Source organism: Chiloscyllium plagiosum, unplaced genomic scaffold (assembly GCF_037043375.1).
Source record: "Chiloscyllium plagiosum isolate Xiang-an unplaced genomic scaffold, Cpla_swu_hap1 HiC_scaffold_35, whole genome shotgun sequence".
Classification (NCBI taxonomy): Eukaryota; Metazoa; Chordata; class Chondrichthyes; order Orectolobiformes; family Hemiscylliidae; genus Chiloscyllium; species Chiloscyllium plagiosum.
The window spans coordinates 12869998-13013433 of record NW_028270173.1 but is presented as its reverse complement, the minus strand read 5'-3'; the positions used below and the strand labels follow the sequence as shown (position 1 = coordinate 13013433).

The 143436-nt window shown below is 48.7% G+C and overlaps 3 protein-coding genes across 4 annotated transcripts; all 3 read left to right on the top strand.

Moving 5' to 3' along the window:
* The first annotated feature begins 666 nt into the window (after positions 1 to 666).
* On the top strand, positions 667 to 17736 carry LOC122541461 (histone H3-like centromeric protein A). 2 transcript variants are annotated; one of them, XM_043678242.2, is made up of 5 exons: positions 667 to 742; positions 1897 to 2082; positions 8362 to 8480; positions 10438 to 10515; positions 14381 to 17736. In XM_043678242.2, exons 2-5 carry the CDS (start codon positions 1902 to 1904, stop codon positions 14513 to 14515), a joined length of 513 nt encoding a protein of 170 aa, XP_043534177.1. In that variant the 5' UTR covers positions 667 to 742; positions 1897 to 1901; the 3' UTR covers positions 14516 to 17736. The 2 variants fall into 2 exon arrangements, with proteins under 2 accessions (XP_043534177.1, XP_087835396.1); XM_087979270.1 differs by lacking the exon at positions 667 to 742 and adding an exon at positions 1165 to 1431.
* Positions 17737 to 50057: 32321 nt separating this feature from the next.
* LOC148140067 (LIM/homeobox protein Lhx9-like) lies at positions 50058 to 70149 on the top strand. Its single transcript, XM_087979271.1, has 5 exons — positions 50058 to 50293; positions 51164 to 51366; positions 53560 to 53924; positions 59201 to 59394; positions 66517 to 70149. Exons 1-5 carry the CDS (start codon positions 50156 to 50158, stop codon positions 66796 to 66798), a joined length of 1182 nt encoding a protein of 393 aa, XP_087835397.1. The 5' UTR covers positions 50058 to 50155; the 3' UTR covers positions 66799 to 70149.
* Positions 70150 to 77962: 7813 nt separating this feature from the next.
* Positions 77963 to 100919, top strand: cyp21a2 (cytochrome P450, family 21, subfamily A, polypeptide 2). The gene is made up of 10 exons (XM_043678380.2): positions 77963 to 78188; positions 80223 to 80312; positions 86653 to 86807; positions 87811 to 87906; positions 90678 to 90788; positions 92553 to 92639; positions 96320 to 96523; positions 98565 to 98734; positions 100422 to 100525; positions 100660 to 100919. The coding sequence occupies exons 1-10, from the start codon at positions 77963 to 77965 to the stop codon at positions 100917 to 100919; spliced, it is 1503 nt and encodes a 500-aa protein (XP_043534315.2).
* The last annotated feature ends 42517 nt before the right edge of the window (positions 100920 to 143436 follow it).

Here is a 143436-nt window from a genome sequence, read left to right as displayed (position 1 = left end):
TTTCAGAGAATGAAACAAACATTGAACTTTTTCCCTACTCACAATTAACCTCTTGGCATTTAACTGGGCGGTCAACAAGGTTCATTTACCGAATGGACCCCCTAGTTTTGCTTTGGCAGAAGGACCATACACGGTAGTCTTTCCCCAATGTTGCACTTTAGTGTGTCCCCCAACATGTGCTCCTGGACCTTGGAATGTGCCAATTCGCAACACTCAAGTTTAAGGCAAACTAAAGCGTGTCTTTCACCGACTTAACAGTTAGTGTTTGTCTCGATGAGGCCCAGAGAACAGACTGTAAAGCGCAGAGTAACATCTTATAACTATGTTTCCTGTACCTACCCATTGTTCACTCCATCCACCGACCTCCCTCACTGATGACTCTCCATTAGTCTCCTTCATGACAGCAATTCAAATACCGACCTGTCAATCTCAAAGTATCCCGTTTGGCTATTGGTGAACTTAGCTGTCGATCAGCCTGGGGCCCAACCCTGGTCCAATGGAGTGTGTGATCGCGTGGACCGTCTTCCCAATCAGCAACGGGTCCGCCACCAAGGAAGCGGGACCTACCCGAACACCGGCGCCGATTGGCGGAGGGCGGTTTGAGGGCGCGCTGCAGGCATTGGCACCGCCTCTTCGCCGTGGCCCCAGGCCCCGCCTTCCAACCGTCGGCCCTTCGGTTGCCCCGGCGACGACGCGAGCCGCATTTTTTGAATTTGGCCCCAACTTGGGCAGAGTTCGGCAGGTGAGTGAGGCGCAGGCGCGATCAGGGGCAGCAGGTGAGGGAGTGGGGCGCAGGCGCGATCAGGGGCAGCAGGTGAGGGAGGCAATGGGGCGCAGGTGAGCCCAGGTTCGGTGGGGGGGAGGAAGAGAGGGTACCCCCCCAGGCGTGTAGGTCCCAGAGCCTTGGCGGTGCCAGGGAGCTGTCAGACTCGGGCCTAGTTCCTGGAATGAACCGAGGATGAAATATATGCATTAACAAAAAGAAATCCACCGTGAAAAAGTTTGCAAGGCAGCAAGCATCACGTTTTACAATCCAATTTCTGTAGCAATCCCATAGCTGTACCTAAAGCCAGCAAGTTTAGTTCCTGGTCTTAAACCCAGAATTAAAACCTGTGGGGCGACCGCAGATCAGATTTGCCTGCAAAGCATATCTCAATGCAATCTTAGCTTCGATCTCCCAGCCCGTCAGCTCTGGAAAATCTCCCTAAACAGCTGAGTCTTGCTCTTTCTTTGCTTTAAACAGTCTCCTTTGGCCAAACGCAGAAAATGAAATTTCTGGAGAAACTGGGCAGAATCTGTGGAGAGAAAACAGAATTAATGCTTCACGTTGACTGACTGCTCTTCTGAACTTCTTTAACCAAAGCGTTGCTCATCACTCCATGTGGCCCAATGTCACTTGTTAATTGCAAACCACTCCTGAGAAATTACCTGGTATGCTTCAAGGCACTATGTCAATGCATGTTGTCGATTGTCACTTAAGTTTGTAAAGGGATTGTTTAATACATACTGGAGGACCCAATTCAGGTGCTATCAGGAATGTTGTGGAGTGGGGTGATGTGAAGTGATGCTAGCAGGGAATAGTAGTATGATTCATTTTGAGATGGTATGATACTAGCTGCCCTCTCTCTGATGGACATAAAAGATCCCATTGCACTATTTTGAAGAAAAACAAATGTTTTCCTGGTAGTACGGGTTGACATGACTGAAAAACAGGGACTTACTGTTGTTTGTTCCTTCCTAAATGGGCAGCTGGATTATGGAAGGTGCTACATAAATGGAAGCCATTTCCTCCAAATAAGTCAGTGACAGTAAGACCCTGAGACTAAGGCCCTATGTTGAATGCAGTTTGTCTTTTTCTAGGCATCAGCTTAATTTCTTTAACTTTTTAAATTGCAGCAACAATGACCGGGAGGCCGCATGGAGCTGCCAGACGGAGGGGACAAATGCCAAGGAGGAGATCACCATTGAGAGAGCCCCCTGCACGGTCACCTGCGAGAGCATCTCCTGTACGATCGCCACGTGGGAGGAGGACACTAATGAGTCCCCGAAGGAGATCCCCGATTATCCCGGGACGTAGACCGAGTAAGGCCGAATTAGGATTTGATGTTCTTGCTGCACCACTGCACACTCTTTTAGCCTCTCACTCCTAATATTTTGAGGCGACTGACCTGGCGACTTCCAAAGTAGTAGTGAAAGCAAACCATCCCAATATAAGATGGTGCACTATACCGATCTAACTGACTTGGCGATGGGAAGGTGAACTGAAGTAAGTCATAGAGTAATAGAGATGTACAGCACGGAAACAGACCCTTCAGTCCGACTCATTGACAATAAATGGGGAAGAAAATAAAGATTAAAAAATAGACAGTAAAGGTGTTGCTTGGTGACAACTGGCACATGTACTTTAATCAAATACGGCAGATGAGCAGAAGAGGTGAGGTGAGGTGGGGGCGGGTGGCATGGTTTAGAAATTTGATGATGATGTGAAATGGTTGTTGTGGTTGACTGGCTGGACAAATACTGAAGTATGCAGGAAAGTAACAGTGGACTAGTCAGATTGCTGGCCTCAATTATATTTGTTATTTTTTGGCAAAGTGTGAAGTGATGTATTTTGGGAAGGGCACACCAAGAACAGATAATAGTCAAAATGGGGTCCAAATTCTGAGAAGTGTCTTCTGCTTTTGATGCATGCCAATTGATGCCTGAAGGTTAAATGACTAGATAGATGATGGGTGAAGAATTGAGAGTTCACATGTGGTGGTATTGTCCCTATGCTTGGAGCAGGAGAGCTAGATTCGTATCCCCTTATCCAGAGGTGTGTATTAGCAATGTTGAACAGATTGATGAAGGGGCAAAAAAATGATCCATTTGTGGTATTTCCACTTGTTGCAACATAAAAGCACTAGCCAGACAGCAGCTAGAATATTGCATGCAGAGAGGCTGTAACCACAATTCACAGAGATGTTATTTTAATTCTTTCGTTCTGTGGGATGTGGGTATTGCTGGCTGGGCTAGCAATTATTCACCAGCCCTAGTTGTTCTTCAGAGTGTGGAGGGGTGATGAGCTGCCTTCTTGAACTGCTGCATTGTGCAGAAAGTGGATGCACCCACCATGCTGTTCAGAAGAGACTTCAGGAACACATTTACAGGAATGCTGCCAGCACTGGGAATACGTCCAGGGAAGTTCTTTGGATGGAGCTGACAAATAAGAAAGGCATGATCACTTTAATGAGCTTGAATGACAGATACCCCCATCCCCGCGCTGCCCCCTTCCCTCCCCCACACCACCACCAGTGTAAAATTGAGAAACAAATTTGTAAGGAGATCTCAGCTATCTGTAAGAATATTACAGTGGTTATGGTCGGGGATTTTAACTTTCCAAACATAGACTGGGACTGCCATAGTGTTAAGGGCTTAGCTGGAGAGAAACTTGTTAAGTGTGTAGAAGAAAATTTTCTGATTCAGTATGTGGATGTACCTACTAGAGAAGGTGCAAAACGTGACCTACTTTTGGGAAATAAGGCAGGGCAAGTGACTGAGGTGTCAGTGGGGGAGCACTTTGGTGCCAATGACCATAATTGTATTAGTTTTTAAATAGTGATGGAAAGGATAGACTGAATCTAAAAGTTAAAGTTCTAAATTGGAGGAAGGCTAATTTTGACAGTATTAGGCAAGAACTGTTAAAAGTTGAGTGGGTGCAGATGTTTGCAGGTAAAGGGACAGCTGGAAAATGCCCAGAGACGGTATGTTCTTATTAGGGAATGCTGGATGACTGGAGAAATTGATCAAGAAGAAGAAGGAAGCCTATGTCAGGTATACACAGCAGAGATCGAGTGAATGCTTAGAAGTGTATAAAGAGTATAAAAGTGTATGCTTAAGAGGGAAATCGGGAGGGCAAAAAGAGGGCATGAGATAGCTTTGGCAAATAGGGTTGAGGAGAATCCAAGCGGATTTTATAAATATGTTAAGGACAGAAAGGTAACTCTGGAGAGAATAGGGCCCCTCAATGATCAGCAAGATGTGTGGAACTGCAGGAGATGGGGAGATACTAAATGAGCATTTTGCATTAGTGTTTACTGTGGAGAAGAACATGGAAGATATAGAATGTGGGGAAATAGATGGTGACATCTTGCAAAATGTCCATATTACAGTGCTGGATGTCTTAAAACAAAAAAATGTGGATAAATCCCAGGACTTGATCAGGTATACCCTTGAACTCTGTGGGAAGCTAGCGAAGTGATTGTTGGGCCACTTGATTCAGATATTGGTATCATCGATAGGCACAGGTGAGGTGCCAGAAGACTGGAGGTTGGCTAATGTGGTGCCACTATTAAAGAAAGGTGGTAAGGAAAAGCCAGGGATCTATAGAACAGTGAGCCTGACGTCGGTGGTGGGCAATTTGTTGGAGTAATTCTGAGGAACAGGATTTACATGTATTTGGCAAAGCAGGGACTGGTAAAGGATAGTCAACATGGCTTTGTGCATGGGAAATTGTGTCTCATGAAGTTGATTGAGTTTTTTGAAGAAGTAACAAAGAGGATTGATGAGGGCAGAGTGGTAGACATGATTTATATGGACTTCAGTAAGGCATTCAACAAGGTTCCTCGTGGTAAACTAGTTAGCAAGGTTAGATCACATGGAATACAGGGAGAAGTAGCCATTTGAATATGGAACTGGCTTGAAGGTAAAAGGGAGAGGGTGGGTGTGGGGGTTTGCCTTTCAGACTGGAGGCCTGTGACCAGTGATGTGCCACAAGGATCAGTGCTGGGTCCACTGCTTTTTATCATTTATATAAATGATTTGGATATAAACATAGGAGGTATAGATGGTAAGTTTGCAGATGACACCAAAATTGGAGGTGTACTGGACAGCCAAGAAAGCTACCTCAGAGTACAATGGGATCTTGAGCATTTTATCTCTCCACCCTTCAGGCACTTTACCTGTATTCCTGATGAAGGGCTTTTGCCCGAAATGTCAATTTTCCTGCTCCTTGGGTGCAGTCTGAACTGCTGTGCTTTTCCAGCACCACTCTAATCCAGAATCTTGATCAGATGGGCTAAGGAGGGGCAGATGGAGTTTAATTTAGATTAATGTGAAGTGCTGCATTTTGGAAAAACAAATCAGGACAGGACTTGCACATTTAATGCAAGGTCCTGGGGAGTGTTGCTGAACAAAGAGACCTTGAAGCGCAGATTCGTAGTTCCTTGAATGTGGAGTCTCAAGTAGTGAAGAAGGCACTTGGTATGCTTTCCTTTATTCGTCAGTGTATTGAGTATAGGAGTTGGGAGGTCATGTTGCGGCTGAACAGGACATTATATGGCCACATTTTGAATAATATGTGCAATTCTGATCTCCCTCCTATAGGAAAGAAGTTGTGAAAACTGAACGGGTTCAGAAAAGAGTTACAAGGATGTTGCCAGGATTGGGGTTTCGAGCTATAGGGAGAGGCTGAATAGGCTGGGGCTGTTTTCCCTGGAAGTGGTGGAGGCTGATGGGTGACTTCATCGAGGTTTATAAAATCATGAGGGTCATGGGGACAAAGTGTTTTCCCTGGGATGGGGGAATCCAGAACTGGAGGGCATAGGTTTAGGGTGAGATGGGAATGATTTAAAAGGGACTTAAGGGGCAATGTTTTCATGCAGACAATGGTGCATGTATGGAATGTGCTGTCAGAGGATGTGTGGAGGCTGGTGCAGTTACAACATTTAAAAGTCATCTGGATGGGTATATAAATAGGAAGGCTTTAGAGAGAAATAGGCCAAGTGCTGGCAAATGGGACTAGATCAGTTTAGGATATCTGGTCGGCATGGATGAGTGGACTGAAGGGTCTGTTTCTGTGCTGTGCACCTCTCTGACTGAAAAATGTCAGCAATTATGAAAGGTCAGGTGAGCTGACATTATTTTCTTTGGAACAGAGGAGGCTGAGGAGATGCTGATGTGTCATCTATAAAATTCTGAGAATCAGCACAGAGTTGGTAAGAAGGATCCTTTATCTGAGAGGCTGGTTGGTTGATGGGGGGAGGTAGGAGGAATTCTTAAATTTTAAGTATCGTAGAATCCCTACAGTGTGGAAGCAGGTCATTCAGCCTATTGAGTCGAGAACAACTCTCCAAAGAGCATCCTACCCAGATCCACAGCCCCTACCCTATCCCTGTAACCTTGCATTTTCTGTGGCTAATCCACCTAGCCTGCACATCCATGGACACCATGAGCAATTTACCATGGCCTGCACGTTTTTGGAATGTGGGAGGAAGCTAATGCAGACGCAGGAAGAATGTGCAAACTCAACATTCCACACTCCAGAAAGTCGCCCGAGGGAGGAATTGAACCCCAGCCCCTGGCACTATGAGGCAATAGTGCTAACCACTGAGCCACCTTGCCATTGGTGGAAAACATTACATGGATCTTTGAGTGTTCTTTTCAGTCAGAGAGTGATGGGCTCCTTCTAAACAGTTCTGCCTGAAAGGCTGATGGAGGTAGAAACCTTCATCATGCTTTGAAAATACTCTCATATGCACTTGGTGCAACCAATAAGGCTGCAGACCAAGATCTGGAAGGTGGGATAAACTAGACAGTTTTTATTTTTATTTGGGGATGCAATGTTTTATACGTATTTCTATGTTTGTACCAGCAGTGAATAATGGATGTGGTAAACTCTGGTAAGTAAGGTTTTGTACTGTCACAGTTTGCAGAATTTTACATATTCAAATTCATGGACACATTACCGTGTTGGTTTTTCTCTGTAGTGGGAATCTGTTCAGCAAACCCGAATTTACAAGCATGCCCCAAGCCACAACCCATCCAATCTCATTGACCTCGGTGGTGTGACTATTTAGAAAGATTCTGCACGCAAGCTGCCAAAACATTACCACAAGAAAATGCCACAATTTTGTGGGAGCAAATGTATGGTGGAGGCAATGGTAAGATCAGGAATAGGTGGAGGAATAGACCGCACACTTCTCGAGCTCTTTCTGCTGTTCAAATGGACTGTGGCTGATCTTTATCTCAACTCTTACCCGTCCACTCCTCCCAAGATCCCCGAGTGACCAAACATCTGTCCATTGCAACCTCAGTTTTACACAGTGTTGGAGCATCCCACTACACTTTGGGAGTAGAGAATTCCAAAGATTCCCAACCCTTTCAAGAAAGAAACATCTGCTCAAATGGTCATTGCCCTATCCTGGGGCTGTCTCACTGTGTTCTAGGTTTCGTGATCAATAGAAACAATGTTTCAGAGTCAACCCTATCAAGCCCCTTCACTTTCATATTTGTTGTTCAGTGGGATCCTACGGCCCTGTCTGGAGAACAGCAGAGCAGTTCACCGCATTTCCTGATGAAGGGCTTTTGCCCAAAACATTGATTCTCCTGCTCCTCGGATGCTGCCTGGCCTGCTGTGCTTTTCCAGCAACCCCCACTCGACTCTAATCTCCAGCATCTGCAGTCCTCACTTTCGCCTAGTTCTCCGCACTTTCCCGGCCTATATTTGCCCATGATAAGGGAAGACGATTGTGGGCCCATCTGCCAATTGCTGCATTTGGGAGCTTGCTGTGTGCAGGCTGACTGCTGCACTTTCCTCTGGCAGTGCATACCCTTCAAAAAGCACTTCAGTGGCCATCCAGTGATTTAGAGGTGGCCTGCGTTTGTGACCATTGGCCGTAATCTTTTCTTACGTATGTAATCGTTCTTGGGTTGCAGGTTGTCACCGGAAAATCTATCATTTGTTACTTAATGTAAATTGTCCTTGAGGGTAGTGAGCTTTGAAGGGCGCCCGAAACGTCAATTCTCCTGTTCCTTTGATGCTGCCTGACCTGCTGCGCTTTTCCAGCAACACATTTTTAAGCTCTGATCTCCCAGCATCTGCAGTCCTCACTTTCTCCCAGCTTTGAAATGTAGGCTAGTATGCATGCACTCACTGTGCTGTCAGGGAAGGTGTCCCAAAGTTTTGATTTAGCTAAATGCACATCATTCCACCTTTTCTTTACTTCTGCTTTTTTCTAACACATATGTTGCTTCCCCACTGCCCTTTGTACATTTGGCATATTGACCTAATCATCAGTGTAAAAAGCCCTGATTTTCATTCATTGGATAAAGCCATACGAAGCTGTCATTTTCATTAGCGTGTCTTTGAACAGCTAACATCACAAGGCTGCTTGTAGATGCTGGCCAACCACCTGGGAATCTTACCAACAGAAGGGGACGTTCTCAGCTAAGTACCTCCAATGCTGGGTTTCAGTTCTCACTTGACAAACTAACACTCGGGTGTGTACTGAGCAGAGGTTGACATGTTCCTGTGACGACGGGTAATTGAGAGTTTGGCTTGCTAGTTGGAGTGTGTCCAGTGAAGAATGTGTCTGTTTGCAGGAGATCAGCCGCCTGTCACTCGGAGGAGGTTCCGCCCAGGCACCAGGGCCTTGATGGAGATCCGCAAATATCAGAAATCCACTGACTTGCTTATCCGCAAGCTACCGTTTAGCAAACTGGTGAGTCACAACCGCAGTTCCCAAATTTGGGGGTTCAGCGTTGATCTTTTGCTTCACTGGCAGTTATAAGCATTAAATAGAGCATCTTACCGGGTCAGTAAACTACACAGCTCGATGTTTGATTCCATTTTCTGCAGAGAAAGGGAACAGTCCGTGGATGAAATGATAAAACCTCTAAAGAGGTAGGGTGCCGAGACTCTTAGGAGAAAATGAGGACTGCAGATGCTGGAGATCAGAGCTGAAAATGCGTTGCTGGAAAAGCACAGCAGGTCACGCAGCATCCAAGGAGCAGGAGAATTGATGTTTCGGGCATGAGCCCTTCTTCAGGAATCGACATTTCGGGCATGAGCCCCTCCTCATTCCTGAAGAAGGGCTCATGCCCGATACGTCGATTCTTCTGCTCCTTGGATGCTGCCTGACCTGCTGCGCTTTTCCAGCAACACATTTTCAGCTGCCTAGACTCTTAGGAAGTTTCAGGCGCGTGAGTCTTCCAAAGGCCGCAGGTCTGACAGCAATGATAGTTACTCAATCCCAGGTTTTGTAACATCCTGCAGAATACTGCAGAGGCTGGAAATCTGAAACAAACAGCAGAGAAGTTAGTGGGTCTGGCAACTTCCAGGGAGAGAGGAACAGAGTTAATATTTCGAGTCCAGTATGACTCGTCTGCAGCTGGTGAGTAGATTAAACTGGAGATGTGGTGTTGAGCTAGTTAGAGTGCTGCGTCTAGTTCTGGGGCGTCCTATCTCCACAAAGGGAGTCGAGATCTCGGAGAGGGTAAGAGGAGATTATAGAGATAACGCCAGCAAGAATGAGGAGCTTTAGATATGAGAAAAATCTGGGATCCTTCACCGTCACAGAAGGTGAGTGGGTAGAGAGGGTAAAATTGCCAGGATTTTGATAAAATAACTGGGGAGAATCTGTTTCCAGCACTGGCACATGAGTTGAGAATTGATCAGCTGAAATGAATAAAGAATGCAATTTGATGGAGTTTGTGGACACTGACAGAAACAGGTGAATCCAAGGCATCTTTTTAAAGTCAGCACAGAAGGGGTGGTCTGAAAGGCCTCCCCTGTCATGCTTTAGCCTAATAGTTCTGCGAACCCAGCGAGCTGGATACAGTGAGAGAAGTACCGCCACAGCTGAATAACTGATGGCTGAGTGGGAGTAGTTTTCATCAAAATCATTTGGCTGGTTGTTGAATGTTTGCTTTTGCTTTCATTGAAGTTGCAGTATTTTATCACAGGGTGATAGGGGCACAGAGAGAGCCCGCTTGGCCCGTTAGGACTCTTTGGTAGAGCCACACATAAGAACATAAAAGCAATAGGAGAAGGATTAAAAATCACACAACACCAGGTTATAGTCCAACAGGTTTATTTGCAAGCACTAGCTTTCGGAGCGCTGCTCTTTCATCAAGTGGTTGTGGAGTATATGAGTAGTATATGGAGCGGGAGCAAGTTATCAGGCACGTTGAGTCTGCCCTGCCATTCGGTAAGATCTTGACTGATCTTTTCGTGGACTCAACTCCACTTACCTTTCTGCTCACTGTAACCTTTACTGTCCAAAAATCCATTTTTGCCTCAAAAACATTCAACGAGGCAAACCTCAACTGCATCACTCAGGAGGGAATTCCACAGATTCACAAACCCTTCAGTGAAGAAGTTCCTCCTCAACTCAGTCCTAAACCTGCTTCCCCTGGTTTTGAGACTGTGCTCCTTTGTTCTAGTTTCGCCTGCCAGTGGAAACTTAATATTCAATTAATACTGCTCCTCCCCCCCCTACTTTCCTGTGACTGTTCTTTTCTCTTTGAGCACTTGTTGCCTCCCTTCGGGTGTTTTCGACAACAAAGATAATCCCTGGTAGCACCTTGAGAAAGAGTCCTGGGGAAGTGAGAGGGGTAAGTGGGGTGGTGTGGGCACTCAGTGCTTAACACTAATGGTCTTTCTGAACTCCTTTCCAGGTTCGTGAAGTGGCTTGTCGTTTTGCCAGGGGCATTGAGTTCAGATGGCAAGCCAATGCTTTGCTGGCATTGCAGGAGGTAATGGCTGCCGATATTCTTGAACCATATTTGTTGTGCTTTAGAAGTTAACTGTCTGATGAAGGGTACTGACAATTATTTTATTCCCCCTCTGTATTTTATTTTCTTTTGCAATTGCCAAAAAGCCTGGGGTAGTTTGGGAATAATTTGAAATATTCACTCGGTTGTGCAGAACACTGCTGTAAAAAGAGACCTGTTGCCAAAGCTTTTCCTCTTCCACTCATCAGGACAATTGCAAAAATGTGAAATTTTAAGCAACCACAAAAATTTGTACCCCAAAACAAATTACAGGTGTACGGCATCTAACAAATCAACTCTGGCTCAAATGTAACAAAATTAGAAATTGCTGGCAAAACACAGCATTTGTGGAGAGAAAGTAGAGTTAATGTTTTGGGTTCAGCTATCCTGCTTCAGAATCTGTCTCAGGTTTTGCTGTAAGGGAAAGTAGGAACCTGTAGGCTCCCCAAGCTTACAAGTGCTCACTAAAAGTGACATACATTTCTATGCAGTGCCCCCACTCTCTACAAACAGGGCTATGTTCAAACCGTGTTACTGCATTTGAATAATTTGGAAGTAAAGAGAGCCTAAAGTTTTCTGTAGCTTTCTCCATGACAACACTTTAGCCAATTAGAGTCAACTTACCAGTCAATTAATGTGAATTAACTAATTTTCTCCCTTGGCATAAATTGTTGTGATTATTTGAAATTTGGCACTGTTGTGTTTATGGAAAAGCATATCCAGTCAGGCAGCATCTGAGCAGCAGGAGAATCGACATTTCGAGCACAAGCTCTTCATCAGGAAACTTATGCTTGAAATCGGATCAGGTGTGCTTTTCCAGCACCACAGTCTTCAACTCTGATCTCCAGCATCTGCAGTCCTCACTTTCTCCCACTCTTGTGTTTATCCTGAGCAATGACAGATGAACAGCTTTGGCACATGTCATTGATAGAACAATTGGAAATGTCTTGGGAGGCTTAGGTGTGAGAGAAAGTCAAAAGATCAGAATCACAGTACGAGGAGCAAAGCTTGTCAATTGTTTAACTCCAAATGAGAATGAGGTGGATGAAGTGATTTGGGGATGGTGCAGGAAAGGCTTTAGATTCAAATCCCACCATGCCAGAAGGTGAAATTTGAACTCCATAAAAGTCTGGAGTAAAATGCTGGCTTTAAAAAAGCACATGAAATGATTCTTGTGAAAACCCAGCTGATTCACTAATATCCTCTGGGGAAGGAAATCCACTAGGTCTGACCTATTTGTGACTCCAGCGCCACAGCATTGTGGTTGACTCTCAACTCTGGGCATTTAGGAATAGGCAATAAATGTCAACGATTCCCAGGTAATGCCCACTTCCATACTGTTGTGATTTTCCTAATTGATGCCAGGGATCATGCCAGCAACATTGGGCCTAGAGTTCAAATCAGCAATGTGGGGGATTGCAGAAAGAGTGAGTACAATAATCATAGAATCCCGACCTGTTGGGGCAGGTCACTTGGCCCATGAGTCCACACTGACCTTCTGAAGAGCATTCCACCAAGACCCAGACTATCCCTATAAGTCTGAATTTCCCAAGGCGTATCCATCTAGCATGCACATCCTGGACAATTTAGCATGGCTAATTCACCTAAACTACACATCTCTGTGTGTGAAAAGAAGTCTTTTGGACTGTGGGAGGATACCCATGCGGAATCACAAACTCCAAACAGTCAGCCAGGGCTGGAATTGAACCCAGATCCTTGGCTCTGTGAGTCACTGTACCACACCTGGGTATCACAGAAGCTTACAATATTGGAGGAGGCCATGCGATCCCTTATACTTATGCCAACCCTTCGGAAGATCAGTCACGTTAGTGCCAGACCCTTACCTTTACGTCTGGTCACTCTGTTAGTTCCTTATTGAGACCCACAAAAATAATATTAAAATAATAACCAGCTCCGCAGCTGTCAGAGTTGCAATATTAACAATGTCCAGTAAGTGGCAGTATTTTACTGCTGTGAGTGATCTTCCAGCTTACCCGTCTCTCTGTCTGTGTGTGTGTCTCTCTCTCATGCACACACGATCCTGAGGTCAGACAAAAAGCCTGAGTGAGAGTGGAATAATTCACCCAAAGAGACCAGCCTCCCCCAGTCCCAAACGGATCATTAAATTGACCAACGTAATTAACTGAAGTAAATGAATCGAAGCAACAAGTAGGTGAAACGTTACTAGCATCCAGTCAACCTCTGGGATCCACAAAGACAGTATTTTATGAAGAAGCTTTAGTTTTTAATGAAGGCTAATTTCCCCTCATTTAAACAGAAAGGTGTTTCCAACAACAAAAGTTGCCAACCCTGCAGGCTCCCTCTGGCATCTCCAGGAATTGAAGCTTAATCTCCTGCACACTGCTGTGTTGTGAGCCAGAGTAAAATCTAAAAACAAAATGTACTTGTTGGTGATCAGGGTGGGGTATCGATTGTTTGTTTGAGCAGAGTGTTATTTAAAATCGTAGAATCTCTGCAGCGTGGAAAGAGGCCGTTCGGCCCATCGAGTTTGCACCAACCCGCCAAAAGGTATGTCCCACCCAGACTCACGCCCGCTCCTACCCTATCCCTGTAACCCTGCATTTTCCATGGCCAGTTCTCCTAACCTGCACATCTTTGGATAGTGGGAGGAAACCCACATAGATACAGGGAGAGCATGCAAACTCCACACAGACAGTCACCCAAAACTGGAGTTGAACCTGGGTCCCTGGTGCTGTGAGGCAGCAGTGCTAACAACTGTGTCACTCAGTAGCACTATTACTGGAGGGGGAAGAATCAAATAATGTTAAAATCTCCAAGAATAGATCCAATCAGCTTCGGCAACCCCAAACCCACACCATTGTAATTCTGAGATTCAGGATCAGCATGAAACATGTTCTAAAGCTATCTCTATAATGAGCATGTGAATGACTATAAATAGGGGCTGGGGGTGTTCTACGGGGTATCCTGGGTCAATTATTCCTCTACCAACACGCTTAAATTTTTTTTTAAAGTTGACACATTCTCATACGGACAAAGAACAAAGAAAATTACAGCACAGGAACAGGCCCTTTGGCCCTCCAAGCCCGTGCTGATCCAGATCCTCTATCTAAACCTGTCTCTTATTTTCTAAGGATCTGTATCCCTCTGCTCCCTGCCCGTTCATGTATCTGTCCAGACACATCTTATCGTGCCCGCCTCTACCACCTCTGCTGGCAATGCGTTCCAGGCACCCACCACCCTCTGCGTAAAGAACATTCCACGCATATCTCCCTTAAACTTTTTCCCTCTCACCTTGAACTCATGACCCCAAGTAATTGAGTCCCTTGCTCTGGGAAAATTGCTTCTCGCTATCCACCCTGTCGATATCCCTCATGATTTTGATGACCTCTCTCAGGTCCCTCCCTCAACCTCCATCCTTCTAATGAAAATAATCCTAATCTACTCAAGACCTCTTCACAGCTAGCGTCCTCCATACCAGGCAACATCCTGGTGAATCTCCCTCTGCACCCTCTCCAAAGCACCCGCATCCTTTTGATAATGTGGCAACCAGAACTGTACGCAGTATTCCAAATGTGGCCAAACCAAAGTCCTGTACAACTGTAACATGACCTGCCAACTCTTGTAATCAATATAGACATGTTGCTGTTTGTGGGATGTCGATGTACACACATTGGCTGCCAGTTTTCCGATGTTGTAACAGTGACTTTACGAAATAATTTGTTGTCAGGAAAGCACTTTGGGATGCCCAGAAGTCATGACCAGGCACCTCAAAGAGACAAAATCTTCCCTTCCTGTTTCCTTTTCTCTCCTCTTTTCTAAGACTGGATCGTGATGCCTTGATTTTATGTTCCTCTTCTTTCCTCAGGCAGCTGAGGCCTTCCTGGTGCTGCTTCTGGAAGATGCCTACCTCTGTACCCTGCATGCCAAGAGAGTCACTCTGTTCCCAAAGGACCTTCAGCTCGCCCGCAGGATACGGGGCATCCAGGAGGGTCTGGGCTAAAGGAACGAGTGAAAATTCTCCTCTGTGTTAACCCATTCCTATCCCCTCTCCTATCCATTGGTGTTATGTAATCACCTGAAGAAAATGACTAAGTTAAAACCGTATGCAGGAGACCGAGGGCTACGAGAGCTATGGTCTGGCACTGATGTCTGCTTCATGTTCCTGCCACACATCTCTCGGCAAAAGAGCCCGTTGTATTATTGTAGCATAGCCGTTTTAGTTCTGCTTTTAAGTCTATACCCTGGTTGTTCTGTGAATTGTGAATTTTAATTTTTTTGTGCTTTTACACTTTTCAATGTGTAAGATGGCTCTTTCATAGGAGAGCAGCTGATTTGTCATTTAGCATCTCCGATCTACGATCCAAATGCTGACTCTGCTCTGATTTCCCAGTACCCACACATACACCTTCTCAGCAATGCTTTTTTTTTTAATCTAGCAATTTTATCTGTCACCGTCTCATGTAACATGTAACTCACCAGATGGTTGTGGAGTTGGTGGTTACTGGGCCAGAGCGGGTGATTGACATCAGAGATTAGGGTCAAGCTGAAATGAGGACTGACAGCTGATCAGGATGAGTACGGCCAGTATTGCAGTGTCTGTGCTGTTCAACATCAGGGCTGCACTCCTGCATTTTTAACATGCTTGGTACCAGCTGCTTTTAACTGCCTGGCCTACGTGCATAAAGCAGATTTTTAATGTTTTAAAAAGTGTTCATCAGAAAGCTGTTGCTTTCGGTGAATTCCTTGCAGGTTTTGGTGCTTTGGATTAGTCTGTGCCTTCCTGTGGGAGATGACATCAGGGAGATTGCAGACAGAAACCCCACCTGAGCAACTCATGTCAACCAGTGGCTCCCCAGCAGTCTCTCTCTCTCCCTTCACAAAGTTTTATGCTTTAAAGGATCTGAATGTCTCTTCACTCTGCTGAGCATTCATGATTGGATGAGGTGGGAGTGAGGGGACTGGGAGTCACTGATCTCCAGGGTGCTCTCATTCCCTCCCCCACCCTCACTGATGGTCTGGAAAGTTTCTGTGAGGTTGAAGTTTCGTTGTTTGAGTAGTTTAAAGAAAATGCATATGGTGGGCAGGGGGAAGGACCTCTGACCTGGTCCGAACTGAAACAAGCAACCCACTTGGAGAGGGAAGAGGCAATGGCCTGTACTTGCCTCACCATGAGCCCAGTTACATAGCGCTAGGCTGGAGGACAGGACTGAAAACAGTCTCCGAAGGATCTGCCAGTCCTGGCTCTTAGCTGGCACCTGTGTGATACCCCCGAGACTTGTCTCTTGTCTGGTAGCTGTGGGACTGCACCCATTGTAGAATAAAGAGTATAGAATAAACTGAACCCAAACCGCAAGGGTATCAATGAAAGATTACATATCTTGCAGCTGTCATGTTTGAAAGATTATAGCTGATTGTTAGGGTGGGAGGACTCCTCTCTAGTCAAATAGGTTTCCCTGAACTAAAAATGAAGAGTCCCCAAGCTAAGTATTTTAAAATTTTGGCTTAATCTGCTTTTCCTTTTATATTTTCTAATCAGTGTTTTTAATCATTTATTCACCCCTTTTAAAGCAAGTATGAAATTTGATAATTATTTTAGTCCTGTTTCCAGCCATTGCCTTGACCAAGCAACCTCATTACAACTTCTCTGCTTGGCTGAAAAACTGTCTTAACGTTTGTTGTCCATGGTTGGGAAGTTGGCCTGGATCACGCCTGGCTATATCGTTCTAATTGGCACAGTGGATTTCTTGAAGGGAAAGAGCCAATGAGATTGGTCAGCCAGTCAGGTAGAATCACCAAAGATTATGAGTATGGGAAGTGTGGAAGAGAGGAAATATTTAAATTGTGTTTCCTTGCTTGTCCTATTAGGTACCACTGATGTGACCTCCCTGTTCAGATTCTGTGGCTCAGAGCAAGCACTGATAATTAGTTTTTCAGTTTTGTTTTTAAATAATTGTGGTTTTAAAGAAAATCATTACTGAATATCACTGCGGTGCTGTCGGTGCCTTGTCAAGTGGAAGATTACAAGCACCAGCTGCAGGCATTGCCTGTCTAACCATTTAGGTATGTGTCCATTTATCGATTGTACATGCAACCTTATAATTATGTGAAGTTTCAGATGACTCTAATGGGATTTTGATGCCTAAAGCCTTTTTGTGACCTGGGATGGTGAGGGGGGTGAGACAGCTTCTCTTTGCTTAAGGACCAATCTTTTGGAAATGCTGCCATTGACCCGACAGTACACTTGGTCAAGCTCACACTTGGCTAGTATTCACTCCCATCAGACTTCCAGTGACCTGAGCGTTTAATCAATAATTGTCGAACTCCCAATACGGTGCTTTTGTTTTAAGTTGTTACATAAGACCGTCCTTTGTTGATTTTAGTTTTTGCATTGAGATTCTGTCAATCGCATCATGATGCTAACCCTTTCTAGTTTCCCCAAAGGAGTAAAATGTGGCCTTTCTTCAACCCAATGTGCTCTGAACCCCCCCCCCCCCCATCCCCACCACCCCCACCACCTTCTCAGATCGAACCATTCCCTGGGTGAGTTCCTGATGCTGGAGGAGGCTATTCCTCCCATCATACCTGTGTCAGATGTTTGAGAAAGCTCTCCTGTTAGTCCCATTCCCTATTCCCATCACTCCCAGTCTGTACATACTTTTTGCTTAAACTGAAAATGTCTCTTATTCAGGTTTATTTCCTCCTTGGACATCTGGTTCCTGCTTCCTGATATACCTCTACGTTATCTCTGTAGACAATGACAATGCAAACAGCTCGCATACAAGTGACTTTTGTCATGCGAGGACTCAATGGGCATTGAGAGACAGAATTCCTCTGTTATGTTCGCTCTTGCTCTCTCTCTCAGCTAAGAACCACTTGTCGATGTGATGGAAAAAGGTGTAATTGGACAGGACAAGACCAGACAGGGTTATATAAATAGAGCAATTAGAAGCTTAGAAAGCTAGCCACATGCAACCACTGGGTGAATTTGAGCAAAAGGGAGCTTACCTCAACCCACGACAACTGGAAATTGTGAATATTACTCATGTATTGGAGAGGATTCAGTATACAATCCTGCTTTGAAACACGTCCCAAGGACTTCAGTTTGTAAATAGAGTTTAAGGAAAAATTGTTTTCACAAGCAAATTTGGTGTGGGCGGGAAGAGGGGGGTTGTTTTTGTATTTTCTAACTGGGATGAACAATGCAATAAAATGATTTGATCATTGGCTAAGCTTGAAATCCTGGATAATTCTGTAACAAACTTTGTTGAGCCAGACATGAATGGAAGTGATCATTTGGCTTGAATCTTATTAAATGGTGCATGGTATCGAGTTTGGTTTCAGATACAATTTTAGAAAGTTTATTCCAAGAAGATAATATTGTATCCTCGCTCCCACAGCAGGACTTGTTCAACATACAGTTTGAAGAGTTGTGTTAGGAATACATCATGTCTCCCCTTGAACCTGTTCTGTCACTTAGTCTTTCAGCTCAAGATCACTTTCCCTCAGTCTCTGATAGTGCCCCCACAGCTCTCAGGAGTAGAGAATACCAAATCTTTACAATTTCGTGTGAAGCAATTTCCCCTCAATCCCGTCCTAATTGATCCCAAAATTCTGGATTCAGCAGTTGGATCAAAACGTCACCAAAAATGTTCTGTTTCAATTAACTCACCTCCCACAAACTCCTGAAAATGGCTACCCTACTGGCCTGTTTATTGTGTGTGTTGGACAATGGTGTATATGTTTTCAGCGGTGCTGGTCATGGGAGTGGCTGCAAAACCAGGAATCTGCCCAGCTCCTCTTCCCTGGGTCTTTACAATAGTCACCTGAGACAGCGACCAACACTGGATGAATGTACTGGTAAAAGTTGCAGACTGCCGAAGAGCTCAAGGGGTTAGGGAAAGGTCAATGATTTTCCTTGGATTCTCGTAAATCAGCCCCCTTTTATGGATCTCACTCTCCCAATTGTGGAGGGCAGTTTATGGGTTAACCTTGGAATGCAGTATCCCATCAGAGATGGTATTCTCCAAATGAGACATTGAACCAAGTTTTCTAATGACTGTCAGAGTGAGCTATCGTGCAAGCACCCTTTACAGTTGTTTGCGTAAGCCTAATCCCTAAGCAAAGCTAGTGATTCATTGTGACATCCCAGCCCCCCTTCCCCCCCCCCCCGGAATATCTGTCCTCTCAAGTGGACTTAACAGATCCCATCGGGATTATTTCTGAAGTTGATAGGGAAGAAGGGGAGCGCTCACCTCCTCCATATGTTAGCCAATACTTCTCCCTTAACCAAAACAACATTTTCTGATTTAAATCCTATTGCTGTCTGTAGGAGCTTGCTGTTCACTAGTCGACTGCTACATTTGTAGTTGAAGAGTGCGGTGCTGGAAAAGCACAGCCAATCAGGCAGCATCCCAGGAGTTGGAGAATTGACGTTTTGGGCAGGAATTCCTGATGAAGGGCTTGCATTCGAAATGTCGATTCTCCTGCTCCTCGGATGTTGCCTGACCGGCTGTGCTTTTCCAGCACCACACACTTTGACTCTGATCTCTAGCATCTGCAGTCCTCACTTTCTCCTTGCCACATTTATTGGTTAAGTAGAGACCACATCTTGTGCCCTGGGACGTCCTGAGGCCATACTGGGTGCAAAATAATGCAAAGCTGTTCATTCTGTTTTGCACAAGCGCTCGCGCCTGTTGGAGTTCTGGCTTTTGCAGAGTTTCAGTCAGGAGAGCAGGGTGAAGAACAGGAGGAACAAACCATTGTGGTTTTTTTTAAATGTATGACTGTACAGGCATAACTAATCCAGCTTGGGTTCTAAGAAACACCACAAGGATTGAGTTAAGTGAACTTTCATTCATGTTGTCCTGGGACAGGAGGTACACAGATGTGATGACAGGATGAGGGATTTTCTCCCTAAAGGATACCAATGAACTAGATGTATTTTTAATCCCGTTTCTCCATGGTCAGCAAAACAGTCTGCTTTTTAAATCCAGATTTAGTTATAGGGATGCACAGCACAGAAACAGACCCTTCGATCCAGCTCGTCCATGCTGACCAGTTATCCTATTAGTGTAGTCCCATTTGCCAGCACTTAGCCCATATCCTTCTAAAACCTCCCTATACATATACCCACCCAGATGCCTTTTAAATATTGTCATTGTACCAGCCTCCACCACTTCCTCTGGCAGCTCATTCCATACACACACCATCCTCTGCGTGAAAAAGTTGTCCCTTAGGTCCCTTTTAAATCTTTCCCCTCTCACCTTAAACCTATGCCCTCTAGTTCTGGACTCCCTACCATGGGGAAAAGACCTCAGCTATTCGGCCTATTCATACCCCTCATGATTTTATAAATCTCTGTAAAGTCACCCCTCAGCCTCTGACGCTCTAGGGAAAATAGCTCCAGCCTATTCTGCCTCTAGCTTAAATCTTCCAAGCCTAGCAACATCTTTGTAAATCTTTTCTGCACCCTTCCAAGTTTCACAACATCTTTACTATAGCAAGGAGACCAGAATTGAAAGCAGTATTCCAAAAGTGGCCGAACCAATGTCCTGTACAGCTGCAACATGACCTCCCAACTCCTATACTCAATGCATTGACCAATGAAGAAAGTATACCAAACACCTGCTTCACCATCCTTTCTAACTGCGACTCCACTTTCAAGGAACCTTGAACCTGCACTCTCAAGTCTGTTTGTTTGGCAACAATGCCCAGGATCTTACCATTAAGTGTATAAGTCCTGGCCTGATTTGAGCTACCAAAATGTGGCACCTCAATTAGTTATGTTTGAATTCCCTCAGGGTACCACAATGATGATTGAACTCATGTTACTGGATCTCTTGTCTCAGATTCCTAGTCCAGTAACAATACCAATGTCACACCATTCCATAAGTTCAGTTTCTTTGAATCCCACTAGTGTGTTAGCCTCCCTATTCTATCCTGAGACTTAATTCAGGTGGGTGTTGCTAACTAGGTGCCAATTTGAAAGGCAATTGTTTCTTTCCATGGTAACCAGACATTACAAGTAAGTCGGAAGAGCCCTGGGGAGTTTGTTGAAAACTTCTCTCTCTATGCAGGCCCTGAATGACGTCATGGCCTCTAATCTGCTGGAGTGTAATAATTTGAGTGTCTTTTGTACACTTTTTAAAGCTGTCTGCACAAAGTTCATCCCTGAAGCAGGCATGGTGAATAAAAAGCATTAGCTCTCCCACGAATAGTACGCAGCCAGTTTAAACATTTAACACTGAACCTGGATTAAGGAACTAAAATATTGGAAGGCATTTTTTGAGGCCTGAGCAAATGGCAGACAGAAAGGTCAGGAGTTCGGTGTGTCTTGTCTTAACTCATCCTCTACAGTGACCAGGGGCTGTTCGGGGTGAGGCAGGAGAAGAACAATATTACAGGGAGCTTTTCCTGAACAGAGCTATCATTGTTCAACAAACAAAAGCAGGCATGACAATGCTGGTGAACACAAAGCCAATTCACTCCCTCATAGCTGCAGTGGGGGCAAACTTTCCAAAACCTTTGTTTGCATTTATTCTTGGCAGGTACACATGACTGGCATTTATTGTGTGTTCGCCTATTTCATAGGGAGATTGGTGTAGGACTCAAGTCATATACTGGCTACAGAATCAAGGGTTTTTGCCCTTAAAAGGGATACGCGTAACCCTGTTTGACTTCACTTTCAGCTTCACAGCCACGAGATTCCTGATGAAGGGCTTATGCCCAAAACATCGACTCTCCTGCTCCTTTGATGCTGCCTGACCGGCTGTGCTTTTTCAGCACCACACTCTTGACTCTGATCTCCAGCATCTGCAGTCCTCACTTTCTCCTCACAGCCACTTTTACCAAAGGTTGTGTTTCATTTGATTAAATATTTCAAAATCTCAATGCCAGGTTTGAATTACCACTACCAGTGATATCACCATTGAAACTGCCTTGGAGGTGAGCGTCACTGTGAAATGTACGTCTGTACACAGTGTAACCTCACCATTTCTGTTGTCTGTCTAATGGAAGACAGTCCCCTTGATACTCATCCGCACCCACTCAGAATCACATGCACCTCTGCATCAAGTACTCAAACAATGTGACCGTAGTCCCTCGACTGTTTGTGGAGAAATCCAAAAGCAAAACTGCCCTTGTCTCTTAATGGACTTGAACCTGGGCCTCTCACTCCAAGGTAGGGACACTATCGCTGTGCCACAAAGCAACTGCCTGGGTCTCTTTTGTATTTTTTTTCTTCTGGGTCTGCTTTTTTTTTCTTTTTCCTGAATCACATGTGGGTTTTTTTGTGTGAGACAGAAAAATGTCGATACCATTATGAATAGACTTCATTCTTAAATACATACACTTTTTTTCTCCACCGCCAGGAAAAGGCCTCATTTGGCCAATTGAATACTTACAAGCAAAGTCCCTGTTAAGGGCAATAATGCTCACTCAAAAAGTGAGGGGGTGGCGGGAGTGAGGAGCTAGGAACAGAGAGAGAGAGAGAGAGAGAGAGACAAAATTGCCCTTCCATTAATTTCCTTATTTAGTCCAGGCCATTCTGACCCTTCAGAACATGCCTTGCCATTCAATTAGACTTCTCTCTTTATCGACCTGTCTTGTACCTTAAACTCCTTGAAACTTTAAAATCTGTCAATCTCAGTTGTGAAAGTTTAAACTGATAATGATGCCACACCCAGTGTGCTGTAATAGTTTAGTGGTGGAGCGTGCTCTAGACTTTACTCTGAAGGAAGTGCTTCCTGATCTCAATCCATCACCTGCTCCATCTCTACCCTGCACTCAGACAGCCTCGTTCTAATATGAAGCTGATGCCTCCTGGTTCTGGGCTCCACCTCCAGCAGAGGAAGTAGTCTCTGTCCACCAACTCTCCTAATCATTTTAAATGCATTGATTAGATCATTCCTTAATCATATACTGTATACTCAAAAGGATACAAGCCCAGTCTGTGTAATTTGTTGTTATACATTAGACCTTTTATCTGGGTGTCATACTGATAAATCTACACTATAACCACTCCAATACCACTATATCCTTGCTATCAGTGGAAGATTTTGTGCTTTACAGAGTAGGTTACACGGCAATAACACACACAGGGCAGGCAGGGGGAAGTGGCCCCTGCTCCTGGTGGCCATTTGGTCCCCCCCGTAGCTTGCTCAAGTTGCCTGAAGGACAAGGTTGGATGTTCCGCTTCCACGTTTGGATACTTTGCTGTTGGTTCCAACAGGAGCAGCAGGTTGGGGGTGATGTGATGAGGGAATGTTAGCAGCTGCACACTGTAGTTTGTCACCTTCAGAGAGGGGGTTGGAGGAGACAGACAGCCACTCAGACATGAGCTGCAGATACAGGTCACTTTCAGGGCCAACAGTGAAGAGCAGGAGCACCTACTGATATATTGTTGTTAAATGATGTGAGTTATACCTCCACTGTGGATGTTAAGGATTTAAATACACAGCTCGCAAAAGGAACAATTGATTTGCATGGAATAAGAAGAACAGAAAAAGACCATTTGGCCCATCAGGGCATACTGGTGTTAATGCACCACTGAAGCCCCTTACCATCTTTCCTCAGCTAAGTCTATAACCATCAATTCCCTTCTCCCTCATATAGCTGTCAAGCCTCCCCTTACAGAAATCTGTCCGATTCACCTCCCTGTGGTAGAGTCAAAACGTGTGGTGCTGGAAAAGCATAACCAGTTAGGCAGCATCTGAGGAGCAGGAGAGTTGGCGTGTCCAGCAGTTCGTCACTCTCACTACTCTCTGAGGAAAGCGTTTTCTTTCTCTCCTTTCGTCAGACCTTGAGAAACAGATTATTATGCCTCTCTTCAGGTTTCCCGATGATAAGCTTACGTTGACAGTCTCCAGTTTAACTCTTCACCATCTGAGGAAACTCTTGGGCTGTATCCATTCTATCAAAATGTTTTGTAATTTTAAAGACCTCCGTTGGATTGCCATCAGCCGACTCTTTCGAAAACTGAAGCTGGCGATGGCCCTCCTGATTGCTCATGATGTTCGAGGATGTTGAGGAAGGAATGGTGCAGGAAATGTCCACAAGACTCAAAGATGATGATGATCTCATGATTTTCCGACACCTGTCCCCTTGTTGCTAAGGTCAGTATGTGGGGCAGAGCTATTATAAGAATGTCAAATATGGGAATGGGGTAGGCCATTTGGCCCCATGAACGCAATTCTCCATTCAGTATGATCATGACTGATCTTTGGCTTCAGAATGTCAAGCCCATAATTGAGCCAGGCAATGCCAGGATAGAGATAGGGGCCATAGCTCAGATGAGATATTAAACTGAGCCTGAGCAGGAATTACCCCTTGTATCCAGGTATGATACTTATCTCTCAACCAAAAGTGCTGAGCAAAGCAGACTTTCTAGTCAACAGGTTTGTGGGATCATGCTATGCAGATTATCTGTGGTGATTCTATATTTTGCAAGTCTGCCTATGCTTCATGAAGAGTTAATTAACTGTGAAGCCCCTGGGGATATCCCGAGGTTGTGAAAGATGCAACAATGGGGGGAAAAATGGATGAAGAGAAAGGCTTTTCTGTCCAATATGTCAATGCTCAGCAACAGAGCTATCCAGTCTAATCCCATATTCCAGCTCTTGGTCAGTCACCTCGAAGTGAGGATACTATAGATAGATATGTTAACTGTGAGGAGAGTTTCTACCTCTGTCAGTCTTTAAGGCACTGGATGAAAGGAATACTCCTCAGCTCCCCTCCTAGTTGTCACTTTTCTATGTATAACCTGTGAGAATTAACAGAAAAGGTTCTTCCCATCCAGTGTACGTAGACATAACCTTGATAATTTTGTATGCTTCAATTAAATGCCCCCTCAGCCTCCTTTGCTCCAAGTAAAGATTAGATTAGATTACAGTGTGGAAACAGGCCCTTCGGCCCAACAAGTCCACACCGACCCGCCGAAGCGAAATCCACCCATACTCCTACATTTACCCCTTACCTAACACTACGGGCAATTTAATATGGCCAATTCACCTGACCCTGCACATCTTTGGATGGTGGGAGGAAACCGGAGCACCCGGAGGAAACCCACGCAGACACGGGGAGAACGTGCAAACTCCACACAGTCAGTCGCCTGAGGCGGGAATTGAACCCGGGTCTCTGGTGCTGTGAGGCAGCAGTGCTAACCACTGTGCCACCGTGCCGCCCAAAACATTGTGCTTGCCCAGTTTTTCCTGATTGCTGCAAATCCCCAATCTTTGCAATGTCCCTCTGATCTCTTCCAAGTATAATTGCATTTTTCCTGTGGTGATAGTCAGAACAAAATGTCATTCTATCAAGGCTATATGTGAGAGGTGTTGTAGGAGCCACAACAAGGTGAATGTGAATTGAATGGGCTGTTAAATTAAACTGAGGCTGGTGATGTAAAGGTTGTACATCTTTGTGTCTTAATTGAATTCAAACACTCGCAGCCCTGGAATGTGGATCATTTTTATTATCCCTTCGCCTTTTTACATTTTAAACTTCAGTTCTAATGGGGAGAAGATGTCAGTTAATTGTATGCAGTTGTTAATTGTAAATTGCTTGTGTTCACCTGGTAACACAGTCTCCGTGGAATCAGAGGATGGATTGCCCAGGACAACCAAGCATAAAATGGCAATTCCCTTGGGAGCAATTAAAGTTTGTCACGTTAACACGGTGCATCTGTATGTGTGTGTGGCGTCTGTTTTCTGCCTCTCCCACAACGGGCCATTTCAAACTTGTGCTTCAAACAGAATAACATCGACCTTCTAAATGGAGTATTTTGAGAAGACGTGGATGGGATTTGTTAGATTGTGAAGGATTTAGAAAGGGACGAGAGTTGACCTGTGTTAGATGTGGTTAGCGCTCCTGCTCCTGAGGTGGGAGATTCGTGTGTTCAAGTTCCCACCCCAGGACTTGAGCAGAGTGATTAAGGCTGGCAGACGTACTGACTTTCAAATGAAGGCCCTTTCCACCTTCTCAGGTGGATGTGAAAGGTCCCTTGGTCACTGTTTCAAACAAGCAAAGGGGGAGGAACTCCCCTGGTGTCCTGAATAATATTTAACACTCCATGCATCATCACCAAGAAACAGGGTTACAGGTCATGACCTGTGGGAGTTTGCTATCTGTAAGTTGGCTGCAATTTTTCCAACTGTGGTTACACTTCACAAGTGCAATTGTTATAAAGAGTGCAGTACAAATGGAACATTTTCTTCTTTTCATTCAAGAAAATACTTGTAATCAGTTACTGCCACAAACATCACTTCTGATAGCTGACGCTTTGACAATCAGAGGGCCCAGTTTTAAGGTGATTGACAAACGAACCAGAGGCGAAATGAGGCAAAGTAACTTCATGAAACAAGTGATGGACTGTTCAATCATTCTACTGTGTATGCAACCCATCTCGATAGCATGGAAAGGTCATGGAAGCAGTGGAGGAAGTGAAAATACCATTTTTGTTATTCTTTCTTGGGATGTAGCCAAATCAGTATTTATTGCCCATCTCAAATTACCCAGAATCAACCACATTGCTGTAGGTCTGGAGTCACATGGAGACCAGAGCAGTTCAGGACATCAGTTTCCACCTCAAAAGGGCTTTAGTGAACCCATATTTTTATGTTACCAACTACCAGCAACAGTTTCATATTCATCATTAGATTCTTAATTCCAGATGTTTCTTCACCGTGGCAAGATTCGAACCCAGGCCCCCAGAACATTAACTGCGTCTCCAGATTAATAATTGAGCCATAATACCATGGGGTTGGGATTTTATGAGAAATGTATTGACTGAGGAAATGCTGAGAACTTGCAACCGTAAAGAGTGGTTAAAGTGTATGAGTTGGGTACAGTTGAAAGGAGAGACGAGTAAAGGCAATTGAAATGTCAATAGAAAGGCTGAGCTGTGGTGAATACAATGGTACTTCAACCCCAGGACAGATGAGGTGGGCTGCATGGCCTGTTTCTGTGCTGAGACAAAAGTGAGGACTGCAGATGCTGGAAACCAGAGTTTAGATCAGAGTGGTGCTGGAAAAGCGCAGCAGGTCAGGCAGCATCCGATGAGCAGGAAAATCGATGTTTCGGACAAAGCCCTTTACCAGGAATAGGATGTTTCTGTGTTGTGTGTTACATGTAATAGGTGGTAGTTAGGAATGTCTTTTTATTCAATGCCGTACAGCGTCATTCTGTGAAAATGAGTCTTAGGTAACTTCTCCAGATGTGAAACAGTCGGCTATCTCTGATCTCTGAAACATAGAGACATACATTGAGGCAGAAGGCCAATCAGCCCATCCTGCCTGTATGATTCATTTGAATTGACTGTCCAATCGGCTTTGCTCCCCCTCCTGCACATTGGGCGGCACGATGGCACAGTGGTTAGCACTGCGGTTAGCACTGCTACCTCACAGCGCCAGAGACCCGGGTTCAATTCTTGCCTCAGGCAGCTCTCTGTGGAGTTTGCACATTCTCCCTATGTCTGCGTGGGTTTTCTCCGGGTGCTCCCACAGTCCAAAAAATGTGCAGGTTAGGTGAATTGGCCAGGCTAAATTGCCTGTAGTGTTAGGTGTAGGGGAATGGGTCTGGGTGGGTCGTTGTGGACTTGTTGGGTCGAAGGGCCAGTTTCCACCCTGTAAGTAATCTAATCTAATTTCCCCTCCCCAAACACCCATTGTCCCTCCATATAGACTCTACCAACTGCTCCTTTATTCCTGAATCAGTTTCCAGCAGTTGGAACAGGCAGTACATTCCACACCATAACAACCTGCTGTGTAATCCAACAAAGTCTTCACCCCTCTTCTGGGTCTTTTAACAATCGCCTTAACTCTGGGTATCTGGTTCCTCCCTCTCTCCTTGTCAAAAACCTTCATAATTTAAAACATGTATCTCCCTTTCTTTGTTCTGAGAACCACCACAATTTCTTCAATCTCACTGCTATCATTTTCCTTGCGCACTTGAAAACAAGCTTTGTTAAATCTACATTTCTTTACTCTTATTTAAAATGATCCTTTCTGCTCCCTCTTCGTGTACCATTTTTCATCTGTAAAACACCTGGAATCCTTCTGTCAGCTGAGGCCTTGGGTTTTAACGTAAAATTTATGGCACTTATGAATAGTCATGCCCTTTGGAAGGCCCTGAAGAAAGCCTTGCATTTATCTTGTGCCTTTCACAACCTCAGTCCACAATCCATAATCGACAAGTTTGAAGTGCAGTGACAGCTGTAATGTTGTGGGAAGCACAGCAACTAATGTATGGCAATCAGCTCTCACAACTAGTAATAAAATAATGGCCATATATGTCCGTCGGATTAAAATACCGACCTACGCAAATGAATCTGCACTTCATTCATATTGTGGCCATGGGATTTGTCATGTCCACTTGAAAGGACCTCGATTGAACGTTTCAATAAAACCATAAGATCTCCAACGTTGCTCTCTTGGTCAAGCGTTTTTTTAACCGTTTCGCTTACACCGTTGGAAGAGAATTTTTAAATTGCATTCCAAGTGTGTTTGAGACCCACCCTGTCCCACGGATACAGCACTTGTTTGTAAGAGCTTGCTCACATGACTTGCTAAACTTCTGGCCCCTCACAGTCTGCTGCCTGTTGTCTGTTTACTCCCTTTACAGCATTCCCCCAACCCCCCACTCTGGGTGACACGCAATGTCAGAGGGTCGCTTGTTTGTGGCAATTGTGCGATATAATCGCATTAACTTTCTCTGGGTCCCAACGGTCGCCAATTAAGTGGGGAAGTCAGCGGGAATTGTGAGACAGAATGAGCTGAATTTCACTGCAGGCAACGTTCAGTGAGTCCTAAAAAAGCAGGGACTCAAGTGTTATGATGGGGAGGTTTGACAGTTTCCTTGTTTCTTAACAGGCTTTAATCCTGCAAATGCAATAAAATAACCCGTTCAATGTGATCCATGGCTAAAATAGGTAAGTCTGAAATACAGTAAACAACAAATGCTGGAGATCACAACAGGTCAGGCAGCATCCGTGGAGAGAGAGCAAGCTAACGTTTTGAGTCGAGGCGACTTTTCAATAGAATTTAAATCTTAAACAAACCAATAACCTGCTTCAATATTCATTTATACTCTGTACCAGCCATCCCCACTTGGTCATCTCACCCCATCTCAATATTCCTCTGATATTTTCTTCCCAATTCTGATTCTTAAGCTTACACTGTTTCAATTTTCTCCTGAATTCCCTGTTTTGTTCATCGTGATTGTGTCATGTCTAAGTCATTGGTTGTGGTGTCTTTGCATCACCTCTTCTAGGTCCATTATCTCTTTCCCTAATCTTAAAACGTCCCCCCCACCCCCAATCAAGTTAGACCACATTTTCCCTTCTTGAGAGAAAAGGGCACTTACCTGTTCAATCAGGAAAAAAAACAGGATGAGGCTATTCAGCCCATCAAATCTGCTCCATCCTATGTGGTTGATATGATTTGTGGCCTTAATGCCACTCCCTACCTATCCTCCCTTGTTAATCAAAAATCTAACTCAGCCTTCAATGTCCAATGTGAAGAGTATGGTGCTGGAAAAGCACAGCAGGTCAGGCCAGCATCCAAGGAGCAGGAGAATCGACATTTCGAGCAAAAGCCCTTCATCAGGATTCCTTTGTCCTTCCCTTAATTTTAAACTGTGCACCCTCCCACTACACTGCCCCTTAAGGAGAAGCATCCTCTCAGCAGCCAAATATGCTTCAGCATAAGGTCACATCTCATTGTTCTAATTTCCAATGAGTTTCAACCCAATCTGCTCAATTCTTAAAGGCATAGAGTCATAGAGATGTACAGTACAGCATGGAAAAGGACACTAGGACTTTACCATTAAGTGTGTAAGTCCTGCTAAGCTTTGCTTTCCCAAAACTCTTCCTGAGAAGATAACCTCTTCATCCCAGAAATTAGCCAACTAAATCTTCTCTTGAGTGGGTGACCTTGTAGAGGTTTATACAATCATGAGGGGCATGGGTCAGGTGAATAGCCTCAGGGTAGGGAATTGAAAACTAGAGGACATAGGTTTAAGGTGAGAGGGGAAAGATTTAAAAGTGATCTAAGGGGCAAATTGCTCACGCAGAAGGTGGTGCGTGTAGGGAAAGAGCTGCCAGAGGAAGTGGTAGAGGCTGGTACAATTACAGCATTTAAAAGGCATCTGGATGGGTTTATGAATAGGAAAAGTTTAGAGGGATATGGGTCAATGTTGGTAAATGGGACTAGATTAATTAATTTTGGATGTCTGATCAGCATGAACGAATTTCTGTTTCCGCATTGTACATCTCTGTGACACTATGTTTCCAATGTAAGTGTATACCTATCAGTTAAGGAAACCAAATCTGCAACACTGCTCTCAGCATGATCTTACCTATACATTGGATGTTGTAGCGAGGATTTCACACTTTGTACTCCTTTCCCTTTGCAATAAAGGCCATTGTTCCATTCACCTTCCTAATGCCCTGCTGTCCCTATGCTGATTCATGTTTACCAACACTAAGGTTAATCTGTACCGCACAGTGAGTGCAGCTCTCTGCCTGTGAGGGAGGTTGGAAGCAGAGATCATCAATGTTAGGCACTGGAGGGCAGGTCACTTGCAGGGCTATGAGGATAGAGTGAGGGCAATGGGACTGACTGGATACTGGACTCACAGAGCCAGCACAGACTGGATGGGCTGGAAAGACTCTGTGTCTCCAATTCCATTGTGGGTTAACATGCAAGATATGTGAGGCGAAAGTGAGGACTGCGGATGCTGGAAATCAGAGTTTAGGTTAGAGTGATGCTGGAAAAGCACAACAGGTCAGGCAACATCCGAGGAGCAGGAAAATTAATGTTTCGGGCAAAAGCCCTTCATCAGGATTTCCTCAGGAATTGGTGTACAATGTAGTGTACAAAATCCTATGCAAGGACTACACAAAACACTACATAGGACAAACAGGAAGACAGCTAACGATCCATATCCATGAACACCAACTAGCCACGAAACAACATGACCAGCTATCCTTAGTAGCCACACACGCAGATGACAAGCAACATAAGTTTGACTGGGACAACACTACTATTATAGGACAAGCCAAATAGAGAACAGCTAGGGAATTCATAGAGGCATGGCACTCATCAACAGATTCTATCAACAAACACATCAACCTGGACCCAATATACCGGCCACTGCAGCGGACAGCTGGAACTGACAACCGAAAGCGGCAGAGACAAACCACTATAAATGCTGGAGGAAACAACACAGAAGCACTTCACAGGAGGCTCCCAAGCACTGAGGATGTCACCTAGAAAGGGACGAAACGTCTGCAACACAAATTCCCAGCTTGGCGAACAGAACCACAACAACAAGCACCCGAGCTACAAATCTTCTCACAAACTTTTAAGACTTCTCTATTGCTGTTTTTACGCTCTGTGACAGTGATTGACCCCCAGAGTGGAAGCCAGAAGTGAGATAATCCAACTGCTGGGGACAACATTCCTGGAATGGCCGGATTGTCCACCTCCACATCCTCCTGAAGGATGTGTCCCCTCTTACTTGGAGCCCTTTGGAAAATAGCTAGGAGATTCTCAGATAGTGATCTGGAGAGGGAAGAATATCGAGGCCATATCCGCAGGAAATTGCCGAATGGTTACACCTTCCAGAAGGAAGCCACTCAGCCCATCGTGTCTGCTCCAGTTCACTCTGCGTGCAACTTTGTACAAATTCTTTCAAGAGAAGTAGGCGTCAGTATTTGCTGCCCATCCCTAATTGTCTGGAGGGCAGTTAACAGGCAACTACATTGATGTGAGTCTGGAGTCATATTTAAACCAGACCAGGTGCTAGACTTCCTTCCCTGAAGGATTTCCTGCACTAGATGTCCTTTTTTGGATAATCAATAGTGGTTACATGGTCTCCGCCAGAGTAACTTTTCATTCCCGATTCTTATTGAATTTAAATCTGGGATACATTCTCCTATAAAGCGATGGTTGCATTCTTGTGCAAACCCATGTTGTAGAAAAACTGCACTTTAGAAACAGCACTTAAAGTGTTTGCGCTGTAATCGCATTACAGCCAAGACACAATCTAAACATTTGCATTTTAAAAACAATGTCCCCAACTTGTCAATTGCAGATTAGCATTATTGAAACGTGCGTTATAGCAGAACGACCTGTACTCTGTTCAATTATGGTCTGCCTGCTACCTGAAGGATGTTGTGAAACTTGAAAGGGTTCAGAAAAGATTTTCATTGATGCTGCCAGGGTTGGAGGGTTTGAGCTACAGGGAGAGGCTGAATAGGCTGGTGTTGTTTTCCTTGGAGCGTTAGAGGCTGGGGCGTGACTTTATAGAGATTTATAAAATCATGAGGAGCATGGATAGGGTAAATGGGCGAGGTCTTTTCCCAGGGTTGGGGGAGTCAAAAAACTCAAGGGCATAGGTTTAGGGTGAGAGGGAAAAGATTTAAAAGGAACCTGAGAGGCAACTTTTTCATGCAGAGGGTGATGCGTGTATGGAATGAGCTGCCAGAGGAAGTGGTGGAGGCTGGTACGATTGCACCATTTAAAAGGCATCTGGATGGGGATATGAACAGGAAGCATTTAGAGGGATATGGGCCAAGTGCTGGCAAATGGGACTAGATTGATGTAGGATATCTGGTTGGCATGGACGAGTTGGACCGAAGGATCTGTTTCTGTGCTGCATACCTCTACGATTCGATAACTGTGTCTGTCAGAGTAAAGTATGATGCCAAGTTTTCAGGATGGTAGCCTGGCTCTTGCTCTGTATTACTGTGAGTCATTCCCCTGCAGAATCACAGTTTTGCTTTTCATTTCATATTATGATCCAATTCTCTTTTGAAAAGAGTACTGATGCTTCCTCCACCACACACAATCACAGGTTTGTAGGACACCATTCAGCCCCTCATGACTCTACTGGTTCTAGCTCCTGGTGCTAATTTCCTGCCCTTTCCCCGTATCCCTGCCAACCATTTCTATCTAACTAATCATTCATCGGCCTCATGAATTCACCCAATGCCCTTCATTTGAACACACCTTCACCACATTTCCAGGCAATGTATTCCATAGCTTAAATACTCGCTATGCAAAAAAAAATGTTTTTCTCACATTGTCATTGTTTCATTTGATCATCACTTTAAATCCAAGCCCTCCCATTCTTTAATCTTTTACAAGTGGGAAAAACTTCTCCCTAACGACACTGTCCAGCCCACTCGTGATTTTGAAGACCTCAATCAGACCTGCCCTCAGCCTCTTTCTCTCCAAGGAGAACAGTCCCAACGTCTTCAATCTATCCCTCATGACTGATGTTTCTCAGACTTGAAATCATGCCTTTTCATTGCTTCCTCATTCCCTCCAGTCCATTCATATCTTTCCTATAATGTGGCACACACAACTCTACACAATACCCCAGCTGTGGTTAGCCCACTCCAGATTATAACCAATCGGTTGTAACCATTTATCCTCATGTCACCTTAATTCTTTCGCTGGTCATCTTAACTCATCCTTTGGTTCTGGAGTCTTGCATTAATGGAATCAGTTCCTTCTTATCTGCTCTGTCCAGAACCGTTACTATTTTGAAAACATCAATCTCCTCTCAGCTTCCTCTTCCTTAACTTCATCAGACCTTGACCAATCATCTTGGTTTTCTAACCGATAGTAGAATTGTTTGATAAGAATCCAACTCAGTCACTGAAACTACCATTAAGTCCCGGGTGCAACAAGGTTTTGGGGGAGAGAGTTCACTGTTTGTCCCTGAACAGACTCGATTTGAAATATTAACTCTGTTTCTCTCACGACATATCTTGCCAGTCCCACTCCCGCGTTTTCTGTTTTTATTTAGACTTTGCAGCAACAGGGGGAGTTTTGCTTTTAAACAAGGGCTCATGGAATTCAGGCTAATGTATCAGTGTGGACTGAAAATTGGTTAACAGAATGAAGCAGTCCGGGGCATAAATAGAGCATTTTCACCTTTGCAATCAAGATTCACTTAGAGCCACACAGATCAGGGCTGGGGCCTTAACTATTTACAATTGTTATTATTGGATGAAGAGATAGTGAGTAATTATCTAAGTTAACTGATGAGACAACACTAAGTTGAAAGGTAAACTGTGGGGAAGAGCAGAGAGGCTGTGAATGCAGACAGACAAGTTATAAACATGGGCACAAGATGGTAGATGGATATAATATAGGGAAATGTGAAATTATTCTCTCTGGTTATAAGAAAAGAATAATAAAATACATTTTGAAAGATCTGAAAACTGCAAGTATTGATATTTCAAGTCCAGTATTGTTGTGTCGCCATAATCTTAGCAGACCATTGGGGCTGCTCCCTCATTAGACTGAAGCAACTGGTGGTGATTTAACCCAAAGGCCACTGGATCTCAGGCGAGGGAAGAGGTTGAGAAGGAAAATCCTTCATGGTAACCTCAAACCGGTGATGAGAATTCATACCGCTCTGCAAACCAACTATCCAGCCAACTGCGCTAAACCGATTCCCCCTCAAATGCTGTCTGATCCACCTTCAGAGGGACAATCAGACTGGACTCAAAACATTCACTCTAATTCTCCCTCCACAGATCCTGCTAAACCACAGAACTTCTTAACATTTTCTCTTGTTCTCATTCCAGATTCCCACCTTCCTTAGCACGTTGCTTTTATTGTAAATGCTCATGATTGTGAAGCCGAGTTTTGCTCATACAAGGAACACAGAAAGTTAACAAATAGGTGTAGCAAGGGATTAGGTTGGCTAATGGCACATTGGTCTCTGTTTCAAAGGGGTTAGAGTACAGGAGTAAACCTTACTACAAGTGTACAGGACTTTGGTGAGATCACAGCCATAATACAGTATGCAGTTTTGGTCTCCATACTTAAGGAGGAGAGCTCCAACTAAGTTTCATGAGATTGTCCCTGGGATGAGAGGCTTCTTCTGTAATGAGCAGCTGAAGCAACTGGACTGACATGCTGAGGAGGTCACAAAATTAATGGGCAATTTCATTGAAACAAGAAGGATTCAGAACCGTCAGATAGCCAGTACTGAGAGATAGTGAGGACTGCAGAAGTCAGATTCGATAAAGGGTGGAACTGGAAAAAGCACAGCAGGTCAGGCAGCATCTGAGGAGCAAGGCATGCGACATTTTGGGCATAACCCTTCATCAGGACTGAGAGTGTGCTGCACTGTCAGAGAATTAGTACTGAGGGAGTGCTGTACTGTCACAGGGTCACTACTGAAGGAGTGCTGTACTGTCGGACGGTCAGTACTGACGGAGTGCCGCACTGTCAGAGGATCAGTACTGAGGAGGTGCCTCATTGTCAGAGGGTCAGTATTAAGGGAGTGCTGCACTGTCAGAGAATTAGTACTGAGGGAGTGCTGCACTGTCAGAGGGTTGGTACTGAGGACATGCCGTACTGTCAGAGGGTCAGCACTGAGGGAATGCCGCACTGACAAAGGGTCAGTGCTGAGGGAGTGCCGCATTGTCAGAGGTTCAGTGCTGAGGGTGTGCCACACCACTTGAGGTCCTGATTTTCTAATAAAAGATTTAATTGAAGGTATTCCTTCCCTCTTTGGATGCATTTTATTCCCCCCAGCACCGAGAAGTTTTGATATATCCTCACTGTTGTTTGTGGGAGCTTGATTTGTATAAATTTGTTGATGGGGTTTCTCCTTGCTGCATGTCTCCTCCTCAGAAAGAGCTTCATTGCTGTCAGGTACATCCTGTTTTCCTGAGTCTATGAAAGATGGTGTAGAAATACAAGCTTTTCTTCACTCTGCACTCCCTACTTACTGTACTGTCTCCCTCTCGTGCTTTCTCCCTTATGTTTATTTCTCTCTATCTCTCATTCTCCATAACTCCCAATCACTCACTATCCTTTTTTCTTTTCCCCATATCTCTTTCTTCTCTTCTATTTGTCTGCTTTGCTCTCTCATCTCTCTTATCTCTCTGTCTTTATTTCCCTCTGTCTCTGTCAATTTACCTCTATTGCTGTCTCTGTCTCTCTTGCTCCTTGTTACTCTCTTGTCTCTTATTTCTCTCTCTCTCTCTCTCTCTCTCTGTTTCTGTCTCTCTACCTCAATAACTCTAAGTTTGTGTATTCCTCTCTTTCTGATCTCTCTATCTCTTTTCACATTTGTTTGCTCATTCACTCCACTTGCTCCTGGAGGTAGCTGTCCTTTGTAAAGTGTTGTGAGCTGTAATTACTGAGCTGAAAGCACTGGTTTGAAGGAAACACAAAACAAGGGGCTTTCTGGGACTAATTAAAACTCTGCGTTCACCTCTGCCTCTCCCTTTGAGAATTTGTATCACCATCTGTTGAAGGTCAGAGCCTGAGATTTACACCAGTTCCTGGTCCAACAGCAAACTCAGCCATTTCCCATCCACATTTTTACCGTCAGTGTCTGGGCTTTTGGGCAATGTTTATGGAAGAAATGCCTCCTCACCTCGGCCTAAAGTGTGGAGATTAGATTCCCTACAGTGTGGGAACAGACCCTTCGGCCCAACTTGTCCACACTGGCCCTCCGAAGACTAACCCACCCAGAGTCATTTTCCCAACATTTACACCCGACTAATGCACCATGCACTATGGGCAATTTAGCATGGCTAATTCACCTGGCCTGCACATCCTTTGGATTGTGGAAGGAAACCCGCACAGACACAGGGAGAACTTGCGAACTCCACACAGACAGTCACCAAACCTGGGTTCCTGACACCGTGAGGCAGCAGTGCTAACCACTGAGCCACTGTGCCATCCTGTGGGTGACTCCTGTTCTGAGATGATCCCCTCTGATCCTAGACTCTCCTGCAAGGGAAACAGCCACTCCTTATCTGCCATGTCAAGCTCCTAAGAAGCTTATATCTTTCATTAAGTTCTCGTCTCATGCTTTGAAATCCCAATGAGTACAGACCCAGTCTATTTAACTTCTTCTCTCAGGACAGTCCCTGAAGACCAGTTATCAGTCCAGTGACCGTTCTCTGCCTTACTTATATATCTATCTTTAACTGGTTAGCTCAGTTGACTGGACAGCTAGCTGGTAATGCAGAGTGATGCCAACAGTGTAGACTCAGTTCCCATATCAGTGAAGAGTTTCCTTTCTCAGCCAGTCCCGCCTCCCACCCTCCCTGAGGTGTGATGACCCTCAGGTTAAACCACCATCACCATCTCCCTGTAATGAGGGAGTGAGAGTATGGTGATTTTATATGTAAATTTCCTTAGATAAGGGGCTCAAAACTGTTCTGATATTCAGCTATTCCAGTTATGCGCTGACTAGTGCCTTGAGTATGTTTAGCAAATCCTCCCTACTTTTATATTCCATTCCCTTTGAAAGAACAGCTATGATTCTATTTACCTTCCCTATTATCCCCTGAATATGGATGCTCGCTCTTTGTGATTAATGGATGAGGATTCCCAAATCCCTCTGCACTGTACCTGACTGCAGTCCGGATCAGCCATGAGTTCAGTGATTGGGCAAGACTTGGACGGCTGAACACCTTGATACTGTCCTATCCCCTGGTCCAGGAACTCCCCACATACATTCGGGATCCACAATTCTGACTACCCCGGCCGACTCATTGTCTCAGCCTGCTCCTGCCCCACCGAACTCATCTTCACCTCCCTCGATACTGTCCTATCCCCCAGTCTAGGAACTCCTCACATAAATTCGGGATACCACCAACGCCCTCTACCTCCTCCAAGACTTCCGTTTCCCCGGCCCCCAACCCCTCATCTTCACCATGGACATCCAATCCCTCGACACCTCCATCTGCCATGACCAGGGCCTCCAAGCCCTCCGTTTCTTCCTCTCCCGACGTCCCCACCAGTATCCTTCCACTGACATTCTCATTCGTTTGGCTGAACTGGTCCTCACCCTCAATAATTTATCCTTTAAATCCTCCCACTTCCTCCAGACCAAAAGGGATAGCCATGGGCACCCGTATGGGCCCCAGCTATGCCTGTCTTTTTGTTGGCTATGTAGAACAGTCCATCTTCCATAGTTACACCAGCACCACTCCCCACCTCTTCCTCCGCTACATTGATGACTGTATCAGCGCCACCTCGTGCTCCCATGAGGAGGTTGAACAGTTCATCAACTTCACCAACACATTCCACCCCGACCTTAAGTTCACCTGGATTATCTCTGACATGTCTCTCCCCTTCCTGGACCTCTCAATTACCATCAACAGTGACTAACCCAACACTGACATCTTCTACAAACCCACCAACTCACACAGCTCCCTGGATTACACCTGCTCCTACCCTGCCTCCTATAAAAACATTACCCTTTATTCTCAACTCCTCCACCGCATCTGCTCCCAGGAGGACCAGTTCCACCACAGAACACGTCAGATGACCTCCTTCTTTAAACACTGCAATTTCCCCTCCCACGAGGTTAATGATACCCTCGAGTGCATCTCATCCACTTCCCGCACCTCTGCCCTTTAATCCCATCCTCCATCCACAAAAAGGACAGAACCCCCCCTCCCGGTCCTCACCTTCCACCCCACCAACCTCCAGATACATCATATCATCCTCCACCATGGATATATTACCCTCCTCACCCCTTTCCACTTTCCGTAAAGACCATTCCCTCCGCTCTTGTCAGGTCCACGCCCACACGACCCCCATCCCGGCACTTTACCCTGCTACCTTAGGAATTGCAAAACCTGAACCCACACCTCCCCCCTCACCTCCATCCAAGGCCCCAAAGGAGCCTTCCATATCCATCAAAGTTTTACCTGCGCTTTCACACCTGTCATCTACTGTATCCGTTGTTCCCAATATGGTCTCCTCTACATTGGGGAAGCAGGACACCTACTTAAAGAGTGCTTCAGAGAACATCTCCAGGACAGCCACACCCACCAACCCCACCGCCCCGTGGCTGAACACTTCAACCGACCCCCCAACTCCCACTCTGCTGAGGACATGCAGGTCCTGACCTCCTCCGCCGCCGTTCCCTCACCACCTGACACCTAGAAGGAAGGACACACTATCTTCCACCTCGGGACCACCCAACCTCATGGCATCAAGGCGGATTTCACCAGTTTCATCATTTCCCATCTCCCCACTTATCCCAGATCCAACCTACCAACTCGGCACCGCCTTCATTATCTGTCCCATCCGTCCATCCTCCTTCCCATCTATCTGCTCCATCCTCCTCTGTAACCTATCACCACTACTTCACCTCCATCCACCTATTGCACTCTCAGCCACTTTCCCCCCCCAGTCCTACCCCCCCCCCCCCCCCTCCCATTTATCTCTCTCCACCCCCTCAGCTCACAAGCCTCATTCCTGATGAAGGGCTTTGCTCGACTCTCCTGCTGTGACCTGTCTGACCTGCTGTGCTTTTCCAGAAACCACAGTCTGGACTCTAATCTCCTGCATCTGCAGTCCTCACTTTCACCTTGGAGGACCGAATAACCTACTCCTGCCCCAAGCTTTACTTTGCTATGTAAAGGTCCTGAGCCATCCTCTTCTCAGCCTGTCTCATGGTCAAGTGGCCAATGGCACCAAAATGTACAAGGCAAGAGGAGACTGTCCAGCAGCCTCCCAGTCACTGCCGGAGATTCCAAGACAATGGCCCCAGTCTGCACTAGACAATGAACCCAAGGGAGAATTGCAGGATGATCCTGTAAAATACGGAATGAATGGTCACCCTGGTCAAACTGGGAATGCTGCTGGTGTCAACCTGTGGTAGACTGTCCTTCAGATTTAGGGGTAAGTGAGTGTTCACTAATTGATCTATCTTTGATGTGGAGAAGCCGGTGTTGGACTGAGATGGACAAAGTTAAAAATCCTGATGACGAGCTCATGCCCCAAACGTTGATTCTCCTGCACCTCGGATGCTGCCTGACCCGCTGTGCTTTTCCAACACCACACTCTCGACTCAAAAATTAAAAATCACACAACAACAGGTTTATTTGGAAGTACTAGCTTTCAGGTTGCTACTTCTTCATCAGGTGGTTGTGGAGTATGAGATCTTAATACCTTATCTTCCACAACCACCTGATGAAGGAGCAGCGCTCCAAAAGCTAGTGCTTCCCAGTAAACGTGTTTGACTATAACCTGGTGTTGTGTGATTTTTATCTTTGTCCACCTTTGGTAGTGTCAAATCCCAATGTCGGTTTTGTTTCCTTGATCTGCTACTGTGTAGAACCGAACTGTGTTGGTGACTATGTGTATGCATGAAGATATTGTCTATGAATAAAGTTTGAAATAAAAAGGACACACTAAAGCCTGAGGCAGCTGCTGCCAAGGCCCAGTGGAGAAAGACCACTGTCTGAGGTCTTCCTGCTGAAGGGAAATGGGGGTCTGCTCAGTTATTGGACTCTCCTCGTGCCTCAAATGTAGACAAATATATTCTGGTTCAAATCAGAGATGCTTTTGATTTGTTTGGATAGTCCAACTCCAATGTTTGTTTGTTTCCTTGACATGCTACTGTACAGAACCAAACTGCATTTGTAACTACATACATATAAAGGTATTTTCTATGAATAAAGTATATTTTGGAATTAAAAAAAAAGAAAACGTCGGTTTCTGGTTTCTGTGCTGGATAGAGTCAAACTCCAATGTTTGTTTGCGAACTGAACTGCGTAAGTGACTATGTATGTATATAAAGATATTTTTATGAATGAAGTATATTTTTGAAATAAAGCAACAGTCGACCGTGGGTTCAGAAGGTTACGCTGCGAGAAATCCCATTTACCGCCGAGGCAGAGACCAGGAATTCTCCCAGAAACTCCCTGTGTCCTACCCAAACAGAACCCTGGGAAATAAGTAGGAGAAGTGAACATTGTTCAGTGAAAGGTGTCGCGGGGTGAGGGAGGTACAATTCTTTAGCTGATGGGGTCTTTAAAGCAGCAATCAAAGGGGAGAGGTTCTCTGCATGTGTCAAATAAGTTATAGGATGACTCAAAAAGAGTCTGTTTGACCCATCAAGACTGTACTGAGCCTTTGAATAGAAGATGGATTAGTGCATTGGTTATTTTATTGGATTGCAACTAAAAGACCTGGACTTGCATTTCTCCTGAGCCTGTCCACCAGCTAAAAGGTACAAGTCAGGAGTGGTACAGAATACTCCCACTGCAGCAACACCCAAGAAGCTTGGTACTAGCGAGGTCAAACATCCCGCTCATTGGCACTACATCCACAAGCATCCATTCCCTCCACCACCGACCCTCAGTAGTAGCAGTGTATACCATCTCCAAAGCATCCCCCTACACGATGCACAGCAGAAATACACCAAGACTACTTAGACAGTGTCTTCTAAACCCATGATCTCTACCATCAAGAAAAGCAAGGACAGCAGATGCACAGGAACACCACCCCCCTGCAAATTGCCTTCCCAGCCTCTATTGCCTAACAACTGAAATCTGTGTCCTCAGGATAGTGATCTTTCTGTCTGGAAACAGCTTCTGCTGAGTTACTCTATCAGACCTTAACACAACAGGTAACAGGTATATGAGCTCCTGTACATGTACAATACAGACTGGGGAATCAGTCAGTAACTCAGTCTGTGTGTAAGTGTGTGTGTCTGTACATCAGCTGTATCTCTTGTCCATGTATAGACTGGGATATAGATAATAATCCCACGTACTGCTTTTGCAAACCTTCAGCACGGTATGTGAAAGATTTAAACATTCCACTTGTAAGCGCTAGGGGAGCAGAATGAGGGAGCTGTGTCCATGCAATTCCTCAAGGCGGTCTTCTGATCATTAATTTGTGCAAACAATGATTCCACTTTAGAAACTGGATTGCCAAGAGGGAATTTAACCACAGGCCAACAGCACCTTTGATGGACTCTCGATGGCTGAGTGTATAACCCTCAGCTTGTATCAAAGGACAGATAATTATAAACAAACCATCTGCTCACTTTCGGGAGCTGACTAACTTGTCACTAAGTTGTAGGCTTTCTTCATACACATACATGCTGAACTTTGATGGTTTGTAATACCTGTGGACCTCCCATTGCCATAGAAACAAGACCTGCCAACACGTCTGGAGAGAATTCTCATAGGCCTGCATATGTGGTGCCTCTCTGTGCCAATTTATTTGCACATCTCTCTAGACTAGCTTGCAGCCCACCTTGAACCAGCAGAGAGACTGAATATGGCCTTGTGGTCAACTCCAGCCTCAGGGGTAATGCAAGGCCAACTAAAGGTCCAAAATGGCCACTAAGGTGGCTGAGAATCTGCCTGAACAACCCCCCGAGCATCAGCCTACGGCATTCCAGTAACGACAGAGTTAAGGTGAAGGAATACTTCAGGTCTCATTTGATCCAGTTCACTGGTCTTCCCACCCACCCCCAACCCCACCCCCACCTCCCACCATCACTCCCCCTCAACACGCAACCACCAATCCTTCATCTCCCAAGACTCCCAATTACCAGGTAATAGATCAGCTGTCCTTTGGGAATGTCAAGGGAATAACCCAACAGCCAATGGGTTGTCAGCACCTCCTCGATGTAAACAGGTGAGCAGAGGGGAGCGGGGTTCCTGAGCGCACGGGGTGAGGAGGGGTCCTAACCTGGCAGAGAGGGTGAGAGAGACACACTCTTTCAGCAAACAACCCTTCCTGACTCACCTCGACAACACCAGCAGCAGCAGCAGGTAACGTCACTTCATTTCTTCCCCTCGGCATTTCCCTTTTGTTTAAAATGACTCTCGGTACTGTTTCTTCCTTCCTTGGGGGCACATCGAATTCAAAACCGAGCGTGTGTGGGGATATAACTGGGCACTGCACATCTTCTGACAGGCTAAACTCTCGGAAACTGGAAACCTGTTGACTTAATGATTTTGTGTGTTTGTGTGTGTTTGTGTGTGTGTCTGTAGGGGAGACAGAGGGAGAGCTGTTAGTCGTTTATCACTGTGTTGTTGTGACAGGTTCTTATTATCAGGAGTTCCCCCTTTGCAGTTGCAAAGCTTCACCCAGCTGAGCTGTGATGTTATATCGATAGCAGAGGGACTGAGTTGAGTTGCACGCTCAAGGCCCCTCTGATCCGATGGGATTAGTTGGCGATGATGAAGTTTGTGTTTCTGGGGCTTATCGTTGTTCGTTCCTCATCAAGTGCAGGTGTAAAAGGGCTGCATCCAGGGGATTGGCAGCATCGCTTAAAGGGACACTTTTCTATCAATGCCAGGACCCACCCAGCGACTGTAGGTGCAGTAGTCACGATGGTACAGTGCACTGTGTCCCCTTGGATGTCTGGTGGTGGAAAAGCTTTGCCTGATATGTCTTCCCCCATTCCACTCCGATCCAATCCTCCTCCCACAAAGGATGGGCCCCTTTAAGACCTGCGGCTGCCTCCTATTTCTCCGTGAGGAGACTCCTATTCTCACCAGCTCTGCCCACTGGGTCATCCTATTGAAAGGGAAATTAACTCGTGAGCGATGTGCAGACTCGTGAGATGAGATTGGCACACACTTCCTGGCAGCTCACTGGTGGAAAGAGAGATTTCATGTTTCAACAGCACATTCAAACAGCTCACAAGCTGCAAAAGGCCCTTACCTCCCACCACTCCCCCCAAAATGAGCATTCATCGACCTTGTATTAGAGGAAAATCAGCAGCCCATGTATGCACAGCACGCACCCACGAACAGCAAAACCAGCAGCAGAAACAGAAATTGCTGCAAAAGCTCAGCAGGTCTGGCAGTACCTGTGGGGAGTAATCAGAATTAATGTTTCAGATCGAGTGACCCTTCCTCAGGACTGAACCAGTTTTTCCAGTAATTCCTGTTTTTGTTTCTAATTTCCAGCATCTGCAGTTATTTTGCTTTTTATTTAGCAATAGCAGCCAGTGCGTTTGTCTGGTTCCAGGGAGGTGATGGATTTTGTCCAGGGTCTGGGGGATAACTCCTCTGCTGCACTTCAGAATAGTGACCATTGAATCTTTGACTACCTAACTGGGCAAGTCTTAGCAGCTTGGTCATCCTGCCTGAAAAACAGCAGCTCATCAAAACTACACTCACCCTCAGTACTGACCCTCCGACAGGGCACTAACCCTCAGCACTGACTCTCTGACAGGGCACTAACCCTCAGTACTGACCCTCTGACAGGGCACTAACCCTCAGTACTGACCCTCTGAGGGACACTCACCCTCAGCACTGACCCTCCGAGGGAACACTCACCCTCAGTACTGACCCTCCGACAGGGCACTAACCCTCAGTACTGACCCTCTGACAGGGCACTAACCCTCAGTACTGACCCTCCGAGGGACACTCACCCTCAGCACTGACCCTCCGAGGGAACACTCACCCTCAGTACTGACCCTCCGACAGGGCACTAACCCTCAGTACTGACCCTCTGACAGGGCACTAACCCTCAGTACTGACCCTCCGAGGGACACTCACCCTCAGCACTGACCCTCCGAGGGAACACTAACCTCAGCACTGACCCTCCGACAGGGCACTGACCCACAGTACTGACCCTCCGACAGGGCACTGACCCTCAGTACTGACCTTCCGACAGGGCACTAACCCTCAGCACTGACCCTCCGAGGGAACACTCACCCTCAGCACTGACCCTCCGACAGGGCACTAACCCTCAGTACAGACCCTCCGAGGGACGCTAACCCTCAGCACTGACCCTCCGAGGTAACACTCACCCTCAGTACTGACCCTCCGAGGGGACACTCACCCTCAGCACTGACCCTCTGAGGGGACACTCACTCTCACAACAGACCCTCCGACAGGACACTCACCCTCAGCACTGACCTTCCGAGGGGACACACCCTCAGCACTGACCCTCTGAGGGGACACTCACTCTCACCACAGACCCTCCGACAGGACAGTCACCCTCAGCACTGACCCTCTGAGGGGACACTCACCCTCAGTACTGACCCTCCGAGGGGACACTAACCCTCAGCACTGACCCTCTGAGGGGACAATTACTCTCAGTACTGACCCTCTGTGGGGACACACCCTCAGTACTGACCCTCTGATAGGGCACTAACCCTCAGCACTGACCCTCTGAGGGGACAATTACTCACAGTACTGACCCTCTGAGGGGACACTCACCCTCAGTACTGACCCTCTGATAGGGCACTAACCCTCAGCACTGACCCACTGAGGGGACACTCACTCTCAGTACTGACCCTCTGAGGGGACACTCATCCTCACCACTGACACTCCGAGGGGACACTCTCCCTCAGCACTGACCCTCTGAGGGGACACTCACCCTCAGCACTGACCCTCTGAGGAACACTCACCCTCAGCACTGACCCTCCGAGGGACACTAACCCTCAGCACTGACACTCCGACAGGGCACTCACCCTCAGTACTGACCCTCCGACAGGTCACTAACCCTCAGCACTGACCCTCCGACAGAATACTCACCCTCAGCATTGACCCTCTGAGGTAACACTAACCCTCAACACTGACCCACCGAGGGACACTAACCCTCAGCACTGGCCTTCCGAGGGACACTAACCCTCTGCACTGGCCCTCCGAGGGACACTAACCCTCAGTACTGACCCTCCAACAGGACACTCACCCTCAGCACTGACCCTCCGACAGGGCACTAAGCCTCAGCACTGACCCTCCAACAGGGCATTCACCTTCAACACTGACCCTCCAAGGGACACTCACCCTCAGCACTGACCCTCTGAGGGGACACTCACCCTTAGCACTAACCCTCTGAGGGATCACTCATCCTCAGTACTGACCCTCCGAGGGGACACTAACCCTCAGCACTGACCCTCCGACAGGGCACTATCCCTCAGTACTGACCCTCCGAGTGGACACTCATCCTCAGTACTGACCGTCTGAGGGACACTCACCCTCAGTACTGACCCTCCGAGGGGACACTCACCCTCAGCACTGACCCTCCGACAGGGCACTACCCTCAGCACTGACCCTCCGAGGGGACACTCACCCTCAGTACTGACCTTTGAGGGGACACTCACCCTTAGCACTAACCCTCTGAGGGGTCACTCACCCTCAGTACTGACCCTCCGAGGGGACACTAACCCTCAGCACTGACCCTCCGACAGGACACTAACCGTCAGTACTGACCCTCCGACAGGACACTAACCCTCAGTACTGACCCTCTGAGGGGACACTCACCCTCAGCACTGACCCTCCGACAGGGCACTACCCTCAGCACTGACCCTCCGAGGGGACACTCACCCTCAGTACTGACCCTCCGAGGGGACACTCACCCTCAGTACTGACTCTCCGAGGGACACACATCCTCAGCACTGACCCTCCGAGGGGACACTCACTCTTAGCACTAACCCTCTGAGGGGACACTCACCCTTAGTACTGACCCTCCGACAGGGCACTACCGTCAGCACTGACCCTCCAAGGGGACACTCACCCTCAGCACTGATCCTCCGAGGGTCACTCACCCTCAGCACTGATCCTCCGAGGGGACACTAACCATCAGTACTGACCTTCCGAGGGACACTAACCCTCAGCACTGACCGTCCGACAGGACACTAACCCTCAGCACTGACCCCCCCGAGGGACACTCGCCCTCAGTACTGACCCTCTGATAGGGCACTACCCTCAGCACTGATCCTCCGAGGGTCACTCACCCTCAGCACTGATCCTCCGAGGGGACACTAACCATCAGTACTGACCCTCCGAGGGACACTAACCCTCAGCACTGACCCTCCGACAGGACACTAACCCTCAGCACTGACCCGCCGAAGGACACTCGCCCTCTGTACTGACCCTCTGATAGGGCACTAACCCTCAGCACTGACCCTCTGACAGGACACTAACCCTCAGCACTGACCCTCCGAGGGACACTCGCCCTCAGTACAGACCCTCCGAGGGGACAATAACCCTCAGTACTTACCCTCTGAAGGACACTCACCCTCAGCACTGGCCCTCCGAGGAGACACTAACCCTCAGTACTGACCCTCCGAGGAGACACTAACCCTCAGTACTTACCCTCTGAGGGACACTCACCCTCAGTACTGACCCTCCGATAGGGCACTAACCCTCAGCACTGACCCTCCAACAGGGCACCCACCCTCAGCACTGATCCTCCGACAGGGCACTCACCCTCAGCACTGACCCTCTGAGGGGACACTCACCCTCAGTACTGACCCTCCGAGGGGACACTAACCCTCAGCACTGACCCTCTGAGGGGACAATTACTCTCAGTACTGACCCTCTGTGGGGACACACCCTCAGTACTGACCCTCTGATAGGGCACTAACCCTCAGCACTGACCCTCTGAGGGGACAATTACTCACAGTACTGACCCTCTGAGGGGACACTCACCCTCAGTACTGACCCTCTGATAGGGCACTAACCCTCAGCACTGACCCTCTGAGGGGACACTCACTCTCAGTACTGACCCTCTGAGGGGACACTCATCCTCACCACTGACACTCCGAGGGGACACTCTCCCTCAGCACTGACCCTCTGAGGGGACACTCACCCTCAGCACTGACCCTCCGAGGAACACTCACCCTCAGCACTGACCCTCTGACAGGGCACTAACCCTCAGCACTGACCCTCCAACTGGGCACTAACCCTCAGCATTGACCCTCCAACAGGGCACTAACCCTCAGTACTGACCCTCCGAGGGGACACTCACCCTCAGCACTGACCCTCTGACAGGGCACTAACCCTCAGCACTGACCATCCAACTGGGCACTTGTCCTCTGCACTGACCCTCCAACAGGACACTCACCCTCAGAACTGACCCTCTGACAGTGTGGTACTCCCTCAGTACTGATCCTCTGACAGTGTGGCACTCCCTCAGTACTGATCCTCTGACAGTGTGGCACTCCCTCAGTACTCACCCTCTGACAGTGTGGCACTCCCTCAGTACTGACCCTCTGACAGTGCAGTACTCCCTCAGTACTGACCCTCTGACAGTGCTGCACTTCCTCAGTACTCACCCTCTGACAGTGCGGCACTCCCTCAGTACTGACCCTCTGACAGTGCAGCACTCCCTCAGTACTGACCCTTTGACAGTGCAGCACTCCCTCAGTACTGACCCTTTGACAGTGCAGCACTCCCTCAGTGCTGACCCGTCCGACAATGCAGCACTCACTCAGTACTGACCCTTCAACAGTGCAGCACTCCCTCAGTACTGCCCCTCTGATAGTGAAGCACTCCCTCAGCACAAACCCTCTGACAATATGGCACTTCCTCAGTACTGACCCTCCAACTGTGAGGCACTCCCTCAGTACTGACCCTCTGACAGTGCAGCACTCCCTAAAGTCCTGACCCTCTGTCAGTGCGGCACACCCTCAGTACATCATGGGCACATGTGATGGGAGCCTCTGAGAATCATTTTGCTTCCTGCGGCGGGGATAGAATATTTGAGACGCTCCCTGACTGCACTGGTGTTTTGACCTGGGGTTTGTTTTATGAGGCGGGGAATATATTTGATGTCAGATGCTTTATCCCTATGGGCTGGTCACGTGGCTCTGGTTTCAAGTCTTGCTCCAGAGATTTGAACCAAGAAACTGGTCCTTTGTTTTTTTATATGATGGATCACCAGACCATTTCACAGTCCTGTTAAGAATCAGACACATTGCTGTGGGTCTGGAGTAACACATATGCTATTCCCTGGAAAGATGGCAGATTCCTTCTCTGGAGGTCATTTGTGACAATGGACAGCGAGGTTTTAATTCCCAATGTTTTTGTTGAGTTTACAATTTACCATCTGCAGGGACCCACACCCACTCCCCATCTCCCCTCTCCCCAGGCATCTCCCTCAGACTCAGGATGATTGCTGCCTCCCACTGGTACACCAGGGCAATACTGAGGGAATGCTATTCCCCTGGTGATACCATTTCTCACTCAAGATGACGGGCAAAGGCCCGAGTCCAGGTTGGATGAATGATCCCATGGAATTATGTGGAAGATAATTAGACACTGTCTCCCTGTGGGACTGGGTGGGACAGTGGGTCAGACACTGACTTCCTCTGTGACTGACTGGGATAGTGGATCAGACACTGTCGCCCTGTGGGACTGAGTGGGAGCGTAGGTCGGACACTGTCTGCCTGTGAGACTAGGTGGGACAGTGGGTCAGACACTGTCTGCCTGTGGGTCTGGGTGGGACAGTGGGTCAGACACTGTCTCCCTGTAGGACTGGGTGGGGATAGTGGGTCAGACACTGTCTCCCTGTGGGACTGGGTGGGACTGCGTAGGACTGTGTGGAACAGTGGGTCAGACACTGTCTCCCTGTGGGACTGGGTGGGACTGCGTGGGACAGTGGGTCAGACACTGTCTCCCTGTGGGACTGGGTGGGATTGCATGGGACAGTGGGTCAAACACTGTCTCCCTGTGAGACTGGGTGGGGACAGTGGGTCAGACACTGTCTCCCAGTGGGAATGGGGGGAGACAGTGTGTCAGACACTGTCTCCTCTGGGAGTGGGTGGGGACGGTGGGTCAGACACTGTCTCCCTGTGGGACATGGGTGGGGCAGTGGGTCAGACAATGTCTCACTGTGGGACTGGGTGGTGACAGTGGGTCAGACATTGTCTCCCTGTGGGACTGGGTGGGACTGCGTGGGACAGTGGGTCAGACACTGTCTCCCTGTGGGACTGGGTGGGACTTTGGGTCAGACATTGTCTCCCAGTGGGAATGGGGGGAGACAGTGTGTCAGACACTGTCTCCTCTGGGAGTGGGTGGGGACAGTGGGTCAGACACTGTCTCCCTCAGGGACAGTGGGTCAGACACTGTCTCCCTATGGGACATGGGTGGGGCAGTGGGTCAGACAATGTCTCACTGTGGGACTGAGTGGGGACAGTGGGTCAGACATTGTCTCGCTGTGGGACTGGGTGGGGAGAGTGTATCAGACATTGTCTCCTCTGGGACTGGATGGGACAGTGGGTCAGACACTGTGTCCCTGTGGGACTGGGTGGGACTGTGGGTCAGACACTGTCGCCCCTGGGACATGAGTGGGACAGTGGGTCAGACACTGTCTCGCTGTGGGACTGGGTGGGGACAGTGGGTCAGACACTGTCTCTATGTGAGACTGGATGGGACAGAGGGTCAGACAGTGTCTCCCTGTGAGACTGGCTGAGACAGTCCCTGTGGGACTGAATGGGGCAGTGGGTCAGACACTGTCTTCCTGTGAGACTGGGTATGGCAGTGGGTCAGACACTGTCTCCCTGTGGGACAGGGTGGGGATAGTGTGTCAGACTCTGTCAAATGCTCTCTCTCTCCTGCAGTAGAATCCACATTTCTTCACATCGCACCCTTTCACACATGCTCAATAAAGCTTTTGCTCCCTTATTGTCTCCATCACTGTCTGTTGTGAAACTGCTGTGTGCAAAATGGCTGCCGTTCTTCCTCCCTCAAGACGTGGACTCAAAGGAAATGTTTCATTGACCATGATATTTATTTAGAAACAATGTGAGATTATGTGGAGTCAGCACTGAAGCATGAGTTGCTCTGTGCTCCCTTCCTGCCCGTTACTGCCTACTTTCACAGGCCAGGCTGTCCTGGGAGCGAGTGGACGAATTTGGGGGTGGAGGGGGGGGGATGGAGTTGAGGGTGTACATCGAGTTGATAAGGGATGGAAAATAGAGTATAAACACTACAATGTTCTAGACTAACAGTTGCCTGTATTTTTGTCCTTCGAAGGGAGAGGACCCACTGCCCAGGCTGAGTGGCCTACCAGGTCTCAGCCTTGGGCTACCCCCAGGGTTTAAGGTCGTGCTGCCCTCCCTCCCCTCCCACTGAAACCAGGGGCTATCCCTTCAAGAAATGGATGGAGACTGCAACTTCCAGTATTCCAGCCTGCTGCTGCAGGGCTTCCCAGAGGAAGAAATCCAGGAAGCTGGGCCAGAGGACAGGGAGGCTTCCCATCAAAATGGCCTCAGTCTGGACATGACCTTAATGGAGGTGAGTTCATTGGTGCCTGGCATGACTTGTTCCTCATTGGGGATCGGGCTGTGAGCTGGAGCCTGACTAGAGACAATGGAGACAGAGAGTCAGCCACAGCTCAAACACTCGAGGACACCGTTTGAACTATTATGTTTGTTCCTGCAGGCTGAACCGGCTTTCCAGTTATTCCCATGCCCCTCTGTGTTGCCAACCCGACTTGGTAGGTTTTCCCTCTCCAAGAGTTTATCCATCATTCTACACCATGCACTCTTACCCTCACTCTATACCCTCACCCTGACTCTGCACCCTCATCCTCACTCCACACCATTGTACTCACCCCTCACTCACTCCCTCTTTCCTTGTATATTTAACCTCATTATTTGCCCTCAGCCTCCAGTCTCACCCTCCATCTTCGCTCCTCCTCACTCCCTCTCATAGAATCAGAGAATCCCTACAGTGTGAAAACAGGCCATTTGGCCCGACAAGTCCATACCGACCCTTTGAAGAGTAATCCATCCAGACCCATTCCCCTACCCTTTTACTCTACATTTCCCTCTGACTAATGCACCTAACCTACACATTACTGAGCACTATGGGCAATTTAATATGGCCAATTCACCTGACCTGCACACCTTTGGATTGTGGGAGGAAACCCATGCAGACACAGGGAGAATGTGCAAACATCACACAGACAGTGGCCCGAGGGTGGAGTCAAACCCGGGTCTCTGACTCTGTGAGGCAGCAGTGCTAACCACTAAGCCACCGTGCCACCCAGCGGGCTATGCCAATGTAGTGACAGTTTAATCAAGGGAACAAAATATTTTCATGAGGTGAGTTTACTTTTCTCTCTCTCTCCCCTACTCCGCTCCATGCTCCATTTGCTCTCAGGGTCTGCGCCATGACCTCAGTGCTAAGGCAGCAGTGTGTGCTGCGTGTGGAGAGAGCATCTACGACCGTTACGTGTTATTCGCAGTGGACAGGCCGTGGCACGCTCGCTGCCTCAAATGCTGTGTGTGTGATCTTGCCTTGGGCTCCGAGCTGACCTGTTTCTCAAAAGATGGTGACATTTACTGCAAGGATGATTACTACAGGTAAGGTCCAGCGTGCTCTCTGTCTCTCCTGCTTTCTCCCCCCTCCGCCTCTCTCCCCCCTTTCTCCCTCTCTCTTTCCCTCTCCCTCTTTCACCCTCACTCTCTCTCTCTCTCTCTCCCTCTCCCTCTCTCCCTCTTTCTCCCTCTCTCTCTCCCTTTCTTCCTCTTTCCCTTTCCCCTCTCTCCCTCTTTCTGCCTCTCTCTCTCTCTGTGTCTCAGAGGGTGGTGCAGGCTACTAGATTTTCAGTTATTGTTTTGTCACTCTATTTCCCTCATACATGCAACAGGGAACCCTCACCCTAATTTAGAAATATTGGTAGGGTAAAGGAAAAGTGTGTTCCTAGTCTGTTTTCGGGAAAACCTTTTTCCAACAACATCAGTTCATTCCAACTTGAAAGGAGGGACAATGCTAGACCTAGTTTGTGGGAATGAGGTGGGATAACTAAATGAAATGTCATTCAGGCATCATTTAGAGGATAGTTTTTATAGATTCATGGAGCCATAGAGTCCTACAGCCTGGAGACAGGCCCTTTTTCCCAAACTGGTCCATGCCAGTCCACGCTAAGCCCATTTCCCTGCACTTGACCCATATCTTTCTAACCCTTTCCTCTCCATGTATTTGTTCAAATGCCTTTTAAAAGTTGTTAATGTACCTACCTCAACCACTTCCCCTGGCGGCTCATTCCATAAGCGTACCACCTACTGTGTGAAAAGGTTGCCTCTCAGGTTGCCTTTTATTCTTTCCCTTCTAATCTTAAATTGATGCCCTCTAATCCTCGATTCCCCATCCCTGGCAAAAACACTCTATCCATGTCTCTCATGATCTCTGGAATGTTCCCCCCTCAGTCTCCTACGCTCTTAAGAAAAAAAGTTCTCGCTTGTCCAACCTCTCCCTCTAACTAAAACCCTTGAGTTCAGACAACATCCTTGTGAACATTTTCTACACTCTTTCCAATTTAATAACATCCTTCCTACAGCAAGGTGACCAAAACTGAAGCCAGTACTCCAAGTGCAGCCTCATCAATGTCCTGTACAACTGCAACATAACTTCCCAACTTCGATAGTCACTGCCCTGACTGATGAAGGCCAGTGTGCCAAAAGCCTCCTTCACACCTGTTAATGAAATATGGTCCGAGGAAAGATTTTAGATTGGGAAAGGTGGATTTTTAAGAAAACAAGGCAGGATCTGGCCAACCTAGACTGGGAACAGCTACTTCTGGACAAATGAGGGCGGCACAGTGGCTTAGTGGTTAGCACTGCTGCCTCACAGCACCAGGGTCCCAGGTTAAATTCCAGCCTCAGGTGACTGTCTGTGTGGAGTTTGCACATTCTCCCCGTGTCTGCGTGGGTTTCCTCCAGGTGCTCCGGTTTCCCCCCACAGTCCAAAGATGTACAGGTTAGGTGAATTGGCCATGCTAAATTGCCCATAGTTATAGGTGCATTAGTCAGAGGGAAATGGGTCTGGGTGGGTTACTCTTCGGAGGGTCGGTGTGGACTGGTTTCCACACTGTAGGGAATCTAATCTAAAACTGCTGGGATGGGGGTGGGGGAAGTTGATGCAGCACTCAAGGGGAGGGGGAGGGAGTTGTTGGTGCAGCCCTCAGGGGAGGGGCTTGTTGGTGCAGCCCTCAGGGGTGGAGGAGGGGGTGGGGGGTGTTGGTGAGACAGCTCAATCAACTGCAAAAAAAAACCAACCTGAGCTTATCCAGCCTCTCTTCATCGTGACCATGCTCCATCCCTGCTACTCGCTTTTCTTGTTACCTCTTCCACAGTGCATCACCTCAAACCTAAATTCCATCTGCCACTGGTCTGTCCAGCTGACCAATCAGTTTATTTCGTCCTGTACCCTCAGACTTCCTTCCTCATTGTCATCACCTGTTTGGATGTCTGTAATGGTGAGCCAGTCTGTGGGGTGTTTTGTGTGGAGACTTAAATATTGATCGGGACTCTGGCGGGGTTGGAGATTTGGGGGCCAGTTATTTTCCTGTTCCTTTTTCGTTAATGGCCGTGGAATTTGAGATCTCTGAAGAGGTGTATTGCTGCATCTGAGAGTCAGCACCTCCGACAGTGCAGTACTTCCTGTGCACTGCCCCCTGGGTGTGCCAGTCCAGATGCCCATTTCTAGGGGGGAGGTGGGAATCGATCTGATTACTTGCAGAGCCATGAGCCGCTGTCGCGTTTCCTTTTGCCCAGGAGGTTTTGCGTTAAGCAGTGCTCCCGCTGCCACCTGGGAATCCCAGCCTCGGAGATGGTGATGCGAGCCAAGGAGGAGGTCTACCACGTCAGCTGCTTCACATGTGCCATCTGCGGTGAGGCGCTGGTGACTGGCGATCTCTTCGGCACCCGCCAGGGCCTGGTCTACTGCCAGGCCCACTTTGAGCTGCTGTGCCGGCAGGAGGATGAGGCCAGGCTGATGGATGGCCTCTCTGAGCTGGCTTTCAGGGTGGACGAAGGGGTCTCGGTGGGTCAAAGGGACAATGACTGGCACACACGGAGGGGCAGTGCCCGCAAGAGGAGAGGTTCCAGGCACCACACCGAGGGAGACGACTTCAGTCAAGGTAGGTGTTTCTGCCGCTCTGACTGACTGGCTAATGACTGAATAGGAAAAGACTCGCAGAGGGTGTTGTATTCCCATTGATGAATCCATCAGGAAAAAGTGAACCACCTGAGCACCAATGGCTAACAAACCAAATTCCTCCACTCCACTGTTCTGAAAGCATGTTCAAGGTCTTATACACCAGTCAATTTAATTTGATTTGATTTATCATTGTCACATGTTCCTAAGTACAGTGAAAAATTTTGGATTGTGTGCAGCACAGGGCAGATCATAACATGCAATGATAATAGGGTGATTGAACAGAGCAAGGAATACAATATTATGGCTGTGAACAAGGTGCATAAAAAGCAAGATCAACATTAGATTTGAAATTTGAGAGTCTCTCTAATAACAGCGGGATAGACTATGCGTGTGTTTAGGCTTCTGTATCTTCTGCCTGATGCCGTACATCTCTTTGACTCTATGACTCAATGACGGGTGGGGATGGAAGAAGTTATAACCGGGGTGGGAGAGGTCTTTGATGGTGTTGTCATTCCCCGGTAGTGAGCAGTATAGATGGAGTCCATGGATAGGAGGTTGGCTTGCATGCTGGTCTGGACTGTGTTAAACTCTGTAGTTTCTTACAGTCCTGGGCACAGCATCAGTAGTGGTAGGAAAAAATAACGGAGGCTTTATCAATTTACAAATAAATACTTTGGAATGAGAAATATAAAAACGAATAGCATCTATTCCAAAGGGGGAGACTGTAGAGGATGATAGTAGTGTAAGTTATCTGGCTTTTTCAAACAGCCTTTGATACAATGCCCTTGAAAGGAGGATTGAGTAAGTCCCAGAAACTGAGTGGCGCGTGGTCTCAAGACAGGAAGCACAGAGACAGAGTTCAGGGTTAGTTATTTGAAGTGGCAGAACGTGGGAACCATGGGAATTGGTTCTGGGATCGTCGCTGGGATTCTTTTCCCCAGCAGTCAGGAAAAGGTTCACCAGCTGATAGCAGGTAAGGAGAAGCTGTCTCGTGAGAAGAGGTTGAATAGTTTGGGACTATACTCATCAGAATACAGAAGAATGAAAGGTGACTTTATTGAAACATATAAGATTCCAAGTGGACTTAACAGGGCAGATGGGGAGAAGTTGGCTCACCTTGTGGGAGATTCTATTACCAGAGGGCATTATCGAGAATAAAGGGTCACCCAGTTAGGAAAGCACAGTGGTTGGCACTACTGCCTCACAATGCCAGGGACCTGGGTTCAATTCTAGCCTCGGGTGACTGTGTGTATGTGGAGCTTGCCATGTTCTCCCTGTGTATGTGCTCTAGTTTTCTCCCACACTTGAATAACTGAGCAAATAATCAGCATTTGAACAGTTGAACACAGATGTATTTGAGGTCATATGCTTTGGAAGGAGCGAGGTCACCTTGGCAGGTGTCAGGATAGGTGGTTTAGTGGAACTAAGTGCGGTCAAAGTAGCAATCAGGAAAAGTTCCATCACAGGTTAGCAAGGCTTTTTATAGAACAACAACCCAAGCACAGCCCTTTATCTCAGTAGAATTGAGCAGTAGGGCAGTTAAATGACACGGTGGCTCGGTGGCTAACACTGCTGCCTCACAGTGCCAGGGACCCGGGTTCGAATCCCCCCTCGGGGGACTGTCTGTGTGTAGTTTGCACATTCTCCCCGCGTTTGCGTGGGTTTCCTCTGGATGCTCCAGTTTCCTCCCACATTCCAAAAATGTGCAGTTCAGGTGCATTGGTCGTGCTAAATTGCCCATAGTGTCAGAATTGAATATAGGGTAGGGAAATGGGTCTGGGTGGGTTACTCTTCAGAGGGTCTGTGTGGACTTGTTGGGCTGAAGGGCCTGTTTCCATATTGTAGGGAGTCTAATCTAAATGAAACCTGCAGTCAGGCTTGGTTGAACTACACTGAGCATACTGCATCAGTCTAATTGCCCTGTTCTGGTTGCTCTGGAGACGGTGCTCATGGGGATAACACCAGATGTCACGATGTTAGTGAACACTCCGGATCTGAAGGATAATCACATCAAACTCAAAACATTAACTCTGTTCCTCTCTCCACAGACGCAGTCAGACCTGCTGAGCTTCTCCAGCATTCTCTGTTTTTATCTCAGATTTCCAGCCTCTGCAGGGTTTTGTTTTTATGTCGGGAATGCATTGACAGGTCCAGGTCTCTTCACGCTGGGGAAGAGAAGATGAAGGGGTGACCTTGTTGAGGTGTTTGAAGTTGTGAGAGGGTTTTGCTTCGAGTGGAGACAGAGACAATGTCTCCTGGTGTGGGCTAGCGGAAGATTCAAAGTTGACAATGTTGGGTGGTCACCTAGCAACTCAGCAGGGAATTCTGAAACATCCACAACCAATAACTAGTGAGGGACATGAACTTTATCCAACAGGGAGGTAATAGGAAACAATGCAGATAATAGGAAACAAATCAATGTACTTCAGGCGAAATGAGACAGGGAATAAAGATAACATTAGTAGATTTGGATGGTAGGAGGAGCATTATAACCAGCATACACTAGTCAGGCTGAATGGCCAGGTTGATGAACATCTATTAGAACGTGAAATCTGCCCTCTACATCCAGTCTGTTTAACTACAGTCCCACACTCCTGTGCATTTTATCTGCGCTTCCCACAATCTAATCTACTGCATTTGCTGCTCACAATGTGGTCTCCTCTACATTGGGGAAATAAAGCATAGACTGGGTGACAGCTTTGCTGTACACTTGCGTTCTGTCTGCAAAAAAGACCCTGAGCTTCCAGTTGCCTGCTCCTTTAACCCACCACCCAGTTCCCTGGCCAACATCTCTGTCTCAGGCCTGCTGCAGTGTTCCAGTAAAGCTCAGCACAAGCTGGAAGAACAGCACCTCATTTTCCCCTCAGAGAGCCTTCTGGATTCAATATCGAGTTCAATAATCTTGAGGGTCTGAGCTTTCCCAGGTCCTTAGCCCAACCTACACAACTAGGCCTTGTTATCCCAGAGTCTGCTATTACACAGAAACCATTGTTAGCCACTAACAGCCTCCATTAACACCCTCCTAACCTGATCATTATTTACTCCTTTGTTTGTTTATCTGCTCTTCTCTCTCTTTGGGCTCTATCCCCAACTATTGTTTACTCCCTACCCCCCTCCCCCAACCCTATCTTCTGCACATGAACCAACATTTTCCAGCTACCATCAGTTCGGAGGAAGAGGCACCAGACCCAAAATGTTAACCCTGCTTTCTCTTTACAGACGCTGATAGACGTGCTGGGCTTTTCCAACAATTTCTGTTTTAGCCCTGTGTGGTTGACCCTTGCTCTCCCTCCAATATGATCCAGGAAGCTGCTGGGTCACCACAGCCATTACACAGGATGAGTGAAAATGTTCATCAATGCCCTTTGGGTAACTGAGGCCAGCTCATGATGGTCAGACCCACTGACCAGCCCACATGGTATTGCATCTTCTTCAACACCTCATCTCCTGAGCAAATGTTCCTTTCCCCTGCCAAACCCCCGACATCTCCATTCCACATCCCTCTCTGTATTCCCTCACCACAAGTACCACCATTGCTCTGTACCACAGTGTTACATTAACCCAGGAAGGAGACCTGTGTGTGAATTCCCCAGAGCAGGCCTCAAAAGACCAGATGATTAGGAGAGATCATGTAACCTCGGTTTGTATTGACTGGAATATTTAGGAGACAATGAGGTCTGCAGATGCTGGAGATAAGAGTTGAGAGTGTGTTCCTGGAAAAGCCCAGCAAGTCTCAGTCCTGATGAAGGGCTTTTGCCTGAAACGTCGATTCTCCTGCTCCTCGGATGCTGCCTGACCTGCTGTGCTTTTCCAGCAACACACTCTTCAACTCTGATCTCCAGCATCTTCAGTTTTCACTTTTGCCTGGAATATTTAGGAGGATAAGGGATGCTCAGACTGAGGTTTGCAAGATTTTAACAGGAATTGATCAGATAGCTGTCAGATAAAACTGTTTGTGTTGGTGCTGGAGCTGAGATCAAGTGGATGTAAGTGAAAAACCAGAGACAAGTCAATCAAGAGGGGTGTGAGGAAATGCTTCCTCACACAACAGGCAAGTTTGAAAATCTCTCCCGTAAAACGACATGAAGACAGTGCAGTGAATGATTGAACGTTGGAGATTGAGATGGTTTATTTCTCTGGGTAAAGACACAGGCCAAGCCCTGTGTATATCAGAGGGTTGAACAAGCAAGAGGGAGGCTGAATGGCCTCCTGTTGTTGCTGTTTGCAGCTGGGGGAAGGGATGGCTCTTGTTTGTGACAGCAGGCACGATGTTGTCTCTCTCTCTCTCCCTCTCGCTCTGTCTCTCTATCTCTCTCTCTCTCTCTCTCACACACACTCTCTCACTCACTCCCTCCCTCTCTCTCTCTCTCTCTCACACACACACACTGTCTCTAGATTAGATTTTTTTTAGATTAGATTAGATTAGATTACAGTGTGGAAACAGGCCCTTCGGCCCAACAAGTCCACACCGCCCCGCCGAAGCGAACCCACCCATACCCCTACATTTACCCCTTACCTAACACTATGGGCAATTTAGCATGGCCAATTCACCTGACCCTGCACATCTTTGGACTGTGGGAGGAAACCGGAGCACCCGGAGGAAACCCACGCAGACACGGGGAGAACGTGCAAACTCCACACAGTCAGTCGCCTGAGGCGGGAAGTGAACCCGGGTCTCTGGCGCTGTGAGGCAACAGTGCTAACCACTGTGCCACCGTGCCGCCCACTCTCTCACACACTCTCTCTCTCTCACACTCTCTCACTTTCACACACACTCCCTCCCACTCTCTCTCTCTCAAACTCTCTCTCTGACACTCTTTCTCTCACACACACTCTCTCTCACACACTCTCTCTTTCACACACACTCTCTCACACTCTCTCTCTCTCACACTCTCTCTCCTCACACTCTCTCTCTCACACTCTTTCTCTCTCACACACTCTTTCTCTCTCACACACACTCTCTCACACTCTCTCTCTCTCACACACATACTTTCTCACACACACACTCTCTCTCTCACTCTCTCTCACACACTCTCTCTTTCACACACACTCTCTCACACTCTCTCTCTCTCACACTCTCTCTCCTCACACTTTCTCTCTCACACTCTTTCTCTCTCACACTCTCTCTCTCACACACTCTCTCTCTCTCACACACACTCTCTCACACTCTCTCTCTCTCTCACACATACTTTCTCGCACACACACTCTCTCTCTCACTCTCTCTCTCACACTCTCTCTGTGGTATTGTGATTGCAGTCTGCCCTGAGACGGGGCAGCCACTGGAGGAGCTGCGTTACTGCGGCCAGCAGAAGGCGAAACGCATCCGTACCTGCTTCAAGCACCATCAGCTCCGCACCATGGAGTCCTACTTTGCCATCAAACACAACCCGGACGGCAAGGACTGGGAGCAGCTCTCCAAGAAAACTGGCTTACCCAAGCGAGTGCTTCAGGTCAGAGCAGCTCTAATGGTACACTGACCCCTTTCCCCATACTTCATCACCCCCACCGACCTCCGCACCCACCTCACCCCCTTACCCAAACCCTATCCCCCTGACCTGCTCACCCCCTTCTCCATACCCTATCCCCCTGAACCCCTCACCCCTTCCCCATCCCCCAACCCCCTTACCTACCTCACCCCCTTACCCAAACACTGCTCCCGAGCCCCTCACCCCCTTCCCCACACTCTGTCCCCCGAGCTCCTCATCCCCGAACCCCTTCCCAATAACCCAACATACCCTCACCAATCCCCTCTCTTACCCCCCTCAACACCCTTACCCCCTTACCCGTCCCTCACTCCCATCACCACCTTCACCTCCCGCACCTCCCGTCACCACACCCAACGCCCCCTCACCCCCATCACTTCCCTTTCCTTCCTCACCTCCTTCCCTATACCCCGCCCCTCACCTTCCCTCACCCCCTTCCCCATAACCTGCCCCTCACCCACTTCATGCCCCTCAACCGCTTCACTCCCCCTCACCTCCCTCACCCCAGCAACTATCCCCCCCACCCCAACCCTTTACCCACCCACACGGTTTGCACCAAGATAGGTAGTACTGACCAGCCAACTGCTGGCCTCTGCTGCCAGGCTGTTGATGACATGAATAAAGATGCATGCTGCAATTGTACCAGCCGTTCGGGAGATCACACTCCAGCGCAGAGTTGGTCTGAGTGCAAACTGGAGGAAGCACAGTGGTTTGCAAAATCATGAGGGGCATGGATAGGGTATATTTAACCCCAGGGCAGGGGAGTCCAGAACTAGAGGTTGAAGGTGGCAGGGGTGAGGGCTGGGGGATGGGGGGGGGGGGGCGTGTTGTTGGGGTGGGTGTAGAACTGTGAATGGGGGGAGTATTGCTGGGGTGGGTGTAGTGTTGGGCGTGGGGGCAGTGTTGCTGGGATGGGTGTAGGGTTGGGGGTGGGGGGAGTGTTGCTGGGGTGGGTGCAGGGTTGGGGGTGGCAGAAGAGTTGCTGGGGTGTGTATAGGGTTGGGGTGGGGCAGTGTTGCTGGGGTGGGTGTAGTGTTGGGAGTGGGGGGAAATGTTGCTGGAGTGGGTGTCGGGTTGGGGGTAGGGGTCGTGTTGCTGGGGTGGGTGCAGGGCTGCGGGTGGGGGGAGTATATTGCTGGGGTGGGTGTAGGGTTGGTGAGAGTTTGGGACAGGGCCTGCAGTCTGGGTTGGATTCTGGTTTGGGTCAGGGCCTGCTCTCAGGGTTGGATACTGGTGTGGGACAGGGCCTGCTCTCTGGGATGGATGATGGTGTGGGACAGGGATTGCCCTATGGGTTGGATGCTGGTTGGGGACAGGGCCTGCACTCTGGGTTGGATACTGGTTTGGGACAGGGCCTGCTCTCTGGATTGGATACTGGTGTGGGACAGGGCCTGCTCTCTGGGATGGATGATGGTGTGGGACAGGGATTGCCCTATGGGTTGGATGCTGGTTGGGGACAGGGCCTGCACTCTGGGTTGGATACTGGTTGGGGACAGGGCCTGCACTCTGGGTTGGATACTGGTTTGGGACAGGGCCTGCTCTCTGGGATGGATGATGGTGTGGGACAGGGCCTGCTCTCTGGGTTGGATGCTGGGTGTGGGACAGGGCCTGCTCTCTGGGTTGGATGATGGTGTGGGCAGGGGCTGCTCTCTGAGTTGGAATGTGGTCTGGAACAGGGCCTGCTGTCTGGGTTAGATATTGGTTTGGGATGAGGCCTGCTCCCTGGGTTAGATTCTGATTTGGGGTGAGGTCTGCTCTCTGGGTTGGATACTGGTTTGGGATGAGGCCTGCTCTCTGGGTTGGATACTGGTTTGGGATGGGGCCTGCTCTCTGGGTTGGATACTGGTTTGGGATGAGGCCTGCTCTCTGGGTTGGATACTGGTTTGGGGTGAGGCCTGCTCTCTGGGTTGGATACTGGTTTGGGATGAGGCCTGCTCTCTGGGTTAGATTCTGATTTGGGGTGAGGTCTGCTCTCTGGGTTGGATACTGGTTTGGTATGAGGCCTGCTCTCTGGGTTGGATACTGGTTTGGGGTGAGGCCAGCTCTCTGGGTTGGATACTGGTTTGGGCTGAGGCCAGCTCTCTGGGTTGGATACTGGTTTGGGCTGAGGCCTGCTCTCTGGGTTGGATACTGGTTTGGGATGAGGTCTGCTCTCTGGGTTGGATACTGGTTTGGGATGGGGCCTGCTCTCTGGGTTGGATACTGGTTTGGGATAAGGCCTGCTCTCTGGGTTGGATACTGGTTTGGGATGAGGTCTGCTCTCTGGGTTGGATACTGGTTTGGGATGAGGTCTGCTCTCTGGGTTGGATACTGGTTTGGGATGGGGCCTGCTCTCTGGGTTGGATACTGGTTTGGGATAAGGCCTGCTCTCTGGGTTGGATACTGGTTTGGGATGGGGCCTGCTCTCTGGGTTGGATACTGGTTTGGGATAAGGCCTGCTCTCTGGGTTGGATACTGGTTTGGGATGAGGTCTGCTCTCTGGGTTGGATACTGGTTTGGGATGGGGCCTGCTCTCTGGGTTGGATACTGGTTTGGGCTGAGGCCTGCTCTCTGGGTTGGATACTGGTTTGGGATGAGGTCTGCTCCCTGGGTTGGATACTGGTTTGGGATGGGGCCTGCTCTCTGGGTTGGATACTGGTTTGGGATAAGGCCTGCTCTCTGGGATGGATGATGGTGTGGGACAGGGCCTGCTCTCTGGGTTGGATGCTGGGTGTGGGACAGGGCCTGCTCTCTGGGTTGGATGATGGTGTGGGCAGGGGCTGCTCTCGGAGTTGGAATGTGGTCTGGAACTGGGCCTGCTGTCTGGGTTAGATATTGGTTTGGGATGAGGCCTGCTCCCTGGGTTAGATTCTGATTTGGGGTGAGGTCTGCTCTCTGGGTTGGATACTGGTTTGGGATGAGGCCTGCTCTCTGGGTTGGATGCTGGTTTGGGGTGAGGCCTGCTCTCTGGGTTGGATACTGGTTTGGGCTGAGGCCAGCTCTCTGGGTTGGATACTGGTTTGGGCTGAGGCCTGCTCTCTGGGTTGGAGTCTGGTTTGGGATGAGGTCTGCTCTCTGGGTTGGATACTGGTTTGGGATGGGGCCTGCTCTCTGGGTTGGATACTGGTTTGGGATGAGGCCTGCTCTCTGGGTTGGATACTGGTTTGGGGTGAGGCCTGCTCTCTGGGTTGGATACTGGTTTGGGATGAGGCCTGCTCTCTGGGTTAGATTCTGATTTGGGGTGAGGTCTGCTCTCTGGGTTGGATACTGGTTTGGTATGAGGCCTGCTCTCTGGGTTGGATACTGGTTTGGGGTGAGGCCAGCTCTCTGGGTTGGATACTGGTTTGGGCTGAGGCCAGCTCTCTGGGTTGGATACTGGTTTGGGCTGAGGCCTGCTCTCTGGGTTGGATGCTGGTTTGGGATGAGGTCTGCTCTCTGGGTTGGATACTGGTTTGGGATGGGGCCTGCTCTCTGGGTTGGATACTGGTTTGGGATAAGGCCTGCTCTCTGGGTTGGATACTGGTTTGGGATGAGGTCTGCTCTCTGGGTTGGATACTGGTTTGGGATGGGGCCTGCTCTCTGGGTTGGATACTGGTTTGGGCTGAGGCCTGCTCTCTGGGTTGGATACTGGTTTGGGATGAGGTCTGCTCTCTGGGTTGGATACTGGTTTGGGATGGGGCCTGCTCTCTGGGTTGGATACTGGTTTGGGATAAGGCCTGCTCTCTGGGTTGGATGCTGGTTTGGGGTGAGGCCTGCTCTCTGGGTTGGATACTGGTTTGAGATGGGGCCTGCTCTCTGCACTGGATACTGGTTTGGGATGGGGTCTGCTCTCTGGGTTATTACTGGTTTGAGATAGGGCCTGCTCTCATTGTTGGATACTGGTTTGAGACAGGACCTGCTATCTGGGTTGGATACTAGTTTGAGATAAGGCCTGGTCTCTGGGGTGGATACACGTTTGGGATGGGGTCTGCTGTCTGGGTTGGATATTGGTTTGGGATGAGGCTTGCTCTCTGGTTTGGATACTGGTTTGGGATGAGGCCTGCTCTCTGGTTTGAGACGGGGCCTGCTCTCTGGGATGGATACTGGTTTGAGATGGGGCCGCTCTCTGGGTTGGATACTGGTTTGGGACGGGGTCTGCTCTCTGGGTTGGATACTGGTTTGGGATGGGGTCTGCTCTCTGGGATGGATACTGGTTTGGGATGAGACCTGCTCTCTGGGTTGAATGCTGGTTTGGGTGGGGTCTGCTCTCTGGGTTGGATACCGGTTTGGGACGGGGTCTGCTCTCTGGGTTGGATACTGGTTTGAGATAAGGCCTGGTCTCTGGGGTGGATACACGTTTGGGATGGGGTCTGCTGTCTGGGTTGGATATTGGTTTGGGATGAGGCTTGCTCTCTGGTTTGGATACTGGTTTGGGATGAGGCCTGCTCTCTGGGTTGTATTCTGGTTTGAGACGGGGCCTGCTCTCTGGGATGGATACTGGTTTGAGATGGGGCCGCTCTCTGGGTTGGATACTGGTTTGGGATGGGGTCTGCTCTCTGGGATGGATACTGGTTTGAGATGGGGCCTGCTCTCTGGTTGGATACTGGTTTGGGATGAGACCTGCTCTCTGGGTTGAATGCTGGTTTGGGTGGGGTCTGCTCTCTGGGTTGGATACCGGTTTGGGACGGGGTCTGCTCTCTGGGTTGGATACTGGTTTGAGATGGGGCGTGCTCTCTGGGTTGGATACTGGTTTAGGATTGGGTCTGCTCTCTGGGTTGGATACTGGTTTGGATACTGGGTTGGATACTGGTTGGATACTGGTTTGATGTGGGGCCTGCTCTCTGGGTTGGATGCTGGTTTGGTATGGGGCCTGCTCTCTGGGTTGGAGTCTGGTTTAGGATTGGGCCTGCTCTCTGGGTTGGATACTGGTTGGATACTGGTTTGGGATGGGGCCTGCTCTCTGGGTTGGATACTGGTTTGGGATGAGGCCTGCTCTCTGGGTTGGATACTGGTTTGGGGTGAGGCCTGCTCTCTGGGTTGGATACTGGTTTGGGATGAGGCCTGCTCTCTGGGTTAGATTCTGATTTGGGGTGAGGTCTGCTCTCTGGGTTGGATACTGGTTTGGTATGAGGCCTGCTCTCTGGGTTGGATACTGGTTTGGGGTGAGGCCAGCTCTCTGGGTTGGATACTGGTTTGGGCTGAGGCCAGCTCTCTGGGTTGGATACTGGTTTGGGCTGAGGCCTGCTCTCTGGGTTGGATACTGGTTTGGGATGAGGTCTGCTCTCTGGGTTGGATACTGGTTTGGGATGGGGCCTGCTCTCTGGGTTGGATACTGGTTTGGGATAAGGCCTGCTCTCTGGGTTGGATACTGGTTTGGGATGAGGTCTGCTCTCTGGGTTGGATACTGGTTTGGGATGGGGCCTGCTCTCTGGGTTGGATACTGGTTTGGGCTGAGGCCTGCTCTCTGGGTTGGATACTGGTTTGGGATGAGGTCTGCTCTCTGGGTTGGATACTGGTTTGGGATGGGGCCTGCTCTCTGGGTTGGATACTGGTTTGGGATAAGGCCTGCTCTCTGGGTTGGATGCTGGTTTGGGGTGAGGCCTGCTCTCTGGGTTGGATACTGGTTTGAGATGGGGCCTGCTCTCTGCACTGGATACTGGTTTGGGATGGGGTCTGCTCTCTGGGTTATTACTGGTTTGAGATAGGGCCTGCTCTCATTGTTGGATACTGGTTTGAGACAGGACCTGCTATCTGGGTTGGATACTAGTTTGAGATAAGGCCTGGTCTCTGGGGTGGATACACGTTTGGGATGGGGTCTGCTGTCTGGGTTGGATATTGGTTTGGGATGAGGCTTGCTCTCTGGTTTGGATACTGGTTTGGGATGAGGCCTGCTCTCTGGTTTGAGACGGGGCCTGCTCTCTGGGATGGATACTGGTTTGAGATGGGGCCGCTCTCTGGGTTGGATACTGGTTTGGGACGGGGTCTGCTCTCTGGGTTGGATACTGGTTTGGGATGAGACCTGCTCTCTGGGTTGAATGCTGGTTTGGGTGGGGTCTGCTCTCTGGGTTGGATACCGGTTTGGGACGGGGTCTGCTCTCTGGGTTGGATACTGGTTTGAGATAAGGCCTGGTCTCTGGGGTGGATACACGTTTGGGATGGGGTCTGCTGTCTGGGTTGGATATTGGTTTGGGATGAGGCTTGCTCTCTGGTTTGGATACTGGTTTGGGATGAGGCCTGCTCTCTGGGTTGTATTCTGGTTTGAGACGGGGCCTGCTCTCTGGGATGGATACTGGTTTGAGATGGGGCCGCTCTCTGGGTTGGATACTGGTTTGGGATGGGGTCTGCTCTCTGGGATGGATACTGGTTTGAGATGGGGCCTGCTCTCTGGTTGGATACTGGTTTGGGATGAGACCTGCTCTCTGGGTTGAATGCTGGTTTGGGTGGGGTCTGCTCTCTGGGTTGGATACCGGTTTGGGACGGGGTCTGCTCTCTGGGTTGGATACTGGTTTGAGATGGGGCGTGCTCTCTGGGTTGGATACTGGTTTAGGATTGGGTCTGCTCTCTGGGTTGGATACTGGTTTGAGACGGGGCCTGCTCTCTGGGTTGGATACTGGTTTGGATACTGGGTTGGATACTGGTTGGATACTGGTTTGATGTGGGGCCTGCTCTCTGGGTTGGATGCTGGTTTGGTATGGGGCCTGCTCTCTGGGTTGGAGTCTGGTTTAGGATTGGGCCTGCTCTCTGGGTTGGATACTGGTTGGATACTGGTTTGGGATGGGGCCTGCTCTCTGGGATGGATACTGGTTGGATACTGGTTTGATGTGGGGCCTGCTCTCTGGGTTGGATGCTGGTTTGGTATGGGGCCTGCTCTCTGGGTTGGAGTCTGGTTTAGGATTGGGCCTGCTCTCTGGGTTGGATACTGGTTGGATACTGGTTTGGGATGGGGCCTGCTCTCTGGGTTGGATACTGGTTTGAGATGGGGCTGCTCTTTGGGTTGGATACTGGTTTGTGATGAAGCCTGTTCTCTGGGTTGAATACTGGTTTGGGATGGGGCCTGATCTCTGGGTTGGAGTCTGGTTTGGGATGAGGCCTGCTATCTGGGCTGGTTACTGATTTCTCGCCTTCCTGTAGGTGTGGTTTCAGAATGCTCGGGCCAAGCTGCGGAAGAGCCTGCTGCAGGAGGAGACCACAGACAGCGACACCGTGTCCGATCCTCAGGAACTGCCTCAGTCGCCGGCCGCCCAGCAGACCCCTGGAGTCCTGGGACCCCCCAGCCCTCTCTTCTCCAGTCCCAGCAGCATGTCCACATGCTCCCAGCCACCCAGGCCCACCATGGCCCCCATCTTCCTGAACTTTGACCCCGCAGAGTCTCCTGACTCCCTGCAGACCATCGACCGCTCCAAGCTGTGCTAACGGCCTGAACACATTCCCGTGGGATCTTGGCACAGCTGCACCAGGAGAGGGCTGGTTCTTTTTTTTTTGAGAATATACTTTGATGGATTTTAAAAAGAGCTGGATAAGCACATGAGGGAGTAAGGAGTAGGACGATATGGGGGTAGGGTGAGTGGGAGAGGGGTCATAGCAGACTTATGTGGAATGCAGGCATTGGGCTGTATGGTCTGTTTCACTGTTGTACAAAACTCAGTGCAATTCTCTGAATGAAAGAGTCAGGAACTGAGACAGTGGGATATTCCGACTGGGAATGTATATTTGATGCACAGGAAGTCCCCCTCCCTCTAATCTGTAGGTATGCTGAGAAAATCTAATAACAGAGAGTGCAGGATCACAAAGTCATCAGATTCCTTCCCTGTTGAGTCTCCTGGCTCCCATTCATTCAACAGAATGGTTGTGTCTTTGTCCCCACTGCAAAGTCTTGTGGCTGATTTATCCCAGAACCGGTGTGGAATCCTCCCATTCCTGCCAGTCACACGCTCCCTGCTGATATTACTGAGCCTCTAAGGTTGCCTTGGAGTTCCCATGGACCTAACTGCAACAGGGAAACAAGAGAGAGAGAGAGAGAGAGCAAAATCATAGGGAAATCACAGCCAGACATCATTGTTATACTGTTCCTCCCTGCTTTGTTTTCTTTCAGTGATTGTGTTTCTCAGTGGGGAAGCTATCACAGTCAGCTTCAGGGTGAACTGTATTGCACTGAGTGAAGGGGTTGGAGGTGGAGAGTCAGGTCATTAAAACCAACAGTGAGGTATCCAATAAAGTTTGTCTCTTCTCAACATCAACCTCTTCCAGTCTCGGCAAGGAGTCACACCCAGTGATAGCAAACCCGCAGCCTCCCTCCACATCCCACTTGTACTGCACTGGGTTTGTGAAGGAAATGGTTAAAGGTTCTGTATTAAAGAGAGAGAGAGAGCTGTGATCAACATGTATTAAAGCATAGAACACACTCACAATAGATGGAGTTAGAGAAATATGTATTGTGCTCTTACTGACATACCATGCAGGCTAGAGAGAGAGTGAGAGAGAGAGAGAGAGAGAGAGAGAGGGAGGGAGGGGGAGGGATGAAGGGCTTATGCCCTAAATGTCGATTCTCCTTCTCCTCGGATGTTGCCTGACCTGCTGTGCTTTTCCAACACCACACTCTCGACACTGAGAGAGAGAGCATGATTGTTAAAAAGAACTTTAAGATTTATGAGGGTTTTAATGAGCTAGTTTATAGAGAGCAAATCACCTTCTTATAGAAAGAGCAGCCATGTAATGTATTGGATTCTTAGTGAGATTCCTTATAGAGATAACTTTAGTCAGCTTTACTGGGGTCTCAGTGAGTTAGATTAATGAGAGATGGTACTGTTCTGTCAGAAAGACCACTCATGTGACTTATTGCTATGCTTCTTGCAATATCTTACAGCAGGAGAGACCTTCTCTACTGGAGAGAGATGCCTTAAGATTTACTGATGTCTTAGTCAATTATGTTCGAGAGAGAGAGAGAGAGGACCCAGAAAGAACTTTGGTATGATCTATAGCAAGATACCTTAAAGAGCGACAGTGCTCCTTTCGTAGAGAGGGTTGTAGTTTTGGGGTCTTAGTGAAATAGATTAAAGATGAGGTGATCCCTTACCAGAGTAACTATCATAACATTTACTCAGACTTCAGTATCACAGAGAGAGAGAGAAACAGAGAACTGTTTATTACAGGGAGCGGCAGAATGACGTATTGGGGTCAGGCTGAGAGAACCTATGTAGAAAGTTTCTCTATAACAGAGAACTGTAGGTAAGGTTATCGCGGCTTTAAGTGAGATGTGTTACAGACCAATACTATAAGATGCATTATCACTTTCACAATAATTTATAGGGAAGAGGAGTATCTCTAGCTTGGGAGAGCAGGATCACCAAGCTCAGTTCGAATGACACCACAACCATGATGGGCTGAATTGCCTCCTTCAGTGCCATAGCAATTCCATGATTCAGAACAGCAAATAGACAGCACCCAGTCAGACTGTAACAGACAGCAGTCAGTCAGAATGTAACAGGCAGCACCAGCCAGACTGTAATAGACAGCACCCAGTCAGACTGTAACAGACAGCGCCCAGCCAGACTGTAACAGACAGGACCAGGTCTCACTGTAACAGACAGCACCCAGTTAGACTGTAACAGAACCACCAGCCAGACTGTAAAAGACAACATCCAGTCAGACTGTAACAGACAGCACCCAGCCAGACTGTAACAGACAGCACCAGGTCTCACTGTAACAGACAGCACCAGGTCTCACTGTAACAGACAGCATCCAACCAGACCATAACAGACAGACCTTGATAGTCAGCACTCAGTCAGATTGTAACCAACTGTTCTCAGTCTGACAATAAGAGACAATACTCAGTCTCACTGTAACAGATAGCACCCAGTTAGATTGTAACAGAAACATTCAGTCTGACCTTGACAGTCAGCACTCAGTCAAGATGTAACAGACAACACCTAGTCTGACTGTTAGAGGCAGCACCCATTCAGTTTGTAACAAACAGCACTTTATCATACTATAACTGAATGCTCATATTCACTCTGATAGACTGCACATAATCAGACTGTAATGGACAGCGCTCAATCATGCCGTAACTGGCTGTGCTCACTCATTCTGTAACAGACAGTAATCAGTCACACTATAACAAGCAGCATAAATTCTCTCAGTGATAGACTGTATGTGGTCTGACTGTAACAGACAGGAATCAGTCACTGTAACTGACTGTACTTGGTCATTCTGTTACAGCTAGCACTCAGTCACTGTGACATTCAGCATATTATCTGACTGCAATGGTCAGTACTTGGACACTGTAACAGACAACACTCAATCACTGTCACAGACAACAGTCAGTCTCACTGTCATGAATAGCACATATTGTGACTATAATAGACAGCATTCAGTTACTCTGACAGACAGCACATGGCCACTTTTACAGTCAGCACATGGTCTCAATCTAATAGATAGCACTCAGTCTGATAATAGGCAGCACTCAATCTGACTGTAATGGACAGCACTCAGTCTGACTGTAATGAAAAGCAGTCAGTTTGACTGTAACTTATGGTCTAGTCTGACTGTAACAGACAACACTTTGTAACAAATAGCACTCAGTCAAACTCGAGCAGATTTTAACAGGTAACATTGGGTTGGACTGGTCACTGAATACAATTTCTTTATCTATGCAGTTTAGGTACTTACAGCTTTTTAAGCCAATCAGATTTAACTCACTGATGCTTGATATTTGTGTTGGAAAAGAATTCGAGGAGAAAGTGAGGACTGCAGATGCTGAAGATCAGAGCTGAAAATGTGTTGCTGGAAAAGCGCAGCAGGTCAGGCAGCATCCAAGGAGCAGGAGAATCGACGTTTCGGGCATGAAGAAGGGCTCATGCCCAAAACGTCGATTCTCCTGCTCCTTGGATGCTGCCTGACTTGCTGCGCTTTTCCAGCAACACATTTTCAGCAGTTGGAAAAGAATTGTCAATGTCAGAATGATTTGGTTTATTAAACTCAATTGAGTGAACTGTGACTCAATAATATTTCTGTACAACTCTGAATTCAGGACACTGAATGTTTAATATTGAAGACAGTTACAGTAAGGAGCTTGCAGTACACAGTGTTTTGTGTTTGTCTCTTTGTGTGTTAATGAAATTGAAGCTGTCTGAATGCTTTTAAATCTTGTGACATTGAAATTAAATGAAATAATAAAGCACAGTGCTCCCGATTCAGTCATTCACATATATGATTTGTGGAATGCCTGAGTGTGATTTACCATCTGTCAAGCCAATTTATGTTGATCATTTTACAAAACAGGCACTTTGCAATCAAAATAAAAAGTGTCATGTTCATTTAGTGGCATTGCATAATGCAGTCAATCAATAACAACAATGACTTGCATTTACATATCACCTTTAATACTGGAAAACATTCCACAGTCCTTCATGGAGGGATGATCATTGGCAGAGAGGACCAAGCAGAGATATCAGGACTGGTGACCAAAGGATTAGCCTAAAGGCTTGTCTTAAGGAACCAGTGTAAGGAGGATAGAGGGATGGAGAGATACAGTGAGAGAAAGAGAGAATCCACAGGTAAATGTAGCAGCTGGAGGCATGGCCACCAATGAGGGGACAAGTAAAACTGAAAGGATAGAGATTCTGGAGGACTGTTGCACTGGGGGAGATTCTGGTGATATTGAGGGGTGAGGTTAATGAGCATTTTGAAATGAGGACTTTATTTGACTGGCTGGTCAGAGTGGATAAAGCGTGGAGCTGGAAGACGCACAACAAGTCAAGCAGCTTCAGAGGAGAAGGGGAGTCGATGTTTCAGATCGGAACCTTTCATCTGATCTGATAAACTGATGAAAAGTTTCGGGTGGTCAACAAGGAATGGGCTGTTGGGTGAATTGTTATGAAATGACGAGATCAATTCTGGAGAGTGGAGCTTAGGACGAACCTAAGACTGGGAGCTGGAATGGGAGCAGCCAGCATGGAGGAGGAGTGGGTGGGACCAGAGTCTGTGTGGGCATGGATAGGACTTTCAGCAGCAACACCACCACCTTCAGGTTCCCCTCCCAAGCCACTCACCATCCTGAATTGGAAATATATCAACATTCCTTCACTCTCACTGTGTCAGAATCCTGGAATTCTCTCCCTAATGGCATTGTGGGTCAACCCCCAGCAGGTGGACTGCAGTAGTTTAAGAAGGCAGCTCATTCCCATCTTCTCAAGAGGCAACTAGGGACGGGCATAAAATGCTGGCTCAGCCAGTGACTCCCATGTACCACAAATGAACAAAATAAAGTATTTACTGACAGTTGAGATGAACACGGGCCAATCTGTACCCGTTGCAAAGGAACAAGAGCAGACTATTCCTAGACTACAACTGAAGAGATGATTCGTGGCCTAAGTTTATTTAGGACAGACAGGGCTGCATTAAATTCAGCACACTTTAACTTCCCTCTTTCTTGTTTTACATTAGAATGACTACACTTCAGACTTAACTCATTGGCTGTGAAGTGCTTTGATCTTTTACCTTAACAGTTTTGAGACTGTGGAAAATAGGATAGAAATGCACATTATTTTTTAATGTCCATAACATGGGATTTAATGATTTCTCAACATTTTCACCCAGGGCATCTTTAATATTTTTAAAATTCATTCACAGGATGAGGGTGTTGCTGGCTGGGCCCAGCATTTACCCTCCATCACTAATTGCCCAGAGGGCATTTCAGAATCAGCCACATTGCTGTGGATCTGGAGTCACATGTAGGCTGGACTGGGTAAGGATGGCAGTTTCCTTCTCTAAAGGGCATTAGTGAACCAGATCGGTTTTTCCAACAATCAACAATGGATTCGAGGCCATCATTAGATATTTAATTCCAGATTTCTTGTTATTGAATTCAAATTCTGCCATGGCAGGATTCGGGCATCATTTCCCCATTAATTCCCAGTTTTATTTTCAGTTGACAGTGCGACCTTGATCATTCAAGGTTTGTCATTGCTGATCTCCATCAGTATCTGATATCAATGGGATGGCTTTATCTGTGGGAAGCCCTGATCCTGTCAGACTGCAATGTGCAGCCTTGACTTTGCCTGATGTGTCTCACTGAATATATCCCTCACTGTAACAGCCAGTGACGTGAACTATCAGATAAATCAGATCCAGTCTTTCACAGCCTGTTCTCAGAGAGAATGACACATCAGGTCCGGTGAGGAGATGAGAAGGTTTCAGAAATGGAGGGAGAGAGTGTGGTGCTCCTTCAGTCCATCTTCTCCCATGCTACCAACAAACCCACCTCTGCCTCTCTCTCTCGTTCTCTCTCTCTATCTCTCCCCCCTCAGCAGGTCAGGATGGCCCACTTTCAGAAAACTCAGCACCACTTACTAGAATTCTCCATTGGAATCACCACAGCCATGATATTCAATTCACTGTGAGAGGAGGGTGGAGGGGAGGTAAAACATGAGAAAATGTTGGTGTGACCACAATTCAATCCGGTTTGGCCTGGTCAGGAAGTGGAGAATATGCTCACATATTGAAATTCAGCTGTTGTGAAGGCAGAGGCAATAGTGTCATTATAACACCCCAGAACCCGAAGGCCACCTCACAGCAACAACGTCTGGAGAGTCTGCAGCTGGATGTCAGTCTCAATAATCATGACCATGAGAATTTGACTGAGTGAATACAAGACCAGCTGTCCTTTAGGGAAGGCAATCTGCCGGCCTTACCTGGTCTGGTCTATGTGTGACTCCACGGTAATTTGATCGACTCTGAACTGCTCTCTGAAATGACAAACCATTGACTTCAATGCCAGTTAGGGATAGGCAACAAGTTGAGGCCTTACCATCCTAAGAAAGAGTAATCCAATTAGGTGCCAGGAATTTAATTGCTTTGCACCAGTGAAAATGCGCTGGGAACTAGAGTTCAGGAAGAGAAATGCCTTTTCAGCTCATCGTGCGGGCTGGGGAGGTAGAGTACTTGCCCAAATCCCCCACGACAACCATCACAGACATTCACGAGTGACTTTGGTTGTACCCAATGTATCTGACTTCCCCAATTTCCCTACCACAGTAACGGCTGCGGATAGCTCCCATTCAGCTCATCTCCAATATGTCCACCCAGCCCACACCCCCCCCACTCCAGTCGATTTATGGCTGACTGACTGATGTGATCCATGAAACCCCCCCCAGACTGACAGAATCATAGAATTCCCTACACTCTGGGAAACAGGCCATTCAGCTCAACAGGTCCATACCAATCCTCAGAAGACAAATACACCCAGCCCCATTCCCCTACCCTATTACTCTACGTTTACCCCTGACTAATGCCCCTGCCTTACACATCTCTGAACACTTATGGGCAATTTAGCATGACCAATTCACCCTAACCTGCACATCTTTGGACTGTGGGAGGAAACCGGAGCACCCGGAGGAAATTCATGCAGACACAGGGAGAAATTGCAAACTCCAGACAGTCGCCTGAGGCTGGAATCAAACCCGGATCCCTGGTGCTGTGAGTCAGCAATGCTAACCACTGAGTCACCGGGTTGCCCATCCACTGACATCCTATCACTCTCTGAACCTGTGGACCTCGCCTTAATAGTCTCCATAGTCTGTAGTGATATGGAAGCCGATCCTGGATCCTGACTGAGTGCGCCCAAGCCCTTTGCTATTTGCACTTTTGCTCCTGATTGAACGTAGTCTCCCCTGGTCTGAATGGGAACAGCTTCCCATTGACTTTGGGACATGAGGACATTTCCTGCTGGTACATAGCACCAGTTTGAGATTGGCGTCACACACACCTGGCCTTTTGACCGATCACAGATGACAAGCAGAATCAGTGGCCTGGCCTTGTGTCTGCTTCAAAAGGCAAGAGAAGCCTGAAGGAGCTGTGAGTCTTGAAGCTCTGAGTGAGGCAGCAAAGTGCAAACCAATGCTGGGAGCATCCAGCGGCTCAGAGATGTGCCGCTCAGACATGGCATGGTGAGCCTGGCACACGTCCGATAGTAATGATCCAGGCATCCCCACCGTCCTCAGTTACTTTTCCCAGTGACAATGTGCAGTTGACGAACTGAGTTTAATAAATTGAATGATTGCCTTTTGTGGAAGTTACAGACTGTTTCTGTCTGAGACAGGCAGCGCTCCTGAGAAACCCAGCTCAGAGACAAACGTTAATGTAACTGTGTGGTGGTTCCCAATGACAGAGCTACCAGCTTTAACCGTTGATCTTTGTAATGCTGCAGCCAGAGTCTTCCAGCCAGAAAGCTGGTTGTTCTCCCTTCTGAGGAAGGGTCACTCGGTCTGAAACGTTAACTCTGATTTCTCTCCATAGATGCTGCCAGACCTGCTGAGCTTTTTCCAGCAATTTCTGATTTGTTGCAGTTTCTTAATTGCTTCACTAAAACTCTTCATGGTCAGTTGTCAGATTCACAGTTCACCTTGTGGTGGAATAGGGAGCAGTAGGGACGAGGGAGCGGGAAACGTGAAGTCTCATCTTCTGACACAGACCACTAACCCTCATCCTTGGAACAAGTTTAGCAAGTCTCCAAAGCCTTACCGAAATGTGGTGTCCTGTGTTATCTGGAATCGGAGGCCTAAACACAGAGTTTTTTACAGGTTTAACATAAGCATTTTCTGTTTTTTTCTTCTATATGCCTCTGTTCATGAAGCCTGGAAAGATGAGACTTCACGTTTCCTGCTCCCTCGTCCCTACTGCTCCCTATTCCACCACAAGGTGAACTGTGCCTCAGTGGATAGCTGTCTTGCCTGGGCAGTGATTAAAGTAGTTTATGGTGACACATCAATGCAGCACTGAGAGAGTGTTTACTTTTCGGGAATGTTTATGCTGACAAGGAGCCTGACTAGCCATCACCTCTGCGTTTCCACCTTCCCCCACCCATTCACCCTGTGCCTGTTGTAAATATGAGTCTGTCCTTTTGTCCTGACCCTGTGAATGGAGGTCACACGAGATGCTGCACAGACAGTCTGTGCCTGAATCTGCAATAACCTCTGACACTTAGCTTTCTCATTACAGGAAGTGTGAGGCCTTACCTGCCCCCTTCCATTCTCTAAAACTTAACCCAACCACTCTTCCTTCCTCCCGGGGCTGGAATCGCACTTAGAAAGAGAATCCTCCTGGCTGTATTTCTGGAATCTCTCCTCCTTGCTGCTACTACACACTCCCAGGTTTTATCAGGATGTGTGAAATTCCCCCTTGATCATTCTTCAGGCTGCTGTTGCATCTTTCTCTGTCATGTCTCTGCCGATCTGTTCCTCTCTCCTGGTACGCTAACTGATGTGGTTTCCTCTTTCTGCTGCCCTGCCAGAGACCCGCGGTCACGACATGGCACACTCTTCTGCCTTGCACTATCCTCAGGCATCCTCTGTATCTCATCTGGAACTACAACTGGACATGTCATCCCAGTGCCCAGGCCAACCCCCCTTTCCGCTGCCCTCCACTTTGCCCCCTAGAAGAGATCTCTGTGACCTTTCAGTCCTGAGAAATTCTCACACAGAGAAATTGCCACTTGCTTCTCTGGGATGGAAGGGGTGGGGATGGGTGAAGGTGGGTGGTCACTTTCGGGCATCCTTTTTTTCTTCTCTTGCAATTTCAAGCCCCTCTTCATTTGTTGCAGGGTGCATTTTCAGAGTTTGAAGTCTTGTGAAAGCCTTTCTGTCCTTGCTGAGACCTTTACTGATTATCCAAGTTTCGAAAGTAGAAGAGAAAGTGAATGGAACAGAGCACCATATAAGATTTGCTCCTTATTTTGAGTTCCTTTCTCTCCACAACATTATTCCTGGGTATCTCGACCCTTCTTCCGACACCAGCCACACCTCCAGCTTCCTCTGTTAGCAGTTAACCTGTGTGCACATGTTGTTCCTTTCATTTACTCAGATAGATTCAATCATTGATCCCTCACTGCACTACTCATTTAATCAACACTTACCCAGCCACCACTCTTTTTTTCCTCTCTCAACATGTGTTCTAACCAGGAGCATGAAGATGCCAGTCCTCTTGCCCTTGTACCAACTGATCTTTGTTATCGCCAGTGGCACCTTGTGCCCACAACACAGCAGGCTCTCTCTCACTGTGCTCTGCACAATGACACACTTGCAGTCCAACCCAGCCTGTCATTTATCCTGCTCTCTGTGCTCTTTTCCTCCTTTTGTATTTATCCTTTCGTAGGATCTGGGAGACATGGGGATGCCAGCATTTAATACCCATCTCCTAGTTACCCTTGGGAAGTGGACAGTGAGTTGCCTTCATGATCTGCTGCACATGCTGCTGGGAGACCCATATTCCGTTAGCAGGGAGTTCCAGGATTTTAACCCAGTGACATTAAAGGAACGGTGGCATATTAGATATTTTTAACATTTATTCACGGCATGTGGACATTGCTGGCTGGGCCCATTCCTAATTGCCCAGAAGGCAGTTAAGAGTCAGCTACATTGTTGTGGGTCTGGAGCCACATGTAGGCCAGCCTGGGTAAGGATGGCAGGTTCCTTCCCTAAAGGACACCAGTGACCCAATTTGGTCTTTTCCCAACAACTGATCATGGTTTCATGATCACCACTAGACCCTTAATTTCAGATTTTTATTGAATTCAAATGTAACCATCTGCCATGGCAAGTTTCGAACCTGGTTTCCCAGAACATTACCTGGCTCCCTGGATTAATAGTCTAGTGATAATACCACTAGGCCATCACCTCCCTAAGCCAGGATGTGAGGGGCTTGGAGAGGAACTTACAGGGGAGTGGTGTCCCATGTATCTGCTGCCATTGCCCTTCATGATGGTAGTGGCTGTGTGTGTGGAAGCAGCCTTGGCGAATGCCTTTGAGCTGGTACACACATTGCTGTTACTTTGCATTGATCGTTCAGGGAATGAATGTTGAAGGGGTTAGATGATGTGCCAATCAAACAGGGTACTCAATAGTATCAAATTGCTTGAGCGTTGCTGGAGCTGCACTCATCCAGACAAATGGGGAGCATTGCTTCCCAGTGCTGACTTGTGCATTGTGGATGGTTAACAGATTTTGGGAAGTCAGGAAGTGAATTATTGCCTCAGAATTCCTAAACTGCTCTTGTACATAGATTATTCAGTTTCTAGTCAGTGGTAACCCCATTGATATACTTCTCTGAAAGATATTGATACTGGGTGATTCAGTGACCATCAAAGACTGATGATTGGATTCTCTCTTGTTTGAGCTGATCATTGTTTGACACTTATTTGGTACAAATGCTTAACCCAAGCTTGGATATTGTCCAGCTCTTACTGCACATGAATAAAGGATGCAGACAAATTAAGGACAGAATAATGAAATTGTTTAAAGCTACCATATGGAATGTGAGAATCTCACTGGTAGACTTGGTTTGGTAAGGGATTGGGTTACTCGAGACTGATGGGTGAAAGAGACACTGAGGGATGTGGCGTGAGCTAAGAGAATGAGGGAGGGCTTTTTGGGATGTGGGACAGCAACATAAATCTGCTCTGCTTGTCCCTCAGCCTGCAGCCGGAGAGAACTGAGCCTTTCAGTGTGAAGGACACTGAGATTTGCTCCTGTATCAGATCCATCTCACGCCAGTCCTCAGCTGCTGCCAGAACTGGCCAGATCACAGTATGGTCACTGTATTCCTGCTCAGTGTAATCTCTCTCCTACTGCTCCTGAGGTTCTGGAGACGCGGAAGTTTCCAGAAGCAGCAAAACCAAAGGAAGCTCCCTGGGCCACCTGCACTGCCGTTCCTAGGAAACCTGAAGGACCTCAGGCAGCCACGTCTCCATGTCCACCTGACTGAACTGGCCAAGAGATTTGGGCCAATCTACAGACTGAGGGCATGGAGAGAAGGTCAGTCAGTGAGGGAGTTATGGGAGAGTCTTAGTGGAGGGGGAATCTACTAACACGGAACGATTTATAGGCACAATAAGTCACAAAACGTAACCTGATTAGAGTGTGAACATAAATAGGAATATGTGTGTGTACATGCGCATCTTTGTTTGTGTGCATTTGTATGTGTGTATGTGTCTATGCCCATGTGCACAGGTGTGCGCGTCTGGATGTGCATGTGTGTGTCTACATGTATGTGTGTTTACCAATGTGGCTAAGTGTGCATTTGTGTGTACCTGTGTGTGCTTGTGTCTGTGTGCATTCTGCATGTGTCTCTGTGTGTGTATCTTTATATCTGTGTGGATCTGTGTAGCTGTGCATCTATGTGCATGTGCCTCTGTGCTTCTGCACATGTGTGTCTGTGTGTCTGAATCTGTATGTATGTCTGTGTGTTCATCTGTATATGTGTCTGTGTGTCTGTATGTTTCTGTATTTGTATGTCTTTCTTTGTCTGTGCATATATGTCTGTGCCAATCTGTATGTGTGCCTGCATCTGTAGTGTGCCTGAATGTTTCAACATCTGTATGTGTGTGGTTGTGCTAACAAATAGCAACATGTTCATAGTCAATGTAATAAAAACGTTTTTATCAGTGTAAATTGTTCTACTAAGACCTGATGCAACTTAGAATCGGTAAGCAATTTGGAACCAGTTCTGAGGACGAGATAGTTGCTGTTCAATGTACATTGTTAATTCAGGCCTTTCAAATCCTATCTCGCTTGAGGAATTGGGTTGAAGTGAAGCGAAGTGATGGTGAAACTTGCTGTTAAACCTTGATTGACAAGAGGAGTGACACAATAGCTGAGTGGTTGGGGACAAACAGATGCCAGGAACCTGGGTTCGATTCCACCCTCTGTGTGGAGTTTGCACCTTCTCCTCGTGTCTACGTGGGGTTCCTCCGGTTGCTCTGGTTTCCTCTCACAGTCTAAAGATGTGCAGGTTAGCGGGATTGGCTGTGGGAAATGCAAGGTTACGGGGATAGAGTAGGTGGATGGGCCTGGACAGGATGCTGTTCAGTGGGGTTGGTGTGAACCTGATGGGCCAAATGGCCTGTTTCCACTTTGCGGGGATTGTATCATTCTATGATTCTAACAGAACACAGCAGTTATGATGAAAGACAGGGGTTTCTTATTCTTCAGTGACTGGCAGAGGGTACGTGTGGGTCACTAGACTGTAATCTTCACTGCAGAGAGAGCTGAGCTGGGATGGGTTAGGAACTGGCAATGGTCTGGCTTCCAGCCTAGTGCCCCGGCCAATGCCACACCACCAAGAGACTCTGTGGTAAGGCCCAAAGAATGGTGTAGCCTATACTGTTACGGCAGAGTCTTTACTGTTACCATGTGTCCAACTGAGAGCATCTCTGTTCTTACCGCTGACATGCAGTGGAGTATGGAAAGGAGCTACAGGTCAGTACAGAGAGGGATCTGACTGTCTAAAAGACAAGGCTGTCTTACAGGCCATTCAGGCCTGGATGGATCCTGAACAGGAAACCTCTGGCTCAGGGGCAGGGACATTACCCACTGCTGCAGAGATCTCAGACTGGTGGAGGTGAGGAGGTGGGAGGGGGGAGGGGAGGTGCAGATTAGAGGTGACCGAGAGGAGGTTAAGAGTTGAACGTGAGTAGTGTCAGTCAGCAAGTTTCTACTTGTGAAGGTCGATCCAAGCAGGAGAGAGCAGCAAATAAAAGAAGTAACTGTACGGGATTTCAGGGGAAAGCTGTATACCAGAGAGTGAGGGGAATGTGGGAACTGTCAGCACAGGCACTAGGAGTGACGGACTGTCGGAATACATTTCAGGGAAGTTTCATAAATGCAAGAGTGAGCTCAGGAGGGATGGGGCATGCCAGTGAGGTGGAAGGTAATCAGATGGGAGCAGATTTAAGTGCAGCACAGACGCCCCACTGATCCCCCCAGCAGGTTCAGTGGCCTATTACTTTGCGGAAAATGTGCTATAAAAATCAACATTGGAAATACAAAGAAATTTCCACTCGTTTTCAGAAATCGTGGTCCTGAACAACACGGAACTGATTAAGGAGGCACTGCTGAAGAGATCGTCTGAGTTTGCTGGGAGGCCCGAGACCTTTACAGGTACTGGGCCGAATTCAGACACTGTGCTGTCTGAAGGCTGGTCCCTTTAGCTCATGCAGGGTTTTCACAACAGCTTCAGTTTCTCACACCACAGAGCGACTGAATCCTTAAAAGGGGGAAATGAAAGGGTAACTCAGTCAGATCAGTGAGAATTCCAAACGCACCGCCCCATCCCCCACTGTCCCAGGTAAGGCCTGGATCAGTGGGGCTCTGTCTCCCCTCACCCCACTCTGGATAAGGCATGGATCAATCTGGGCACTGTCTCCCCTCCCCCCACCCTGGGTAAGGCCTGGATCAGTCCAGGTTCTGTCTCTGTCCCCCCACCCTGGGTAAGGCCTGGGTCAGTCTGGGCTCTCTCTGTGCCCACCCTGGGTAAGGCCGGGATCAGTCTGGGCTCTGTCTCTGCCCCCACCCTGGGTAAGGCCTGGATCAGTCTGGGCTCTGTCTCTGCCCCCACCCTGGGTAAGATCTGGATCAGTCTGGGCTCTGTCTCTGCCTCCACCCTGGGTAAGGCCTGCATAATTCTGGGCTCTGTCTCTCCCTCTCACCCTGGATAAGGCCTGGGTCAGTCTGGGCTCTGTCTCCCCTCCCCTCACCCTGAGCAAGGCCTGGATCAGTCTGAGCTCTGACTGCCCCTCTCACACTGGTAAGGCCTGGATCAGTCTGGGCTCTGTCTCTCCCTCTCACTCTGAATAAGGCCTGGGTCAGTCTGGGCTCTGTCTCCCCTCCCCTCACCCTGAGTAAGGCCTGGATCAGTCTGGGCTCTGTCTCCCCCTCTCACCCTGAGTAAGGCCTGGATCAGTCTGGGCTCTGTCTCTCCCTCTCACTCTGGGTAAGGCCTGGGTCAGTCTGGGCTCTGTTTCTCCTTCTCACCCTGGGTAAGGCCTGGGTCAGTCTGGCTCTGTCTACCCCTCTCACCCTGAGTAAGGCCTGGATCAGTCTGGACTCTGTCTCGTCCTCTGGGTAAGGCCTGGATCAGTCTGGGCTCTGTCTCTCCCTCTCACTCTGGGTAAGGGCTGGGTCAGTCTGGGCTCTGTCTCTCCTTCTCACCCTGCGTAAGGCCTGTGTCAGTCTGGGCTCTGTCTACCCCTCTCACCCTGGGTAAGGCCTGGATCAGTCTGGGCTCTGTCTCGTCCTCTGGGTAAGGTCTTGGTCAGTCTGGCCTCTGTCTTCCCTCCCCTCATCCTGAATAAGGCCTGGATCAGTTTGGGCTCTGTCTCCCCCTCTCACCCTGAATAAGGCCTGGATCAGTCTGGGCTCTGTCTCTCCCTCTCAACCTGGATAAGGCCTGGGTCAGTCTGGGCTCTGTCTCTCCTTCTCACCCTGGGTAAGGCCTGGATCAGTCTGGGCTCTGTATCTCCCTCTCACCCTGGGTGAGGCCTGGGTCAGTTTGGGCTCTGTCTCCCCCTCTCACTCTGGGTAAGGCTGGGATCAATCTTGGCTCTGTCTCTGTCCCCCTTACCCTGGGTAAGGCCAGGATCAGTCTGGGCTCTGTCTCTGCCCCCACACTGGGTAAGCCTGGATCAGTCTGGGCTCTGTCTTTCATCCCCCTCACCACCTAACCTTGGGTAAGGCCTGGATCAGTCGAGGGTCCGTCCCTCCCCCCTCACCCTGAGTAAGGCCTGAATCAGTCTGGGCTCTGTCTCTCTTCCCCCACCTTGGGTATGGCCTGGGTCAGTCTGGGCTCTGTCTCTTCTCTTCTCTTCTCCCCACCCTGAGTAAGGCCGAGATCAGTTGAGGGTCTGAATCTCTCCCCTTTATCCTGAATAAGGCCTGGATCAGTCGAGGGTCTGCCTTCTCCCCCCACCCTGGGTAAGGCCTGGATCAGTCAAGGGTCTGCCTCTCTCCCCCCACCCTGGGTAAGGCCTGGATCAGTCGAGGGTCTGTCTCTCTCCCCCCACCCTGGGGTAAGGCCTGGAACAGTCAAGGATCTATCTGTCTCCCCACTCCCCACTTCCTGCTTCTCACTACTCCTTTCCTACTTTCTCTTCCCTCTTGTCTCCCCCTTTGCCATTTGTCATAGAGTCAGAGTTATATTGTATGGAAACAGACCCTTCAGCTCAACCTGTCCATGCTGAACAAGTTTCCCAAACTAATCTACAGAAGAACCTTGATTATCCGGCATTCAATTATCCAAATATCGGATTCTCTGGCAAGATCACAATGTCCCGATGCTTGGCTAAACAATCCGGCATTCGATTATCCAGAATTCAATTAACCAAATGAAATACTCCCTGCCTGTGTCCCTCGGAAATTCGAGGTTCCTCTGTAGTCCTGTTTTCCTGCATTTGAACATACCCCTCTAAAGCCTTTCTGTCCATGCATCCGTTCAGATGTCTTTTAAATGTCATTGTACCCAGCATTATACCACTTCCTCCAGCAGCTCATTCCATACACGGACAACGGGGTGGCACGGTGGCACAGTGGTTAGCACTGCTGCCTCACAGCGCCAGAGACCCGGGTTCAATTCCTGCCTCAGGCGACTGACTCTGTGGAGTTTGCACGTTCTCCCCGTGTCTGCGTGGGTTTCCTCCGGGTGCTCCGGTTTCCTCCCACAGTCCAAAGATGTGCAGGTCAGGTGAATTGGCCATACTAAATTGCCCGTAGTGTTAGATAAGGGGTAAATGTAGGGGTGGGTTGCGAGTTGGTGTGGAATTGTTGGGCCGAAGGGCCTGTTTCCACACTGTAATGTAATCTAATCTAATCTAAAAAGTCTAACTCTTCTGTGTGAAAAAGGCTGCCTATCAGCACTCTTTTATATTTTTCCTCTCTCACCTTAAACCTATGCCCTCTAGTTTTGGACTCTCCTAACTTTACCCTGTCTGTGTCTCGCATGATTTCATAAACCTTTATAAGATCGCCCCTCAGCCTCCAATGCTTCATGGATAAAGATCCCAGCCTATCCAGTCTCTCCTTTTAACTGTGTAAGTCCTGCCCTGATTTGTCTTACCAAAATGCAACACCTTGCCTTTATCTGCACTAAACTCCATCTGCTATTCCTTAGTGCATTGACCCAGTTGATCAAGACCCTGTTGCACTCTTAGATAACCTTCTTCACTGTCCAGCATATTACCACTTTTGGCGCCATCCACAAACGTAATGACTGTGCTCCTGTATCCTAATCCAAATTGCTCATTTAAATGACAAACAACAGTGCACCCAGCCTTGTGGGACACTCCTGCTCACAGATGAACAACAACCATCTGTCTCCTACTGTCAAGCCTATTTTATATCCAATTGGCTAGCTCTCCCTGATCCCATGTGATCTGACCTTACTAACCAGTTTACTGTGCAGAGGCTTGTTGAACGCCTTGCTAAAGTCCATGTAGACAATGACCACTGCTCAGTCTTCATCCATCTTCTTTGTCACCTCTTCAATCAAGTTTGTGAAATATGGTGTCTCCTGGACAAAGCCATGCTGACTATCCCTAAACAGTCCTTGCCTTTCCAAATGCATGTAAACCCTTTATCTCAGAATTCCCTCCAACAAAGTACCCACCAGTGACACACATCTCATCGGTCTACAGTTCCCTGACTTTTCCTTGCAGCCTTTCATTAATAATAATGGCACCACATTAGGCACCCTCCTGTCTTCCTCCACCTCGCCCTGTCGATTATACAGGTTTCTCTGCTAGGAGATTCCACAACATTTTCCCCAGCTTCCCACAGTGTCCCGGGATACACTTGATCAGGCCCCAGGGACGTACCTACATTTACACATTTTAAGATCTGCAGCACATATTCTTCTGAAATGTGAACTCTTCTCGAGACATCACTATTTATTTACCCCAAGTTCACGAGCTACCATATCTTTCTATACAGTAAATACTGATGCAAAATATTCATTTAGGATCTCACCCGTCCCTTGTGGTTCAACACATTGATGGCCTTGCTGATCTTTAAGGGACCCTATTCTCTCCCTAGTTATTCTTGGGCCTTAATATCTTTGTAGAATCTCTTTGGATTCTCCTCAACCTTATATGCCAAAGCTTTCATATGTCCCCTTTGTGCCCTCCCGATTTCCCTCTGAAGTGTATTCCTATTGCCCCGTACTCTTCAAGGGACTCACTCAATCCCAGCTGTCGATGCCTGCTTCTTTCTTTTTCTTGACCAGACCCTCAAACCTCGAGTCATCCAGTGTTCCCGACTCCTACCAGCCTTGCCCTACACACCAACAGGAACATATTCGCCCTGAACTCTCACGGTCTGAGTTTTGAAAGTCTCCCACTTGCCAGATGTCACTTTGCCTGTTAACAGCCTCCCCCAATCAACTTTTGAAAGTTCCTCTCTAATACCATCAAAACTGACCTTGCCCCAGTTTAGAACTTTAACTTGTGGCCTAGGCCTATCCTTTTCCTTAACTACAAGAAGTTCCCAGGTTACGAACGAGTTTGTTTTTTCCGCTGTTTGTAAGCTGAATTTGTGCATAAGTGGGAACACATACAGGCTAATTAGTCCACCTACTCATTAGGATGAAACATTGTAGGTAACTCGGATTTTATAAATAATTTTTAAAAATGAGAAGCCAGAGATCGGTTCGCAAGTACGGGACATTTGTCAGCTAGATGTTCGTAACCCAGGGACTTCCTGTACTTAAAAGATAACAGAATAATGATTGCTGGTCCAAAGTACTCCTCAATTAAAACCTGGGTCACTTGCTGTGCCTTATTTTCCAAGAAGAGGTTCAGTTATGCCCCTTCTCGAGTACGGCCATTTTCGTATTGATTGAGAAAGTTTCTTGAGCACACTTAAATTGTCCTCCACCCAAGCACTTAACACTATGGTAGTCCCAATCTATGTTTGGAAAGTTAAAATCCCCTCCCATTACAACCCTATTATTCAACCTGCAAACTCTGCAAATTTGTTCGCTGATTTCTCACTGACTATAGAGAGGCCTAGAGTACAATCCCATAAAGTGATCACCCCCTTCTTATTTCTCAGTTCCACACATTTGGTTTACTGGACAAACCCCATCTCTAAGCACTGCTGTGATATTTTTCCTCATCAAAAACATCATTGCCCTTCTCTCTTGCCTTCCTATAGCATCTATATCCTGGAACACTGAACTACCAGTCCTGTCCATCCCTAACCGATGTCTCTGTAATCGCTATTGGATGGGGAGGTGGAGTGGGTGGGAGATTGGATGGGGAGTGTGGGCAGGGTGTTGGATGGGAGATGGGGGTGTTGGATAGGGGCAGGGGCAGGGTGTTGAATGGGGTGGGGGTGGGGTGTTGGATGGGGTGTGTTGGTGGGGTATTGGATGGGGGGATGGGGGTAGGGTTTTGGATGGGGGTTTGGTGGGGTGTTGGATGGGGTGGGGTGTTGGATGGGGGCATTGGTGGGGTGTTGGATGGGGGAGTTGTTGAGATGTTGGATGGGGGTGGGGTGTTGAGATGTTGGATGGGGTGGGGTGTTGGATGGGGGGGTGGGGAGTAGAGTGTTGGATGGGGGATGGAAGGTAGGGTGTTGGAGGGGGATGGAGATGGGGTATTGGATAGGGGATGGGTGGGGTGTTGGATGGGGTGTGTTGGATGGGGATTGTTGGATGGGAAGGGGGTATTGGAAGGGGGAGTAGAGTGTTGGATGGGGGTGTTGGTGAGGTGTTATATAAGGGGTGTTGGTGAGGGATGGAGGCGGGGTATTGGATGGGGGATGGGTGAGGTGTTGGATGGGGTGTGTTGGATGGGGGTTGTTGGAGGGGTGTTGGATGTGGGGATGGGGGTGGGGTGTTGGATGGGGTGAGGGTGGTGTGTTGGATGGGGGTTGTTGGAGGGGTTTTGGATGGGAAGGGGGATGTTGGATGGGGGTGTTGGTGAGGTTTTGAATGAGGGGTGTTGGTGAGGTGTTGGATGAAGGGGTGGGGGGTGTTGGATGGGGTGTGGGGGGTAGGGTGTTGGAGGGGGATGTGGTGGGGTGTTGGATGGGGGTAGGGTGTTGGAGGGGGATGGGGCAGGGTGTTGGAGGGGGATGGGGTGGGGTGTTGGATGGGGTAGGGTGATGGAGGGGGATGTGGCGGGGTGTTGGATGGGGAGGGGAGTGTTGGATGTTGGATGGGGACTGTAGGGGTGGGGTTTTGATGGGGGGATGGGGGCAGCGTGTTGAATGGGGGGTGTGGGTGGGTATTGGATGGGGGATGGGGTGTGTGGTGTTGGATGGGATTGGGTTGGGATGTTGGATGGGGGTTGAGGCGGGGTATTGGATGGGGTGGAGGGACAGGTATTGGATGGGGGTGGGGCAGGGTGTTGAATGGGTGTGTGTTTTGGCGGGGGTGGGGGTGGTGCACTGTCTCGGTCCCAGGTACCCTAAACCTGTCACCTAAAGCTGCAGCCGTCTGTCCCAGGAAACACCATCTCATTCGGTGGGAAGGACCTGTCCCTGGGAGATTACACCAGCGTCTGGAAGCTGGAGAAGAAGCTCGCCCACAGTGCCATCCAGAGGGGTCGGATCTCTCACCTCGAGCCGGTGGTGGAACGGGAAGCTCGGAAACTGTGCAAGGTACAACGGGGAACATTCGGGCCCGGGGCGGGAAGATGTGGGATGGGACAACAGAGGATGGGATGTGGGGGGAGAAGGGCTGGCTCATAGAGTCATACATCACAGAAACTGGCCCTTCGGTCCAAATAGTCCATACTGACCGGATTTCCTAAACTGAACTAGTCTCACCTACAGGAAGAAAATCACTGCAGATGCTGGAATTTTTACTACATACAACCAATGCTGGAGATCACAGCAGGTCAGGCAGCATCCATGCAGAGACAGCAAGCTAACGTTTCAAGTCCACCTGTGTTTGGCTGATATACCTCGTAGCTTTTCTATTCACGTTCCTGTCTTTTAGATGTTGTAACTGTATCTGCCATTTCCTCTGGCAGTCATTCCACATACGAACCACCCTCTGGTCCCTTTAAGTCTTTCCCCTTCACCTTAAACCATGCCCTCTAGTTTTTGAACTCCCCTACCCTGGGGCAATGACCTTTGCTAGTAGTCTTATTTAAGCCCCTCAGGATTTTATAAACCTGTATTGGGTCAACCCTCAGCTTCTGACACTCCAGAGAAAAAAAGTTCCAGCTTATTCAGCCGCACCTTATAACTCAAACCTTTCATTTCCAATCGCATCCTTCCAAATCTTTTCTGCACCCTCTCGAACAATATCCTTTCTGTAGCAGGATGACCAGGTCAGACAGATGGTGGAGGGGTTGGGCTGGGTGTCGTAAACTGCAGAGACCAACAAGGGATGGTACATTACTGAGGGAACCAATCCTAGAAGTCAACATCCACTGAATGAATGGAGTCTATTTTTAGCAATAGATGGAAACAAATGTTCGGGTTGAACATTTCAAATCTGAAGTTTACCTTCCAGAGTTATCAATCTGTGTATCGTTCAGTTCATGTACTGTAGATATGACTTAGATTTCACACAACTTAGCTCGCTTATATTTAACTGAGGGCCGGCTGGAGGAGGATACTCTCTCAATCATCTTTATCATTGGCCCCCCCACAGGCTTTCCAGAGCTACATGGGGTCACCGGTGGACACCTCGAGAGACTTCTCCATCTCCACCTGCAATGTCATCTCCTCCCTGATCTTTGGCACAGAGGTAAATGTTTGGAAAGGTCCAGTCGCCATTTCATTGCGTTCTGCATTCAATAAAGGTCCCCCCGGCACATTCAAGTGCTGCCCACTTGGTAGGTCCATCCTTGGAGGTGAGAGAGGGACCGGGAGGGCTAACCTCGGGATTTGTGCTGCTGGTTACCATGGAAACCCTCCTCTCCGAGCTTCCCCTGGCCTGTGCTCCTCATCTCCCAGCAGATCAGAGATTGGAATGTCAGCAGCAGAGAGCCACGGCAAATACAAACGTTGAAACGCTGGAGAAACTCCAAGAGTCTGACAGTGTCTTGTAGAGAGAGAGAGAGAAAAACAGAGTTAACAGTTCGAGTCTGGGCTGACTGTTCTTCAGGGTCAGAAGTTGAGAAAGGATGGTAGGTATGTTGGTGGCAGTGGGAGGAAGAGTGGATAGGTGGAGACAGTGCCTGAGTGAGAGTGTGAGAGAGAGAGAGAGAGAGAGAGAGGGATTAGTGATGGTAAGCCAGGGAAGAGGAGAAGTGAACTCAGTGAGAATGAAGCTGGTCAGCGGGTGAAAATGGGTTGGCTGTGCTGAAGGGACCTGGGATTAGGGGATGGGTCATAGACATGGAAGGGGCTGTTCAGGCTCTGAAATTGTTCAGCTCAATGTTGAAGGCTGTAAGGTCCTGAAGTGGAAGATGAGGTGATTATGGGAGAATCGAGTGTTCCCTGAGTTTGAGGCTTTCTCTGGCTCACAACCTTTTATGAAGTGAACACTGATGGACATCCATGATGAGCTTCACCAAAGAAATTTCATTTTGTTTTGCACAAGGGCAGAAATAATTGGGAAATCAACACTTTCAATTCACCCGCAGGGTCAGGGTGGATCACTGTGATCGTCCATGGGGTCAGGGTGGATCACTGTGATCACCCACAGGATTTAGTGCGGATCACTGTGATCACCCACAGAGCAGGGTGGATCACTGCGATCACCCGCAGGGTTGGTGCGGATCACTGTGATCACCCACAGAGCAGGGTGGATCACTGCGATCACCCGCAGGGTTGGTGCGGATCACTGTGATCACCCACAGAGCAGGGTGGATCATTGCGATCACCCACAGGGTTGGTGCGGATCACTGTGATCACCCACAGAGCAGGGTGGATCACTGCAATCACCCACAGGGTTGGTGCGGATCACTGTGATCACCCACAGAGCAGGGTGGATCACTGCGATCACCCACAGGGTTGGTGCGGATCACTGTGATCACCCACAGAGCAGGGTGGATCACTGCGATCACCCACAGGATTTAGTGTGGATCACTGTGATCACCCACAGAGCAGGGTGGACCACTGCGATCACCCACAGGATTTAGTGTGGATCACTGTGATCACCCACAGAGCAGGGTGGATCACTGCGATCACCCACAGGGTTGGTGTGGATCACTGTGATAACCCACGGTTTCAGGGTGGATCACTGTGACCACCTACGCTAATATAGAGTCACAGTGACATACAACGTAGAAACAGGCCCTTCAGCCCCCTCTGTTGATGTTGACTAATACATCAACCTACAATAATGCCATTTAGCTGCACATGATCCTTGGCCTAATGTGTCCTTGTAAGTGTTCATCCAGACATCTCGTCAATGTTGCAAAAGTATTTTTACAAAGATTTGGCATGAAAAGGAAGATTCACTCACACAGGTGGCTATAAGGATTTGAATCGAGGGATGGTGAGGTTAACTCATTCAATCAGAACTCGATAATCGAAAAGAAAAGATCACAGAAGGTTCTAAGCCACATTTGAAAAAGACCTTTGACACAAAATTATCTATTGCACTATCAGAATTTAACTTCTTTTGACGTCTAAAACCTTCTGATAAAGGTCTTCACCAGTAACATAAACAGACAATGTAGGATCAGGTCTTAATGCACCAAGGTGGCCATTATATAATAATTGCGAGGAATCAGTTTTCCTGCATTACTCATTAAATTAACAAACCTAAAATGTCGAACATGAACATTTCATTGAGTTTCAGATCTGGGTTGTCATGCTGCATTTAGCAGATTTGGGGGCGCGGGGGGAGGTGGGGAAATTGTGACTAATGCATTTTGGCAGGAATAGAGGAGCTGAATATTATTCAAATGGAGAAAGCTACAGAACAGAGGAGTCCTCATGCATGAATCTAGCAAAAATGTTCAGCAGGTAATAGGCAGGGCACATGGAATAGAAAGGAGGGAGCTTCTGCTAAAAATATACCAGGCATTAATCAGACCACAGCTGGAATACAGGGAACAGTTTTGGGCCCCTTATCTAGATGAAGACATACTGGCATTAGAGGCAGTGCAGAGAAGGTTCACTGGACTGACACCAATTCGGCAGGGACTGTCTTATGAGCAGGGGTTATAGAGGTTGGGCCTTTGTACCAATTGGAGTTTAGAAGAATAAGAGGCGACATCATTGAAACAGATAGAAACCTACGGGACCTGACGGGGAGATGGGGAAAGCCGCAGATTAAATTTCAGAATAATTCAAGACAGAGATAAAGAGAGATTTTATTTCTCAGAGGGTAGTGAATCTGTGGAATTCTCATCTGCATAGGGCTGGAGAGATTGGTTTGTTACGTACGTTCAGAGAGAGAGAAATATTTAATCATTGAGGGAATAACATTGAGTCAAATGGAAAGATGAGAAATTGGAACTGAGGACAATCAGATTGAACTGGTCATTGTGATCACGCATGGTGACCTCAGTTGTAATCTGTCACTGTTCACGGGATCTTTCTCATTGTTTGATCTGATTTCAGTACGAGAGGGATGATCCTGATCTTCGGGTTATACATGACTGCCTGGTGGAGGTGGTCAGGCTCTGGAAGTCTCCGTCCATCACTCTTCTCGATATGTTTCCCATCCTCCAGGTACGCTCAATAGAGATTAGATTACTTATAGTGTGGAAACAGGCCCTTTGGCCCAACAGTCCACAACGACCCTCCGAAGAGCAACCCACCCAGGTCCATTCCCCTACATTTACCCCTTCACCTAACACTATGGGCAATTTAGCATGGCCAATTTACCTAACCTGCACATTTTGTTTTTGGACTGTGGGAGGAAACCAGAGCACCCAGAGGAAACCCACGCAGACACGGGGAGAATGTGCAAACTCCACACAGACAGTTGCCTGAGGCGGGAATTGAACCCGGGTCTCTGGCGCTGTGAGGCAGCAGTGCTAACCACTGTGCCACCATGCCGCCCACCTCAGTCACTGCCACTCTTCTAGGCCTAGCCCAAGGTCTGTAATACCTCAATACCCCTAATGGTGTTTCTCTATGCAGTGAGAATTTGATGGAGAGAACATTTGGCATTGACTGCCTATTATTTGAATGAGATGAGTTGAGTTGGGCACCAATGACTGGGCCATTATTCAATGCTCATCCATTATTACCTGAGAACACATGGCAGTCAGTTGCCTTCTTGAACCACTGCAGTCAAGACAGGTGTCGGGGCACTCACAGTGCCCATGATGGAGGACATTCTAGGATTTTGTCCCTATGAGACTGAAGGGATATTTTTCAAACTCTGTTCCCCTTCTCCTTGACAGGCAGACTGTCAGGCCTGAGGGTGATTTGTTCCCACTCAGACTGTTGTGTTAAATTCAGAGATGGGTTCATGGTATCATCTCCCCTTTGTAGGGACCAGGCGGTGCTTGAAAGATCTGGGGTAAAATATTGTCGGGAAGTTTGTGCATCTTTCCGTGACACCTTGACACCACCTCAGTACAAAGTCCCCACAAAGTCTCTCTGTGCCTGTCCACATTACCCACAGCCCTGCAGTCGGTCACAAGCCAAGGTCTCCAGCAATGATCAAAGATCATTCGGCCCAACAAGTCAACACCAACCCTCTGACGAATATCCCACCCAGACAAATTGTCTATTACTCTATGTTTACGCCTGACTAATGCACCTAACCTACACATCCCTGAACAAAAAATGAGCAATTTAGCATGGCCAATCCATCAAGCTTGCACATCTTTGGATTGTGGGAGGGAACTGGAGTAAAACCCACACAGACACGGGGAATATGTGCAAACTGCACACAGACAGTCACCCAAGGCTGGAATCGAACCGGCGTCCCTGGCGCTATTAGACAGCAGTGCTAACCACTGAGCCACCATGCCACCATTCCAAAAGTCCAACCCCCAGGAATCTCCTATTGTGACTGGGTTCCAAATGGAATGAGGAATCTGGGCTCTGTTGTACACAGTGGAGCTGGCTTGGAGGGATGAGTGCCTCGTTGCTGGGCAAGCTGTCTGTCCAAACCCTGATGCATTCCATGCGGAATCAGTAATTAATCTCCTCAGTGAGTATGAGTTGCCATGGTAACAGGCAATGGCCTGTCCAACAGGAACTCATCGCCTGAGCCCCTTTACAAAGCAGACCCAGGGCTGGGTCTGCAGAACTGTCAGTCCCGGGATAGGACTCACTGATGCACGTAACGAGTAGTGGCTCAATTGTGGCACTCACCAATAAATGAGGTTCCTTTCCAGTCGGAAATCCCCGGGTTTTACCTTCATCCCAACACAACACTGCAGCTGCCATGCACTGACATCCCGTGAAAAACACGGGTTATTGTTATGATGATCAGCATCAAGGAATGCTGCAGTTTTTCCTGTTCCTTCCCATTAGTATTTTCCTAACTACACTTGGAAGGCGTTCCTGAAGGAAGTGAAGACACGAGATTCCTTCGTGAGACAGCAGATTGAGAGACACAAGGTAAGTGAGTACATTTCACAACTATCCAGTGAGGAATATTACATATTGGCTGGGAAAAGCTCAGCAAAGATTTCCGAAAAGCCCACGTTGTCGATGGGCTGTGCAGGGAGGCAGGTCGATGGGTTCTCACATCACACTTCACTTCACCCACACAGAGGGAGCGTGAGAGGAATTGTTTTGGACGGTTTCCAATACGGGCAGGTACTGTCTTCCTTTATACAGTTCAGCACTCCCAGTCTCTTGCACAGTGATACTGTTACAGCAACACTGACCTGCTGCACACACGTTCCAGTCTGTAACACAGTGACACTGACCTGCTGCACACTGCTCCCAGTCTGTTGCACATTGATACTGACCTGCCGTGCACTCTTCCTAGTCTGTTACACAGTGACATTGACCTGCTGTATACTCCTCCCAGTCTATGACACAGTGATACTAACCTGCCTCACACTCCTCCCGGTCTGTTACACAGTGACACTGACCTGCTGCACACTTGTTCCAGTCTGTTACACAATGATACTGACCTGCCGCACACTTCTCCCAGTCTGTTACACAGAGATACTGACCTGCCGCACACTTCTTCCAGTCTGTTACAAAGTGACACTGACCTGCCGCACACATCTCCCAGTCTGTTACACAGTGACACTGACCTGCCGCACACTCCTCCCAGTCTGTTACACAGTGACACTGACCAGCTGCAAACTCCTCCCAGTCTGTTACACAGTGACACAGAGACACTGACCAGCTGCACACTCCACCCAGTCTATTACACAGTGATACTGACCTGCCGCACACTCCTCCCAATCTGTTACACAGTGACACTGACCTGCCGCACACTCCTCCCAGTCTGTTACACAGTGACACTGACCTGCTGCACACACCTCCCAGTCTGTTACACAGTGACACTGACCTGCAAATCACTCCACCCAGTCTATTACACGGTGATACTGACCTGCCGCACACTCCTCCCAGTCTGTTACACAGTGACACTGACCTGCCTCACACTCCTTCCAGTCTGTTACACAGTGACACTGACCTGTCGCACACATCTCCCAGTCTGTTACACAGTGACACTGACCTGCCGCACACTCCTCCCAGTCTGTTACACAGTGATACTGACCAGCTGCAAACTCCTCCCAGTCTGTTACACAGTGACACTTACCGGCCACTCACTCCTCCCAGTCTGTTACACAGTGACACTGACCTGCCGCACACTCCTCCCAGTCTGTTAAACAGTGACACTGACCTGCCGCACACTCCTCCCAGTCTGTTACACAGTGACACTGACCTGCCGCACACTCCTCCCAGTCTGTTACACAGTGACACTGACCTGCTGCACACTCCTCCCAGTCTGTTACACAGTGACACTGACCTGCCGCACTCTCCTCCCAGTCTGTTATACAGTGACACTGACCTGCTGCACACTCCTCCCAGTTTGTTACACAGTGAAACTGACCTGCCGCACACTCCTCCCAGTCTGTTACACAGTGACACTGACCTGCTGCACACTCCTCCCAGTCTGTTACACAGTGATACTGACCTGCCGCACTCTCCTCCCAATCTGTTACACAGTGATACTCACCTGCTGCACACTCCTCCCAGTCTGTTACACAGTGATACTGATCTGCCGCACTCTCCTCCCAGTCTGTTACACAGTGACACTGACCTGCTGCACACTCCTCCCAATCTGTTACACAGTGATACTGACCTGCCGCACTCTCCTCCCAGTCTGTTACACAGTGACACTGACCTGCCGCACTCTCCTCCCAATCTGTTACACAGTGATACTCACCTGCCACACACTCCTTCCAGTCTGTTACACAGTGATACTGATCTGCCGCACACTCCTCCCAGTCTGTTACACAGTGACACTGACCGGCCGCATATTCCTCCCAGTCTGTTACACAGTGATACTGACCTGCTACACACACCTCCCAGTCTGTTACACAGTGACACTGACCTGCAACACACTCCACCCAGTCTATTACACAGTGAAACTGACCTGCTGCACACTCCTCCCAGACTGTTACACAGTGACACTGACCTGCTGCACACTCCTCCCAGTCTGTTACACAGTTATAGTGACCTGCTGCACACTCCTCCCAGTCTGTTACACAGTTATAGTGACCTGCTGCACACTCCTCCCAGTCTGTTACACAGTGACACTGACCTGCTGCACACTCCTCCCAGTCTGTTACACAGTGAAACTGACCTGCTGCACACTCCTCCCAGACTGTTACACAGTGACACTGACCTGCTGCACACTCCTCCCAGTCTATTACACAGTGACACTGACCTGCTACACACTCCTCCCAGTCTGTTACACAGCGATACTGACCTGCTGCACACTCCTCCCAGTCTGTTACACAGTGACACTGACCTGCTACACACTCCTCCGAGTCTGCGACACAGTGACACTAACCTGCTACACACTCCTCCCAGTCTGTTACACAGTGATACTGACCTGCTGCACGCTGCTCCCAGTCTGTTGCACATTGATACTGACCTGCCGTGCACTCTTCCCAGTCTGTTACACAGTGAAACTGACCTGCTGCACACTCCTCACAGACTGTTACACAGTGACACTGACCTGCTGCACACTCCTCCCGGTCTGTTACACAGTGACACTGACCTGCTGCACACTTGTTCCAGTCTGTAACAGAGTGATATTAACCTGCCGCACACTCCTCCCAGACTGTTACACAGTGACACTGACCTGCCGCACACTCCTCCCAGTCTGTTACACAGTGACACTGACCTGCCGCACACATCTCCCAGTCTGTTACACAGTGACACTGACCTGCTGCAAACTCCTCCCAGTCTGTTACACAGTGACACTTACCGGCCGCTCACTCCTCCCAGTCTGTTACACAGTGACACAGAGACACTGACCAGGTGCACACTCCTCCCAGTCTATTACACAGTGACACTTACCTGCCGCACACTCCTCCCAGTCTGTTACACAGTGATACGGACCTGCCGCACACTCCTCCCAGTCTGTTACCCATTGACACTGACCTTCCGCACACTCCTCCCAGTCTGTTGCACAGTGATACTCACCTGCCGCACACTCCTCCCAGTCTGTTACACAGTGACACTGACCTGCTGCACACTCCTCCCAGTCTGTTACACTGTGACACTGACCGGCCGCATATTCCTCCCAGTCTGTTACACAGTGTCACTGACCTGCCGCACACCCCTCCCAGTCTGTTACACAGTGTCACTGACCTGTCGCACACTCCTCCCAGTCTGTTACACAGTGACACTGACCTGCTGCACACTCCTCCCAGTCTGTTACACAGTGACACTGACCGGCCGCATATTCCTCCCAGTCTGTTACACAGTGACACTGACCGGCCGCATATTCCTCCCAGTCTGTTACACAGTGTCACTGACCTGCTGCACACTCCTCCCAGTCTGTTACACAGTGAAACTGACCTGCCGCACACTCCTCCCAGTCTGTTACACCATGATACTGACCTGCTGCACACTCCTCCCAGTCTGTTACACAGCGATACTGACTTGCTGGACACTCCTCCCAGACTGTTACACAGTGACACGCACCTGCGGCACACTCTTCCTCTGATAATTCAGGCCCTGACAAGTGTCTGGAGCAGATGGGCTGAGATCGGGGTGCAGACAGACTATGCTGATATAACATTGAAAGCTTTGTGTTGCAGGAGACATTTCAGCAGGGCAAGGTCCGCGATATCACCGATGCACTGATGAAGCATTTCTGGGAGCAGGAGGAAGGTGCTGCAGAGTTTGGGGAGCTCACAGAGGAACACATTCACATGGTCATCGTGGACCTGTTTGTGGGTGGGACAGAAACAACATCTTCTACACTGAGCTGGGCCATCGCCTTCCTCATCCACAGGCCGGAGGTGAGTGTCATCTCGCTGTCCCTGTCTAACCACGGGAACCACCATTCAAACCGAGCACTGCTAGCTTCTGAAGTACCTCCAATCCTTCCCACCCTGGATCACCTGAGGGACAACATTCTTTTTGGCTCAGAAATCTTTCATCAGTTCCTGGCATCCTACTCTTCCCCCAGCCTCTGTGGCAATTCACAACACCCATAGTTCATCCACAAGGACACTTATTACCACAGTGTGGTGGCTAAGACACGTTAAAATAGTGTGCTGAGAGTTATGACTGCACTGGAGTGGAGGTTTACAAGGATGCTGAGTGTTTTAGCTCAGGTGAGGTATTGAGTAGGTGAGTTGTTGTTTTGTATGGAACCAAAGCGAGTCAGCAGATTTGGTTGAGGCGTGTAAAGTTACTGATTTAAATGGGTAAAGGCTGATCTGTTTCTGTTACTGACAGTCTTGTGGTGCAGAGGGTCCTGTCATTGCTTTGAGTCAGTAACTCTCTGTCTAAGTCTTTATCTCGGACATGATGGCCATGGAAGGTGTAATGGTGTGTGTGTCCAATCAGCACACCAGTGACAGTCAGTAAGAGAGGTGCCAGCTCCCTGATAGAAACCATGCTGCAGCCACAGCTTTCACTGTCCATTGGTCCAGTCCATACCATGTCCAACATGGACCTTCCTGAGGGATCTGTAACACAGTACTAGCGATATAGGCATTGATTTGAAGTAATAGATAGGAAAGAGGGTTGGGAGGAGAACGTAAGGATCCTGCCAAGCGGTATAGCTGGGTTAAGTGAGGGAATAAACATCGAGTAAACAGAGTACAATATGGGAAAGTGCAAAATGTTCCATTTTAGCAGAAAGAATAAAATGAAACACATCATCTAATTGGTGAGAGGTTGCAGAGCTCTCAGGTGCAGAGAGATCTAGGTGCCCCAGTAGATGAATCGCAGAAGGTTAGTTTGCAGGTAAAGCAAGTAATCAGGGAAGCTCACAGAATATTATGGTTCAATGCAGGAAATTGAATGCAGGAGTAGGGATGGTATGCTTCAGTAATAGAGGGCGTTGGTGAGACCATATTCATTCCTGTGCCTAGTACCGGTCACCGTATTCCCAAAGGATATTCATGCATTGGAAACTGTTCAGGGAAGGTTTACTTGATTAAGATCTGGAATGAGCAGGTCTGCATGTCTCACTCACAGTTACCGCGTCAACACCATCCCACTCCCATAACCATGTCTGCGTGTCATTCACGGTTTACACGTCACACCATCCCACTCCCGTAACCATGTCTGTGTGTCACTCACGGTTACCACGTCAACACCATCCCACTCCCGTAACCATGTCTGCGTGTCACTCACGGTTACCATGTCGACACCATCCCACCCTTGTAACCAGGTCTGTGTGTCACTCATGGTTACCATGTTGACACCATCCCACTCCCGTAACCATGTCTGCGTATGTCACTCACGGTTACCTCGTCAACACCATCCCACTCTCGTAACCATGTCTGCATGTGTCACTCACGGTTACATCCTACCCCTGTAACCAGGTCTGCGTGTGTCACTCACAGTTACATCCCACCCCTGTAACCAGGTCTGTGTGTCACTCATGGTTACCACGTCAACACCATCCCACTCCCGTAACCATGTCTGTGTATGTCACTCTCGGTTTCCACGTCGGCACCATCCCACTCCCGTAATCAGGTCTGTGTGTGTCACTCACGGTTACCACGTCAATACAACCCACCACTCAGCAACCAGATCTGCGTGTGTCACTCATGGTTACCATATCGAAACCATTCCATCCCCATAACCAAGTTTGCTTGTCACTCACGATTACCATGTCGACACAACCCCACACCCATAACCAGGACTGCGTGTGTCACTCATGGTTACCATGTCAACACAACCCCACACCCATAACCAGGTCTGTGTGTGTCACTCACGGTTACCATGCCAACACAATCCCACCCCTGTAACCAGGTCTGCATGTGTCACTTGCGGTTACTATGTTGACACAAACCATCTCATGTTCCTCCTTGTCTCTTCCAGATCCAGGACAGGATTTATAAGGAGATTTGTGAAATGGTTGGAGAAGATTGTTATCCAGCCTACTCTGACAGGAGGAAGCTGCCGGTCCTGTCAGCCACCATCGCTGAGCTCCTGAGGCTAAGACCAGTAGTGCCTATCTCTGTGATGCACAGAACGACCTGTGACACGAGGTAACACAACTAGACGCCCCACCCTCCCCACTCCGCTTGTAATCTCGGGGCTAGTCTGGACACCTATTCCCCATAGGACTGAGGGGGCTGATCCGACCTTGAGATTCTGCTCGAGAGAAAGTGCAGTTCAGCTCAACTTTCCTTCAACAAAACATTGATGAGAAAAGATGCCGATTACACAGGGTGGGGCAAGAATGGAGTGAACAAAGTTTCCAGCTCCAGATCAGCTGTGTCTGGGCTGGAGATGGATAATATGCCAGGAGCCTGGTCATGGTCATGGAGTGGATATGGAGTCAGTATCAAACCCTGGTGTTATTGAGATATCAGAGCTCAGATCGTACAGACAGGACAACCCCATTTGTCAATCAAGCCTGAACCACATCGTGATAGTCACAGCAACATAACTAGAGAGTTCCTAGCTCCCTTAAGTCTGTCCACAAGGCACAAGTCAGGAGTCTTGGAATACTCCCCACTTGCCTGGAAGAGAGCAGCTCCAAAAACATTCAAGAAGCTTGACACGATCCCTAAGTTCACAAGATATAGGAGCACAATTAGGCCATTCAGCCCATTGAGTTGTGTTCTGCCATTTGATGATATGTTCCTCACTCCCATTTTCTTTCCTTTTCTCCATGTCCCTCCATTACCATTTAAAAATCTAACTTCTCCTTAAATTTACTCGCTGTCCCAACATCCACTACACATTGGCGTAGCGAATTCCACAGATGATCTATGGAATCCAGGACAAAGCAGTTCTCTTGATTGGCACCACATCCATAAACGTTCACTCCCTCCACCACGGTGGTTAGCACTGCTGCCTCACAGCGCCAGAGACCCGGGTTCAATTCCTGCCTCAGGCGACTGACTGTGTGGAGTTTGCACGTTCTCCCTGTGTCTGCGTGGGTTTCCTCTGGGTGCTCCGGTTTCCTCCCACAGTCCAAAGATGTGCAGGCCAGGTGAATTGGGCATGCTGAACTGCCCGTAGTGTTAGGTGAAGGGGTAAATGTAGGGGTATGGGTGGGTTGCGCTTCGGCGGGTCGGTGTGGACTTGTTGGGCCGAAGGGCCTGTTTCCACACTGTAGGTAATCTAATCTAATCTAATCTAATCTAATCACCGATGCTCAGAACAGCAGTGTGCACTATCTATAAGATGCAAGGCAGAAAGTTACCAAAGAGTCTTAGACTGCACCTTCTAAACCCACAACAATTTTCATCCAGAAGGAGAAGGGCAGCAGATATATGGGAACACCATCCCCTGCAAGTTCCCCTCCAAGCCACTCCCCATCCTGACTGGGAAACTTCTTTCACTGTTGCTGGAACAAAATCCTAGGATTCCTGCACGAAGGACCGTGTGGGTCCACCACTGCACATGTTTGAAACAGTTCAAGAGGGCAGCTCCCTACCACCTTCTCACCGACAATAAATGCTGTTCTAATCGCATCTCAAACAAATAAACTCCCTCATCTCCAATACCCTACTACAAGATCCACCCAGTCATGTGATCTCACATCAAAAATCTCAGGGCTAAAGAAAAAGGAGAAGAATATTCTGGAAAATTTCTGCCCCATTCCATGAAGCCAATGGGAACCAGTCAGAGTTAGAACTGCTCGGATTTTGTCAACACAATGGGTGTATTCCCATAATGGGCCATCGTTGTGAAAACCCGTGTCATTTGTGTTTTTCCCTGAAGTGTGGCAGGTTACTCCATTCCAAAAGGAACCAACGTCATCCCCAACCTCTTCGGAGCACATCATGACGAAAGCAAATGGACAGACCCCACACGTTTCAGACCAGGTAAGGAGCGTCAGTGTATGGATTGGGACTGGACTAGTGGATTTCAGATCAGTGATGAATGGATTGGTACTGGCCCAGTAGAGATCAGCACAGGTTTGCATGAACACTGAGTCTGTACTCTGTGTGTTGTACAGAGCGATTCCTGGAGGCCGCTGACCCTGAGAGGGCCATGCAGAGTGTGTTGTCCTTCAGTCTGGGCGCCCGGACCTGCCTGGGGGAACCATTCGCACGGGTGGAGCTTTTCATCTTCCTGGGCTACCTGCTGAAGGAGTTCCAGTTCCTGCCCGGTGTGGAGGGAGTTCCCATCGATCTGGACGGCCAGCTGGGGACTGTACTTCAAGTCAAACCCTACCTCGTGTCCATCGTCCGCAGACCAGCTCCCCATCACACCTAACAGCCAGGACTGTGACCTGGGGCAGAGAGAGGGAGAGACCAAGAGGGACTTGGGGGGGGGGGGGGGGCAGGGTGAGGGGACAGAGAGAGAGGCTGGGGGCAGGGTGGGGGGGCAGAGAGGAGCTCGGGGACAGAGAGGGGCTGAGGGGAAGGGTGGGGGGACAGAGAGAGAGGCTGGGGGACAGAGAGGGGCTGGGGACAGGGTGGGGGGAAACACAAATGGGTTGGGGAGAGGCTCGGGGACAGAGAGGGGCTGGGGGCAGGGTGGGGGGAAACACAAATGGGTTGGGGAGGGGCTCGGGGACAGAGAGGGGCTGGGTCAGGGGTCAGAGTGGGGCTGGGGGAAGGTGAGTGCATCAGAGTGGGGCTGGGGGAGGGTGAGAGAGTCAGGTTGGGGCTGGGGGGTCAGGGTGGGGCTTGGGGAAGGTGAGGGGGTCAGAGTGGGGCTGTGGGAGGGTGCGGAGGTCAGGGTGGGGCTGATGGAGGGTGAGGGGGCCAGGATGGGGCTGGTGGAAGGTGAGGGGGTCAGGGTGGGGCTGGGAGAGGGCGAGGGTGTCAGGATGGGGCTGGGGAAGGTGAGGGGGACAGGGTGGGTCTGTGGGAGGGTGCGGGGGTCAGGGTTGGGCTGTGGGAAGATGAGGGCGTCAGGGTGGGGCTGGGGGAGGGTGAGGGGGTCAGAGTGGGGCTGGGGAAGATGAGGGGGTCAGAGTGGGGCTGGGGAAGGGTGAGGGGGCCAGGGTGGGGCTGGTGGAGGGTGAGGGGGTCAGAGTTAGGGTGGGGGAAGATGAGGGGGTCAGGGTGGGGCAGGGGGAAGGTGAGTGGGTCAGGGTGGGGCTGGTGGAGGGTGAGGGGGTCAGGGTGGGGCTGGGGTAAGGTGAGGGTGTCTGGGTGGGGCTGGGGGAAGGTGAGGGGGTCAGGTTGGGGCTGGGGGAAGGTGAGGGTGTCAGGGTGGGGCTGGGGGAAGGTGAGGGGGTCAAGGTGGGGCTGGTGGAGGGTGAGGGGGGTCAGGATGTGGCTGGGGGAAGGTGAGGGGGTCAGATGGGGCTGGGGGAGGAAGTTGGGGAACGTGTGTTTTGCAGAGTTCTCTCTCTGTCTCTCTGACTGTTTTGTGGTTTTGCCTTGTGTTCTTTGCTTGATGCCTGAGGCACATTCGAATTGATTCAGGAAGGAGGGACATATTAGCCACTGACCCCTCAGCCTGGACTCTTACCCCTCGACCTGGACACTGACCCTGGGGCTCAGGCACTGACCCTGGTCTGGACACTGACCCCGGGGCCCTGACACTGACCCCACGGCCTGCACACTAACCCCAGGGCCTAAACACTGACCCTGGGGCAGAGACACTGACCCCGGGGCCTGGACACCGACCCTGGGGCCTGGAGACCGACCCTGGGGCCTGGAGACCGACCCCGGGGCCTGGACACCGACCTCGGGGCGGAGACACTGACCTCAGCCTGGACACTGACCCCTGGACCTGGACACTGACCCTGGGGCTCAGACACTGACCCCTGGACCTGGACACTGACCTCAGCCTGGACACTGACCCCTGGGCCTGGACACTGACCCCTTGGCCTAGACACTGACCTTGGGGCCCGGACAGTGACCCCGGGGCCTGGACACTGACCACAGCCTGGACACAGGCCCCGGGGCCTGGACACAGGCCCTGGCCTGAACACTGACCCCGGGGCCTGGACACTGACCCCTGGGCTCAGACACTGACCCTGGCCTGGACAGTGATCCCTCAGACTGGACAGTGACCCCTCAGCCTGGCCAGTGACCCCTCGGCCTGGACAGTGACCCTGGGACCTGGACACTGACCCCGGGGCAGAGACAATGACCTCAGCCTAGACACAGGCCCTGGGGCCTGGACACTGACCCCGGGGCTCGGACAATGAACCTGGCCTGGACACTGACCCTGGGGCCTGGACACTGACCCTGGCACAGACTCTGACCCCGGGGCCTGGGCACTGACCCTGGGGCCTGGACACTGACTCTGGGGACTGGACACCCATCCCGGTGCAGAGACACTGACCTCAGCCTGGACACTGACCCTGGGGCCTGGACACTGACCCTGGCCTGAACACTTACCCCGGCCTGGACACTGACCCTGGGGCCTGGACACTGGCCCTGGGGCCTGGACACTGACCTCAGCCTGGACACTGACCCTGGGGCCTGGACACTAACCCCGGGGCTTGGACACTGATCCCGGGGCCTGGACACTGATCCCGGGGCCTGGACACTGACCCCAGGACCCAGACACTGACCTCGGGACCCGGACACTGACCCCGGGACCCGGACACTGACCTCCAGGCCCGGACACTGACCCCGGAGCCTGGACACTGACCCTGGCCTGGACACTGACCCTGGCCTGGGCACTGACCTTGGGGCCTGGACACTGACCCTGGGACCCGGACACTGACCTCGTGGCCCGGACACTGACCCCGGGACCCGGACACTGACCTCGTGGCCCGGACACTGACCCTGGCCTGGACACTGACCCTGGTCTGGGCACTGACCTAGGGGCCTGGACACTGACCCTGGGCCTGGACACTGACCCCGGGGCTCGGACACTGACCTTGGTCTGGACACTGACCCTGGTGCCTGGACACTGAACCCGTGGCCCGGACACTGACCTCGTCCCGGACACTTACCCTGGTCTGGACACTGACCCTGGGACCTGGACACTGACCCTGTCCCGGACACTGACCCCGTGGCCCGGACACTGACCTCGTCCCGGACACTGACCCTGGTCTGGACACTGACCTTGGGGCCTGGACACTGATCCCGGGGCTGGATATTGACCCTGAGGCCTGGACACTGAGCCTGGTCTGGACCCTGACCCCAGGGACTGGACACTGAGCATGATCTTAACCTTCACAACCACGTGATGAAGGAGCAGCGCTCTGAAAGTTAGTGTTTTCAAATAAACCTGTTGGACTGTAACCTAGTATTTTGTGATTTTTAACATTAAATGTCAGCCTGAGTCAGAAATGACACAAAGAGCTCCAGAATAGTAACTCCAAAGAGTCTCAGGATTCATCATGTAGCCTTCCCTATGACAATCAGATACACACGAGGCAGCTTCAGGTTAACACCAGGCCATCCAAGGAGAAAGTAACCTTCCTCACAAAGAGAAATGCAACGCTCACTAACTCAAAAGGCTGTTGAAGGTGAAATAGTCGATTGGGAATTTCAAACCTGCCAGATTTTCAATCGGCCAAGGTGCTACAGGTGATAGTATTGTGACGGGTCAATGTAGCTGAGCTACAGACTAACCATGATCCAACTGCGTACTGCTAACTAGCTCCAGAAAAAGGAGCAGCGCTCTGCCACTCGGTGCGACCTTTGACCCATCTCTCTGATGGATCAGCCTGATCCCCGTCTCTCTGAGGCACGGTGGCTCAGTGGTTAACACTGCTGCCTCACAGCACCAGGGACCCGAGTTCAATTCCACGACTGTCCGTGTGGAGTTTGTACATTCTCCCTGTATCTGTGTGGGTTTCCTCCCACAATCCAAAGATGTGCAGTTCGGGTGAATTGGCCATGCTAAATTGCTCATAGTATTCAGGGGCGTGTAGGTTTGATGCATTAGTCAGGGGTAAATGTAGAGTAATGGGGAATGGGTTTGGATGGGATATTCAGAGGGTCGGTGTGGACATGTTAGGCCGAAGGGCCTGTTTCCACACTGTAAGGATTCGAAGACTAATTCTGATCCCCATCTCTCTGATGGATCAGAGCCATTCCCAGGTTCAGAGCAGATTCTCTCTCTGCTGCTCAGACAGACTGAGCTCCAGGCCATAGGCTGCAAGCCCTGACCAATAGCTATTGAGATGGTCAGCGGTGCAGAACACAAGGGGAGTGGACAGGAGCTCCAAGAGGACAACAAGAGGTTCAAGGCAACTGTAAACGTGGCATTCTCCCTCACTGAGTGTGGGTGCAGTGTGTGATTGGAGATACAGTGTGAGATGTGCAGGTTAGGGTGAATTGGCCATGTTAAATTGCCCGTAGTGTTCAGGGATGTGTAGGTTAGGTGCATTAGTTAGGGGTAAATGTAGTGTAGATTAGATTACTTACAGCGTGGAAACAGGCCCTTCGGCCCAACATGTCCAACCGACCCGTCGAAGTGCAACCCACCCAGACCCATTCCCCTACATTTACCCCTGCCCCTAACACTACAAGCAATTTAGCATGGCCAATTCACCTAACCTGCACATTTTTGGACTGTGGGAGGAAACCGGAGGAAACCGACGCAGACACGGGGAGAATGTGCAAACTCCACACGGTCAGTCGCCTGAGGCGGAAATTGAACCTGGGTCTCTGGCGCTGTGAGGCAGCACGGTGTAGTGGGGAATAGGTTTGGATGGAATATTCAGAGGGTTGGTGTGGACTTGATAGGCTGAAGGGCTTGTTTCCGCACTGTGGGGATTCTAATTCTGATCCCCATTTTGCTGTTGGATCCGCCTGATCCCCGTCTCTCTCTAGTTGCTTTGTGCCCACAAATTGTTCAATCTCAGTCTGGGACATACTCAACAGCTGGACATCCACTATTATCCAGACATTCACAGCTCTCTGTGGGGAAGTCTTTCTTCTGCTGTCAGTCTGAGTAAGGTGGGCCCCTTGTCCTGCTACCACAGTCTGCTCCTGATTTCCCAGACCAGGGTGGGAGGTAACACCCTCTCCCATGTCTAACCCACCCTCCCTGAATTGCATAGTGTTCAATCAGATCATGTTTCAGCAGTCTCCAGAGGACATCATTTTGGTGAGGATCCTTGTGGTCAGGTGACCAGCAGCTGATATGCTGACAAGGCTGGTTAAGTGTTACAATCAAGCATGCTGGGAATTTTGGTTAAGATGGTTTAAACTGTGACCTCAATTAAAACTGCAGCCAGGACACAGAGTCTAACAGCACAGAAACAGACCCTTCGGTCCAACCAGTCCATGCTGACCATAATCCCAAACTAAACTAGTCTCACGTGCCTGAGCTTGGCCCCTATCCCACCAAACATTTCTTATTCATGTACTTATCTAAACATCTTTTAACCTGTAACTGTATCCGTATCTACCAATTCCTCTGGAAGTTCATTCCACACAGGAACCACCCTCTGTGTAAACAATTTGCAGCTTGTGACTTGCAGATTGTTGGGTTGACCACATGAGGCAGGTGTCATGTGACCAGCTGGACATTCTGGTACCATAGTACCTTATATGGAATAGGGAATATGGTTGTTTAATAATTGGGAGGTTTCATTTTTAACCAGTAGAAATCCATTAGTTGGCGTTAAACAATGTGATCAGGATTGAATCAACTCATTGGCCGAGTGCCAAAAAACCTTCTGGAACCGGAGCACGTTTTGGGAGAAACGTTAATGGAATGAAGGAATTTCTCTCAGAGAAGAAGAGGATTCGAGACGACTTTGGAAAAGCACGTGCTCTGCCGTTACTTTCAGAGAGAATAAAGAGCCATGAGATCAGACCTACCCTGGAGACAAAGTTGTCCGCTTCCCTCAGATCGGCACTGTATTTGATTCAAGTTAAAGAAAGAATTAGGGATCAATATGAATTAAATGAAAGCTAAGGTAAAGTGAGGTTAAATAAAGGGAGTTAAAATTGAAGTTAGGTTGGATGAAACAAGGAGAAAATGCTGCAATGACTGGATGTTTTATATTGAGTATTGATACTTAAAGAGTTCAAATAACGAAGAGTTTGGTTAAATTATATTTGGAGTTGGTTCACTGCCTTTTGTCTGTCACACCTGGGAAGAATACCTGGATAAAATGTTTGAGTACCCCTCTCGGGGAATATCCCCATCCCGGGAATCAATCTAATGGCTGCATCTACCTCCCAGACAAGGATATTGTATAAACGTGGAGACCTCACTGTGACAGTACTCCTGGCCTCACCAAACCCTGTAGAACCACAGCAAGAATCCTACCTCTTGGTCTCTTGTTATCCCTGCTGCTTCAAAGGCCAAAATGCCATTTAGCCTCAGAAATACACTGATATCTATGCATTCGACCTGTTCCCCATGACAAATGAGGTGCTGTTTTCTCATGAGGATAAAGGGTCAAGCTCCACCAATAGGATGCTGACTCCATCCTACACACTGGGCAGGGTCCCTGAACCATTCCGCTGCATGATGGGATGGCTCCATCCTTGGAGGACTCACCCCTAAAAATCTGACAGCTAGTTTGACCTCTGAGGTCAGATAGACATGAGCAAAGCTTTCTGGCAGCAGAAACAAATTGGACCCTCGGTAATTCATTTCAGCTACACTTTATGGCTTCATTATGTTTCTATGGCGATGTGGAGGAGCTTAAGAATGTCTTTGCCAGTCAAGGAACATATTAAAGACAGCAGTGAGTCATTCAGCTTAATTTAAAACTCAATAATTGTTCTGACAGGCAGGTGGTTGGGAATGAGGCCAACTTGCTGATGTATCCTGGTGGCAAGAATGCACCTTAGCAAAAGGTTGACTGCACTTAAACTTCCTGCTGACATTCCTGAACTTCAGAGAAGAATTTCCTTGGGAAGCAGTTGAAAGGACTCTGGGCATATATAAGGTCGGAATGGCAGCAGGTTTCGCGAGACACACTGCACCTCAGAGGGGAAAGGAGCTGCAATCGAAACTTTACAGGATTCTGTGTGGGTGCAGTGTGTGACTGTAGATACAGTGTGAGTATAGGTGCATGAGCTGCCAGTAGATTCAGTGTGAGGGTAAAGGTACAGCGTGACTGTAGGTTCAGTGTGAGTGTAGGTACAGTGTGAGTGTAAGTACAGAAACTGCCAGTAAATTCAGTGTGAGTATAGGTACAGTGTGACTGTAGATTCAGTGTGAGTGTAGGTACAGTGTGACTGTAGATATAGCATGACTGTAAATTCAGGAACTGACTGTAGTTTCAATGTGAGTGCTGGTACAGGAGCTTCCTGTAGTTTCAGTGTGAGTGTCAGTACAGGAGCTGACTGTGGATTCAGTGTGAGTTTAAATACAGGAACTGACTATAGATTCAGTGTGAGTGTAAATGCAGGAACTGACTGGAGGTGTCACATGGACCCAGGTTTGATTTTAACATTGTCCAACTGTCTGCGCAGAGTTTGCACATTCCCCCTGTGCCTATGTATGTTTCGTCTGGGGGCTCTGGTTTCCTCCCGCAATCCATTAGGTGGATTGCTTTTGCTAAATTGCCAATAGAGCCCAGGGATGTGTAGCTTAGGTGGGTTAATCTCAGTAAATGTGGGTGTTATGGGGATAGGATGGGGTACTGGGTCTGAGTAGATAGACTTCAAAGGGTCAGTGCAGACCTGATGAGCTAAATAGTCTCTTTCTGCATTGTAGCAATTCTCTGATTCAGTGTGTATAGGTACAGGTATAACTGTGGATTCAGTGTGAGTGTGCAGGTACAGGAGCTGACTATAGATTCAGTGTCAGTGTGTCGGTACAGGAACTGACTGTGGATTCAGTGTGAGTGTGTCAGTACAGGAGCTGACTGGATTCAGTGTGAGTGTTTCGGTACAGGAGCTGACTGTGGATTCAGTGTGAGTGTGTCAGTACAGGAGCTGACTGTGGATTCAGTGTGAGTGTGCAGGTACAGGAGCTGACTGTGGATTCAGTGTGAGTGTGTATGTACAGGAGCTGACTGTGAATTCAGTGTGAGTGTGTAGGTACAGGAGCTGACTGTGGATTCACTGTGAGTGTGTATGTACAGGAGCTGACTGTGGATTCAGTGTGAGTGTGTAGCTACAGGGGCTGACTGTGGATTCTGTGTGAGTGTGTATGTAAAGGAGCTGACTGTGGATTCAGTGTGAGTGTGTATGTACAGGAGCTGTCTGTGGATTCACTGTGAGTGTGTATGCACAGGAGCTGACTGTAGATTCAGTGTGAGTGTGTCAGTACAGGAGCTGACTGTGGATTCAGTGTGAGTGTGTCAGTACAGGAGGTGACTGTGGATTCACTGTGAGTGTGTGTGCACAGGAGCTGACTGTGGATTCAGTGTGAGTGTGTATGTACAGGAGCTGACTGTGGATTCAGTGTGAGTGCGTCAGGACAGGGGCTGACTGTGGATTCAGTGTGAGTGTGTATGCACAGGAGCTGACTGTAGATTCAGTGTGAGTGTGTCAGTACAGGAGCTGACTGTGGATTCAGTGTGTGTGTCAGTACAGGAGGTGACTGTGGATTCACTGGGAGTGTGTGTGCACAGGAGCTGACTGTGGATTCAGTGTGAGTGTGTATGTACAGGTGTTGACTGTAGATTTCAGTGTGATTGTGTATGTACAGGAGCTGACTGGATTCAGTGTGAGTGTGTCAGGACAAGAGCTGACTGTGGATTCAGTGTGAGTGTGTCTGTACAGGAGGTGACTGTGGATTCACTGGGAGTGTGTGTGCACAGGAGCTGACTGTGGATTCAGTGTGAGTGTGTATGTACAGGAGTTGACTGTAGATTTCAGTGTGATTGTGTATGTACAGGAGCTGACTGTGGATTTAGTGTGAGTGTGTAGGTACAGGAGCACACTGTAGATTCAGGGTGAGAGTGTAGGTACAGGAGCTGACTGTAGATTCAGTGTGTGTGTTTTGATACAGGAGCTGACTGTGGATTCAGTGCGTGTGTGTATGAACAGCAGCTGACTGTGGATTCTGTGTGAGTGTGTCGGTACAGGAGCTGATTGTAGATTCAGTGTGAGTGTGTAGGTGCAGGAGTTGACTGTAGATTCAGTGTTATTGTGTCAGTACAGGAGCTGACTGTAGATTCAGTGTGAGTGGGTAGGTACAGGAGCTGAGTGTAGATTTCAGTGTGAGTGTGTAGGTACAGGAGCTCACTGTAGATTTATTGTGAGTGTGTAGTTACAGGAGCTGACTGTAGATTCAGTGTTAGTGTGTCAGTACAGGAGCTGACTGTGGATTCACTGTGAGTGTGTATGCACAGGAGGTGACTGTAGATTCAGTGTGAGTGTGTATGCACAGGAGCTGACTGAGGATTCAGTGTGAGAGTGTCAGTACAGGAGCTGACTGTGGATTCACTGTGAGTGTGTATGCACAGGAGCTGACTGTAGATTCAGTGCGAGTGTGTAGGTACAGGAGCCGACTGTGGATTCAGTGTGAGTGTGTAGGTACAGGAGTTGACTGTGGATTCAGTGTGAGTGTGTAAATACAGGAGCTGACTGTGGATTCAGTGTGAGTGTGTAGGTACAGGAGCTGACTGTGGATTCAGTGTGAGTGTGTAGGTACAGGAGCTGACTGTGGATTCAGTGTGAGTGTGTAGGAACAGGAGCACACTGTAGATTCAGGGTGAGTGTAAAGGTACAGGAGCTGACTGCAGATTCAGTGTGTTTGTTTTGGTACAGGAGCTGCCTGTGGATTCAGTGTGAGTGTGTATGAACAGCAGCTGACTGTGGATTCTGTGTGAGTGTGTCAGTACAGGAGCTGACTGTGGATTCAGTGTGAGTGTGTCGGTACAGGAGCTGATTGTAGATTCAGTGTGAGTGTGTAGGTGCAGGAGTTGACTGGAGATTTCAGTGTGAGTGTATATGTACAGGAGCTGACTGTGGATTCTGTGTGAATGTGTATGTACAGGAGCTGACTGTGGATTCTGTGTGAGTGTGTACGTATAGGAGCTGACTGTGGGTTCTGTGTGAGTGTGTAGGTACAGCAGCTGACTGTGGATTCAGTGTGAGTGTGTCGGTACAGGAGCTAACTGTGGATTCAGTGTGAGTGTGTAGGAACAGGAGCTGAGTGTAGATTTCAGTGTGTGTGTCGGTACAGTAGCTCACTGTAGATTCAGTGTGAGTGCGTAGTTACAGGAGCTGACTGTAGATTCAGTGAGAGTGTGTAGGTACAGGAGCTGACTGTGGATTCAGTGTGAGTGTGCAGGTACTGGAGCTTACTGTGGATTCAGTGTGAGTGTGTATGTACAGGAGCTGACTGTAGATTCAGTGTAAGTGTGTAGGTACGGGAGCTGACTGTGGATTCAGTGTGACTGCATATGCACAGAAGCTGACTGGGGATTCAGTGTGAGTGTGTAGGTACAGGAGCTGACTGTAGATTCAGTGTGAGTGTGCAGGCACAGGAGCTCACTGTAGATTCAGTGCGAGTGTGTAGGTACAGGAGTCGACTGTGGATTCAGTGCGAGTGTGTAGGTACAGGAGTTGACTGTGGATTCAGTGTGAGTGTGTAAATACATGAGCTGACTGTGGATTCAGTGTGAGTGTGTAGGTACAGGGGCTGACTGTGGATTTAGTGTGAGTGCGTAGAAACAGGAGCTGACTGTGGATTCAGTGTGTGTGTGTAAATACAGGAGCTGACTGTAGATTCAGTGTGAGTGTGCAGGTAGAGGAGCTGACTGTGGATTCAGTGTGAATGTGTAGGTACAGGAGCTGACTGTGGATTCAGTGTGAGTGTGTCAGTACAGGAGCTGACTAGATGCAGTGTGAGTGTGTAGGTACAGGAGCTGACTGTGGATTCAGTGTGTGTGTGTATGTACAGGAGCTGACTGTGGATTCTATGTGAGTGTGCAGTACAGGAGCAGACTGCGGATTCAGTGTGAGTGTGTAGGTACAGGAGCTGACTGTGGATTCAGTGTGAGTGTGTCAGTACAGGAGCTGACTAGATGCAGTGTGAGTGTGTAGGTACAGGAGCTGACTGTGGATTCAGTGTGTGTGTGTATGTACAGGAGCTGACTGTGGATTCTATGTGAGTGTGCAGTACAGGAGCAGACTGCGGATTCAGTGTGAGTGTGTATGTACAGGAGCTGACTGTGGATTCTGTGTGAGTGTGTATGTGCAGGAGCTGACTGTGGATTCAGTGTGAGTGTGTAGGTACAGGAGCTGACTGTGGATTCAGTGTGAGTGTGTATGTACAGGAGCAGACTAGATGTAGTGTGAGCGTGTAGGTACAGGAGCTGTCTGTGGATTCAGTGTGAGTGTTTAGATACAGTAGCTAACTGTGGATTTAGTGTGAATGTGTAGGTACAGGAGCTGACTGTAGATGCAGTGTGTGTATTTCGGTACAGGAGCTGACTGTGGATTCAGTGTGAGTGTGCAGATGCAGGAGCTGACTGTGGATTCTGTGTGAGTGTGTATGTACAGGAGCTGACTGTGGATTCAGTGTGAGTGTGTCAGTACAGGAGCTGACTGTGGATTCAGTGTGAGTGTTTCGGTACAGGAGCTGACTGTGGATTCAGTGTGAGTGTGTATGTACAGGAGCTGACTGTGGATTCAGTGTGAGTGTGTATGTACAGGAGCTGACTGTGGATTCAGTGTATGTGTAGGTACAGGAGCTGACTGTGGATTCAGTGTGAGTGTGTAGGTACAGGAGCTGACTGTACATTCAGTGTGAGTGTGTCAGTACAGGAGCGGACTGTGGATTCACTGGGAGAGTGTATGTACAGGAGCTGTCTGTGGATTCAGTGTGAGTGTGTCGGTACAGGAGCTGACTATGGATTCAGTGTGAGTGTGTAGGTACAGGAGCTGACTGTAGATTCAGTGTGAGTGTGTATGTACAGGAGCTGACTGTGGATTCAGTGTGAGTGTGTAGGTACAGGAGCTGACTGTGGATTCAGTGTGAGTGTGTAGGCACAGGAGCTGACTGTGGATTCAGTGTGAGTGTGTAGGTACAGGAGCTGACTGTGGATTCAGTGTGAGTGTGTATGTACAGGAGCTGACTGTAGATTCAGTGTGCGTGTGTAGGTACAGGTGCTAACTGTGGTTTCAGGGTGAGTGTGTATAGATACATGTGCTTACTAGAGATTCAGTGTGAATCTGTAGGTACCGGTGCTAACTGTGGATTCAGGTTGAGTGTGCAGGTACAGTAGCTGACTATCGATTCAGTGAGAGTGTTTCGGAACAGGAGCTGACTGTGGATTCAGTGTGAGTGTGAATGTACAGGAGCTGACTAGATGTAGTGTGAGTGTGCAGGTACAGGAGCTGACTGTGGATTCAGTGTGTGTGTATGTACAGGAGCTGACTGTGGATTCAGTGTGTGTGTATGTACAGGAGCTGACTGTGGATTCAGTGTGAGTGTGTAGGTACAGCAGCTGACTATGGATTCAGTGTGAGTGTGTAGGTACAGGAGCTGACTGTAGATTCAATGTGAGTGTGTATGTACAGGAGCTGACTGTGGATTCAGTGTGAGTGTGTAGGTACAGGAGCTGACTGTGGATTCAGTGTGAGTGTGTAGGCACAGGAGCTGACTGTGGATTCAGTGTGAGTGTGTAGGTACAGGAGAATACTGTGGATTCAGTGTGAGTGTGTATGTACAGGAGCTGACTGTAGATTCAGTGAGCGTGTGTAGGTACAGGTGCTAACTGTGATTTCAGGGTGAGTGTGTATAGATACATGTGCTTACTAGAGATTCAGTGTGAATCTGTAGGTACCGGTGCTAACTGTGGATTCAGTGTGAGTGTGTATGTACAGGAGCTGACTGTGGATTCAGTGTGAGTGTGTATGTACAGGAGCTGACTGTGGATTCAGTGTGAGTGTGTATGTTCAGGAGCTGACTGTGGATTCAGTGTTATTGTGTAGGCACAGGAGCTGTCTGTGGATTCAGTGTGAGTGCGTATGTACAGGAGCTGACTGTGGATTCAGTGTGAGTGTGTATGTACAGGAGCTGACTGTGGATTCAGTGTGAGTGTGTAGTTACAGGAGCTGACTGTGGATTCAGTGTGAGTGTGTAGGTACAGGAGCTGACTGTAGATTCAGTGTGAGTGTGTCAGCACAGGAGCTGACTGTGGATTCACTGTGAGTGTGTATGTACAGGAGCTGACTGTGGATTCAGTGTGAGTGTGTCGGTACAGGAGCTGACTATGGATTCAGTGTGAGTGTATAGGTACAGGAGCTGACTGTAGATTCAGTGTGAGTGTGTATGTACAGGAGCTGACTGTGGATTCAGTGTGAGTGTGTAGGTACAGGAGCTGACTGTGGATTCAGTGTGAGTGTGTAGGCACAGCAGCTGACTGGATTCAGTGTGAGTGTGTAAGTACAGGAGCTGACTGTGGATTCAGTGTGAGTGTGTATGTATAGGAGCTGACTGTAGATTCAGTGTGCGTGCGTAGGTACAGGTGCTAACTGTGGTTTAAGCGTGAGTGTGTATAGATATATGTGCTTACTATAGATCAGTGTAAGTCTGTAGGTACCGGTGCTAACTGTGGATTCAGTGTGAGTGTGCAGGTACAGGAGCTGACTGTGGATTCAGTGTGAGTGTGTATGTACAGGAGCTGACTGTGGATTCAGTGTGAGTGTGTATGTACAGGAGCTGACTGTGGATTCAGTGTGAGTGTGTATGTACAGGAGCTGACTGTGGATTCAGTGTGAGTGTGTCAGTACAGGAGCTGACTGTGGATTCACTGGGAGTGTGTATGTACAGGAGCTGTCTGTGGATTCAGTGTGAGTGTGTCGGTACAGGAGCTGACTGTGGATTCAGTGTGAGTGTGTAGGTACAGGAGCTGACTGTAGATTCAGTGTGAGTGTGTATGTACAGGAGCTGACTGTGGATTCAGTGTGAGTGTGTAGGTACAGGAGCTGACTGTGGATTCAGTGTGAGTGTGTAGGCACAGGAGCTGACTGTGGATTCAGTGTGAGTGTGTAGGTACAGGAGAATACTGTGGATTCAGTGTGAGTGTGTATGTACAGGAGCTGACTGTAGATTCAGTGTGCGTGTGTAGGTACTGGTGCTAACTGTGATTTCAGGGTGAGTGTGTATAGATACATGTGCTTACTAGAGATTCAGTGTGAATCTGTAGGTACCGGTGCTAACTGTGGATTCAGTGTGAGTGTGTATGTACAGGAGCTGACTGTGGATTCAGTGTGAGTGTGTAGGCACAGGAGCTGACTGTGGATTCAGTGTGAGTGTGTATGTACAGGAGCTGACTGTGGATTCAGTGTGAGTGTGTCGGTACAGGAGCTGACTGTGGATTCAGTGTGAGTGTGTAGGCACAGGAGCTGACTGTGGATTCAGTGTGAGTGTGTATGTACAGGAGATGACTGTGGATTCAGTGTGAGTGTGTATGTACAGGAGCTGACTCTGGATTCAGTGTGAGTGTGTAGGTACAGGAGCTGACTGTAGATTCAGTGTGAGTGTATATGTACAGGAGCTGACTGTGGATTCAGTGTGAGTGTGTAGGTGCAGGAGCTGACTGTGGATTCAGTGTGAGTGTGTAGGCACAGGAGCTGACTGTGGATTCAGTGTGAGTGTGTAAGTACAGGAGCTGACTGTGGATTCAGTGTGAGTGTGTAGGCACAGGAGCTGACTGTGGATTCAGTGTGAGTGTGTATGTACAGGAGCTGACTGTGGATTTAGTGTGAGTGTGTAGGTACAGGAGCTGACTGTGGATTCAGTGTGAGTGTGTAGGTACAGGAGCTGACTGTGGATTCAGTGTGAGTGTGTAGATACAGTAGCTGACTGTAGATTCAGTGTGAGTGTGTATGTACAGGAGCTGACTGTGGATTCAGTGTGAGTGTGTCGGTACAGGAGCTGACTATGGATTCAGTGTGAGTGTGTAGGTACAGGAGCTGACTGTGGATTCAGTGTGAGTGTGTATGTACAGGAGCTGACTGTGGATTCAGTGTGAGTGTGTCAGTACAGGAGCTGACTGTGGATTCACTGGGAGTGTGTATGTACAGGAGCTGTCTGTGGATTCAGTGTGAGTGTGTCGGTACAGGAGCTGACTATGGATTCAGTGTGAGTGTGTAGGTACAGGAGCTGACTGTAGATTCAGTGTGAGTATGTCAGTACAGGAGCTGACTGTGTATTCACTGTGAGTGTGTATGTACAGGAGCTGACTGTGGATTCAGTGTGAGTGTGTCGGTACAGGAGCTGACTATGGATTCAGTGTGAGTGTGTAGGTACAGGAGCTGACTGTAGATTCAGTGTGAGTGTGTATGTACAGGAGCTGACTGTGGATTCAGTGTGAGTGTGTAGGTACAGGAGCTGACTGTGGATTCAGTGTGAGTGTGTAGGCACAGGAGCTGACTGTGGATTCAGTGTGAGTGTGTAAGTACAGGAGCTGACTGTGGATTCAGTGTGAGTGTGTATGTACAGGAGCTGACTGTAAATTCAGTGTGCGTGTGTTGGTACAGGTGCTAACTGTGGTTTCAGCGTGAGTGTGTATAGATATATGTGCTTACTATAGATTCAGTGTGAGTCTGTAGGTACCGGTGCTAACTGTGGATTCAGTGTGAGTGTGCAGGTACAGGAGCTGACTGTGGATTCAGTGTGAGTGTGTATGTACAGGAGCTGACTGTGGATTCAGTGTGAGTGTGTATGTACAGGATCTCACTGTACATTCAGTGTGAGTGTGTCAGTACAGGAGCTGACTGTGGATTCACTGGGAGTGTGTATGTACAGGAGCTGTATGTGGATTCAGTGTGAGTGTGTCGGTACAGGAGATGACTATGGATTCAGTGTGAGTGTGTAGGTACAGGAGCTGACTGTAGATTCAGTGTGAGTGTGTATGTACAGGAGCTGACTGTAGATTCAGTGTGAGTGTGTAGGTACAGGAGCTGACTGTGGATTCAGTGTGAGTGTGTAGGCACAGGAGCTGACTGTGGATTCAGTGTGAGTGTGTAGGCACAGGAGCTGACTGTGGATTCAGTGTGAGTGTGTAGGTACAGGAGCTGACTGTGGATTCAGTGTGAGAGTGTAGGCACAGGAGCTGACTGTGGATTCAGTGTGAGTGTGTAAGTACAGGAGCTGACTGTGGATTCAGTGTGAGTGTGTATGTACAGGAGCTGACTGTAGATTCAGTGTGCGTGTGTAGGTACATGTGCTATCTGTGGTTTCAGCGTGAGTGTGTATAGATATATGTGCTTACTATAGATTCAGTGTGAGTCTGTAGGTACCGGTGCTAACTGTGGATTCAGTGTGAGTGTGCAGGTACAGGAGCTGACTGTGGATTCAGTGTGAGTGTATCGGTACAGGAGCTGTCTGTGGATTCAGTGTGAGTGTGTAGGCACAGGAGCTGACTGTGGATTCAGTGTGTGTGTATGTACAGGAGCTGACTGTGGATTCAGTGTGAGTGTGTCAGTACAGGAGCTGACTGTGGATTCAGTGTGAGTGTGTCGGTACAGGAGCTGACTATGGATTCAGTGTGAGTGTGTAGGTACAGGAGCTGACTGTAGATTCAGTGTGAGTGTATATGTACAGGAGCTGACTGTGGATTCAGTGTGAGTGTGTATGTACAGGAGCTGACTGTAAATTCAGTGTGCGTGTGTTGGTACAGGTGCTAACTGTGGTTTCAGCGTGAGTGTGTATAGATATATGTGCTTACTATAGATTCAGTGTGAGTCTGTAGGTACCGGTGCTAACTGTGGATTCAGTGTGAGTGTGCAGGTACAGGAGCTGACTGTGGATTCAGTGTGAGTGTGTATGTACAGGAGCTGACTGTGGATTCAGTGTGAGTGTGTATGTACAGGATCTGACTGTACATTCAGTGTGAGTGTGTCAGTACAGGAGCTGACTGTGGATTCACTGGGAGTGTGTATGTACAGGAGCTGTATGTGGATTCAGTGTGAGTGTGTCGGTACAGGAGATGACTATGGATTCAGTGTGAGTGTGTAGGTACAGGAGCTGACTGTAGATTCAGTGTGAGTGTGTATGTACAGGAGCTGACTGTAGATTCAGTGTGAGTGTGTAGGTACAGGAGCTGACTGTGGATTCAGTGTGAGTGTGTAGGCACAGGAGCTGACTGTGGATTCAGTGTGAGTGTGTAGGCACAGGAGCTGACTGTGGATTCAGTGTGAGTGTGTAGGTACAGGAGCTGACTGTGGATTCAGTGTGAGAGTGTAGGCACAGGAGCTGACTGTGGATTCAGTGTGAGTGTGTAAGTACAGGAGCTGACTGTGGATTCAGTGTGAGTGTGTATGTACAGGAGCTGACTGTAGATTCAGTGTGCGTGTGTAGGTACATGTGCTATCTGTGGTTTCAGCGTGAGTGTGTATAGATATATGTGCTTACTATAGATTCAGTGTGAGTCTGTAGGTACCGGTGCTAACTGTGGATTCAGTGTGAGTGTGCAGGTACAGGAGCTGACTGTGGATTCAGTGTGAGTGTATCGGTACAGGAGCTGTCTGTGGATTCAGTGTGAGTGTGTAGGCACAGGAGCTGACTGTGGATTCAGTGTGTGTGTATGTACAGGAGCTGACTGTGGATTCAGTGTGAGTGTGTCAGTACAGGAGCTGACTGTGGATTCAGTGTGAGTGTGTATGTACAGGAGCTGACTGTGGATTCAGTGTGAGTGTGCAGGTACAGGAGCTCACTGTAGATTCAGTGTGAGTGTGCAGGTACAGGAGCTGACTGTAGATTCAGTGTGAGTGTGTCGGTACAGGAGCTGACTGTGCATTCAGTGTGTGTGTAGGCACAGGAGCTGACTGTAGATTCAGTGTGAGTGTGTCAGTACAGGAGCTGACTGTAGATTCAGTGTGAGTGTGTAGGTACAGGAGCTGACTGTGGATTCAGTGTGAGTGTGCAGGTACAGGAGCTGACTGGGGATTCAGTGTGAGTGTGTAGGTACAGGAGCTGACTGTGGATTCAGTGTGAGTGCGTAGGTACAGGAGCTGACTGTGGATTCTGTGTGAGTGTGTATGTGCAGGAGCTGACTGTAGATTCAGTGTGAGTGTGTGTCAGTACAGGAGCTGACTGTAGATTCAGTGTGAGTTTGTAGGTACAGGGGCTGACTGTGGATTCAGTGTGAGTGTGTAGGTACAGGAGCTGACTGTGGATTCAGTGTGAGTGTGTAGGTACAGGAGCTGACTGTGGATTCAGTGTGAGTGTGTAGATACAGTAGCTGACTGTAGATTCAGTGTGAGTGTGTCGGTACAGGAGCTGACTGTGGATTCAGTGCGAGTGTGTAGGTACAGGAGCTGACTGTAGATTCAGTGTGAGTGTGTATGTACAGGAGCTGACTGTGGATTCAGTGCGAGTGTGTATGTACAGGAGCTGACTATAGATTCAGTGTGCGTGTGTAGGTACAGGTGCTAACTGTGGTTTCAGGGTGAGTGTGTATAGAAACATGTGCTTACTATAGATTCAGTGTGAATCTGTAGGTACCGGTGCTAACTGTGGATTCAGGGTGAGTGTGCAGGTACAGGAGCTGACTATAGATTCAGTGTGAGTGTGTCGGTACAGGAGCTGACTGTGGATTCAGTGTGAGTGTGTAGGTACAGGAGCTGACTGTGGATTCTGTGTGAGTGTGTATGTGCAGGAGCTGACTGTGGATTCAGTGTGAGTGTGTATGTACAGGAGCTGACTGTGGATTCAGTGTGAGTGTGTAGGTACAGGAGCTGACTGTGGATTCAGTGTGAGTGTGTAGGTACAGGTGCTGACATTAGATTCAGTGTGAGTGTGTCAGTACAGGAGCTGACTGTGGATTCACTGTGAGTGTGTATGTACAGGAGCTGACTGTGGATTCAGTGTGAGTGTGTCGGTACAGGAGCTGACTATGGATTCAGTGAGTGTGTAGGTACAGGAGCTGACTGTAGATTCAGTGTGAGTGTGTATGTACAGGAGCTGACTGTGGATTCAGTGTGAGTGTGTAGGTACAGGAGCTGACTGTGGATTCAGTGTGAGTGTGTAGGCACAGGAGCTGACTGTGGATTCAGTGTGAGTGTATAAGTACAGGAGCTGACTGTGGATTCAGTGTGAGTGCGTAGGTACAGGAGCTGACTGTGGATTCTGTGTGAGTGTTTATGTGCAGGAGCTGACTGTAGATTCAGTGTGAGTGTGTGTCAGTACAGGAGCTGACTGTAGATTCAGTGTGAGTTTGTAGGTACAGGGGCTGACTGTGGATTCAGTGTGAGTGTGTAGGTACAGGAGCTGACTGTGGATTCAGTGTGAGTGTGTAGGTACAGGAGCTGACTGTGGATTCAGTGTGAGTGTGTAGATACAGTAGCTGACTGTAGATTCAGTGTGAGTGTGTAGGTACAGGAGCTGACTGTGGATTCAGTGCGAGTGTGTAGGTACAGGAGCTGACTGTAGATTCAGTGTGAGTGTGTATGTACAGGAGCTGACTGTGGATTCAGTGCGAGTGTGTATGTACAGGAGCTGACTATAGATTCAGTGTGCGTGTGTAGGTACAGGTGCTAACTGTGGTTTCAGGGTGAGTGTGTATAGATACATGTGCTTACTATAGATTCAGTGTGAATCTGTAGGTACCGGTGCTAACTGTGGATTCAGGGTGAGTGTGCAGGTACAGGAGCTGACTATAGATTCAGTGTGAGTGTGTAGGTACAGGAGCTGACTGTGGATTCTGTGTGAGTGTGTATGTGCAGGAGCTGACTGTGGATTCAGTGTGAGTGTGTATGTACAGGAGCTGACTGTGGATTCAGTGTGAGTGTGTAGGTACAGGAGCTGACTGTGGATTCAGTGTGAGTGTGTAGGTACAGGTGCTGACAGTAGATTCAGTGTGAGTGTGTCAGTACAGGAGCTGACTGTGGATTCAGTGTGAGTGTGTAGATACAGTAGCTGACTGTAGATTCAGTGTGAGTGTGTAGGTACAGGAGCTGACTGTGGATTCAGTGCGAGTGTGTAGGTACAGGAGCTGACTGTAGATTCAGTGTGAGTGTGTATGTACAGGAGCTGACTGTGGATTCAGTGCGAGTGTGTAGATACAGTAGCTGACTGTAGATTCAGTGTGAGTGTGTAGGTACAGGAGCTGACTGTGGATTCAGTGCGAGTGTGTAGGTACAGGAGCTGACTGTAGATTCAGTGTGAGTGTGTGTCAGTACAGGAGCTGACTGTAGATTCAGTGTGAGTTTGTAGGTACAGGGGCTGACTGTGGATTCAGTGTGAGTGTGTAGGTACAGGAGCTGACTGTGGATTCAGTGTGAGTGTGTAGGTACAGGAGCTGACTGTGGATTCAGTGTGAGTGTGTAGATACAGTAGCTGACTGTAGATTCAGTGTGAGTGTGTAGGTACAGGAGCTGACTGTGGATTCAGTGCGAGTGTGTAGGTACAGGAGCTGACTGTGGATTCAGTGTGAGTGTGTATGTACAGGAGCTGACTGTGGATTCAGTGTGAGTGTGTAGGTACAGGAGCTGACTGTGGATTCAGTGTGAGTGTGTATGTACAGGAGCTGACTGTGGATTCACTGTGAGTGTGTATGTACAGGAGCTGACTGTGGATTCAGTGTGAGTGTGTCGGTACAGGAGCTGACTATGGATTCAGTGAGTGTGTAGGTACAGGAGCTGACTGTAGATTCAGTGTGAGTGTGTATGTACAGGAGCTGACTGTGGATTCAGTGTGAGTGTGTAGGTACAGGAGCTGAGTGTGGATTCAGTGTGAGTGTGTAGGCACAGGAGCTGACTGTGGATTCAGTGTGAGTGTATAAGTACAGGAGCTGACTGTGGATTCAGTGTGAGTGGGTATGTACAGGAGCTGACTGTAGATTCAGTGTGCGTGTGTAGGTTTGGGTGCTAACTGTGGTTTCAGCGTGAGTGTGTATAGATACATGTGCTTACTATAGATTCAGTGTGAGTCTGTAGGTACCGGTGCCAACTGTGGATTCAGTGTGAGTGTGCAGGTACAGGAGCTGACTGTGGATTCAGTGTGAGTGTGTATGTACAGGACCTGACTGTGGATTCATTGTGAGTGTGTAGGCACAGGAGCTGACTGTGGATTCAGTGTGTGTGTATGTACAGGAGCTGACTGTGGATTCAGTGTGAGTGTGTCAGTACAGGAGCTGACTGTGGATTCAGTGTGAGTGTGTATGTACAGGAGCTGACTGTGGATTCAGTGTGAGTGTGTAGGTACAGGAGCTCACTGTAGATTCAGTGTGAGTGTGCAGGTACAGGAGCTGACTGTAGATTCAGTGTGAGTGTGTCGGTACAGGAGCTGACTGTGCATTTAGTGTGTGTGTAGGCACAGGAGCTGACTGTAGATTCAGTTTGAGTGTGTCAGTACAGGAGCTGACTGTAGATTCAGTGTGAGTGCGTAGGTACAGGAGCTGACTGTGGATTCAGTGTGAGTGTGCAGGTACAGGAGCTGACTGGGGATTCAGTGTGAGTGTGTAGGTACAGGAGCTGACTGTGGATTCAGTGTGAGTGCGTAGGTACAAGAGCTGACTGTGGATTCTGTGTGAGTGTGTGTGCAGGAGCTGACTGTAGATTCAGTGTGAGTGTGTAGGTATAGGAGCTGACTGTAGATTCAGTGTGAGTTTGTAGGTACAGGGGCTGACTGTAGATTCAGTGTGAGTGTGTAGGTACAGGAGCTGACTGTGGATTCAGTGCGAGTGTGTAGGTACAGGAGCTGACTGTAGATTCAGTGTGAGTGTGTAGGTACAGGAGCTGACTGTGGATTCAATGCGAGTGTGTATGTACAGGAGCTGACTGTGGATTCACTGTGAGTGTGCATGTACAGGAGCTGACTGTGGATTCAGTGTGAGTGTGTAGCTACAGGGGCTGACTGTGGATTCTGTGTGAGTGTGTATGTACAGGAGCTGACTGTGGATTCAGTGTGAGTGTGTCAGTACAGGGGCTGACTGTGGATTCTGTGTGAGTGTGTATGCACAGGAGCTGACTGTAGATTCAGTGTGAGTGTGTCAGTACAGGAGCTGACTGTGGATTCAGTGTGAGTGTGTCAGTACAGGAGGTGACTGTGGATTCAGTTTGAGTGTGTGTGCACAGGAGCTGACTGTGTATTCAGTGTGAGTGTGTATGTACAGGAGCTGACTGTGGATTCAGTGTGAGTGTGTCGGTACAGGGGCTGACTGTGGATTCACTGAGAGTGTGTATGCACAGGAGCAGACTGTAGATTCAGTGTGAGTGTGTCAGTACAGGAGCTGACTGTGGATTCAGTGTGAGTGTGTCAGTACAGGAGATGACTGTGGATTCACTGTGAGTGTGTGTGCACAGGAGCTGACTGTGGATTCAGTGTGAGTGTGTAGGTACAGGAGCACACGGTAGATTCAGGGTGAGTGTGTAGGTACAGGAGCTGACTGTAGGTTCAGTGTGTGTGTTTTGGTACAGGAGCTGACTGTGGATTCAGTGTGTGTGTGTATGAACAGCAGCTGACTGTGGATTCTGTGTGATTGTGTATGTACAGGAGCTGACTGTAGATTCAGTGTGAGTGTGTCGGTACAGGAGCTCACTGTAGATTCAGTGTGAGTGTGTAGGTACAGGAGCTGACTGTGCATTCAGTGTGTGTGTAGGCACAGGAGCTGACTGTGGATTCAGTGTGAGTGCGTAGGTACAAGAGATGACTGTGGATTCTGTGTGAGTGTGTATGTGCAGGAGCTGACTGTAGATTCAGTGTGAGTGTGTAGGTATAGGAGCTGACTGTAGATTCAGTGTGAGTTTGTAGGTACAGGGGCTGACTGTGGATTCAGTGTGAGTGTGCAGGTAGAGGAGCTGACTGGGGATTCAGTGTGAGTGTGTAGGCACAGGAGCTGACTGTGGATTCAGTGTGAGTGCGTAGGTACAAGAGATGACTGTGGATTCTGTGTGAGTGTGTATGTGCAGGAGCTGACTGTAGATTCAGTGTGAGTGTGTAGGTATAGGAGCTGACTGTAGATTCAGTGTGAGTTTGTAGGTACAGGGGCTGACTGTGGATTCAGTGTGAGTGTGTAGGTACAGGAGCTGACTGTGGATTCAGTGTGAGTGTGTAGGTACAGGAGCTGACTGTGGATTCAGTGTGAGTGTGTAGATACAGTAGCTGACTGTAGATTCAGTGTGAGTGTGTAGGTACAGGAGCTGACTGTGGATTCAGTGTGTGTGTGTCAGTACAGGAGGTGACTGTGGATTCACTGGGAGTGTGTAGGTACAGGAGCTGACTGTGGATTCAGTGCGAGTGTGTATGTACAGGAGCTGACTGTGGATTCAGTGTGAGTGTGTAGCTACAGGGGCTGACTGTGGATTCTGTGTGAGTGTGTATGTAAAGGAGCTGACTGTGGATTCAGTGCGAGTGTGTCAGTACAGGAGCTGAATGTGGATTCACTGTGAGTGTGTATGCACAGGAGCTGACTGTAGATTCAGTTTGAGTGTGTCAGTACAGGAGCTGACTGTGGATTCAGTGTGAGTGTGTCAGTACAGGAGGTGACTGTGGATTCACTGTGAGTGTGTGTGCACAGGAGCTGACTGTGGATTCAGTGTGAGTGTGTAGGTACAGGAGCTGACTGTGGATTCAGTGTGAGTGGGTATGTACAGGAGCTGACTGTAGATTCAGTGTGCGTGTGTAGGTTTGGGTGCTAACTGTGGTTTCAGCGTGAGTGTGTATAGATACATGTGCTTACTATAGATTCAGTGTGAGTCTGTAGGTACCGGTGCTAACTGTGGATTCAGTGTGAGTGTGCAGGTACAGGAGCTGACTGTGGATTCAGTGTGAGTGTGTATGTACAGGACCTGACTGTGGATTCATTGTGAGTGTGTAGGCACAGGAGCTGACTGTGGATTCAGTGTGTGTGTATGTACAGGAGCTGACTGTGGATTCAGTGTGAGTGTGTCAGTACAGGAGCTGACTGTGGATTCAGTGTGAGTGTGTATGTACAGGAGCTGACTGTGGATTCAGTGTGAGTGTGTAGGTACAGGAGCTCACTGTAGATTCAGTGTGAGTGTGTAGGTACAGGAGCTGACTGTAGATTCAGTGTGAGTGTGTCGGTACAGGAGCTGACTGTGCATTCAGTGTGTGTAGGCACAGGAGCTGACTGTAGATTCAGTGTGAGTGTGTCAGTACAGGAGCTGACTGTAGATTCAGTGTGTGTGCGTAGGTACAGGAGCTGACTGTGGATTCAGTGTGAGTGTGCAGGTACAGGAGCTGACTGGGGATTCAGTGTGAGTGTGTAGGTACAGGAGCTGACTGTGGATTCAGTGTGAGTGCGTAGGTACAAGAGCTGACTGTGGATTCTGTGTGAGTGTGTGTGCAGGAGCTGACTGTAGATTCAGTGTGAGTGTGTAGGTATAGGAGCTGACTGTAGATTCAGTGTGAGTGTGTAGGTACAGGGGCTGACTGTGGATTCAGTGTGAGTGTGTAGGTACAGGAGCTGACTGTGGATTCAGTGCGAGTGTGTAGGTACAGGAGCTGACTGTAGATTCAGTGTGAGTGTGTAGGTACAGGAGCTGACTGTGGATTCAGTGCGAGTGTGTATGTACAGGAGCTGACTGTGGATTCACTGTGAGTGTGCATGTACAGGAGCTGACTGTGGATTCAGTGTGAGTGTGTAGCTACAGGGGCTGACTGTGGATTCTGTGTGAGTGTGTATGTACAGGAGCTGACTGTGGATTCAGTGTGAGTGTGTCAGTACAGGAGCTGAATGTGGATTCACTGTGAGTGTGTATGCACAGGAGCTGACTGTAGATTCAGTGTGAGTGTGTCAGTACAGGAGCTGACTGTGGATTCAGTGTGAGTGTGTCAGTACAGGAGGTGACTGTGGATTCACTTTGAGTGTGTGTGCACCGGAGCTGACTGTGTATTCAGTGTGAGTGTGTATGTACAGGAGCTGACTGTGGATTCAGTGTGAGTGCGTCGGTACAGGGGCTGACTGTGGATTCACTGAGAGTGTGTATGCACAGGAGAAGACTGTAGATTCAGTGTGAGTGTGTCAGTACAGGAGCTGACTGTGGATTCAGTGTGAGTGTGTCAGTACAGGAGATGACTGTGGATTCACTGTGAGTGTGTGTGCACAGGAGCTGACTGTGGATTCAGTGTGAGTGTGTAGGTACAGGAGCACACTGTAGATTCAGGGTGAGTGTGTAGGTACAGGAGCTGACTGTAGATTCAGTGTGTGTGTTTTGGTACAGGAGCTGACTGTGGATTCAGTGTGTGTGTGTATGAACAGCAGCTGACTGTGGATTCTGTGTGATTGTTTATGTACAGGAGCTGACTGTGGATTCAGTGTGAGTGTGTCGGTACAGGAGCTCACTGTAGATTCAGTGTGAGTGTGTAGGTACAGGAGCTGACTGTGCATTCAGTGTGTGTGTAGGCACAGGAGCTGACTGTGGATTCAGTGTGAGTGCGTAGGTACAAGAGATGACTGTGGATTCTGTGTGAGTGTGTATGTGCAGGAGCTGACTGTAGATTCAGTGTGAGTGTGTAGGTATAGGAGCTGACTGTAGATTCAGTGTGAGTTTGTAGGTACAGGGGCTGACTCTGGATTCAGTGTGAGTGTGTAGGTACAGGAGCTGACTGTGGATTCAGTGTGAGTGTGTAGGTACAGGAGCTGACTGTGGATTCAGTGTGAGTGTGTAGATACAGTAGCTGACTGTAGATTCAGTGTGAGTGTGTAGGTACAGGAGCTGACTGTGGATTCAGTGTGTGTGTGTCAGTACAGGAGGTGACTGTGGATTCACTGGGAGTGTGTAGGTGCAGGAGCTGACTGTGGATTCAGTGCGAGTGTGTATGTACAGGAGCTGACTGTGGATTCAGTGTGAGTGTGTCAGTACAGGAGCTGACTGTGGATTCAGTGTGAGTGTGTAGCTACAGGGGCTGACTGTGGATTCTGTGTGAGTGTGTATGTAAAGGAGCTGACTGTGGATTCAGTGTGAGTGTGTCAGTACAGGAGCTGAATGTGGATTCACTGTGAGTGTGTATGCACAGGAGCTGACTGTAGATTCAGTTTGAGTGTGTCAGTACAGGAGCTGACTGTGGATTCAGTGTGAGTGTGTCAGTACAGGAGGTGACTGTGGATTCACTGTGAGTGTGTGTGCACAGGAGCTGACTGTGGATTCAGTGTGAGTGTGTAGGTACAGGAGCTGACTGAGAATTCAGTGTGAGTGCGTCAGTACAGGGGCTGAATGTGGATTCACTGTGAGTGTGTATGCACAGGAGCTGACTGTAGATTCAGTGTGAGTGTTTATGTACAGGAGCTGACTGTGGATTCAGTGTGAGTGTGTCAGTACAGGAGGTGACTGTGGATTCACTGGGAGTGTGTGTGCACAGGAGCTGACTGTGGATTCAGTGTGAGTGTTTAGGTACAGGAGCTGACTGTGGATTTAGTGTGAGTGTGTAGGTACAGGAGCACACTTAGATTCAGGGTGAGTGTGTAGGTACAGGAGCTGACTATAGATTCAGTGTGTGTGTTTTGGTACAGGAGCTGACTGTGGATTCAGTGTGTGTGTGTATGAACAGCAGCTGACTGTGGATTGTGTGTGATTGTGTATGTACAGGAGCTGACTGTGGATTCAGTGTGAGTGTGTCGGTACAGGAGCTGATTGTAGCTTCAGTGTGAGTGTGTAGGTGCAGGAGTTGACTGTAGATTTCAGTGTGAGTGTGTATGTACAGGAGCTGACTGTGGATTCAGTGTGAGTGTGTATGTACAGGAGCTGACTGTGCATTCTGTGTGAGTGTGTATGTACAGGATCTGACTGTGGGTTCTGTGTGAGTGTGTATGTACAGGAGCTGACTGTGGATTCTGTGTGAGTGTGTATGTACAGGAGTTGACTGTGGGTTCTGTGTGAGTGTGTAGGTACAGGAGCTGACTGTGGATTCAGTGTGAGTGCGCCGTTTCAGGAGCTAACTGTGGATTCAGTGTGAGTGTGTAGGAACAGGAGCTGACTGCCGATTCAGTGTGAGTGTGTGTCAGTACAGGAGCTGACTGTAGATTCAGTGTGAGTTTGTAGGTACAGGGGCTGACTGTGGATTCAGTGTGAGTGTGTAGGTACAGGAGCTGACTGTGGATTCAGTGTGAGTGTGTAGGTACAGGAGCTGACTGTGGATTCAGTGTGAGTGTGTAGATACAGTAGCTGACTGTAGATTCAGTGTGAGTGTGTAGGTACAGGAGCTGACTGTGGATTCAGTGCGAGTGTGTAGGTACAGGAGCTGACTGTAGATTCAGTGTGAGTGTGTATGTACAGGAGCTGACTGTGGATTCAGTGCGAGTGTGTATGTACAGGAGCTGACTATAGATTCAGTGTGCGTGTGTAGGTACAGGTGCTAACTGTGGTTTCAGGGTGAGTGTGTATAGATACATGTGCTTACTATAGATTCAGTGTGAATCTGTAGGTACCGGTGCTAACTGTGGATTCAGGGTGAGTGTGCAGGTACAGGAGCTGACTATAGATTCAGTGTGAGTGTGTCGGTACAGGAGCTGACTGTGGATTCAGTGTGAGTGTGTAGGTACAGGAGCTGACTGTGGATTCTGTGTGAGTGTGTATGTGCAGGAGCTGACTGTGGATTCATTGTGAGTGTGTATGTACAGGAGCTGACTGTGGATTCAGTGTGAGTGTGTAGGTACAGGAGCTGACTGTGGATTCAGTGTGAGTGTGTAGGTACAGGTGCTGACAGTAGATTCAGTGTGAGTGTGTCAGTACAGGAGCTGACTGTGGATTCACTGTGAGTGTGTATGTACAGGAGCTGACTGTGGATTCAGTGTGAGTGTGTCGGTACAGGAGCTGACTATGGATTCAGTGAGTGTGTAGGTACAGGAGCTGACTGTAGATTCAGTGTGAGTGTGTATGTACAGGAGCTGACTGTGGATTCAATGTGAGTGTGTAGGTACAGGAGCTGAGTGTGGATTCAGTGTGAGTGTGTAGGCACAGGAGCTGACTGTGGATTCAGTGTGAGTGTATAAGTACAGGAGCTGACTGTGGATTCAGTGTGAGTGGGTATGTACAGGAGCTGACTGTAGATTCAGTGTGCGTGTGTAGGTTTGGGTGCTAACTGTGGTTTCAGCGTGAGTGTGTATAGATACATGTGCTTACTATAGATTCAGTGTGAGTCTGTAGGTACCGGTGCCAACTGTGGATTCAGTGTGAGTGTGCAGGTACAGGAGCTGACTGTGGATTCAGTGTGAGTGTGTATGTACAGGACCTGACTGTGGATTCATTGTGAGTGTGTAGGCACAGGAGCTGACTGTGGATTCAGTGTGTGTGTATGTACAGGAGCTGACTGTGGATTCAGTGTGAGTGTGTCAGTACAGGAGCTGACTGTGGATTCAGTGTGAGTGTGTATGTACAGGAGCTGACTGTGGATTCAGTGTGAGTGTGTAGGTACAGGAGCTCACTGTAGATTCAGTGTGAGTGTGCAGGTACAGGAGCTGACTGTAGATTCAGTGTGAGTGTGTTGGTGCAGGAGCTGACTGTGCATTCAGTGTGTGTGTAGGCACAGGAGCTGACTGTAGATTCAGTTTGAGTGTGTCTGTACAGGAGCTGACTGTAGATTCAGTGTGAGTGCGTAGGTACAGGAGCTGACTGTGGATTCAGTGTGAGTGTGTAGGTACAGGAGCTGACTGGGGATTCAGTGTGAGTGTGTAGGTACAGGAGCTGACTGTGGATTCAGTGTGAGTGCGTAGGTACAAGAGCTGACTGTGGATTCTGTGTGAGTGTGTGTGCAGGAGCTGACTGTAGATTCAGTGTGAGTGTAAAGGTATAGGAGCTGACTGTAGATTCAGTGTGAGTTTGTAGGTACAGGGGCTGACTGTGGATTCAGTGTGAGTGTGTAGGTACAGGAGCTGACTGTGGATTCAGTGCGAGTGTGTAGGTACAGGAGCTGACTGTAGATTCAGTGTGAGTGTGTAGGTACAGGAGCTGACTGTGGATTCAGTGCGAGTGTGTATGTACAGGAGCTGACTGTGGATTCACTGTGAGTGTGCATGTACAGGAGCTGACTGTGGATTCAGTGTGAGTGTGTAGCTACAGGGGCTGACTGTGGATTCAGTGTGAGTGTGTATGTACAGGAGCTGACTGTGGATTCAGTGTGAGTGTGTCAGTACAGGAGCTGAATGTGGTTTCACTGTGAGTGTGTATGCACAGGAGCTGACTGTAGATTCAGTGTGAGTGTGTCAGTACAGGAGCTGACTGTGGATTCAGTGTGAGTGTGTCAGTACAGGAGGTGACTGTGGATTCAGTTTGAGTGTGTGTGCACAGGAGCTGACTGTGTATTCAGTGTGAGTGTGTATGTACAGGAGCTGACTGTGGATTCAGTGTGAGTGCGTCGGTACAGGGGCTGACTGTGGATTCACTGAGAGTGTGTATGCACAGGAGCAGACTGTAGATTCAGTGTGAGTGTGTCAGTACAGGAGCTGACTGTGGATTCAGTGTGAGTGTGTCAGTACAGGAGATGACTGTGGATTCACTGTGAGTGTGTGTGCACAGGAGCTGACTGTGGATTCAGTGTGAGCGTGTAGGTACAGGAGCTGACTGTAGATTCAGGGTGAGTGTGTAGGTACAGGAGCTGACTGTAGATTCAGTGTGTGTGTTTTGGTACAGGAGCTGACTTTGGATTCAGTGTGTGTGTGTATGAACAGCAGCTGACTGTGGATTCTGTGTGATTGTGTATGTACAGGAGCTGACTGTGGATTCAGTGTGAGTGTGTCGGTACAGGAGCTCACTGTAGATTCAGTGTGAGTGTGTAGGTACAGGAGCTGACTGTGCATTCAGTGTGTGTGTAGGCACAGGAGCTGACTGTGGATTCAGTGTGAGTGCGAAGGTACAAGAGATGACTGTGGATTATGTGTGAGTGTGTATATGCAGGAGCTGACTGTAGATTCAGTGTGAGTGTGTAGGTATAGGAGCTGACTGTAGATTCAGTGTGAGTTTGTAGGTACAGGGGCTGACTGTGGATTCAGTGTGAGTGTGTAGGTACAGGAGCTGACTGTGGATTCAGTGTGAGTGTGTAGGTACAGGAGCTGACTGTGGATTCAGTGTGAGTGTGTAGATACAGTAGCTGACTGTAGATTCAGTGTGAGTGTGTAGGTACAAGAGCTGACTGTGGATTCAGTGTGTGTGTGTCAGTACAGGAGGTGACTGTGGATTCAGTGTGAGTGTGTAGCTACAGGGGCTGACTGTGGATTCTGTGTGAGTGTGTATGTAAAGGAGCTGACTGTGGATTCAGTGTGAGTGTGTCAGTACAGGAGCTGAATGTGGATTCACTGTGAGTGTGTATGCACAGGAGCTGACTGTAGATTCAGTTTGAGTGTGTCAGTACAGGAGCTGACTGTGGATTCAATGTGAGTGTGTCAGTACAGGAGGTGACTGTGGATTCACTGTGAGTGTGTGTGCACAGGAGCTGACTGTGGATTCAGTGTGAGTGTGTAGGTACAGGAGCTGACTGTGGATTCAGTGTGAGTGGGTATGTACAGGAGCTGACTGTAGATTCAGTGTGCGTGTGTAGGTTTGGGTGCTAACTGTGGTTTCAGCGTGAGTGTGTATAGATACATGTGCTTACTATAGATTCAGTGTGAGTCTGTAGGTACCGGTGCTAACTGTGGATTCAGTGTGAGTGTGCAGGTACAGGAGCTGACTGTGGATTCAGTGTGAGTGTGTATGTACAGGACCTGACTGTGGATTCATTGTGAGTGTGTAGGCACAGGAGCTGACTGTGGATTCAGTGTGTGTGTATGTACAGGAGCTGACTGTGGATTCAGTGTGAGTGTGTCAGTACAGGAGCTGACTGTGGATTCAGTGTGAGTGTGTATGTACAGGAGCTGACTGTGGATTCAGTGTGAGTGTGTAGGTACAGGAGCTCACTGTAGATTCAGTGTGAGTGTGCAGGTACAGGAGCTGACTGTAGATTCAGTGTGAGTGTGTTGGTACAGGAGCTGACTGTGCATTCAGTGTGTGTGTAGGTACAGGAGCTGACTGTAGATTCAGTGTGAGTGTGTCAGTACAGGAGCTGACTGTAGATTCAGTGTGAGTGCGTAGGTACAGGAGCTGACTGTGGATTCAGTGTGAGTGTGCAGGTACAGGAGCTGACTGGGGATTCAGTGTGAGTGTGTAGGTACAGGAGCTGACTGTGGATTCAGTGTGAGTGCGTAGGTACAAGAGCTGACTGTGGATTCTGTGTGAGTGTGTGTGCAGGAGCTGACTGTAGATTCAGTGTGAGTGTTTAGGTATAGGAGCTGACTGTAGATTCAGTGTGAGTGTGTAGGTACAGGGGCTGACTGTGGATTCAGTGTGAGTGTGTAGGTACAGGAGCTGACTGTAGGTTCAGTGTGAGTGTGTAGGTACAGGAGCTGACTGTGGATTCAGTGTGAGTGTGTATGTACAGGAGCTGACTGTGGATTCACTGTGAGTGTGCATGTACAGGAGCTGACTGTGGATTCAGTGTGAGTGTGTAGCTACAGGGGCTGACTGTGGATTCTGTGTGAGTGTGTATGTACAGGAGCTGACTGTGGATTCAGTGTGAGTGTGTCAGTACAGGAGCTGAATGTGGATTCACTGTGAGTGTGTATGCACAGGAGCTGACTGTAGATTCAGTGTGAGTGTGTCAGTACAGGAGCTGACTGTGGATTCAGTGTGAGTGTGTCAGTACAGGAGGTGACTGTGGATTCACTTTGAGTGTGTGTGCACAGGAGCTGACTGTGTATTCAGTGTGAGTGTGTATGTACAGGAGCTGACTGTGGATTCAGTGTGAGTGCGTCGGTACAGGGGCTGACTGTGGATTCACTGAGAGTGTGTATGCACAGGAGAAGACTGTAGATTCAGTGTGAGTGTGTCAGTACAGGAGCTGACTGTGGATTCAGTGTGAGTGTGTCAGTACAGGAGATGACTGTGGATTCACTGTGAGTGTGTGTGCACAGGAGCTGACTGTGGATTCAGTGTGAGTGTGTAGGTACAGGAGCACACTGTAGATTCAGGGTGAGTGTGTAGGTACAGGAGCTGACTGTAGATTCAGTGTGTGTGTTTTGGTACAGGAGCTGACTGTGGATTCAGTGTGTGTGTGTCGGTACAGGAGCTCACTGTAGATTCAGTGTGAGTGTGCAGGTACAGGAGCTTACTGTAGATTCAGTGTGAGTGTGCAGGTACAGGAGCTTACTGTAGATTCAGTGTGAGTGTGTAGGTACAGGAGCTGACTGTGCATTCAGTGTGTGTGTAGGCACAGGAGCTGACCGTGGATTCAGTGTGAGTGCGTAGGTACAAGAGATGACTGTGGATTCTGTGTGAGTGTGTATGTGCAGGAGCTGACTGTAGATTCAATGTGAGTGTGTAGGTATAGGAGCTGACTGTAGATTCAGTGTGAGTTTGTAGGTACAGGGGCTGACTGTGGATTCAGTGTGAGTGTTTAGGTACAGGAGCTGACTGTGGATTTAGTGTGAGTGTGTAGGTACAGGAGCACACTTAGATTCAGGGTGAGTGTGTAGGTACAGGAGCTGACTATAGATTCAGTGTGTGTGTTTTGGTACAGGAGCTGACTGTGGATTCAGTGTGTGTGTGTATGAACAGCAGCTGACTGTGGATTGTGTGTGATTGTGTATGTACAGGAGCTGACTGTGGATTCAGTGTGAGTGTGTCGGTACAGGAGCTGATTGTAGCTTCAGTGTGAGTGTGTAGGTGCAGGAGTTGACTGTAGATTTCAGTGTGAGTGTGTATGTACAGGAGCTGACTGTGGATTCAGTGTGAGTGTGTATGTACAGGAGCTGACTGTGCATTCTGTGTGAGTGTGTATGTACAGGATCTGACTGTGGGTTCTGTGTGAGTGTGTATGTACAGGAGCTGACTGTGGATTCTGTGTGAGTGTGTATGTACAGGAGTTGACTGTGGGTTCTGTGTGAGTGTGTAGGTACAGGAGCTGACTGTGGATTCAGTGTGAGTGCGCCGTTTCAGGAGCTAACTGTGGATTCAGTGTGAGTGTGTAGGAACAGGAGCTGACTGCCGATTCAGTGTGAGTGTGTGTCAGTACAGGAGCTGACTGTAGATTCAGTGTGAGTTTGTAGGTACAGGGGCTGACTGTGGATTCAGTGTGAGTGTGTAGGTACAGGAGCTGACTGTGGATTCAGTGTGAGTGTGTAGGTACAGGAGCTGACTGTGGATTCAGTGTGAGTGTGTAGATACAGTAGCTGACTGTAGATTCAGTGTGAGTGTGTAGGTACAGGAGCTGACTGTGGATTCAGTGCGAGTGTGTAGGTACAGGAGCTGACTGTAGATTCAGTGTGAGTGTGTATGTACAGGAGCTGACTGTGGATTCAGTGCGAGTGTGTATGTACAGGAGCTGACTATAGATTCAGTGTGCGTGTGTAGGTACAGGTGCTAACTGTGGTTTCAGGGTGAGTGTGTATAGATACATGTGCTTACTATAGATTCAGTGTGAATCTGTAGGTACCGGTGCTAACTGTGGATTCAGGGTGAGTGTGCAGGTACAGGAGCTGACTATAGATTCAGTGTGAGTGTGTCGGTACAGGAGCTGACTGTGGATTCAGTGTGAGTGTGTAGGTACAGGAGCTGACTGTGGATTCTGTGTGAGTGTGTATGTGCAGGAGCTGACTGTGGATTCAGTGTGAGTGTGTATGTACAGGAGCTGACTGTGGATTCAGTGTGAGTGTGTAGGTACAGGAGCTGACTGTGGATTCAGTGTGAGTGTGTAGGTACAGGTGCTGACAGTAGATTCAGTGTGAGTGTGTCAGTACAGGAGCTGACTGTGGATTCACTGTGAGTGTGTATGTACAGGAGCTGACTGTGGATTCAGTGTGAGTGTGTCGGTACAGGAGCTGACTATGGATTCAGTGAGTGTGTAGGTACAGGAGCTGACTGTAGATTCAGTGTGAGTGTGTATGTACAGGAGCTGACTGTGGATTCAATGTGAGTGTGTAGGTACAGGAGCTGACTGTGGATTCAGTGTGAGTGTGTAGGCACAGGAGCTGACTGTGGATTCAGTGTGAGTGTATAAGTACAGGAGCTGACTGTGGATTCAGTGTGAGTGGGTATGTACAGGAGCTGACTGTAGATTCAGTGTGCGTGTGTAGGTTTGGGTGCTAACTGTGGTTTCAGCGTGAGTGTGTATAGATACATGTGCTTACTATAGATTCAGTGTGAGTCTGTAGGTACCGGTGCCAACTGTGGATTCAGTGTGAGTGTGCAGGTACAGGAGCTGACTGTGGATTCAGTGTGAGTGTGTATGTACAGGACCTGACTGTGGATTCATTGTGAGTGTGTAGGCACAGGAGCTGACTGTGGATTCAGTGTGTGTGTATGTACAGGAGCTGACTGTGGATTCAGTGTGAGTGTGTCAGTACAGGAGCTGACTGTGGATTCAGTGTGAGTGTGTATGTACAGGAGCTGACTGTGGATTCAGTGTGAGTGTGTAGGTACAGGAGCTCACTGTAGATTCAGTGTGAGTGTGCAGGTACAGGAGCTGACTGTAGATTCAGTGTGAGTGTGTTGGTGCAGGAGCTGACTGTGCATTCAGTGTGTGTGTAGGCACAGGAGCTGACTGTAGATTCAGTTTGAGTGTGTCTGTACAGGAGCTGACTGTAGATTCAGTGTGAGTGCGTAGGTACAGGAGCTGACTGTGGATTCAGTGTGAGTGTGTAGGTACAGGAGCTGACTGGGGATTCAGTGTGAGTGTGTAGGTACAGGAGCTGACTGTGGATTCAGTGTGAGTGCGTAGGTACAAGAGCTGACTGTGGATTCTGTGTGAGTGTGTGTGCAGGAGCTGACTGTAGATTCAGTGTGAGTGTAAAGGTATAGGAGCTGACTGTAGATTCAGTGTGAGTTTGTAGGTACAGGGGCTGACTGTGGATTCAGTGTGAGTGTGTAGGTACAGGAGCTGACTGTGGATTCAGTGCGAGTGTGTAGGTACAGGAGCTGACTGTAGATTCAGTGTGAGTGTGTAGGTACAGGAGCTGACTGTGGATTCAGTGCGAGTGTGTATGTACAGGAGCTGACTGTGGATTCACTGTGAGTGTGCATGTACAGGAGCTGACTGTGGATTCAGTGTGAGTGTGTAGCTACAGGGGCTGACTGTGGATTCAGTGTGAGTGTGTATGTACAGGAGCTGACTGTGGATTCAGTGTGAGTGTGTCAGTACAGGAGCTGAATGTGGTTTCACTGTGAGTGTGTATGCACAGGAGCTGACTGTAGATTCAGTGTGAGTGTGTCAGTACAGGAGCTGACTGTGGATTCAGTGTGAGTGTGTCAGTACAGGAGGTGACTGTGGATTCAGTTTGAGTGTGTGTGCACAGGAGCTGACTGTGTATTCAGTGTGAGTGTGTATGTACAGGAGCTGACTGTGGATTCAGTGTGAGTGCGTCGGTACAGGGGCTGACTGTGGATTCACTGAGAGTGTGTATGCACAGGAGCAGACTGTAGATTCAGTGTGAGTGTGTCAGTACAGGAGCTGACTGTGGATTCAGTGTGAGTGTGTCAGTACAGGAGATGACTGTGGATTCACTGTGAGTGTGTGTGCACAGGAGCTGACTGTGGATTCAGTGTGAGCGTGTAGGTACAGGAGCTGACTGTAGATTCAGGGTGAGTGTGTAGGTACAGGAGCTGACTGTAGATTCAGTGTGTGTGTTTTGGTACAGGAGCTGACTTTGGATTCAGTGTGTGTGTGTATGAACAGCAGCTGACTGTGGATTCTGTGTGATTGTGTATGTACAGGAGCTGACTGTGGATTCAGTGTGAGTGTGTCGGTACAGGAGCTCACTGTAGATTCAGTGTGAGTGTGTAGGTACAGGAGCTGACTGTGCATTCAGTGTGTGTGTAGGCACAGGAGCTGACTGTGGATTCAGTGTGAGTGCGAAGGTACAAGAGATGACTGTGGATTATGTGTGAGTGTGTATATGCAGGAGCTGACTGTAGATTCAGTGTGAGTGTGTAGGTATAGGAGCTGACTGTAGATTCAGTGTGAGTTTGTAGGTACAGGGGCTGACTGTGGATTCAGTGTGAGTGTGTAGGTACAGGAGCTGACTGTGGATTCAGTGTGAGTGTGCAGGTACAGGAGCTGACTGTGGATTCAGTGTGAGTGTGTATGTACAGGACCTGACTGTGGATTCATTGTGAGTGTGTAGGCACAGGAGCTGACTGTGGATTCAGTGTGTGTGTATGTACAGGAGCTGACTGTGGATTCAGTGTGAGTGTGTCAGTACAGGAGCTGACTGTGGATTCAGTGTGAGTGTGTATGTACAGGAGCTGACTGTGGATTCAGTGTGAGTGTGTAGGTACAGGAGCTCACTGTAGATTCAGTGTGAGTGTGCAGGTACAGGAGCTGACTGTAGATTCAGTGTGAGTGTGTTGGTACAGGAGCTGACTGTGCATTCAGTGTGTGTGTAGGTACAGGAGCTGACTGTAGATTCAGTGTGAGTGTGTCAGTACAGGAGCTGACTGTAGATTCAGTGTGAGTGCGTAGGTACAGGAGCTGACTGTGGATTCAGTGTGAGTGTGCAGGTACAGGAGCTGACTGGGGATTCAGTGTGAGTGTGTAGGTACAGGAGCTGACTGTGGATTCAGTGTGAGTGCGTAGGTACAAGAGCTGACTGTGGATTCTGTGTGAGTGTGTGTGCAGGAGCTGACTGTAGATTCAGTGTGAGTGTTTAGGTATAGGAGCTGACTGTAGATTCAGTGTGAGTGTGTAGGTACAGGGGCTGACTGTGGATTCAGTGTGAGTGTGTAGGTACAGGAGCTGACTGTAGGTTCAGTGTGAGTGTGTAGGTACAGGAGCTGACTGTGGATTCAGTGTGAGTGTGTATGTACAGGAGCTGACTGTGGATTCACTGTGAGTGTGCATGTACAGGAGCTGACTGTGGATTCAGTGTGAGTGTGTAGCTACAGGGGCTGACTGTGGATTCTGTGTGAGTGTGTATGTACAGGAGCTGACTGTGGATTCAGTGTGAGTGTGTCAGTACAGGAGCTGAATGTGGATTCACTGTGAGTGTGTATGCACAGGAGCTGACTGTAGATTCAGTGTGAGTGTGTCAGTACAGGAGCTGACTGTGGATTCAGTGTGAGTGTGTCAGTACAGGAGGTGACTGTGGATTCACTTTGAGTGTGTGTGCACAGGAGCTGACTGTGTATTCAGTGTGAGTGTGTATGTACAGGAGCTGACTGTGGATTCAGTGTGAGTGCGTCGGTACAGGGGCTGACTGTGGATTCACTGAGAGTGTGTATGCACAGGAGAAGACTGTAGATTCAGTGTGAGTGTGTCAGTACAGGAGCTGACTGTGGATTCAGTGTGAGTGTGTCAGTACAGGAGATGACTGTGGATTCACTGTGAGTGTGTGTGCACAGGAGCTGACTGTGGATTCAGTGTGAGTGTGTAGGTACAGGAGCACACTGTAGATTCAGGGTGAGTGTGTAGGTACAGGAGCTGACTGTAGATTCAGTGTGTGTGTTTTGGTACAGGAGCTGACTGTGGATTCAGTGTGTGTGTGTCGGTACAGGAGCTCACTGTAGATTCAGTGTGAGTGTGCAGGTACAGGAGCTTACTGTAGATTCAGTGTGAGTGTGCAGGTACAGGAGCTTACTGTAGATTCAGTGTGAGTGTGTAGGTACAGGAGCTGACTGTGCATTCAGTGTGTGTGTAGGCACAGGAGCTGACCGTGGATTCAGTGTGAGTGCGTAGGTACAAGAGATGACTGTGGATTCTGTGTGAGTGTGTATGTGCAGGAGCTGACTGTAGATTCAATGTGAGTGTGTAGGTATAGGAGCTGACTGTAGATTCAGTGTGAGTTTGTAGGTACAGGGGCTGACTGTGGATTCAGTGTGAGTGTGTAGGTACAGGAGCTGACTGTGGATTCAGTGTGAGTGTGTAGGTACAGGAGCTGACTGTGGATTCAGTGTGAGTGTGTAGATACAGTAGCTGACTGTAGATTCAGTGTGTGTGTAGGCACAGGAGCTGACTGTAGATTCAGTGTGAGTGTGTCAGTACAGGAGCTGACTGTAGATTCAGTGTGAGTGCGTAGGTACAGGAGCTGACTGTGGATTCAGTGTGAGTGTGCAGGTACAGGAGCTGACTGGGGATTCAGTGTGAGTGTGTAGGTACAGGAGCTGACTGTGGATTCAGTGTGAGTGCGTAGGCACAAGAGCTGACTGTGGATTCTGTGTGAGTGTGTGTGCAGGAGCTGACTGTAGATTCAGTGTGAGTGTGTAGGTATAGGAGCTGACTGTAGATTCAGTGTGAGTGTGTAGGTACAGGGGCTGACTGTGGATTCAGTGTGAGTGTGTAGTTACAGGAGCTGACTGTGGATTCAGTGCGAGTGTGTAGGTACAGGAGCTGACTGTAGATTCAGTGTGAGTGTGTATGTACAGGAGCTGACTGTGGATTCAGTGTGAGTGTGTATGTGCAGGAGCTGACTGTAGATTCAGTGTGAGTGTGTATGTACAGGAGCTGACTGTGGATTCAGTGTGAGTGTGTCAGTACAGGAGGTGACTGTGGATTCACTGGGAGTGTGTGTGCACAGGAGCTGACTGTGGATTCAGTGTGAGTGTATAGGTACAGGAGCTGACTGTGGATTCAGTGTGAGTGCATAGGTACAGGAGCTGACTGTGGATTCTGTGTGAGTGTGTAGGTACAGGAGCACACTGTAGATTCAGGGTGAGTGTATAGGTACAGGAGCTGACTGTGGATTCAGTGTGAGTGTGTAGGTACAGGAGCTGACTGTGGATTCTGTGTGAGTGTGCAGGTACAGGAGCTGACTGTAGATTCAGTGTGTTTGTTTTGGTACAGGAGCTGCCTGTGGATTCAGTGTTTGTGTGTATGAACAGCAGCTGACTGTGGATTGTGTGTGATTGTGTCGGTACAGGAGCTGACTGTGGATTCAGTGTGAGTGTGTCGGTACAGGAGCTGATTGTAGCTTCAGTGTGAGTGTGTAGGTGCAGGAGTTGACTGTAGATTTCAGTGTGAGTGTGTATGTACAGGAGCTGACTTTAGATTCAGTGTGAGTGTGTATGTACAGGAGCTGACTGTGCATTCTGTGTGAGTGTGTATGTACAGGATCTGACTGTGGGTTCTGTGTGAGTGTGTATGTACAGGAGCTGACTGTGGATTCTGTGTGAGTGTGTATGTACAGGAGTTGACTGTGGGTTCTGTGTGAGTGTGTAGGTACAGGAGCTGACTGTGGATTCAGTGTGAGTGCGCCGTTTCAGGAGCTAACTGTGGATTCAGTGTGAGTGTGTAGGAACAGGAGCTGACTGCAGATTCAGTGTGAGTGTGTAGGTACAGGAGCTGAGTGTAGATTTCAGTGTGAGTGTGTACGTACAGGAGCTCACTGTAGATTCAGTGTGAGTGTGTAGTTACAGGAGCTGACTGTAGATTCAGTGTGAGTGTGTATGTACATGAGCTGACTGTGGATTCACTGTGAGTGTGTCTGCACAGGAGCTGACTGTAGATTCAGTGTGAGTGTGTATGTACATGAGCTGACTGTGGATTCAGTGTGAGTGTGTCAGTACAGCAGCTGACTGTGGATTCACTGTGAGTGTGTGTGCACAGGAGCTGACTGTGGATTCAGTGTGAGTGTATAGGTACAGGAGCTGACTGTGGATTCAGTGTGAGTGTGTAGGTACAGGAGCTGACTGTGGATTCTGTGTGAGTGTGTAGGTACAGGAGCACACTGTAGATTCAGGGTGAGTGTGCAGGTACAGGAGCTGACTGTAGATTCAGTGTGTTTGTTTTGGTACAGGCGCTGCCTGTGGATTCAGTGTGAGTGTGTATGAACAGCAGCTGACTGTGGATTCTGTGTGAGTGTGTCAGTACAGGAGCTGATTGTAGATTCAGTGTGAGTGTGTAGGTGCAGGAGTTGACTGTAGATTTCAGTGTGAGTGTGTATGTACAGTAGGTAACTGTGGATTCTGTGTGAGTGTGTACATACAGGAGCTGACTGTGGGTTCTGTGTGAGTGTGTATGTACAGGAGCTGACTGTGGATTCTGTGTGAGTGTGTATGTACAGGAGCTGACTGTGGATTTAGTGTGAGTGTGTAGGTACAGGAGCACACTGTAGATTCAGGGTGAGTGTGTAGGTACAGGAGCTGACTGTAGATTCAGTGTGTGTGTTTTGGTACAGGAGCTGACTGTGGATTCAGTGTGTGTGTGTCGGTACAGGAGCTGATTGTAGATTCAGTGTGAGTGTGTAGGTGCAGGAGTTGACTGTAGATTTCAGTGTGTATGTACAGGAGCTGACTTTAGATTCAGTGTGAGTGTGTATGTACAGGAGCTGACTGTGCATTCTGTGTGAGTGTGTATGTACAGGATCTGACTGTGGGTTCTGTGTGAGTGTGTATGTACAGGAGCTGACTGTGGATTCTGTGTGAGTGTGTATGTACAGGAGTTGACTGTGGGTTCTGTGTGAGTGTGTAGGTACAGGAGCTGACTGTGGATTCAGTGTGAGTGCGCCGTTTCAGGAGCTAACTGTGGATTCAGTGTGAGTGTGTAGGAACAGGAGCTGACTGCAGATTCAGTGTGAGTGTGTAGGTACAGGAGCTGAGTGTAGATTTCAGTGTGAGTGTGTAGGTACAGGAGCTGACTGTGGATTCAGTGTGAGTGTGTACGTACAGGAGCTCACTGTGGATTCAGTGTGAGTGTGTAGTTACAGGAGCTGACTGTAGATTCAGTGTGAGTGTGCAGGTACAGGAGCTGACTGTGGATTCACTGTGAGTGTGTCTGCACAGGAGCTGACTGTAGATTCAGTGTAAGTGTGTATGTACAGGAGCTGACTGTGGATTCAGTGTGAGTGTATAGGTACAGGAGCTGACTGTGGATTCAGTGTGAGTGTGTAGGTACAGGAGCTGACTGTGGATTCTGTGTGAGTGTGTAGGTACAGGAGCACACTGTAGATTCAGGGTGAGTGTGCAGGTACAGGAGCTGACTGTAGATTCAGTGTGTTTGTTTTGGTACAGGAGCTGCCTGTGGATTCAGTGTGAGTGTGTATGAACAGCAGCTGACTGTGGATTCTGTGTGAGTGTGTCAGTACAGGAGCTGATTGTAGATTCAGTGTGAGTGTGTAGGTGCAGGAGTTGACTGTAGATTTCAGTGTGAGTGTGTATGTACAGGAGGTAACTGTGGATTCTGTGTGAGTGTGTACATACAGGAGCTGACTGTGGGTTCTGTGTGAGTGTGTATGTACAGGAGCTGACTGTGGATTCTGTGTGAGTGTGTATGTACAGGAGCTGACTGTGGGTTCTGTGTGAGTGTGTAGGTACAGGAGCTGACTGTGGATTCAGTGTGAGTGCGCCGTTTCAGGAGCTAACTGTGGATTCAGTGTGAGTGTGTAGGAACAGGAGCTGACTGCAGATTCAGTGTGAGTGTGTAGGTACAGGAGCTGAGTGTAGATTTCAGTGTGAGTGTGTAGGTACAGGAGCTCACTGTAGATTCAGTGTGAGTGTGTAGGTTCAGGAGCTGACTGTAGATTCAGTGTTAGTGTGTCAGTACAGGAGCTGACTGTGGATTCACTGTGAGTGTGTATGCACAGGAACTGACTGTAGATTCAGTGTTAGTGTGTCAGTACAGGAGCTGACTGTGGATTCAGTGTGAGTGTGTCAGTACAGGAGCTGACTGTGGATTCACTGTGAGTGTGTGTGCACAGGAGCTGACTGTGGATTCAGTGTGAGTGTATAGGTACAGGAGCTGACTGTGGATTCAGTGTGAGTGCGTAGGTACAGGAGCTGACTGTGGATTCAGTGTGAGTGTGTAGGTACAGCAGCACACTGTAGATTCAGGGTGAGTGTGCAGGTACAGGAGCTGACTGTAGATTCAGTGTGTTTGTTTTGGTACAGGAGCTGCCTGTGGATTCAGTGTGAGTGTGTATGAACAGCAGCTGACTGTGGATTCAGTGTGAGTGTGTCGGTACAGGAGCTGATTGTAGATTCAGTGTGAGTGTGTATGTACAGGAGCTGACTGTGGATTCAGTGTGAGTGTGTCAGTACAGGAGCTGACTGTGGATTCACTGTGAGTGTGTGTGCACAGGAGCTGACTGTGGATTCAGTGTGAGTGTATAGGTACAGGAGCTGACTGTGGATTCAGTGTGAGTGCGTAGGTACAGGAGCTGACTGTGGATTCAGTGTGAGTGTGTAGGTACAGCAGCACACTGTAGATTCAGGGTGAGTGTGCAGGTACAGGAGCTGACTGTAGATTCAGTGTGTTTGTTTTGGTACAGGAGCTGCCTGTGGATTCAGTGTGAGTGTGTATGAACAGCAGCTGACTGTGGATTCAGTGTGAGTGTGTCGGTACAGGAGCTGATTGTAGATTCAGTGTGAGTGTGTAGGTGCAGGAGTTGACTGTAGATTTCAGGGTGAGTGTGTATGTACAGGAGCTGACTGTGGATTCACTGTGAGTGTGTAGGAACAGGAGCTGACTGTAGATTCAGTGTGAGTGTGTAGGTACAGGAGTTGAGTGTAGATTTCAGTGTGAGTGTATATGTACAGGAGCTGACTGTGGATTCTGTGTGAGTGTGTATGTACAGGAGCTGACTGTGGATTCTGTGTGAGTGTGTCGGTACAGGAGCTAACTGTGGTTTCAGTGTGAGTGTGTAGGAACAGGAGCTGACTGTAGATTCAGTGTGCGTGTGTAGGTACAGGAGCTGAGTGTAGATTTCAGTGTGAGTGTGTAGGTACAGGAGCTCACTGTAGATTCAGTGTGAGTGCGTAGTTACAGGAGCTGACTGTAGATTCAGTGTGAGTGTGTAGGTACAGGAGCTGACTGTAGATTCAGTGTAAGTGTGTATGTACAGGAGCTGACTGTGGATTCAGTGTGAGTGTGCAGGTACTGGAGCTTACTGTGGATTCAGTGTGAGTGTGCAGGTACAGGAGCTGACTGTAGATTCAGTGTAAGTGTGTAGGTACAGGAGCTGACTGTGGATTCAGTGTAACTGCATAGGCACAGAAGCTGACTGGGGATTCAGTGTGTGTGTAGGCACAGGAGCTGACTAGATGTAGTGTGAGTGTGTAGGTACAGGAGCTGACTGTAG

Bases quoted from the DNA above. Each gene is read 5' to 3' on its own strand.
- LOC122541461 (XM_043678242.2), top strand. From the start codon at position 1,902: ATGACCGGGAGGCCGCATGGAGCTGCCAGACGGAGGGGACAAATGCCA. The intron at 8,481-10,437 runs GTGAGTCACAAC...ACTCCTTTCCAG, and splicing joins AGCTACCGTTTAGCAAACTG to GTTCGTGAAGTGGCTTGTCG. The intron at 10,516-14,380 runs GTAATGGCTGCC...TTCTTTCCTCAG, and splicing joins CTTTGCTGGCATTGCAGGAG to GCAGCTGAGGCCTTCCTGGT.
- LOC148140067 (XM_087979271.1), top strand. From the start codon at position 50,156: ATGGATGGAGACTGCAACTTCCAGTATTCCAGCCTGCTGCTGCAGGGC. The intron at 51,367-53,559 runs GTAAGGTCCAGC...CCTTTTGCCCAG, and splicing joins TGCAAGGATGATTACTACAG to GAGGTTTTGCGTTAAGCAGT. The intron at 59,395-66,516 runs GTCAGAGCAGCT...GCCTTCCTGTAG, and splicing joins TACCCAAGCGAGTGCTTCAG to GTGTGGTTTCAGAATGCTCG.
- cyp21a2 (XM_043678380.2), top strand. From the start codon at position 77,963: ATGGTCACTGTATTCCTGCTCAGTGTAATCTCTCTCCTACTGCTCCTG. The intron at 78,189-80,222 runs GTCAGTCAGTGA...ACTCGTTTTCAG, and splicing joins ACTGAGGGCATGGAGAGAAG to AAATCGTGGTCCTGAACAAC. The intron at 90,789-92,552 runs GTACGCTCAATA...CCTTCCCATTAG, and splicing joins ATATGTTTCCCATCCTCCAG to TATTTTCCTAACTACACTTG.